Genomic DNA, 144,179 nt, shown 5'->3' with positions numbered 1-144,179 from the left:
TATATATACATACACATACATATAAATATACTGTATATATATTAATACATATAAATATACTGTATATATATAAATACATATAAACTGTGTATGTGTATATATAAATACATATATATGTATATACTGTAAATATATATGTTAGAGCCATTTCCTCTTTCTGTCCGTCAAATTCATGACGTCACTAAAGGGGTTGGCTCAAGGCCAAGTGCCAGACTACTTAGGGAGGGGCTGGGATCTTGCTCAGGTGTTGCTGAGTGGAGGCGCAACCGTTTTTGAGTGTGCCAGGCTATTATTTGTTTGCTCCCGTTTATTTTACGGTTTTGTTACAAAGTGAGTTTGATTTACGTATATGTATGTATGTATGTATGTATTTATATATGTATATATATATATTTACATATATAAATACAAATATGTATTTATATATGTATATGTATATATAAATATATGTTTATATATATATAAATACATATATATATATATAATATATATATGTATATATAAATACATATATTATAATTTATTTATATATGTACACACACATATATATGTCTTTATATGTATATATGTGTGTGTAAAACTGTGTTTATATGTATTTATATGTACATATAATGTGTGTGTATTTATATGTGTATATATATATATATATATATATATATATTTATGTATTTATATACTGTGTGTGTATATACATGTATGTATTTATATACTGTATGTGTGTATATGTATATATGTGTATTTATATGCATATATATATTTATGTATTTATATACTGTATATATATATATATATATATATATTTATGTATTTATATACTGTGTATATATATATATATATATATATATATATATATATATATATATATATATATATATATATATATATGTATATACTGTGTGTGTGTATATATATATATATATATATATGTATGTATTTATATACTGTGCATATACAGTATATGTGTGCATTTATTTACTGTGTATATATGTATATATATGTGTATGTATGTATGTACTTATGTATACTGTGTGTGTGTATACAGGGGCGCCGCTAGGGATTTTGGGCCCCATAAAAAGAATCCTTACAGGGCCCCCAACACAGTGTCATTATTTTTTCTGTATTATAATTTCATCATCATTAGGGGCCTCTCTGGGCCCCCCTCCATCATGGGCCCCTAGAATCCGTCTCCTTTACCCCCCCTTTTCGGCGCCCCTGTGTGTATATATATTAGAACAATGTCTTCAGCGAAGTTTAATCAGAATCATCTTTATTGGCCAGGTATGTTCAACACACAGGTAATTTGATTTAGTGGTTCTTTGTTCAACGTGAACAATAAATATTGACGATAACTAAAAATATAGTGCTTGAGTATCTAATATGTACAAGGTTAATAAGACAATAGTGCAGTTGATGAAGTGAACATGAGTTATTACATCGACAATGATGGATTAGTTCCACAGCTCTTTCACAGCGTTCATCAGATGGATAGAAATTATTCTCATGACGGGTTGTTTTGGCGTATAGTGACTTGTAACGAGGAGTTTGAACAGTTTGTGACCAGGGTGTGAGAGGTCTGCAGTGATGCTACCTGCCCCTTTTCCTGACCATGGTATAAGTCCTGGATGGGGGGGGTAGGTCGACACCAATAATCTTCTCTGCAGTCCTAATTGTCTTCTGCAGTCTGTGTCTGTGCAGCTTGCTTGCAGATCCAAAGCAGACAGTGATGGAGGTGCACAGCACACATAGAATGATGGCGGTGATGTGGGATGGGTGGGGTGTGGGTTTCCTCTAGTTGGTGACCTCTCACGGGCCTTTCCAAACTGCTGAGAGACCATTAGCTGAGAAGCTTTGTTTTAGCTTCTCAGCTTAGCTATTTTTAGCTACCCTGATCTTCTTCATCAGTTTGTTTCTGGCCTGCTGGAACAGGATCCATCTCACGTAGGCATCCTTCTTGGCCTGACACACTTCCCAAGTTGAGGTGTAAACCATGGCTTCAAAGACACTCCCAATCAGTACAATCAAAGCAGGCTTGTAACGCCTGCTTTGATTCCTTTGACCATCTCTTTACACTCCTTATTACAGTCTTAGCAGTATCTAACTTCTGCAAGTCGGTCGGGATGATGTGAATCAGACAGTGATCAGAGAGTCCTAAATCTGAACAGGCTACAGAGTGATAGGAGTTCTTTACTACTGTGTGGAATGTAAACACCGAGCATAAGCTGAATAAATCGGTTTACAGTTCATTAAAAAACTCTCCAGGTGTCGGCTACACGTCTGCTTGAACATCTTTGCACCAACCTTCGTTTTTTGGAGAAGCATATTCCGTCTCCTTTCGTTTTCTAGTCGAGCTCTTTTTCACGGTCTGCTCTGAGGAGCAGTGAGCTATCCGAAATTTGTTCACTGAGCCAGGTTTCCGCGAAACACAGGGCGGCTGGTGTCACGTTCAAACACTGAGGACATCTATTAAACAAGACAAAAGGCAAGGAATCAAACAGAGACAGAATTCAATTTGGACTCAATATTGAGGAGAGACATGGCCACTGCACTCTCTGTACAGTCCTGCACCACGCTCTGACGAAGAAGGTTTTCGTCTCCTCTTTATTACAATATTCAATGTTCACGCACCAACACATGTCTCAGCAGGAATGGGGAGTATGTAAAACAGTCATTGTTTTCGGTCGCTTTGAAGACCAAGAAGTGGGATTTCTCGGGCTTGGGCTCTTCCTGGATCCAGCTGGGGCAGGTGTTGGAGGACAATGGATAACCCCTCCCGTCTCCTGACCATGGCAACTTCAAGAGGGCAGCGGGTCGTAAATAGCGTTGACCTCGGTTACCAAATAGTTGGAAGAGAGTTTGTGAAATACTTCAAAGAGAGTTCGTTTAACACTTCAAAGAGAGTTCCTCTGGAAGTTGAGCAGATCCTGCCATCTGTCCGTGTTGAAATCACAGTGGCGTTTCACGAGCCTTCTTCCTCTTGTTAGGCCTCGAAAGACAGCATTCATAATACAACGTTTCTTTTGTGATAACTTACAAACAATTATTCCAACAGCGGGTCTGTTCAGCGAGCGCGCACGCTTGTCTTCGCCGTCCACGGAAAAAGTCAATAGAGAGCTGCTGCTCCTACTGAAAGAATCTCCGCGTAACTCTCTGGTTCAACAAATGAGCACATGTGGTGATATCTTTTACACACTGATGTCAGTTGTCGATGCAGTACCGCCTGAGGGATCCAAGGTCACGTGCAGTGATTTCTCCAGACTCTCTGAACCTTTTGATGATATTACGGAGCGTAGATGGTGAAATCCCTAAATTCCTTGCAATAGCTGCTTGAGAAATGTTGTTCTTAAACAATTTGCTCAGGCATTTGTTGACAAAGTGGTGACCCTCGCCCCGTCCTTGTTTGTGAATGACTGAGCATTTCATGGAATCTGCTTTTATACCCAATCAGGGCACCCACCTGTTCCCAATTAGCCTGTTCACCTGTGGGATGTTCCAAATACGTCTTTGATGAGCATTCCTCAACTTTCTCACTCTTTTTGCCACTTGTGCCAGCTTTTTTGAAACACATTGCAGGCATCAAGTTCCAAATGAGCTAATATTTGCAAAAAATAAAGTTTCTCAGTTTGAATGTTATGCATACTTGCCAACCCTCCCGAAAACCTCCCGGGACAAATTTTCTCCCGAAAATCTCCCGAAATTCAGGCGGAGCTGGAGGCCACACCCCCTCCATCTCCATGCGGACCTGACTGACGTGTTGACAGCCTGTTGTACATGCACATGTGACCCACCCATAATGTGTCACATTTTTGTGTTGATTTATTTAGTTTATTTTGTGGTTTGAATTCGTTTTTGGAGCTGTCATTACACATTTATCAGTATTCACATTGGCCAGTAGGGCGTTTCTTCCCAATTGAATGCTATCACCTGCAGACCGGAAGTGTCTTGTCATTCTGATGAGCGCGACCAGTCTGTGAACAATTGAAACGTCCTGTGTGCTTTTTCCTCCTGTATAACAGGTTAGTTTTGGTGAATCAACTCACTGAATAATATCCATGTGATCTTTATAAGTTTAAGTACACATTCTGATTGTGGAGCCTAACTCTAAAGTGTTTGTGAGTTGTAGTTTGTATTTGTGAATTAATCCAGTGCACAGCTGCAGTAATCAATACAAAAAGGCGACGTGAGTGCGCAATGTTTATATAGGAACTTTTGATCCAAATTCAGACTCCCAAATTAGAGCTCTCGTTTTCTTATTGATTCTATAATGTATATTTGTATAAAGTGTGTGTTCTGAAATAGTGACAGAGAATAGAACAAGGATGGACAATTCAACCCTTAACTCAACAATGAGTAGAGGAGTGTTATGTGTGTGTATATGTGTGTGTAAATAAATGAACACTGAAATTCAAGTATTTATTTTATTTATTTATATATATATATATATATATATATATATATATATATATATAGCTAGAATTCACTGAAAGTCAAGTATTTCTTATATATATATATATATATCTTAACCACGCCCCCAACCACGCCCCCCGCCACGCCCCCCACCCCCCACCTCCCGAAATCGGAGGTCTCAAGGTTGGCAAGTATGATGTTAAGTATCTTGTCTTTGCAGTCTATTACAAAAAAAGTTAATGTTAAAGTAGCAATGATTGTCACGCACACACTAGGTGTGGCGAAATTATTCTCTGCATTTGACCCATCACCCTTGATCACCCCCTGGGAGGTGAGGGGGAGCAGTGGGCAGCAGCGGTGGCCACGCCCGAGAATCATTTTTGGTGATTTAACCCCCAATTCCAACCCTTGATGCTGAGTGCCAAGCAGGGAGGTAATGGCTCCCATTTTTATAGTCTTTGGTATGACTCGGCCGGGGTTTGACCTCACAACCTACCGATCTCAGGGCGGACACCCTAACCACTAGGCCGCATTAGGTTGAAAAGGATTTGCAAATCATTGTATCCTGTTTTTATTTACCATTTATACAACGTGACAACTTCACTGGTTTTGGGGTTTTGTGTATTGTAGTTCCATCCATCCATCCATCTTCTTCCGCTTATCCGAGGTCGGGTCGCGGGGGCAGCAGCCTAAGCAGGGAAGCCCAGACTTCCCTCTCCCCAGCCACTTCGTCCAGCTCTTCCTGTGGGACCCCGAGGCGTTCCCAGGCCAGCCGGGAGACATAGTCTTCCCAACGTGTCCTGGGTCTTACCCGCGGCCTCCTACCGGTCGGACGTGCCCTAAACACATCCCTAGGGAGGCGCTCGGGTGGCATCCTGACCAGATACCCGAACCACCTCATCTGGCTCCTCTCGATGTGGAGGAGCAGCGGCTTTACTTTGAGCTCCTCCCGGATGGCAGAGCTTCTCACCCTATCTCTAAGGGAGAGCCCCGCCACCCGGCGGAGGAAACTCATTTGGGCCGCTTGTACCCGTGATCTTGTCCTTTCGGTCATAACCCAAAGCTCATGACCATAGGTGAGGATGGGAACGTAGATCGACCGGTAAATTGAGAGCTTTGCCTTCCGGCTCAGCTCCTTCTTCACCACAACGGATCGATACAGCGTCCGCATTACTGAAGACGCCGCACCGATCCGCCTGTCGATCTCACGATCCACTCTTCCCTCACTCGTGAACAAGACTCCGAGGTACTTGAACTCCTCCACTTGGGGCAAGATCTCCTCCCCAACCCGGAGATGGCACTCCACCCTTTTCCGGGCGAGAACCATGGACTCGGACTTGGAGGTGCTGATTCTCATCCCAGTCGCTTCACACTCGGCTGCGAACCGATCCAGCGAGAGCTGAAGATCCTGGCCAGATGAAGCCATCAGGACCACATCATCTGCAAAAAGCAGAGACCTAATCCTACAGCCACCAAACCAGATCCCCTCAACGCCTTGACTGCGCCTAGAAATTCTGTCCATAAAAGTTCAGAACAGAATCGGTGACAAAGGGCAGCCTTGGTGGAGTCCAACCCTCACTGGAAACGTGTCCGACTTACTGCCGGCAATGCGGACCAAGCTCTGGCACTGAGCATACAGGGAGCGGACTGCCACAATCAGACAGTCCGATACCCCATACTCCCTGAGCACTCCCCACAGGACTTCTTGAGGGACACGGTCGAATGCCTTCTCCAAGTCCACAAAGCACATGTAGACTGGTTGGGCAAACTCCCATGCACCCTCAAGGACCCTGCCGAGAGTATAGAGCTGGTCCACAGTTCCACGACCAGGACGAAAACCACACTGTTCCTCCTGAATCCGAGGTTCGACTATCCGGCGTAGCCTCCTCTCCAGTACACCTGAATAGACCTTACCGGGAAGGCTGAGGAGTGTGATCCCACGATAGTTAGAACACACCCTCCGGTTCCCCTTTTTAAAGAGAGGAACCACCACCCCGGTCTGCCAATCCAGAGGTACCGCCCCCGATGTCCACGCGATGCTGCAGAGTCTTGTCAACCAAGACAGCCCCACAGCATCCAGAGCCTTAAGGAACTCCGGGCGGATCTCATCCACTCCAGGGGCCTTGCCACCGAGGAGCTTTTTAACTACCTCAGCAACCTCAGCCCCAGAAATAGGAGAATTGTATTGTAGTTGTCTTTGTGTAAAAAGTGTAGACCATGTGGTCAGGTGAGGCAAAAAAGCTAAGAATAACAAAAGGAATATTAATGTTTGTACACAGCGGTGCGTTATAAATGTATATGATTACAATCATTTAGTAATTTGCACATTTCCTGATTATATACAGAGCAGAAACCAAAATGTGCAATGATTGCGCAAACCCTCACAAACCAGGTTGCGTAGCGCGTGCCTCCATCATAGTGCTTGCAGAAAGATTAAATATACACCATGAAAGTGCAATGTCTTTAATCTATGCTTGTGATATAATTATTCTTGCTGATTTGACCAGAAAGTGCAGAGAAGGTTATCAGGTGAGTCAGACGGTACACTGCCTCACAAGTGTTGCCTCAGGTTCTGGGCAGGAAGCGGAGGTTGATGGGTCTTGCTGGGATGAGCAGCGTTCGTGTTTTGGCCTCTATGGGGGCGCTGTCCTCCCCTGGCCGAACCTCATATTGCTGCACCAGCTGTCAACCACAAGTAGAACATGATCCAGTTCTTAGTTCTGGTCACAAGTAGAGCAAAAATATGGTGCCACTCACCCTGCTCAAGGCGAAGTACATCTCCATTTCTGCCACCCTCCTCCCTACACAGCCTCGGACGCCCACACCAAATGGGATGAAGCTGTATGGGTGGTGCTGGAAGGCGTGAGTGCGAAGCCACCTCTCCGGCAGGAAGTCATCAGCACGGGTGAACTGTGTGCGGTCGCGGCTGACAACATAGTGGCACAGATGAAACTGAGTCTGGAAAGGGATCAAGTACATGCCACAGCTGTTTCTTCTGGATCTCACAGGGGCACTCAAATGCATCGGACTGTACTCTACCTTCTTCGGGAACCGGTAGTTGTCCACAATCACTTCGCTCTCTGCAGTGAATCGTCCATTTCCAGGAACCACAGGATATAAGCTGGAGAACAGAAGAGAGTCGGCCAACGTGCTTCATTACAAAACACTGGGATCGGGAATCTCGGTGACGTGCGGTAACGTTTACGGCTGGTGCAACATTTATGCCTTTAGACTTGTTTTTAATCACTGTTAGTACTGGTTGATTTATTAAGATCTTACAATGTATTTGCTTCTGAAATACATGCAGCTAACCTTCTCCAGGAAAACCATTTAAAGTCAGATCACCTTCTGTTTTGTCTGAGAGTACAGTTGAGAGACAATTTTGAGCTTGAATATGTAACCCTCCATCTTGTCAGATTCATTCATTCATTTTGCAGAAGTTATCACACAACTCTTATGCTTGAAAGGCCGTTGCTATAGTTATTACCAATTGTGCTGAAGTTGTACTTTTCTATCTGTGCAAAGGGTCAACTTGTAATCTTCCATTGCGAGTTGTCTCGTATCGGCAGTTTGTTTCCAGACCCTGCCTGCTGACAACCAAGGACGGACATCGAGTACCTTGGCGCAGACAGGACAGAGACAGGGCGAGATCACGAGTGTCAGCACATTTCCATTCTGAATAATAACGTATTGTGTCGACTGGGGCTGCTTGCATTACCCCTCCCTTCAGAAGCAGCCTCAGTGATGTTAACTAGGGACCTCCCGAATAAATAGAGGAGCGCGTGGGACTGTACCTTAGAGCGTAGGGAAAAACTGTAACTGAGTGTACAGCCCAATACGTCTCTCCTCATGAGCAAAATTCAATTCTGTCTCTGCCTGATTCCTTCTTCTTGTCTTGTGTAATAGATAGTTCGGTGTTTGAACCTGACGACGATACAATGTGATGCATCACATATTTCCAGTTGTTTCATTACAGCACGTCCGAAAAGGAGTAGAAAGAAGCAGAGCTTATTTAATCCTACCTCTTTTCATACCATAGCAATTTGATCCCATTTCCTTGTTCTCTGTAACCAAACAGTAATTAGATACATAATAAATAAATAATATACCAACGTAAGGAAACAAATATTAAACACATAAATAATCTTTATCTCAAAAAAGGTTTAAGATGTTCATCATAATTCTTGTTGTGTGTACTTTGTGAACACTTGAAGTTTGAACAGTCTCTTAAACTGAATCATATTGGTGCTTTGTTTCATTTCTTTGCTTAATCCATTCCATCATTTAATTACACATTCAGATATAATAAAGTTTTTAAGTGTTGTATGAGCATACAAATGTTTTACATTACATTTTCCTTTCCTTTCCTTTTTAGTTGAGAAGATTGCGATGAGGTGGCGACTTGATGTGGAGGAGCAACGGCTTTACGTTGAGCTCCCCCCGGATGACAGAGCTTCTCACCCTATCTCTAAGGGAGAGCCCCGCCACCCGGCGGAGGAAACCCATTTCGGCCGCTTGTACCCTTGATCTTGTCCTTTCGGTCATGACCCAAAGCTCATGACCATAGGTGAGGATGGGATCGTAGATTGACCGGTAAATCGAGAGCTTTGCCTTGCGGCTCAGCTCCTTCTTCACCACAACGGATTGATACAGCGTCCGCATTACTGAAGACGCCGCACCGATCCGCCTGTCGATCTCACTATCCACTCTTCCCCCACTCGTGAACAAGACTCCGAGGTACTTGAACTCCTCCACTTGGGGCAAGATCTCCTCCCCAACCCGGAGATGGCACTCCACCCTTTTCCGGGAGAGAACCATGGACTCGGACTTGGAGGTGCTGATTCTCATCCCAGTCGCTTCACACTCGGCTGCGAACCGATCCAGTGAGAGCTGAAGATCTTGGCCAGAGGAAGCCATCAGGACTACATCATCTGCAAAAAGCAAAGACCTAATCCTGCAGCCACCAAACCAGATACCCTCAACGCCTTGACTGCGCCTAGAAATTCTGTCCATAAAGGTTATGAACAGAATGGGTGACAAAGGGCAGCCTTGGCGGAGTCCAACCCTCACTGGAAACGTGTCCGACTTACTGCTGGCAATACGGACCAAGCTCTGACACTGATTATACAGGGAGCGAACTGCCACAATAAGACAGTCCGTTACCCCATACTCTCTGAGCACTTCCCACAGGACTTCCCGGGGTACACGGTCGAATGCCTTCTCCAAGTCCACAAAGCACATGTAGACTGGTTGGGCAAACTCCCATGCACCCTCAAGGACCCTGCCGAGAGTATTGAGCTGGTCCACAGTTCCACGACCAGGACGAAAACCACACTGTTCCTCCTGAATTCGAGGTTCGACTATCCGGCGTAGCCTCCTCTCCAGTACACCTGAATAGACCTTACCGGGAAGGCTGAGGAGTGTGATCCCACGATAGTTGGAACACACCCTCCGGTTCCCCTTCTTATGTTTGACCTACTCAGTGGCCTAGTGGTTAGAGTGTCCGTCCTGAGATCGGTAGGTTGGGAGTTCAAATCCCGGCCGAGTCATACCAAAGACTATAAAAATGGGACCCATTACCTCCCTGCTTGGCACTCAGCATCAAGGGTTGGAATTGGGGGTTAAATCACCAAAATGATTCCCGGGCGCAGCCACCGCTGCTGCCCACTGCTCCCCTCACCTCCCAGGGGGTGATCAAGGGTGATGGGTCAAATGCAGAGAATAATTTCGCCACACCTAGTGTGTGTGTGACAATCATTGGTACTTTAACTTTAACTTTAACTTTAAAGAGAGGAACCACCACCCCGGTCTGCCAATCCAGAGGGACCGCCCCCGATGTCCACGCGATGTTGCAGAGTCTTGTCAACCAAGACAGCCCCACAACATCCAGAGCCTTAAGGAACTCCGGGCAGATCTCATCCACCCCCGGGGCCTTGCCACTGAGGAGCTTTTTATCTACCTCGGCAACCTCAGCCCCAGAAATAGGAGAGCCCCCCACAGATTCCCCAAGCCCTGCTTCCTCATAGGAAGACGTGCTGGTAGGATTGAGGAGGTCTTCGAAGTATTCTCTCCACCGATCCACAACATCCGCAGTCGAGGTCAGCAGAACACCATCCCCACCATACACGGTGTTGACATTGCACTGCTTCCCCTTCATTTGTGTTGCTCTATGAATGTCTATAAGTGTAGATGAGTGGGCACCTGAGTAAAGATCTTCTTGTTCGGTAATCCCTTGGAGCGTTGTCATTTTGTAGTCGAATGTCAATGTTTGTTTTCCGTCAGACTCCATTATCGTTGTTGTTTTAGTTGCTGGAAGTTCTGATATTCATCCAGATCCTTGTTGTCTTCGACAACTAGTACTCTTGCTTGTGGACCTCCATTCAGCTTTATGTAGATGTTGCAGTCGACGCTCTAAATTTACGCTGGCACTGTTTGTTTGTGTATTTCAATAAAGTAAAAATTAGAAAAATGCTGGCCCTGGCTTTTCCTTGATAGAAAAACAGTAACAAGCGGCACCTACCAGCTCACGTACACCCCCCTCATCGTGGTGACTCAGAGAGCTACAGAAAGCCCTTGCATGATTCCTCTGTATTTTATCGCATCATTAGCAAGAATAGCGACGCCACACTTACATTAGATATATTACACAGCCTGCGTAGAACCATGGTGTAGAATAAATATTTTTGTAAACAAAAGGCAATATTGTGACAAACAGAAACAGGCAGGCACTGTACTGACTGCCGTGCACTGAGAGTCTAGGATGGCTGTGCATTAAAGCAAATAGGATAGTGTTGTGTCGGACCAGTTCTTCCTCCCAGGGAATCTAAGTTTCTGGTCAATCCTAAATTCTTTAGATGACATACAGTATATGCTGAGTAAGAAGGACCATCAAGACATTTTTACTAAAGCTTTAGGAGATCAGTTTAACCAATACATTCATATCGGCTACTCTAGTTGATCTGACATTCATACGGAAAAGCCAACTTCTTTCACACAAAGAAAGCCCCCCCGCAACACTGATAAGGAAGATTTGGGGGCTTGGTTTCACATTCCTGATGGTTTAAAACACTAAACAGACAATCTGAAGACAAAGAGAGACTGGTAGAATATACAGTACAAAGGAAAAGTACTAACTACTCTAAACATGGCTATGTAAAAAGAAAGAACTCTTAAACATATATGCATCCTCCACGATAGCCTCAGGCAACCTAATCGGATTGTACCGTGTATTTGATCAGAAAATGCGTAGATTTAGTGATTTTTAATCACTAAATCAGAAATGATTAATCATTCAGAAATTACATTTACAACACAATGTGGTGGACAACAAATAATATTAATTTATGTAATTTTTCCCCATTATGACAAGTGAGGCTGGGCCTCTCCTGCCTCCCCTGACTGCACATCCCTGAACGGAATGTCTCCAAATATCTTTGCAAGTGTCACAAACTGGTTGTCAGCTTACCGTAACGTCTCCTTGATGACAGCCTTCAGATAGGGCATTCCTCTCAGGTCATCTGTATCTGGCTTCCGCCGGTTGGCACACACGGCATTCACCTCGCTGTACAATCGATCCTGAACCCGCTGGTCCCTCGCCAAGTGGTACAAGGCCCAGGAGAGTGTGTTGGAGGTCTGCGATCAACACCGTCTCATCAGCAGGTTAATAACATCAATAGAGAACTACAGAGTCTGTGAATGGTTGTTTGTCTGTATGTGTTTGATTGATTGATTGAAACTTTTATTAGTAGATTTGCACAGTTCAGTACATATTCCGTACAATTGACCACTAAATGGTAACACCCGAATAAGTTTTTCAACTTGTTTAAGTCGGGGTCCACGTTAATCAATTCATGGTAAATTCATGGTGTCCTGTGATCGCCTCTTGCCCAAAGTCAGCTGGGATAAGAACTATAAAAAATAGATTGATGGATCTTTGGAGTGAGTGCTCCAGTGAGACAAACAAGCCTGAGCCTGTCAGAGGAATTCTTCCAGACAAGTCATGCAGGCGCGGCAGCACAAGGTTGTGTTGGCTCTAGGTTCCTGTTATCTTCACTGAAATATGCTCCATGACCTTTGTTGTTTTTGCTTGCTACAGTATCCAAATAGGATTCAAGGATTTAGGTAACTTTTTGTCATATCAGCACATAGTGGTTAAGAGTGTCCGCCCTGAGATGGGTAGATTGTGAGTTCAAACCCCGGCCGAGTCATACCAAAGACTATAAAAATGGGACCCATCACCTCCCTGCTTGGCACTCAGCATCAAGGGTTGGAATTGGGGGTTAAATCACCAAAAATGATTCCCGGGCATGGCCACCGCTGCTGCCCACTGCTCCTCTCACCTCCCAGGGGGTGATCAAGGGTGATTGGTCAAATGCAGAGAATAATTTCGCCACACCTAGTGTGTGTGTGTGTGTGTGTGTGTGAGACAATCATTGCTACTTTAACTTTAACGTTAACACATCAGACACAGATGGCACAAAATTGAGTACCCGAGGTTTCAGATTTAGCCTAAGGAGTACCGCAAAATTGATAGCATGTACGAATAATTTAAAGAGAATAGGATATAAATAGAGTCAGAAAAACCAAATCAAATAAAAGCCCAGTTCGGTACAGTTCAAACACGTGTGCAAGCTTAGTGTTGCTCATGCAGAGATGGGGAGAGATGTGTTGGGGGAGATTTGTATCTATTGCTACAGAACACCTTCGGAGTTCAGCAGTCGAACAGCTTCCGGGGAGAAATTGTTCCTCAGTCTGGTGGTCCTACTTCGAATGCTTGCCTGAGGGAAGGGGATCAATGCTAGGTTGTGCAGTGTGGGTGGGATTCTTGGTGATTCAGAGAGCCCTCTTTCAGTATTTGCTGTTAAATATGTATGTGGTGGTGGGAAAAGATCTTCTGAGCAGCTTTCACTCCCCTCTGCGGTGCCTTCCTCTCTTCATTCATGCAGCTGCTGTGCCACACTGCTATGCTGGTGCTGAGAGTGCTCTCCACCACACATCTGTAGAAGCTCTCTCTTGTCTAACACAGCGCAGTTTCCTGAGCAACACGCGTTCCAGGCGAGGTCCTTTAATAGATGAACCCCAAGATACTTGTAGCTGGAGACCACTTCCAAAGCTGCTCCTCATATGAGGTCTTAATCTAGCCCATCACCAGCTTTTCGAAGCACTTTATGACTATTGGAGAGAGGGCTACTGGCCGATAGTCATTCAGACCTGTCACTGTGGAGGTCTTCGGTGCAGGTATGATGGACACACTGTCTTCAAGCAGGTTGGAACAGAGGATAGTTGGTGCGAGGTGTTAAAAATGTCTGTTGGTACCTCAGTCAGTTGGTGGGCACAGTCCCTCAGTACTCATCCTGGGATGTTGTCCTTTGATGTTGGTCCTTTGCAGGGTCTACTACACATCTGCTGGGGTTCCGCTGAAGGGTGTGTCATTCGGTTGTTGCTGCTTGGGTCATCTAAGTAGGTGTAGAACCGGTTGAGGGCATCTGGCAGGGAGGGGTCGTTTGAGCATTGTACACCTTGGATGTTGTAGTTCGTAATGCACTTGATGCCTTTCCACAAGCTCCGAGAGTTATTGGAGGTGAAGTGACCTTGGATCTTATGTGCATGGTAGGCTTTAGCCGTCTCAATGCTCGTGTCTAACTCTCTTCTTGCTGCCCTGAGTGCTGATGCTTTGCACTGAAGGCCACAACCCTAGCCTTCATTGAAAATCAACTTCCATCCATCCATCCATTTTTTGTCTTGAAAATCAACTTTTGACTTGAAAATAATTTTTTGTCATGAAAATCAAATTGTACCTTGAAAAAAAATGTTTTCCTTGAAAATCAACTTTTACCCTAAAAAAATTTTTGTTTTGAAAATCAACTTTTACCTTGAAAATCATTTTTTGTCATTAAACTCAACTTTTACCTTGAAAATAATTTTTTTCTTTGAAAACATTTTTTTGTCTGAAAATCAACTTTTACCTTGAAAATAATTTTTTTCTTTGAAAAAATGTTTTTGTCTGAAAATCAACTTTTACCTTGAAAATATTTTTTTTCTTTGAAAACATTTTTTGTCTGAAAATCAACTTTTACCTTGAAAATCACTTTTTTTCATGAAAATCAACTTTTACCTTGAAAATATTTTTTTGTCATGAAAATCAACTTTTACCTTGAAAATAATTTTTTGTCATTAAAATCAACTTTTACCTTGAAAATCATTTTTTTCTTTGAAAAAAATGTTTTGTCTGAAAATCAACTTTTACTTGAAAATAATTTTTTTCTTTGAAAAAAAAATTGTCTGAAAATCAACTTTTACCTTGAAAATAATTTTTTTCTTTGAAAAAATGTTTTTGTCTGAAAATCAACTTTTACCTTGAAAATATTTTTTTTCTTTGAAAACATTTTTTTGTCTGAAAATCAACTTTTACCTTGAAAATCAACTTTTACCTTGAAAATCACTTTTTTCATGAAAATCTACTTTTGTCTTGAAAATCAACTTTTACCTTGAAAATAATTTTTTGTCATGAAAATCAACTTTTACCTTGAAAATCATTTTTTGTCATTAAAATCTACTTTTAACTTGAAAATAATTTTTTGAAAAAAAATTTTTGTCTTGAAAATCAACTTTTACCTTGAAAATATTTATTTTCTTTGAAAACATTTTTTTGTCTTGAATATCAACTTTTCCCTTGAAAATAATTTTTTTCTTTGAAAAAAAATGTTTGTCTTGAAAATGAACTTTTACCTTGAAAATCATTTTTTGCTTGTCCCTTTTGGGGTCGCAGGGGGTTGCTGGAGCCTATCTCAGCTGCATCTAGGCGGAAGGCGGCGTACACCCTGGACAAGTCGCCACCTCATCGCAGGGATGAAAATCAACTTTTACCTTGAAAATCATTTTTTTCTTTGAAAAAATGTTTTGTCTGAAAATCAACTTTTACCTTGAAAATCAACTTTTGCATTGAAAAGCACTTTTTGTCATGAAAATCAACTTTTTTCTTGAAAATAATTTTTTGTCTTGAAAATCAACTTTTACCTTGAAAATAGTTTTTTGTCTTGAAAATCAACTTGTACCTTGAAAAAAAATGTTTTCCTTGAAAATCAACTTTTACCCTAAAAAATTTTTTTTTCTTGAAAATCAACTTTTACCTTGAAAATCATTTTTTGTCTTGAAAATCAACTTCCATCCATCCATCCATCTATCCATTTTCTACCGCTTGTCCCTATTGGGGTCGCGGGGGGTTGCTGGAGCCTATCTCAGCTGCATCCGGGCGGAAGTCGGGGTACACCGTGGACAAGTCGCCCCCTCATCGCAGGGCTGAAAATCAACTTTTACCTTGAAAATAATTTTTTCCCTTGAAAATTATTTTTTGACATGAAAATCAACTTTTCCCTTGAAAATATTTTTTTTCTTTGAAAAAAAATGTTTGTCTTGAAAATCAACTTTTACCTTGAAAATCATTTTTTTTCCTAGAAAAAAATTTTTGGTCTTGAAAATCAACTTTTACCTTGAAAATCATTTTTTGTCTTGAAAATTAACTTTTACCTTGAAAATCCTTTTTTGTCTTGAAAATCGTTTTTGGTCATTAAAATCAACTTTTACCTTGAAAATCATTTTTTACTTTGGAAAAAAAATGTTGTCTTGAAAATCAACTTTTACCTTGAAAAACATTTTTTTCTTAGAAAAATTTGTTTTGTCATGAAAATCAACTTTTACCTTTAAAATAATTTTGTGTCTTGAAAATCAACTTGTACCTTGAAAAAAAATGTTTTGCTTGAAAATCAACTTTTACCCTAAAAAACATTTTTGTCTTGAAAATCAACTTTTACCTTGAAAATCATTTTTTGTCTTGAAAATCAACTTCCATCCATCCATCCATCTATCCATTTTCTACCGCTTGTCCCTATTGGGGTGGCGGGGGGTTGCTGGAGCCTATCTCAGCTGCATCGGGGCGGAAGTCGGGGTACACCGTGGACAAGTCGCCACCTCATCGCAGGGCTGAAAATCAACTTTTACCTTGAAAATATTTTTTTCCCTTGAAAATAATTTTTTGACATGAAAATCAACTTTTCCCTTGAAAATATTTTTTTTTTTTTGAAAAAAAATGTTTGTCTTGAAAATCAACTTTTACCTTGAAAATCATTTTTTTTCCTAGAAAAAAATTTTTGGTCTTGAAAATCAACTTTTACCTTGAAAATAATTTTTTGTTTTGAAAATTAACTTTTACCTTGAAAATCCTTTTTTGTCTTGAAAATCGTTTTTGGTCATTAAAATCAACTTTTACCTTGAAAATCATTTTTTACTTTGGAAAAAAAACGTTGTCTTGAAAATCAACTTTTACCTTGAAAATCAATTTTTTCTTAGAAAATTTTTTTTTGTCTTGAAAATCAACTTTTACCTTGAAAATCATTTTTTGTCTGAAAATCAACTTGTACCTTGAAGATATTTTTCTTCCTTGAAAATCAACTTATACCCTGAAAATAATTGTTTGTCTTGAAAATCAACTTTTACCTTGAAAATAATTTTTTGTCTTGAAAATAATTTTTTGTCATGAAAATCAACTTTTACCTTGAAAATAATTTTTTGTCATTAAAATCAACTATACTTGAAAATAATTTTCTTCTTTGAAAAAAAATTGTGTCTTGAAAATCAACTTTTACCTTGAAAATCATTTTTTGTCTGAAAATCAACTTGTACCTTGAAAATATTTTTCTTCCTTGAAAATCAACTTTTACCCTGAAAATAATTTTTTGTCTTGAAAATCAACTTTTACCTTGAAAATAATTTTTTTGTCTTGAAAATAATTTTTTGTCATGAAAATCAACTTTTACCTTGAAAATAATTTTTTGTCATTAAAATCAACTATACTTGAAAATCATTTTCTTCTTTGAAAAAAAATTGTCTTGAAAATCAACTTTTACCTTGAAAATCATTTTTGTCCTTGAACCAACAGGTACTTGAACTCCTCCACTTGGGGCAAGATCTTTGGACTCACAGTACATGAAATATATTTTAATAAACAGTTTTCACCTATAGCTTGCTTTCTTTGGTCCAAATCAGCAACTGTGGCACTTTTTTAGTTTCACTTTCCTTTTTCTGTTGCTATGGCACCATTAAGCTGCTAAAGGTCTTCTGATTATATCATTGCAAAGTTTGATTGAACAAAGTTTGGATTGTTCATTTGTTCTTCTATCAGAGCTTACAAACTAGCAACATGTCTGATTTCTTCAAATTCACGTTTGTTTTCCCATTTTGACAAACTTGCCCATTCACCAAATAGTTTCCTGCCTCCAAAGCAAAGTACGTCAGGGAGTTGGTGAACATTCTGTCTGTGAGTGAAACATGCTCTCACCGTGTCCACTCCGCCCAGCAGCAGCTCCGTCACACAGATGTAGATCTCGGATTGGGTCAGCTTGTCACAGGACAACAGGTAAGTCAGGTACAACCCGTCCGTCGGCTCACCTCGCTCCATCCGAGTGTGAATGTCACAAAGTCTTTTGTCTATGAGAGTCTGTGCTGCGGAATCAAAACTAATTGTTTAAGCTCCTTTGACTTGAAAGCACAAAGGCCTGAAGTCTGCAGCTGTAGCCCACCTATGTTGTAGAGGTCGTCCCAGGCCTGCACAAAGCGCTCCCAGAACGGGAAGGCCGAGCGCATCCAACGTGGAAAGACGACCACGGTCTCAGACAGGGTCAGCATGTCGTTAACTGCAGCGATGAAGCGCTCCGTGTCCTCGGGTATGTCTTCCTGCAGGCAGCCCAGCCTGGTCTCGAACAGGATGGAGGAGATAGCTGAATAATTGTGGTTGATAAAAAGGTTCAGTAAACTCTTTGCGACTGTGACTCCACAATCATGGCGTGAGTCTCACCTTCGAAGCCAAACTTGTAGAGCTCAGCAGCAACATCGGGAACAGTAGCTTGGTCTGGACTGCGAATGCGGAGGAACTCGATGCGTTGCAGGAAGTCTTCAACCACCTGGTGGATGATTGGAGCGTAGGCCGACACCTCCTGCAGCCTCAGCAGCTTTGGGTTTAGAGCACTCCGCATTCGGTACCACTCCTGTCCTTTGCTGGAAAGTAGAAGAACTGATGGTTCAAACTTCAGAATATTTTACAAGGTAAATGGTAAATGGGTTATACTTGTAGAGCGCTTCTTAGTGATGGGTTGATGAGGCGTCATGAAGCGTTTCGACACATTGCAAAACTGTATTGATACTGTGTCGATACTGTGTCACTAAATACTGACATCTGCTGGACATTAAAAATCCCTACAGGCAACCTATGGACCGACTCAACTGACACTGATTTGATGCCCTAGTACAGGGGTCACCAACCTTTTTGAAACCAAAAACTACTTCTTGGGTACTGATTAATGCGAAGGGCTACCAGTTTGATACACACTTAAATAAATAAATATATTGTCATTTGTAAGTTACACGTAAGTGTGAGTTAAACAAGAATAGCTAAATAAATACATTTATATATATAAAAAAATGGGTATTTCTGTCTGTCATTCCATCATACATTTGTTTTCCTTTTACAGAAGGCTTTTTGTAGAGAATAAATGATGAAAAAAACACTTAATTGAACGGTTTAAAAGAGGAGAAAACACGAAAAAAATAAAAATAAAAATGTTGAAACATAGTTTATCTTCAATTTTGACTCTTTAAAATTCAAAATTCAACCGACAAAAAGAAGAGAAAAACTAGCTAATTTGAATCTTTTTGAAAAAATTAAAAAAAGAATTTATGGAACATCATTAGTCATTTTTCCTGATTAAGATACATTTTAGAATTTTGATGACATGTTTTAAATTGGTTAAAATCCAATCTGCACTTTGTTAGAATATTTAACAAATTGGACCAAGCTATATTTCTAACAAAGACAAATCAGTATTTCTTCTAGATTTTCCAGAACAAAAATTTTAAAAGAAATTCAAAATACTTTGAAATAAGATTTAAATTTGATTCTACAGATTTTCTAGATTTGCCAGAATAATCTTTTTGAATTTTAATCATAGTAAGTTTGAAGAAATATTTCACAAATATTCTTCGTCGAAAAACCAGAAGCTAAAATATTTATTATTCTTTACAATAAAAAATAAATAAATTTACTTGAACATTGATTTAAATTGTCAGGAAAGAAGAGGAAGACATTTAAAAGGTAAAAAGGTGTATTTGTTTAAAAATCCTAAAATCATTTTTAAGGTTGTATTTTTTTCTCTAAAATTGTATTTCTAAAAGTAATAAGAAGCAAAGTAAAAAAAAAAAATGAATTTATTTAAACAAGTGAAGACCCATCCATCCATCCATTTTCTACCGCTTATTCCAAGTGAAGACCAAGTCTTTAAAATATTTTCTTGGATTTTCAAATTCTATTTGAGTTTTGTCTCTTTTAGAATTAAAAATGTCGAGCAAAGCGAGACCAGCTTGCTAGTAAATAAATACAATTTAAAAAATAGAGGCAGCTCACTGGTAAGTGCTGCTCTTTGAGCTATTTTTAGAACAGGCCAGCGGGCGACTGATCTGGTCCTTACGGGCTACCTGGTGACCGCGGGCACCGCGTTGGTGACCCCTGCCCTAGTATATACAATAATATAAACCAAGTCATTGTATTTCATTTAGGATTATTTCATATCTTCATTTAAATAAAAATATATTTTTATCTTTTTTAGATACAGTCAATAAATAATGTGAACATGTATCATAACATGGAAATCTAAGAGAACGTGTTGTGGATGATTGTGGACTGGGAATTGTTTTAATTTTATTTTTTTACACATTTTTATAAAAAAAAAAAAAAAAAAGTTTTTCCGACGTATTACATTTTAGACGATTTCTCTTCTTAGTTATTATTTCTCCGGCTGTAGAAAAGAGCCGCTCACAGGGCACAGAGGAGGCGACACAGTTGGCGTATCGGTCACGTGACCAAAACAGCTCATGATCGGTCACGTGACTTTCTAAAAGCGGTACGCGCACCGACACAGGGTTTTGCTCTATGAGCTCGACGCATGCGCCGATGCATCGGTGTTGCCGGACCCATCACTAGCGCTTCTATACCTTCAAGGTACTCAAAGCGCTTTGACAGTATTTCCACATTCACCCATTCACACACACATTCACACACTGATGGCGGGAGCTGCCATGCAAGGCCCTAACCACCACCCATCAGGAGCAAGGGTGAAGTGTCTTGCTCAAGAACACAACGGACATGATGAGGTTGGTAGAAGGTGGTGATTGAACCAGGAACCCTCAGGTTGCTGGCACAGCCACTCTCCCACGCCGTCCCCTTAAAGGGGTCACATTATAATGTTTCTATCTCAACTGATTTGAAAGTGAGAAGTTGTAGTGTGGAGGAAGATGCACTCACTCCACATGCAGGCCGTAGGCTTGTCCCCGCAACTCTCTGTATTCTTTCCAGTGTGGCAGCTCCGCTCGGACCGGGTAGCGTCCTTCTTGTCGGATCACCTGGGCTATGAGCTCGGGACTTGCCACATTAACCAAGTCGAACGGACCGAACTTGGAGCGCCAGATGGGCCCGTACAGGTTCTTCTGTACACCCTGCCAAAAGATGTGCACTTCAGCAACATATTCTCATGTACTCTTTTCACATGGTTAGCTGAGAGAGGGAAGAATACCATCAGATGATGTTAGGAGTGTACAAAATACAGGTAAAAGCCAGTAAATTAGACTATTTTGAAAAACTTGATTTATTTCAGTAATTGCATTCAAAAGGTGTAACTTGTACATTATATTTATTCATTGCACACAGACTGATGCATTCAAATGTTTATTTCATTTAATTTTGATGATTTGAAGTGGCAACAAATGAAAATCCAAAATTCCGTGTGTCACAAAATTAGAATATTACTTAAGGCTAATACAAAAAAGGGATTTTTAGAAATGTTGGCCAACTGAAAAGTATGAAAATGAAAAATATGAGCATGTACAATACTCAATACTTGGTTGGAGCTCCTTTTGCCTCAATTACTGCGTTAATGCGGCGTGGCATGGAGTCGATGAGTTTCTGGCACTGCTCAGGTGTTATGAGAGCCCAGGTTGCTCTGATAGTGGCCTTCAACTCTTCTGCGTTTTTGGGTCTGGCATTCTGCATCTTCCTTTTCACAATACCTCACAGATTTTCTATGGGGCTAAGGTCAGGGGAGTTGGCGGGCCAATTTAGAACAGAAATACCATGGTCCGTAAACCAGGCACGGGTAGATTTTGCGCTGTGTGCAGGCGCCAAGTCCTGTTGGAACTTGAAATCTCCATCTCCATAGAGCAGGTCAGCAGCAGGAAGCAGGAAGTGCTCTAAAACTTGCTGGTAGACGGCTGCGTTGACCCTGGATCTCAGGAAACAGAGTGGACCGACACCAGCAGATGACATGGCACCCCAAACCATCACCCAACCATGCAAATTTTGCATTTCCTTTGGAGATCGAGGTCCCAGAGTCTGGAGGAAGACAGAAGAGGCACAGGATCCACGTTGCCTGAAGTCTAGTGTAAAGTTTCCACCATCAGTGATGGTTTGGGGTGCCATGTCATCTGCTGGTGTCGGTCCACTCTGTTTCCTGAGATCCAGGGTCAACGCAGCCGTCTACCAGCAAGTTTTAGAGCACTTCATGCTTCCTGCTGCTGACCTGCTCTATGGAGATGGAGATTTCAAATTCCAACAGGACTTGGCGCCTGCACACAGCGCAAAATCTACCCGTGCCTGGTTTACGGACCATGGTATTTCTGTTCTAAATTGGCCCGCCAACTCCCCTGACCTTAGCCCCATAGAAAATCTGTGGGGTATTGTGAAAAGGAAGATGCAGAATGCCAGACCCAAAAACGCAGAAGAGTTGAAGGCCACTATCAGAGCAACCTGGGCTCTCATAACACCTGAGCAGTGCCAGAAACTCATCGACTCCATGCCACGCCGCATTAACGCAGTAATTGAGGCAAAAGGAGCTCCAACCAAGTATTGAGTATTGTACATGCTCATATTTTTCATTTTCATACTTTTCAGTTGGCCAACATTTCTAAAAATCCCTTTTTTGTATTAGCCTTAAGTAATATTCTAATTTTGTGACACACGGAATTTTGGCTTTTCATTTGTTGCCACTTCAAATCATCAAAATTAAATGAAATAAACATTTGAATGCATCAGTCTGTGTGCAATGAATAAATATAATGTACAAGTTACACCTTTTGAATGCAATTACTGAAATAAATCAAGTTTTTCAAAATATTCTAATTTACTGGCTTTTACCTGTACCATGACTTGCACGAAGGAGCAGGCTGGGTTGTGTTTACCTGCAGCAAGTGGCTCTTGTCCTTGTACCCTTTGGCAAACAACCAGAAGAGGGTGGTGGACAAAGTGGGTCCGGGCAAGTCCTCGATGGTCTTCAGTTTAGCTGCTCCAGTCGTCTCCTGGGCCAGGGTTCTGGTGGAGAGGGGGATCAAACCTCTGCAGAGTGCAGACAGACCAGGCCGTGAGGAGTTCATTTCATCTCAACTTGTCGAGCACAGAGTCGGTTGATGGGATTTTAGTTGAGTGTGGCTTTTACTGACACCCAGCAGATACTATGTGCAACTGCCTCACAGGAAGTACTTTGGTTTTTTTCTCTTTCTTACATAACACACTGAAAAGAATAGTGTGAAAGGGGGCTTTATATCTTGTTCACGTTTGGATTTTATTTTGAAATGTGTTAAGTTAAAGTTAAAGTTATTCTATTCAAGTTAAAGTTAAAGTAAGTACCCATGATTGTCACAGACATTTATTATTGATTTAACGTTTACCTCGTCACAAAGATTCTGCATTAGCAGTCTGGAACTTTTGTTGTCATTTTTATTGTAAGTGAGAGACACAGCATGAACTAGAAATGTCATTCAAAGCTATTTAAATTGCTTTTAATGACTTGAATTTGCACATTTTTTTCTTTGATAATTCCAAAAGCGGGCACTCGATGTTGGTGATTAATAAAATAAATGTATATTTGTTTAACTTTTGTATACATTATTGTATAGTTTTTTTATGAGCACTGTAAATAAAATAGTGATGCTACAGCGCTGTTTTGCCATAGTGGCTTTTACTCCCATCTAGTGGACATTATGTGTAACTGCACCACAGGAAGTACTTTGGTTTTTCTTTCTTACATAACACACTGAAAAGAACAGGTGTGAAAGGGGGCATTATATTTTGTTTACGTTTGGATTTTATTTTGAAATGTGTTAAGTTAAAGTTAAAGTAAGTACCCATGATTGTCAAAGACATTTATTCTTGATTTAACGTTTACCTCGTCACAAAGATTCTGTATTAGCAGTCTGGAACTTTTGTTGTCATTTTTATTGTAAGTGAGAGAGACAGCATTAACTAGAAAAGTCATTCAAAGCAATTTAAATTGCTTTTAATGACTTGAATTTGCACATTTTTATGTTGGTGATTAATAAAATAAATGTATATTTGTTTAACTTTTGTATACATTATTGTATTTTTTTTTTTTTAATGAGTACTGTAAATAAAATAGTGATGCTACAGCGCTGTTTTGCCATAGTGGCTTTTACTCCCATCTAGTGGACATTATGTGTAACTGCACCACAGGAAGTACTTTTGTTTTTCTTTCTTACATAACACACTGAAAAGAACAGGTGTGAAAGGGGGCATTATGTCTTGTTTACGTTTGGATTTTATTTTGAAATGTGTTAAGTTAAAGTTCAAGTTAAAGTAAGTACCCATGATTGTCACCGACATTTATTATTGATTTAACGTTTACCTCGTCACAAAGATTCTGTATTAGCAGTCTGGAACTTTTGTTGTCATTTTTATTGTAAGTGAGAGACACAGCATTAACTAGAAAAGTCATTCAAAGCCATTTAAATTGCTTTTAATGACTTGAATTTGCACATTTTTTCTTTGATAATTCCAAAAGCGGGCACTCGATGTTGGTGATCAGGCCCGGCCCTAACCAATCTGGCGCCCTAGGCAAGATTTTAGGTGCCCCCCCCCCCCCCCCCCCCCCCACATCGGCAGTGAAGTGTATATACTCACAAGAAACCGAATAGCTTTGTCTTTGACCTTTTTTATTTACTTACAACTATCCATCCATCCATTTTCTACCGCTTATTCCCTTTTGGGGTCGCGGGGGGCGCTGGAGCCTATCTCAGCTACAATCGGGCGGAAGGCGGGGTACACCCTGGACAAGTCGCCATCTCATCGCAGGGCCAACACAGATAGACAGACAACATTCACACTCACATTCACACACTATACCTAATATATAAAGGGGTGGAAAAGTGACTATTACCTGCAGGGCAAACATTAGCGAACCAGAAGGCAATAACAATGTAAACAAAAAACACCTGCTTAAAAGATCTAATACAAATGTCCCTGAGGAATGTAAGGTGGGAGTACTGTAATTACCTAACGTTACATTATTATTTTCCATAACAATTTAGCCCCCTCCACAATATTAATCCGACGTTAAAACAGAACTAGCTATTTATTGATTAGCAATTGCAGAATCATGTAACATTAGCTTAATGCTAAAAAGCCAGGTTACTATCACATTCTGTAACAGACAAATCATTTCATGTAGGCTAACGTTACCTACCTGCTACCTCTGTCTTTTCTCGTTTCTCCTCCTCTTCTTTTCTCTTTTTTCTTCCCTGGGCACCTGACAGTTTTGGCCGTTTTGACATCTTGTGTTGATTTTTTGATGTGGTGACGTCCAAAAAGAGTCATGATACGGGAAGGGAGGGGGCGCACCGTGCGGGGGGGAGGGGCGTAATGTTGTAACAAATAATATTTCTATTAAATAGGCTTTACTTTGCATTTTAATTAACGTGGGATTATTTTTTGTATTTAGAAATAATAGTACCAACTTTTTTCTTTTTTCCTTTTTTTTCTCCAACATTTGTGGCACTGGTGTGGCGCCCCCTGATGGACGGCGCCCTTAGCATTTGCCTATACGGCCTATGCCACGGGCCGGCCCTGTTGGTGATTAATAAAATAAATGTATATTTGTTTAACTTTTGTATACATTATTGTATAGTTTTTTTTAAATGAAAACTGTAAATAAAATAGTTGTTCTGCCACGGTTGTTAAGATTACTTTATTTAGTGTGTGTTTATTTCAGTTGGTTCTGTTAAGTGAGCTGTACCTTTAAGAAACACGCAGATAGGTCACGTGTTTAGACTCCGGAAGTATTTCAGACAGGTGCGCACAACTCCACCTCGTTCCTCAGCAAACTATCACATCTTATGCTGTTCGTGGCATCGTTGGTATGAATTTACCCATATTTCATGTTTGTAGTACACAATGAGTCATATTTAGCTGTGAAATGTGTGTGTTTTATCATGTTAGACGAGCTCTGATTGCATTACCTGTTCATTTGTTGTCATCTGCCGCCATCTAGTGGACGTTTGTTGTACTGTTACTTAAGACAATTTAAACAGTAGAAAGTAGTGATGGGTTGATGAGGCGTCATGAAGCGTTTCGACACATTGCAAAACTGTATTGATACTGTGTCGATACTGTGTCACTAAATACTGACATCTGCTGGACATTAAAAATCCCTACAGGCAACCTATGGACCGACTCAACTGACACTGATTTGATGCCCTAGTACAGGGGTCACCAACCTTTTTGAAACCAAAAACTACTTCTTGGGTACTGATTAATGCGAAGGGCTACCAGTTTGATACACACTTAAATAAATAAATATATTGTCATTTGTAAGTTACACGTAAGTGTGATTTAAACAAGAATAGCTAAATAAATACATTTATATATATAAAAAAAATGGGTATTTCTGTCTGTCATTCCGTCGTACATTTTTTTTTTCCTTTTACGGAAGGTTTTTTGTAGAGAATAAATGATGAAAAAACCCACTTAATTGAACGGTTTAAAAGAGGGGAAAACACGAAAAAAATTAAAATAAAATGTTGAAACATAGTTTATCTTCAATTTCGACTCTTTAAATTTCAAAATTCAACCGACAAAAAGAAGAGAAAAACTAGCTAATTTGAATCTTTTTGAAAAAATTTAAAAAAATAATGTATGGAACATCATTAGTAATTTTTCCTGATTAAGATACATTTTAGAATTTTGATGACATGTTTTAAATGGGTTAAAATCCAATCTGCATTTTGTTAGAATATTTAACAAATTGGACCAAGCTATATTTCTAACAAAGACAAATCAGTATTTCTTCTAGATTTTCCAGAACAAAAATTTTAAAAGAAATTCAAAATACTTTGAAATAAGATTTAAATTTGATTCTACAGATTTTCTAGATTTGCCAGAATAATTTTTTTGAATTTTAATCATAGTAAGTTTGAAGAAATATTTCACAAATATTCTTTGTCGAAAAACCAGAAGCTAAAATATTTATTATTCTTTACAATAATAATAAAAAATTGTTTTACTTGAACATTGATTTAAATTGTCAGGAAAGAAGAGGAAGAAATTTAAAAGGTAAAAAGGTATATTTGTTTAAAAATCCTAAAATCATTTTTAAGGTTGTATTTTTTCTCTAAAATTGTATTTCTAAAAGTAATAAGAAGCAAAGTAAAAAATAAAATAATTTATTTAAACAAGTGAAGACCCATCCATCCATCCATTTTCTACCGCTTATTCCAAGTGAAGACCAAGTCTTTAAAATATTTTCTTGGATTTTCTAATTCTATTTGAGTTTTGTCTCTTTTAGAATTAAAAATGTCAAGCAAAGTGAGACCAGCTTGCTAGTAAATAAATAAAATTTAAAAAATAGAGGCAGCTCACTGGTAAGTGCTGCTCTTTGAGCTATTTTTAGAACAGGCCAGCGGGCGACTGATCTGGTCCTTACGGGCTACCTGGTGACCGCGGGCACCGCGTTGGTGACCCCTGCCCTAGTATATACAATAATATAAACCAAGTCATTGTATTTCATTTAGGATTATTTCATATCTTCATTTAAATAAAAATATATTTTTATCTTTTTTAGATACAGTCAATAAATAATGTGAACATGTATCATAACATGGAAATCTAAGAGAACGTGTTGTGGATGATTGTAGACTGGGAATTTTTTTAATTTTATTTTTTTACACATTTTTATTAAATTTCTATTACATTTTAGACGATTTCTCTTCTTAGTTATTATTTCTCCGGCTGTAGAAAAGAGCCGCTCACAGGGCACAGAGGAGGCGTCAGTGCGACACAGTTCTCGTATCGGTCACGTGACCAAAACAGCTCATGATCGGTCACGTGACTTTCTAAAAGCGGTACGCGCACCGACACAGGGTTTCGCTCTATGAGCTCGACGCATGCGCCGATGCATCGGTGTTGCCGGACCCATCACTAGTAGAAAGCATATATGTCACTGATATTATTAATCATAACAACACATACAGTGGTGTGTGACAAAGTTAAACTTAGATTTAATTCAAATGCAATACTTGATCATCTGTGATATGACATTATTAAGTTCATTTAATTCATGCATTTACATTTACAACGTTTGTGTCCTACAGTTTCACCCTTGCAATTGTCAATAAACCTGGCCTCCATCAGTCAACCTGGTGTTCAGAGTTTTGATGAGCGGAAGGTGTTGAACTTACTGCCTTCGTGTACAAGTGTGCTTAAGGAAGGCAGGATCATAGTGATGCTACAGCGCTGTTTTGCCATAGTGGCTTTTACTCCCATCTAGTGGACATTATGTGTAACTGCACCACAGGAAGTACTTTTGTTTCTCTTTCTTACATAACACACTGAAAAGAACAGGTGTGAAAGGGGCATTATATCTTGTTTACGTTTGGATTTTATTTTGAAATGTGTTCAAGTTCAAGTTAAAGTAAGTACCCATGATTGTCACAGACATTTATTATTGATTTAACGTTTATTCTGTATTAGCAGTCTGGAACTTTTGTTGTCATTTTTATTGTAAGTGAGAGAGACAGCATGAACTAGAAAAGTCTTGTATTTGCACATCTACTATGAATTGATTTACGTTTAAACAAGTGTAAAAATGTATTGGGGTGTTACCATTTAGTGGTCAATTGTACGGAATATGTACTTCACTGTGCAATCTACTAATAAAAGTCTCAATCAATCAATCTTTTTTTGATGATTCCAAAAGCGGGCACTCGATGTTGGTTATTAATTAAAAAAATATATATTTGTTTAACATTTGTATTTATTATTGTCTAGTTTTTTTATGAGCACTGTAAATCATACTTGCCAACCTTGAGACCTCCAATTTCGGGAGGTGGGGGGGTGGAGCGGGGCGTGGTTGGGGGCGTGGTTAAGAGGGGAGGAGTATATTGACAGCTAGAATTCACCAAGTCAAGTATTTCATACATATATATATATATATACATACATATATATACACACACACACACACACATATACACATATATATATATATATATCCTGAAAATATGCAAACAAAACTGTGTTTAGATAATTGATACTTCAAACTTGCATAAATAAATATTAAGGAATATAACATAACTTGGCTTCTGAGAGCTTCAAAATGTAATGAATAAAATGCTAAAGTTGTTGATGAACAAGCAATTATTTTAATAATTAAATATGATCATTTTAAATGAATTATTATGATAATTTAAAATTAATTATTTCAAATATGTTCATTTTAATGTATAATTCTATGGCTGGATGTAATAAGGAGTCAGAAAAAATACAAATAAAAATACAATTAATTTTGATGTTTTTAGCAAAATATAGTAACCATTTATTTAGTTTATTTTATTTTTTTATTAATAAATATATTTATTTTTAGGTAAGATAAACATAATAATACAATTTATCTAGTCTGGATGATTTACTTCTTGTCACCTTGTTGTCCTCCCGTCGTGAAAAAAGGCTGTCCTCACTCAGGTCCGCATGAAAATCAGGAGATTTTTGGGAGAATATTTGTCCCGGGAGGTTTTCGGGAGAGGCGCTGAATTTTCGGGAGTCTCCCGGAAAATTTGGGAGGGTTGGCAAGTATGCTGTAAATAAAATAGTGATGCTACAGCGCTGTTTTGCCATAGTGGTTTTTACTCCCATCTAGTGGACATTATGTGTAACTGCACCACAGAATGTTGGTTGTTTTTTGTCCTTTTACACAGAGAACTTAAGAAATGGTTGGCAATTGAAAGGACGAATGGTTTGTTACGTCCTCAAACCAGTTTAACATTCTATTTCAACTTTCAAACTATTTATACAATTCACTAGTATTTCAGTTTAGCGTCAGCTTTTCAACATTCAAACCATTTCAACATTCAAACAATTTTAACATTCAAACCATTTCTACATTCATCCTACATTGCATTAGCATTTCAGTTCAGCGTCAAACATTCACACACATGCTTTTATACACCAAAATTCATGTATTTATTCTTCTTCTTATTATTATTATTTTCCAGATTTTGGCGCGCTCTACCTTCCACATTTTTCATTCCAACTTCAAACTGATTAGTCTATTCAGGAATCGCGGGCTTGACAAATCCAAAAATTCCCAGATTTCCCCAAATTTTTCCATTCAAAATGAATTGGCCGTTTTTCAACCTATTCAAACCATTCCACCTTCAACACATTCTGGAAATTTAAACTTTCCTATTCCCTAAAAATTCCAGAATTTTCCAGAATTCCTGCTTTTCCAAAGCCCTATTTCCACCCTTTTTTCTGGCGACTACTCCTTCCACATTTTTCAACCCACTTCAACCGTTCCACAGTTAAAACATTCCTCTTAATCACCGCAAAAACACGAAGTTGTTTTTTGAACTGGAAAAATTCCCAATTTTCCCGAAATTCCATGAATTCTGTAATACCATTTCTCAATTCAACATGTTAATACTTCAACATTTCTCGACCAATTTGAAAAATGTCAACACATTCAAGTTTTTTTTTCCCATTTGCTAAAAAAAATCCTGCTTTACCCGAAATTCCAAAATTTTGGGGGAAAATTATTTTCAAGTTAAAAGTTGATTTTTAAGACAAAAAATTATTTTCAAGAAAAAAGTTGATTTTCATGTCAAAAAGTGATTTTCAAGGTAAAAGTTGATTTTCATGACAAAAAATGATTTTCAAGGTAAAAGTTGATTTTTAAGACAAAAAATTATTCTCAAGAAAAAAGTTGATTTTCATGTCAAAAAGTGATTTTCAAGGTAAAAGTTGATTTTCAAGGTAAAAGTTGATTTTCATGACAAAAAATTATTTTCAAGGTAAAAGTTGATTTTTAAGACAAAAAATTATTTTCAAGAAAAAAGTTGATTTTCATGTCAAAAAGTGATTTTCAAGGTAAAAGTTGATTTTCATGACAAAAAATTATTTTCAAGGTAAAAGTTGGTTTTCAAGACAAAAAATTATTTTAAAGAAAAAAGTTGATTTTCATGAAAAAAAGTGATTTTCAAGGTAAAAGTTGATTTTCAAGGTAAAAGTTGATTTTCAGACAAAAAAAATTTTTCAAAGAAAAAAATGATTTTCAAGGTAAAAGTTGATTTTCAGACAAAAAATTGTTTTCAAAGAAAAAAATGATTTTCAAGGTAATAGTTGATTTTTAAGACAAAAAATTATTCTCAAGAAAAAAGTTGATTTTCATGTCAAAAAGTGATTTTCAAGGTAAAAGTTGATTTTCAGACAAAAAAAAATTTTCAAAGAAAAAAATGATTTTCAAGGTAAAAGTTGATTTTCAGACAAATTGTTTTCAAAGAAAAAAATGATTTTCAAGGTAAAAGTTGATGTTAATGACAAAAAATGATTTTCAAGGTAAAAGTTGGTTTTCAGACAAAAAATTATTTTAAAGAAAAAAGTTGATTTTCATGAAAAAAAAGTGATTTTCAAGGTAAAAGTTGATTTTCAGACAAAAAAAATTTTTCAAAGAAAAAAATGATTTTCAAGGTAAAAGTTGATGTTAATGACAAAAAATGATTTTCAAGGTAAAAGTTGATGTTAATGACAAAAAATGATTTTCAAGGTAAAAGTTGGTTTTCAAGACAAAAAATTATTTTAAAGAAAAAAGTTGATTTTCATGAAAAAAAAAAAGTGATTTTCAAGGTAAAAGTTGATTTTCAGACAAAAAAATTTTTTCAAAGAAAAAAATGATTTTCAAGGTAAAAGTTGATTTTCAGACAAAAAATTGTTTTCAAAGAAAAAAATGATTTTCAAGGTAAAAGTTGATTTTTAAGACAAAAAATTATTCTCAAGAAAAAAGTTGATTTTCATGTCAAAAAGTGATTTTCAAGGTAAAAGTTGATTTTCAAGGAAAAAGTTGATTTTCATGACAAAAAATTATTTTCAAGGTAAAAGTTGATTTTTAAGACAAAAAATTATTTTCAAGAAAAAAGTTGATTTTCATGTCAAAAAGTGATTTTCAAGGTAAAAGTTGATTTTCATGACAAAAAATTATTTTCAAGGTAAAAGTTGGTTTTCAAGACAAAAAATTATTTTAAAGAAAAAAGTTGATTTTCATGAAAAAAAGTGATTTTCAAGGTAAAAGTTGATTTTCATGACAAAAAATTATTTTCAAGGTAAAAGTTGGTTTTCAAGACAAAAAATTATTTTAAAGAAAAAAGTTGATTTTCATGAAAAAAAGTGATTTTCAAGGTAAAAGTTGATTTTCAAGGTAAAAGTTGATTTTCAGACAAAAAAAATTTTTCAAAGAAAAAAATGATTTTCAAGGTAAAAGTTGATTTTCAGACAAAAAATTGTTTTCAAAGAAAAAAAATGATTTTCAAGGTAAAAGTTGATTTTTAAGACAAAAAATTATTCTCAAGAAAAAAGTTGATTTTCATGTCAAAAAGTGATTTTCAAGGTAAAAGTTGATTTTCAAGGAAAAAGTTGATTTTCATGACAAAAAATTATTTTCAAGGTAAAAGTTGATTTTTAAGACAAAAAATTATTTTAAAGAAAAAAGTTGATTTTCAAGGTAAAAGTTGATTTTCAAGGTAAAAGTTGATTTTCAGACAAAAAAAATTTTTCAAAGAAAAAAATGATTTTCAAGGTAAAAGTTGATTTTCAGACAACAAATTGTTTTCAAAGAAAAAAATGATTTTCAAGGTAAAAGTTGATGTTAATGACAAAAAATGATTTTCAAGGTAAAAGTTGATTTTCAAGGTAAAAGTTGATTTTCATGACAAAAAATGATTTTCAAGGTAAAAGTTGGTTTTCAGACAAAAAATTATTTTAAAGAAAAAAGTTGATTTTCATGAAAAAAAAAGTGATTTTCAAGGTAAAAGTTGATTTTCAGACAAAAAAAATTTTTCAAAGAAAAAAATGATTTTCAAGGTAAAAGTTGATTTTCAGACAAATTGTTTTCAAAGAAAAAAATGATTTTCAAGGTAAAAGTTGATGTTAATGACAAAAAATGATTTTCAAGGTAAAAGTTGGTTTTCAAGACAAAAAATTATTTTAAAGAAAAAAGTTGATTTTCATGAAAAAAAAAAGTGATTTTCAAGGTAAAAGTTGATTTTCAGACAAAAAAAATTTTTCAAAGAAAAAAATGATTTTCAAGGTAAAAGTTGATGTTAATGACAAAAAATGATTTTCAAGGTAAAAGTTGATGTTAATGACAAAAAATGATTTTCAAGGTAAAAGTTGGTTTTCAAGACAAAAAATTATTTTAAAGAAAAAAGTTGATTTTCATGAAAAAAAAAGTGATTTTCAAGGTAAAAGTTGATTTTCAGACAAAAAAAATTTTTCAAAGAAAAAAATGATTTTCAAGGTAAAAGTTGATTTTCAGACAAATTGTTTTCAAAGAAAAAAATGATTTTCAAGGTAAAAGTTGATGTTAATGACAAAAAATGATTTTCAAGGTAAAAGTTGGTTTTCAAGACAAAAAATTATTTTAAAGAAAAAAGTTGATTTTCATGAAAAAAAAAGTGATTTTCAAGGTAAAAGTTGATTTTCAGACAAAAAAATTTTTTCAAAGAAAAAAATGATTTTCAAGGTAAAAGTTGATGTTAATGACAAAAAATGATTTTCAAGGTAAAAGTTGATGTTAATGACAAAAAATGATTTTCAAGGTAAAAGTTGGTTTTCAAGACAAAAAATTATTTTAAAGAAAAAAGTTGATTTTCATGAAAAAAAAAAAGTGATTTTCAAGGTAAAAGTTGATTTTCAGACAAAAAAAATTTTTCAAAGAAAAAAATGATTTTCAAGGTAAAAGTTGATTTTCAGACAAAAAAATGTTTTCAAAGAAAAAAATGATTTTCAAGGTAAAAGTTGATTTTTAAGACAAAAAATTATTCTCAAGAAAAAAGTTGATTTTCATGTCAAAAAGTGATTTTCAAGGTAAAAGTTGATTTTCAAGGAAAAAGTAGATTTTCATGACAAAAAATTATTTTCAAGGTAAAAGTTGATTTTTAAGACAAAAAATTATTTTCAAGAAAAAAGTTGATTTTCATGTCAAAAAGTGATTTTCAAGGTAAAAGTTGATTTTCATGACAAAAAATTATTTTCAAGGTAAAAGTTGGTTTTCAAGACAAAAAATTATTTTAAAGAAAAAAGTTGATTTTCATGAAAAAAAGTGATTTTCAAGGTAAAAGTTGATTTTCATGACAAAAAATTATTTTCAAGGTAAAAGTTGGTTTTCAAGACAAAAAATTATTTTAAAGAAAAAAGTTGATTTTCATGAAAAAAAGTGATTTTCAAGGTAAAAGTTGATTTTCAAGGTAAAAGTTGATTTTCAGACAAAAAAAATTTTTCAAAGAAAAAAATGATTTTCAAGGTAAAAGTTGATTTTCAGACAAAAAATTGTTTTCAAAGAAAAAAAATGATTTTCAAGGTAAAAGTTGATTTTTAAGACAAAAAATTATTCTCAAGAAAAAAGTTGATTTTCATGTCAAAATGTGATTTTCAAGGTAAAAGTTGATTTTCAAGGAAAAAGTTGATTTTCATGACAAAAAATTATTTTCAAGGTAAAAGTTGATTTTTAAGACAAAAAATTATTTTCAAGAAAAAAGTTGATTTTCATGTCAAAAAGTGATTTTCAAGGTAAAAGTTGATTTTCATGACAAAAAATTATTTTCAAGGTAAAAGTTGGTTTTCAAGACAAAAAATTATTTTAAAGAAAAAAGTTGATTTTCAAGGTAAAAGTTGATTTTCAAGGTAAAAGTTGATTTTCAAGGTAAAAGTTGATTTTCAAGGTAAAAGTTGATTTCAGACAAAAAAAATTTTTCAAAGAAAAAAATGATTTTCAAGGTAAAAGTTGATTTTCAGACAACAAATTGTTTTCAAAGAAAAAAATGATTTTCAAGGTAAAAGTTGATGTTAATGACAAAAAATGATTTTCAAGGTAAAAGTTGATTTTCAAGGTAAAAGTTGATGTTAATGACAAAAAATGATTTTCAAGGTAAAAGTTGATTTTCAAGGTAAAAGTTGATTTTCATGACAAAAAATGATTTTCAAGGTAAAAGTTGGTTTTCAGACAAAAAATTATTTTAAAGAAAAAAGTTGATTTTCATGAAAAAAAAAGTGATTTTCAAGGTAAAAGTTGATTTTCAGACAAAAAAAATTTTTCAAAGAAAAAAATGATTTTCAAGGTAAAAGTTGATTTTCAGACAAATTGTTTTCAAAGAAAAAAATGATTTTCAAGGTAAAAGTTGATGTTAATGACAAAAAAATGATTTTCAAGGTAAAAGTTGGTTTTCAAGACAAAAAATTATTTTAAAGAAAAAAGTTGATTTTCATGAAAAAAAAAGTGATTTTCAAGGTAAAAGTTGATTTTCAGACAAAAAAAATATTTCAAAGAAAAAAATGATTTTCAAGGTAAAAGTTGATGTTAATGACAAAAAATGATTTTCAAGGTAAAAGTTGATGTTAATGACAAAAAATGATTTTCAAGGTAAAAGTTGGTTTTCAAGACAAAAAATTATTTTAAAGAAAAAAGTTGATTTTCATGAAAAAAAAGTGATTTTCAAGGTAAAAGTTGATTTTCAGACAAAAACATTTTTTCAAAGAAAAAAATGATTTTCAAGGTAAAAGTTGATTTTCAGACAAAAAATTGTTTTCAAAGAAAAAAATGATTTTCAAGGTAAAAGTTGATTTTAATGACAAAAAATGATTTTCAAGGTAAAAGTTGATTTTCAGACAAAAAAAAATTTTCAAAGAAAAAAATGATTTTCAAGGTAAAAGTTGATTTTCAGACAACAAATTGTTTTCAAAGAAAAAAATGATTTTCAAGGTAAAAGTTGATGTTAATGACAAAAAATGATTGTCAAGGTAAAAGTTGATTTTCAAAACATTTTTTTTAGGCTAAAAGTTGATTTTCAAGGAAAACGTTTTTCTTCAAGGTACAAGTTGATTTTCAAGACAAAACATTTTGGGGGGAAATTCCTATAGAAATCAATGGGACAATCTTCAAAGTTCCACAATTCCCACATTTTTCATCTGATTCCAACTTCAAAATATTCAGCCTGGTCAGGAATTGTGTGCTTGACTTCAACAATTGTAAAAAAAATTCCAGGATTTCAATTCATCTTCAGCATTCACACGCAGTTTTAAATGTTTTCATTCATTTTTTTTTTCCAGTATTTAATTTTGAACACACCCGAAAGCGTCTCCAATACAACATTGTCATGTGAAAACACAATGCTAATATCAAGATGGGGGAAAAGAAACCGTACACTTTAATGTGTGTATTGTTAGACTTAGAGAAGATGTTAATTTTGGGCTAAATGGGTGGAATGTTCCACAACAGCAGATGTGTGTTAGTCACACTTGCAACAATAAACACTGACGAGAAATTCAATCTTATATCTTTATTATCTTTCTTCTCTGGATTTTTACAAACATGATACTTCTGCAATTCCACTTCAAATGTGCAACACAATGGCATTATGACAGCTTCCCCGCTGACATGAGAGGAAGAAGCCAAGACCCTCTTCCCTCTTCCCTCTTCAGGCTGGTGCGCAGCTCCTTGGATGTGAGCTCCAAGCAGGACTGGAAGCGTCCCCTCGGATGAGGCGGGTCAGAACTCTTTCTCTTTCCGTTATTTGGGACAGCACAGATAACAATGGCATGCAAGACTCAAATACACACCCACTGGCATATTTATTTTCTTCTTTTTTTTTCTTGTAGAAAATAAAGTTTCTGGCTTAAGCACTGAGGCCTCGCTAATACCGAACACAGCCAAGCGTATTTGAGATGATACACCCCTAAAACTGCTGAGATTAGAGGTATTGAGGCGTTCAAACCATTTCAACACCACGGCTCTCTTCATAACCAATAAATGTGGTCTGCAGGACAGAACACATCTCGTATATCAATTCTTCGACATTTCACTACAAATGTGTGTGCTTTTTGGTTCAAAACAACTTGGGGGAAAAAAGTGGAGTCAAACAAGAAGCAAGCACACCCCTCAATATGGCACACGTGTCTGGGGAAACCACAGAAATGCATCACTTGCTGAATATTAAAAATAAAAAGTCATATCTAAAAATATTAAGACGTCAATTATTGTTTTTCCTCCTTCACGTGGACACATGCCACTCTGCTAACTCGCTTCAGGAGGGCCACATCCAAAGAAAAAGCCTGCTAAGTGCATTGAACACTGCCTTCCCGCTGCAGCGGACTACAACACAAGTGGCGTTATTGCGTCCAGCAAACCTTTGCGGCGCTAATGTTAGTTGCTAATACGGCGGTACCTCGGTTTGTGTGCTGTTTGCCAAATGAGCTTTTTGTCTGGGTTATCAAACAGATTTCCAAACAAAGCATGGTCACATTGCTGTACTTGGTAGTCCAGCACCACTGCAACAGAAACCAAGGAAAGTTGCGAGTGACAGCACTTTGATAAAAAAGGTGAGCAACCGTATTGAATTGAAGAAAGAAACACCCCCACTCTTGTATCTGGAACAGATTCATGGATTTAAATCAGTTGTCATGAGTTTGTGTATGATTTAAATTGTGCTGGACTTTTTGAAGCAGACTCCAGCCAAACCTCGGCACCACTGTATTCCACTTGTGAATGATTTCCATCCAGACTTGTGTTATTCCTGACAAATATCACAAGCCATTATTGTGCAATTCGACTCCTTTCGGGGTCATGTGACCTTCCAGAAGAGCGACTTAGCAACGATGTAATTAAATAGGGAAATAAAAGAGCTTTGTCATGTAGCAGTGGGTCACAACGTGGACATCTTCCAAATAAATATGATGCTGAGAAGTAAAAGGGCAATTTGAAAGCAAGACAAATGAATGAGTGGGCAGAAAGAAAGTAGTGGTTGTTTAGGTGGACAACTTTCCTTTCCACGTTCCATCCCAGAGGTGATCATGCTCTGTCTGTTCAAAGTCTCTGACCTTTAACCCTCGGCTCCCCTCCTTTCCGCCCGGCCCCCCCAGAGGAGGTGCTCAGTCAGCGTAGTGCATGATGGACTCCACGTAGTTGCCGGGGAAGAGGCCCGTGGTTCCGTTCATCACGCCCTCGTACCAGCCGTCGTCGTTCTTCTTGATCACATAGATGATGGCGCCCTCCTGGAAGGACAGCTCGTCTTCTTTGTCGCGACAGTAGTCGTAGATGGCCACCACTGCGGGACGTTTACAAGTCAGGATGTATTTTTATTTCTCGCACGCACGCACGCACACACGCACGCACGCACACACACACACACACACAATGACTACAACTCCCAAAGTGCTGCACACATCACCACTGAAAGGCCAAATATTGAACACAATAATCAAAATGACAATAAGCACAGAACATTCTATACATAAAACAGTTAAAAACCATAAAAATTGTGCAAAAACAAAAAGGTAAAAGATTAAAAATATCACAATAAATACAAAACATTCTATATCAGGTTAGCAGGAAGCATGAAGTGCTCTAAAACTTGCTGGTAGACGGCTGCGTTGACCCTGGATCTCAGGAAACAGAGTGGACCGACACCAGCAGATGACATGGCACCCCAAACCATCACCCAACCATGCAAATTTTGCATTTCCTTTGGAAATCGAGGTCCCAGAGTCTGGAGGAAGACAGGAGAGGCACAGGATCCACGTTGCCTGAAGTCTAGTGTAAAGTTTCCACCATCAGTGATGGTTTGGGGTGCCATGTCATCTGCTGGTGTCGGTCCACTCTGTTTCCTGAGATCCAGGGTCAACGCAGCCGTCTACCAGCAAGTTTTAGAGCACTTCATGCTTCCTGCTGCTGACCTGCTCTATGGAGGTGGAGATTTCAAGTTCCAACAGAACTTGGCGCCTGCACACAGCGCAAAATCTACCCGTGCCTGGTTTACGGACCATGGTATTTCTGTTCTAAATTGGCCCGCCAACTCCCCTGACCTTAGCCCCATAGAAAATCTGTGGGGTATTGTGAAAAGGAAGATGCAGAATGCCAGACCCAAAAACGCAGAAGAGTTGAAGGCCACTATCAGAGCAACCTGGGCTCTCATAACACCTGAGCAGTGCCAGAAACTCATCGACTCCATGCCACGCCGCATTAACGCAGTAATTGAGGCAAAAGGAGCTCCAACCAAGTATTGAGTATTGTACATGCTCATATTTTTCATTTTCATACTTTTCAGTTGGCCAACATTTCTAAAAATCCCTTTTTTGTATTAGCCTTAAGTAATATTCTAATTTTGTGACACACGGAATTTTGGATTTTCATTTGTTGCCACTTCAAATCATCAAAATTAAATGAAATAAACATTTGAATGCATCAGTCTGTGTGCAATGAATAAATATAATGTACAAGTTACACCTTTTGAATGCAATTACTGAAATAAATCAAGTTTTTCAAAATATTCTAATTTACTGGCTTTTACCTATATATATATATATATATATATATATATATATATATACCGTATTTTTCAGACTATAAGTCGCAGTTTTTTTCATAATTTGGCCAGGGGTGCGACTTATACTCAGGAGCGACTTATGTGTGAAATGATTAACACATTAGCGTAAAATATCAAATAATATTATTGATCTCATTCACGTAAGAGACTAGACGTATAAGATTTCATGGGATTTAGCGATTAGGAGTGACAGATTGTTTGGTAAACGTATAGCATGTTCTATATGTTATAGTTATTTGAATGACTCTTACCATAATATGTTACGTTAACATACCAGTTGGTTATTTATGCCTCATATAACGTACACTTATTCAGCCTGTTGTTCACTATTCTTCATTTATTTTAAATTGCCTTTCAAATGTCTATTCTTGCTGTTGGCTTTTATCAAATACATTTCCCCAAAAAATGCGACTTATACTCCAGTGCGACTTATATATGTGTTTTTCCTTCTTTATTATGCATTTTCGGCCGGTGCGACTTATACTACGGAGCGACTTATACTACGGAAAATACGGTACATACAGATAATACGTCATGAGAAATGCAGATTAAATACACAGAGGACATAGGAAATTAAATGAGCTCAAATATAGCTACAAACGAGGCATAATGATGCAATATGTACATACAGCTAGCCTAAATAGCATGTTAGCATCGATTTGCTTGCAGTCATACAGTGACCAAATATGCTTGATAAATACTCCACACAAGTCAATAACATCAACAAAGCTCACCGTTGTGCATTCACGCACAGTATAAAACGTTTGGTGGACAAAATGAGACAAAGAAGATTTTTCTGGCGTGTTGAAGAAAGTTATACATGCAAACAAACTACGGTGAGTTCAAGAACCGCCAAAATGAGGACAAAACGGCGCTCGCCAAATACTCTCATCAGAGAATCATGTTCATTATAAACAGTTGGATTTCTAACAATTAGGGAGGATTTTGTCATGTTGTCCTCCTATAGAAACCCTATTAAAACAAAATTATATTTTTCCCCCCATCTTTTTCTATTTTCATACATTTTTGAAAAAGCTCCAGGGAGCCAGTAGGATGGTTCTTTTTCTCTTTGTTCTGGAGGACACGACGTCCATGAGCTCGGGCCCAGCGAAGCTGGCGGCGTTTCTGGGTGTTGTTGATACATGGCTTTCACTTTGCGTAGCAGAGTTTTAACTTGCACTTACAGATGTAGCGACCAACCGTAGTTACTGACAGTGGTTTTCTGAAGTGTTCCTGAGGCCATGTGGTGATATCCTTTACGCACTGATGTCGCTTTTTGATGCAGTGCCGCCTGAGGGATCGAAGGTCCGTAATATCATCGCTTACGTGCACTGATTTCTCCAGATTCTCTGAACCTTTTGATGATATTACGGACCGTAGATGGTGAAATCCCTAAATTCCTTGCAATAGCTGGTTGAGAAATGTTGTTCTCAAACTGTTTGGCAATTTGCTCACGCATTTGTTGACAAAGTGGTGACCCTCTTCCCGTCCTTGTTTGTGAATGACTGAGCATTTCATGAAATCTACTTTTATCAAATACATTTCCCCAAAAAATGCGACTTATACTCCAGTGCGACTTATGTATGTTTTTTTTTCCTTCTTTATTATGCATTTTCGGCCGGTGCGACTTATACTCCGGAGCAACTAATACTCCGAAAAATACGGTAGTTTGTTTTTCTGTACTTTTTGTTTTTGGCAACAAAAATAATTAGTGTAATATTATTATTAATACATCTTAATGAAATGGTAAAAGCAGACCTTTCTCTTGGTAGGTGTGCGGCGCCCAGGGTGGGTCCTCTTCTGCGTATGGGTCACTGTACTCCACCACCGCTGACTCCTCCTCCTCGTCTTCATCATCCTCGTAGTCCTCCGGTGGAGGGGGGGGAGGTGTAGGCTCCTCAAACACCGGCTCGTCCGCGAGGGGAGGCGGGGGCGGCACGTCCGAGACTAGTTCGAGGCGGGAGCAAAAACAATAAACAATCGATACAAAACTGCTGCAAGTAGAATTTAGAACCCAGATGAAGGGTTTAGGCATTCCCATGCTGAAGAGGACAAGTCCATGCTGGTTAGGCTAGAACAGTGGTTTTCTCAAACTTTTTTCATCAAGTACCATCTCATTAAAAACTTGGCTTTCCAAGTACCACTACAATCATCAACAATAAAACACAGTAGCATAGTAGCTAGGGGTGTAACGGTACGTGTATTTGTATTCAACCGTTTTGGTTCGGTTCAGAGGTGTACCGAACGAGTTTCCACACGGACATATTAAGTAGCTGCCTCCGCTTCCTTCTGCCTGTCTCTGTCAGTCCTCTCTACACAGCACCCAGCATTGTCACACCCACACAACCATCTGATTGGTTACACACAGAGCGGTAACAGCCAATCAGCAGTGCGTATTCAGAGCGCATGTAGTCAGTGTTTAGCGTTTAGCAGGTAAGCATCAGGCAGCGGACTCTCCCCAAATGATAATAAACACCTCCCAGTCAACTACTAGTAACATCACTATGAGCCCGTTGACCTTCTAGAAATATAAAAGGCAGCTCAGCTCGCTCACAGTCCTGGCTTGAGGTGAAGGCTAATTCGCTTTTAGCGTAAAGTTAGCTAATTTTGTGTGTGTGTGTGTATGTGTGTTACGGACAGCAAAGCCCTGTCTGTCTGTTATTTCACTTTACCTTTTTCTGTGTTGATTGAGCTGTGTTGAAGCAGCAAACAAGGACATTGTGTTAAATGAAGAGTTTCTGTCTCTGATAGTTGATATAATAATGTAAGTGCATCGTTAAGCCTACATAAACTCCATGGTGTTCAGGGATGAATAGTCTCTCCTATTGCTGTTGTACCATTTTTTCAGCTATAGTTACATTAATCATTAGTAATGCAGCAGCCTAGTTTTGAATGGCAGGGTCCCTGCTATCACATGTTGATAAAAATATAACATTTACATCATACTTGCCAACCTTGAGACCTCCGATTTCGGGAGGTGGGGGTTGCGGGCGTGGTCGGAGATGGGGCGGGGTGTGGTTAAGAGGGGAGGAGTATATTGACAGCTAGAATTCACCAAGTCAAGTATTTCATACACATATATATATATATATATATATATATATATATATATATATATATATATATCCTGAAAATATGCAAACAAAACTGTGTTTGGATAATTGATACTTCAAACTCGCATAAATAAATCTTAAGGAATATAACATAACTTGGCTTCTGAGAGTTTCAAAATGTAATGAATAAAATGCTAAAGTTGTTGATAAACAAGCAATTATTTTAATAATTAAATATGGTCATTTCAAATGAATTATTATGATAATTTAAAATCAATTATTTCAAATATGTTTATTTTAATGTATAATTCTATGGCTGGATGTAATAAGGACTCAGGAAAAAATACAAAGAAAAATACAATTAATTTTGATGTTTTTAGCAAAATATAGTAACATTTTTTATTTTTTTTAAATTAATAAATATATTTATTTTTAGGTAAGATAAACATAATAATACAATTTATCTCTAGTCTGGATGATTTAGTTCTTGTCACCCTGATGTCCTCCCGTCATGAAAAAAGGCTGTCCTCACTCAGGTCCGCATTAAGCTGGAGGGGGCGTGGCTTCCAGCTCCGGCTGAAAATCGGGAGATTTTCGGGAGAATATTTGTCCCGGGAGGCTTTCGGGAGAGGCGCTGAATTTCGGGAGTCTCCCGGAAAATTCGGGAGGGTTGGCAAGTATGTTTTACATAATAAATAAACTACAGGCTTCCCAAATGCTGTAATAAATTAAGCATGATGAGTTGACTTGAAACTGTTTAATGTTGCAATTTTTATATGTAGAAGAAAAGTTTAGTCATTTTATTTAATCTGAGCAACAACTTAAGGCAGTTTAATGTTGATTAACGTGGGCAGAATTATTATAGTGTTCCCAATGTTAAAAGGATAAAGCCATTGTTTACAAATTTGGTAAATAAATAACCAAAAAATTTATATTTTGTTGTTTTCTTACTGTACCGGAAATGAACCGAACCGTGACCTCTAAACCGAGGTACGTACCGAACCGACATGTTTGTGTACCGTCACACCCCTAATAGTAGCCCTAAGTAATCACTAAAAACAAGGCAGAGGTATTATTTAACATGTGTATTGAATGCTTATGCCCACTGTAGCATTACACAACACAGTTTGAACAGTAACAGTGTTTGAAAATAGGACAATAAAGCAGTGTCCTTATACTAGATGGAGCAGTTTGAGAATCACTGACCTAGAAGACCATGCAGGGAATGAAAATATAACATTTGACTAATGACACGAGCATGCTTTGGTCTTCACTGCTGCAACAACAACAACCTTTAATCCTCTTTTGTGTTCTGGGACAAATAATGTTAAAAGAAATGACAAAATAAGTCTGACTGAAATGTTAGTTGTTTAGGAGAACTTGGCTTTGGATTGTAGAAGACATCCTAACTTGATGCGAGGAGGACGACATGTAAACATGGCAGCCATGCAGAAGGAGCTAAAACCACTTACTGGTCTCCTGAACCCGGGCCACAAAGCCCATCAGGGGGAGCTGGGGGGTGATCTGCATGGAAGGGGGAGGGGGCGCAAGTGGGCCTGCAAGTGCCAAAACAATGTTGATACAGAGATGGAGGGGGTGAGCGTGCTAAAGCACAAAAGTTGTATTCTCACTAGAACCAACGGTTTCATTTTCTAAAAACATGCTGTTCATGATGGCGAGTGGATGAGCACAAATAAAAGAGATTGACTTTTTTGACAGAGGCTGGAACCCATTAGAACCAAAAATATCAACTCCAAATTGATAATATAGTAAATATTACATGAAGAATATATGTCATACCTTGGTTCTGGGCAAAGTGTGGCCCCCCATTGAGCTGGTTCTGGTTGGGTGCCATGTTGGGCTGGCCAGTGACAGATGAGGGCCGACGGTAAGGCAGTGATCCCCCCACGTGGGCGTTCTGAGGCGGCTGCACCGTGCGGTTCATGCTGTAAAACTGAGGCGCACCTGCAAGGAGAAGCCACCAGGAGGCAGCAGAGCAAACTTAGAGCACTTTCTTGCAAGGACTTTGAGCTCATCTGGACTTTGCAAATATAAACAAACAAGAAAAGAACAGCAATGGAGGTGAACACAAGCGCAAAATGGCTGAATTGTAATGCTCATGCGCAATAAACCACCATGGCAAGTAGGGGTGGGCAGACTGGAATCAATATTGGATTGATGCCATCATGAGATCAATAATTTGAAGTTGACGTCCATGTTTATTTTTCCAAATGTTTTTTTTTGTTCATATTGTCACACAAAGTCAGAAAATAAGTAACAATAATTAGATTGTGGCGGTCCGCTCCCTGTATGATCAGTGTCAGAACTTGGTCCGCATTGCCGGCAGTAAGTCGGACCAGTTTCCAGTGAGGGTTGGACTCCACCAAGGCTGCCCTTTGTCACCCATTCTGTTCAGAACTTTTATGGACAGAATTTCTAGGTGCAGTCAGGGTGCTCAGGGGATCTGGTTTGGTGGATGCAGGATTAGGTCTCTGCTTTTTGCAGATGATGTGGTCCTGATGGCTTCATCTGGCCAGGATCTTCAGCTCTCACTGGATTGGTTCGCAGCCGAGTGTGAAGCGACTGGGATGAGAATCAGCACCTCCAAGTCCGAGTCCATGGTTCTCGCCCGGAAAAGGGTGGAGTGCCATCTCCGGGGTGGGGAGGAGATATTGCCCCAAGTGGAGGAGTTCAAGTACCTCGGAGTCTTGTTCACGAGTGAGGGAAGAGTGGATGGTGAGATCGGTGCGGCGTCTTCAGTAATGCGGACGCTGTATCGATCCGTTGTGGTGAAGAAGGAGCTGAGCCAGAAGGCAAAGCTCTCGATTTACCGGTCGATCTACGATCCCATCCTCACCTATGGTCATGAGCTTTGGGTCATGACCGAAAGGACAAGATCACGGGTACAAGCGGCCCAAATGAGTTTCCTCCGCCGGGTGGCGGGGCTCTACCATTAGAGATAGGGTGAGAAGCTCTGTCATCCGGGAAGAACTCAAAGTAAAGACGCTGCTCCTCCACATGGAGAGGAGCCAGATGAGGTGGTTATGGAATCTGGTCAGGATGCCACCCGAACGCCTCCCTAGAAAGGTGTTTCGGGCACGTCCGACCGGTAGGAGGCCACGGGGAAGACCCAGGACACGTTGGGAAGACTATCTCTCCCGGCTGGCCTGGGAACGCCTCGGGATCCCCCGGGAAGAGCTGGACCAAGTGGCTGGGGAGAGGAAAGTCTGGGCTTCCCTGCTTAGGCTGCTGCCCCCGCGATCCGACCTCGGATAAGCGGAAGAAGATGGATGGATGGATGGAATTAGTTTTTATATTGTTGTATTTATTGTATATATTGATAAATTACTCACAAATATGCATGTAAATAAAACATTTGTACGCCTAAAATATTTGTGATTTATTCTGATTACCGTATTTTTCGGAGTATAAGTCGCACCGGCCGAAAATACATAATAAAGAAGGAAACAAAACATATATAAGTCGCACTGGAGTATAAGTCGCATTTTTTGGGGATATTTATTTGATAAAATCCAACACCAAGAATAGACATTTCAAAGGCAATTTAAAATAAATAAAGAATAGTGAACAACAGGCTGAATAAGTGTACGTTATATGAGGCATAAATAACCAACTGGTATGTTAACGTAACATATTATGGTAAGAGTCATTCAAATAACTATAACATATAGAACATGCTATACGTTTACCAAACAATCTGTCACACCTAATCGCTAAATCCCATGAAATCTTATACGTCTAGTCTCATACGTGAATGAGCTAAATAATATTATTTGATATTTTACGCTAATGTGTTAATAATTTCACACATAAGTCGCTCCCGAGTATAAGTCGCACCCCCGGCCAAACTAAGAAAAAAACTGCGACTTATAGTCCGAAAAATACGGTATACAGGTGTTCTTGGAGCTACAAATGAGTTTCGCACTAAGACTGATGAAAGTAGTTCTAGTGTAAGTCGGAAACTACATCTAAAAGCATAGCTAATGCAACACTTATGTCACTCATACTCTACACACAACACATGAAGGACCTAAAATGCAGTGATAAAATGAAAAAGCGATAACAAAGTGAGATTGTTATCCCTACGGCTTACTGTAGCAACCTGACAGTTACGTGCAGTGTAAATCTATCCATCTATTTTCTACCGCTTGTCCCTCTCGGGGTCGCGGGATTTGGTCATTTCCAACTGTCTGAGAGGCTGTGAACATAACATGAGCCCTGGTCCTGACTGTGTGTGTGTGCGGAGAAGAAAGTCGAGTTTGTTGATGTTTTGGTGTAGTTACAGCTGACAGTGGCCACTGTTGTGCTGTAACAAACTACCACCTCCTTCAACGTCCATGTAGATGTTATAATACGAGCGGTCCAGATAAGTACAGCCAATATTGAGCACATTTTTACATGGCATGCACATACTATAACCAGCCTTGCATTTACGAACCAAAATTGTGTTTTTTATTCATTTTAGAGTGTGCGTTTGTACCTCAAAACGTAAACGGCTGAGTACAAAATAATTGGTATTGGCAATGTTTGCTTAGTATCGCATTGATACTAGAATTCGCAGTAACGCCCACCCCTAATGACAAAACAGGTGACAATAACTGAAGGATGAAAATAAGCAGTAGGATTATGGCGACAGTGGCGCCATTATCCATGCATGCAATATTCCACACAGCTTCTACAAATAAAAACATGAACATTCTGGTCAAATGTGGAGCTCACACGTCTGCATATGGAGCACAAAACCAGTCCGAGATGAGCAGATGAGGGGCTGGGTTTTTCTAGACTTACTCACATTGTGCAGGGTTGCCACAAGGGGCGGTTCCTGTGCCAGTGGGGGCTGTAGAATTGGGGAGCTGGGGAGGGGGTGGGGGTGGGGGTACATGCGGGATCTCAACGGGTGGGTTAGAGGCCTGATGGGGGCCGTCACAAACAGGGGGCGTGGTGGTGGCGTCGGGTGTTTGCTTAGGTGTGTTGGATGGGGCAGGAGGGGCTGAGGGAGTGTGGGGAAAAAAGGCGAGGGAAAGAAAGAAGAGGAGAAAAGAAAAGTGAGGGAGAGGGGGAAAGTTCTACAAACCCCGTTTCTATATGAGTTGGGAAATTGTGTTAGATGTAAATATAAGTGGAATACAATGATTTGCAAATCCTTTTCAACCCATATTCAATTGAATGCACTACAAAGACAACATATTTGATGTTCAAACTCATAAACTTTTTTTTTTTTGCAAATAATAGTTAACTTAGAATTTCATGGCTGCAACATGTGCCAAAGTAGTTGGGAAAGGGCATGTTCACCACTGTGTTACATGGCCTTTCTTTTTAACAACACTCAGTAAACATTTGGGAACTGAGGAGACACATTTTTGAAGCTTCTCAGGTGGAATTCTTTCCCATTCTTGCTTGATGTACAGTTTAAGTTGTTCAACAGTCCGGGGGTCTCCATTGTGCTATTTTAGGCTTCACATTTTCAATGGGAGACAGGTCTGGACTACAGGCAGGCCAGTCTAGTACCCGCACTCTTTTACAATGAAGCCACGTTGATGTAACACGTGGCTTGGCATTGTCTTGCTGAAATAAGCATGGGCGTCCATGGTAACGTTGCTTGGATGGAAACATATGTTGCTCCAAAACCTGTATGTACCTGTCAGCATTAATGGTGCCTTCACAGATGTGTAAGTTACCCATGTCTTGGGCACTAATACACCCCCATACCATCACAGATGCTGGCTTTTCAACTTTGCGCCTATAACAATCCGGAAGTTTTTTTTCCTCTTTGGTCCGGAGGACACGACGTCCACAGTTTCCAAAAACAATTTGAAATGTGGACTCGTTAGACCACAGAACACTTTTCCACTTTGTATCAGTCCATCTTAGATGAGCTCAGGCCCAGCGAAGCCGACGGCGTTTCTGGGTGTTGTTGATAAACGGTTTTCGCCTTGCATAGGAGAGTTTTAACTTGCACTTACAGATGTAGCGACCAACTGTAGTTACTGACAGTGGGTTTCTGAAGTGTTCCTGAACCCATGTGGTGATATCCTTTACACACTGATGTCGCTTGTTGATGCAGTACAGCCTGAGGGATGGAAGGTCACGGGCTTAGCTGCTTACGTGCAGTGATTTCTCCAGATTCTCTGAACCCTTTGATGATATTACGGACCGCAGATGGTGAAATCCCTAAATTCCTTGCAATAGCTGGTTGAGAAAGGTTTTTCTTAAACTGTTCAACAATTTGCTCAGGCATTTGTTGACAAAGTGGTGACCCTCGCCCCATCCTTGTTTGTGAATGACTGAGCATTTCATGGAATCTACTTTTATACCCAATCATGGCACCCACCTGTTCCCAATTAGCCTGCACACCTGTGGGATGTTCCAAATAAGTGTTTGATGAGCATTCCTCAACTTTATCAGTATTTATTGCCACCTTTGCAACTTCTTTGCCACGTGTTGCTGGTATCAAATTCTAAAGTTAATGATTATTTGCAACAACAAAAAAATGTTTATCAGTTTGAACATCAAATACCGTATTTTCCGCACTATTAGCCGCACCTAAAAACCACAAATTTACTCAAAAGCTGACAGTGCGGCTTTTAACCCGGTGCGCTTTATATATGGATAAATATTAAGATTCATTTTCATAAAGTTTCGGTCTCGCAACTTCGGTAAACAGCCGCCATCTTTTTTCCCGGTAGAACAGGAAGCGCTTCTTCTTCTACGCAAGCAACCGCCAAGGTAAGCACCCGCCCCCATAGAACAGGAAGCGCTTCTTCTTCTACTGTAAGCAACCACCCGCCCGCGTAGAAGAAGAAAAAGCGCGCGGATATTACCGTACGTTTCATTTCCTGTTTACATCTGTAAAGACCACAAAATGGCTCCTACTAAGCGACAAGGATCCGGTTCATGAAAAGACGCAATCTCTCCATCCGCACACGGATTACTATTTCACAGCAACTGATATTCCTGTGAACCGCACTGTGGATACAACGGGAGCACGTACGGTGAATATTCGCACCACAGGGAATGAGAAGTCATCCTTCACTGTGGTTCTAGCTTGCCATGCTAATGGCCAGAAACTTCCACCCATGGTGATATTCAAAAGGAAGACCTTGCCAAAAGAGACCTTTCCAGCCGGCGTCATCATAAAAGCTAACTCGAAGGGATGGATGAAGAAAAGATGAGCGAGTGGTTAAGGTAAGTTTAAGTTTACGCGAAGAGGCCGGGTGGCTTTCTTCACGCAGCTCCGTCCATGTTGATATACGACTCCGTGCGCGCCCACATCACGCTGGTTTTAATATATTATTAAAGTTTGACTGACCTATTCGACTGTTTTTTTGACATTCCTTTAGCGCAGTTAGATGCGGCTTACAACACGGGGCGGCTTATAGGTGGACAAAGTTTTGAAATATGCCGTTCATTGAAGGCGCGGCTTTTAACCCAGGGCGCCTTATGGTGCGGAAAATACGGTATGTTGTCTTTGTAGCATATTCAACTGAATATGGCTTGAAAATGATTTGCAAATCATTGTATTCCGTTTATATTTACATCTAACACAATTTCCCAACTCATATGGAAACGGGGTTTGTACAATACCCCGGGATCATTCGCAGCTGTTCTACCTTTTAGTACCAAGAGTGAGCAGAAGCATAACGTTTAGAAACAAACATCAGTAATACCTGGAAAGGCGGTAGGCGGGGCTGGGGTGGGCACAGCTATCGGCACTCCGACGCTGCCGCTGCCACTGTTCTCCCGGCTGCTGCTGCGACTGCTGCTAGGATGGCTGCCTCCGCTGCTGCCACTGCTGATGGTGGGTTAGCAAACAGGTCAGCACGTACGCGAGCAACATTCACCATCCCACCCGCCACAGTCCAACTTCTGCTTGACTCATTGAAGCAGTGTCGGTTTGTCTTTTTGGTACATTACTAGGTCCCACACCAAACATCTCAGAGAAACACACTGAATGTGCTGCCATCTTTTCAGCATTGTGTGTCGGCTGTTCTAGTTCTGAAATGATAACGAGCCCCCTGACAAAGACACATGGCAAGGCGACCATACACAGACAATACATGATGGGCAGGAAGCAGAGGTGAAGTGAGATGAAGAGGATGGACGCTAAGCAGCATATAAGCTACCTGATCCGTTTTGGCTCTCAAAATCTTCAAAAGCGATGGCTGGTTTGGAATCTGTTCTGTATTAGGTGGAACATATGGACAAACTTTGATGATAGTAGTTTTGTCTAGTGGGACAGTTATTACGGCAACTATGATCAACATTACTAGTGTCTTTCATGGCCCTTATTTCTGTGAAGACTGTACCAGTCTGGGCATTCACCGTGTTAGGAATTAATAGGAGACAGTTAAGTGATAACTCCAAATAAGGATTGTTCAGTGGCAGGTCAAGTTTAAGTGCAAGATAGAAGACGAAAGGGGAGGAGGTAGAGGAACAATAGCTGCGTTGTAGACCTACACTCTTGAACAAAACTCTTTATACCAGATTGTAAGTAGAGCATCAAAATGTGGAAAAAAAAAAAAACAGGAGCAGGAAAAAAATGATGCAGAGTTGACATCTGGGCTTCAGGTGATCACAAGTTTAAGACAATTGCTTTCAAAACCATTTGTCACATTCACACTGTCAGGTCGACAAAGTCTTAGTAGAGCTTCAGGTTGTGCACCAGATTTCGACTTGCTATGTAAAGATTGCATACCTGCCAACTTTTGAAATCAGAAAAACCTACCTAGGTCCAGGACAAAGTCCTGGTGGGGGGTTCAGGTTCGCCCCCCGACGCAAAATGATTATTAGCATTCAGACAGGTTAAAATGTTGCTAAAACCATCACTTTTCTATCAGTCACAGTGACTTTTCAAAACAAAAATATTACAGCAAAAATCATATGGGTTGATTGACATGTTTATTCTGTAAGCTAACTTCAATAGTTTGAAATTATTTTGACAGTTAATGCCAGTTATCCTGTCAACCTTTCACAAGACTTCAATTTGTTCATTGAAAGTATAAACAGTATAAACACTTTTTAAAGTAAACAAATGGTAAAACAGTACTAAACAATTCCATTTAAAAAAAAATTGGTGTCATTATTAACTTTCTGTCCAAGCTTGTATAATCTACTGCCTTGTTCAATTGTATAAAATATTCTGTGCCTAAAATTCACATTTCTATCACAGTTATCATACTGTAAACATGGTAAGCTAACTTCATTAAAATTAATAATCCTGTCAATAGCATGGAATTACAATTCAAATGTAGTTTTTTTGTAAGCCTTTCAAAAGAATTCAAAATATGAAAAATTAATGAAAATTAATTTTAGCCATCAGACACTTGAAAAGTGGCACATCACATCTCTAATGTAATCATTTTAACTTTTCAACAGAAATAGCACTGCAAAAATATTAAGGACATACTTCTGTATTTTGGTAGTTATGCTGTCAACATTTAACAAGATTTCTTCAACTTGGACTTGAAAGCATAAATAGTATAAACACTTTTAACAGTATAACAGTACTAAACAATTCCAATAGATAACATTGGTGTCATTACCTTTTTGTGGCTAAAATCCAAATTTAGCAACGGCATTAGACTTGTGTTTTTTTGTCCCAACGTGGTCTTTTACATGGCTAATTCCTCCGTGTCCGATCGAAAAATCTTGTCTGTACAAGGTGCAATTCGCGTAGTTTTCACCCTTTTTGGAACGGATAATTATTCCCGGATAGGCTTTTGAATATTCTTCACGGAATGACTGCAGTTTTCTTTTCGGTTTAAGACTCGTTTGCGATTTTTCTCCGGCTGATTCCATGATCGTTCGCTCGTTTGGAAACAATGGGCAACAGGTGCCTCGTGCTTGGCAGCGGTGCTATAAATAGCCTCGCGCATGGCATTCGGAATGGCTCGATAGGAAGTTAAGGGAAGCAGTGTCGATTGTCATTGTTGTTACGCGATTTCGTGAATAAAACTTAAAAAAAAAAAAAAAAATTTAATTAATGAAAAACCGTATTTTTTATCACTGCAACCGTAACCCGGAATAGGTTGATGAAAACCGTACTAATTACGGGAAAACCGGAGTAGTTGGCAGGTATGCATTTGTCACATTCACACTGTCAGGACGACAAAGTCTTAGTAGAGCTTCAGGTTGTGCACCAGATTTCGGCTTGCTATGTAAAGATTGTGCAGCATTTTCCTGCTGAGAGACGCCAGTATCGAATGTTAGCGAGGCTTAAACAAGGTCATAAAACTAGATAAAAGGCCATCAAACACATACGCAATCCAAACAGTTCCAAAAAGCTCAAGGATATTGTGTTGGGAGGGAACTGGTTTTTGACATCATCACCGTTATCTGTCCAGAGCCTTGTATATATCGACGTGCGATAAACAAGGTCACATCTCTGTCATCGTCAGCTTAGTCTAGTCTGAGGACATTGTTTAACGTACTAAAACATGTTTGGCATTACAAACAGGATAGAAAGAAAATCTATCACACAGACTGGGGCCCTCAGGCAAGACAGATGCTTTCTGCAACATGACTGCACAAATGAAGCTCCATCTTGAAACCCTACGCTCGTAGATGTCATCTTATGTTAGGTTATTGGGCTGCAGTCAGCTAAGGGCCTTGATTTGGGTGGGGGATCGACCGGTTTCACAGCTAAGCAGGAGCCATTTGTTGTCCCATAAAAATTAAAAGTCACTGTCTTACTGTGTCCAACCACGGCAGCAAGGTGTCTTGCTTGTGCAAAACACCAATCTTTGTTGCCTAGTACCGTATTTTTCGGACTATAAGTCGCAGTTTTTTTCATAGTTTGGCCGGGGGGTGCGACTTATATGTGAAATGATGAACACATTAGCGTAAAATATCAAATAATATTATTGATCTCATTCACGTAAGAGACTAGACGTATAAGATTTCATGGGATTTAGCGATTAGGAGTGACAGATTGTTTGGTAAACGTATAGCATGTTCTATATGTTATAGTTATTTGAATGACTCTTACCATAATATGTTACGTTAACATACCAGTTGCTTATTTATGCCTCATATAACGTACACTTATTCAGCCTGTTGTTCACTATTCTTGATTTATTTTAAATTGCCTTTCAAATGTCTATTCTTGCTGTTAGCTTTTATCAAAGACTTTTCCCCAGTTATACTCCAGTGCGACTTATATATGTTTTTGCCCTTCTTTATTATGCATTTTCGGCCGGTGCGACTTATACTCCAGAGCAACTTATACTCCGAAAAATACTCCTTTTAAATTAGGGCCCGAATAGCAAAAGCTGTGAAGTCCCTATCGAATTTGCTTTGTTTTATTAATATCCTCCCACTCTTAAAATGCACGAAAACTCACCATTTTTTGCAAATGCGTCCGGTCCGACGAAAACTTTGAAGATTTTAGGGTTCCCGAACACAAATTGACTCTCTAGCGCAGGGGTGTCAAACTGGTTTTCATTGAGGGCCACATCGCAGTTATGGTTGCCCTCAGGCCACTTTTAACAATGAGTAATGAATATATATATATATATATATATACACATACATACATACATACATACATACATACATATATATATACACATACAGTATATATACACATATGTGTATATGTATATGTATATATATATATATATATATATATATATATACATACATATGTATATATACATATGTATATATATAATACATTAAAAATATATTTTTTTACATAAGCTGGAAAAAAATATTTAAATTTTACTTTAAAAACTGGCAGCTCAGTCACCAGAATTTTACAGTAAAAGCAGTGTTTTTTTTTTACAGCATACAAAAAAAGGAATGGAATGGAGAAACACCACAGTTTTTAGCGGTAAAATTTAAGCAACAGAGATTCCCGTTTTTTTTACAGTAAAATCTTGTTTTAATGTTTTTTATTGTTTGTTTTTTAGTGTCTTACTGTGTATGAAAAAAAACCAATACCAATGTTGATTTTACGGTAAAAAAACCTCTTATTAACCGTCAAATCTAGTGTCAATTTTACCGTCTACAATTTGATTGATCATTTGTTTTGAAATCATGAGTCAAGCAGATATTTAAGTACAGTATTTTTATTTTAACAAAAAATATTTTTGGAATAAATTGATAATATGATATTTAGATTTTGATCATTTTTGAATTTTAAAATATATGCAATTGCATGCAGTACATGATATTTAATGTCAAAAGGGAAAGAACAAATACTCCAGTGCGACTTATATATGTTTTTTTCCTTCTTTATTATGCATTTTCGGCCGGTGCGACTTATACTCCGGAGCGACTTATACTCCAAAAAATACGGTAATCAGGAAGTCATGACAGTGTGGATGTTTTACAGAACAGGACAAGACTTGGATTTGTTTTAAGATGATGGTCATATACATTTATCTGCTTACTTTAAATGAAGTTTTCAATAAAGTGCAGAGTAGTTTCTTTTTTCTCTCCTCCTGTTTCATACTTTTTGCCTTTTGATGCTCTGTGTACAATCTAATAAAAGTTCACCAGCACAAAATGTGATGACTTGTAGATTAAGGGTTTTGTTCAGGAGTATAAGTGAGGCATGCTGGGAAGGAGAGGGGTACCTGTACGTGCGGTTCCTCTGATTAACAGATGCATTGCGTGCTGGGCTCTGCAGGGGATGCGCCATGTTGCGCGTCGGGCTTGAGACGTAGTCGTTAGGGACAACAGGAGGACGCACCGGTTCAAGTGTCCTATATGGTGAGTGCCGCCTGTGAGAGGGTCAGGAGTTGAGGGGAGGGGGCATCCACAGAGAATTGTAGGAGAAGGGAAGGGGGAGAGCAGGAAACAAACAAGTGCAAACTTAAAAAAAAAAAAAAGGTGGAATGTTGGGGCTGGCTCGGGCGAATCCACAGGTGGCGACAGCCAGACGAAGCCAATGCAGGACTCTCCTGCCTGGAACACATTTAGGCTAAAGCTATTCACTCCGATGCTAATGATGCCGATCAGCTAAAAAAGACACATAAACACTAAGTATAGCCTTTCCGAAGAAGAAAATAGCCGAAAAAGACATCTCATAAGTCGATGTGTAGAGATTTATGCACACGATCCAGCAGATGGTGCCAACAGACTTCTCATCAACTGAAAGCCTTTCTTCAATTAGAAGAAGGCTCTGGAAATTGCCATATAAAAAGCATTACTGGACTGCAGCTGGTCTGCACTGGTGCAATCCACCACTTATTTCAATGATATTGAAAACATCATTTTCGAGTCTACACAGCACAGAAAAAAAAACCTCAAAAACAAACATACAGTGGCTAACCTTGATATTTTAAGTGGGACAAAACTTAATAGACACTTGACCTGGGCTTCATGTGCTAGCATGTACAAGACAACCGATCTCCAAGGTTGAGCATGGTTGTCATGGCAAAATGGTGCTGTGAGAAACATGAGGCAGCCAAGTGGGGGGCAAGCTGGGTCAAACAAAACTAAGAGCAAGTTGAAAAAAATGTAACTAAAAATAAGATGACAGTCTTTAGCCAAAGACTGTGAGAGGGGATCCATTATGGAGGTGTAGCTGTGATTACATGCTGCTTGCAGAGAACACATACACAAACACCACAGCTGGGAAAGCCACTAGGGGGACGGGACACGGTGACTAGGGGTGTGACGATACGCGATATCGGGTTAACGAGAACCAAAAAACAAGAGATACTCTAAATCAGGGGTCACCAACCTTTTTGAAACCAAGAGCTAATTCTTGGGTACTGATTAATGCGAAGGGCTACCAGTTTGATACACACTTAAATAAATTGCCAGAAATAGCCAATTTGCTCAATTTACCTTTAACTCTATGTTATTACTAATAATTAATGATATTTATCTTTGTGGAAACACTGATCATCTTAATGATTTCCCACAATAAATATATATAGAAACAGATAAATATCAATATGCAACATTTTGTTTTTATATTTTCTCTAAGTGCACATTTTTCAAATTGAACATTTTCAAATGATCACTTCTAAGACAGTCTTGTGAAATCACAATATCCCATTTTAACGAGCTAGCCACTAACATTTTTATAAAAGAGGAGAAAACACGAAAAAAATGAAAATAACATTTTGAAACATAGTTTATCTTCAATTTCGACTCTTTAAAATTCAAAATTCAACCGAAAAAACTCTCTAATTCGAATCTTTTTGAAAAAATTAAAAAAATAATTTATGGAACATAATTAGTAATTTTCCCTGATTAAGATTAATTTTAAAATTTTGATGACATGTTTTAAATAGGTTAAAATCCAATCTGCACTTTGTTAGAATATATAACAAATTGGACCAAGCTATATTTCTAACAAAGACAAATCATTATTTCTTCTAGATTTTCCAGAACAAAAATTTTAAAAGAAATTCAAAAGACTTTGAAATAAGATTTAAATTTGATTCTACAGATTTTGTAGATTTGCCAGAATATTTTTTTTGAATTTTAATCATAATAAGTTTGAAGAAATATTCCACAAATATTCTTCGTCGAAAAAAACAGAAGCTAAAATGAAGAATTAAATTAAAACTGATTTGTTATTCTTTACAATAAAAAAAAATACATTTAATTGAACATTGATTTAAATTGTCAGGAAAGAAGAGGAAATAATTTAAAAGGTAAAAAGGTATACCGTATTTTCCGCACCATTAGCCGCACCTAAAAACCACAAATTTACTCAAAAGCTGACAGTGCGGCTTTTAACCCGGTGCGCTTTATATATGGATAAATATTAAGATTCATTTTCATAAAGTTTCGATCTCGCAACTTAGGTAAACAGCCGCCATCTTTTTTCCCGGTAGAACAGGAAGCGCTTCTTCTTCTACGCAAGCAACCGCCAAGGTAAGCACCCGCCCCCATAGAACAGGAAGCGCTTCTTCTTCTACTGTAAGCAACCACCCGCCCCCGGAAGAAGAAGAAAAAACGCGCGGATATCACCGTACGTTTCATTTCCTGTTTACATCTGTAAAGACCACAAAATGGCTCCTACTAAGCGACAAGGATCCGGTTCATGAAAAGACGCAATCTCTCCATCCGCACACGGATTACTACCGTATTTCACAGCAACTGATATTCCTGTGAACCGCACTGTGGAACGGGAGCACGTACGGTGAATATTCGCACCACAGGGAATGACAAGTCATCCTCCACTGTGGTTCTAGCTTGCCATGCTAACTTCCACCCATGGTGATATTCAAAAGGAAGACCTTGCCAAAAGAGACCTTTCCAGCCGGCGTCATCATAAAAGCTAACTCGAAGGGATGGATGAAGAAAAGATGAGCGAGTGGTTAAGGTAAGTTTAAGTTTACGCGAAGAGGCCGGGTGGCTTTTTTCACGCAGCTCTGTCCATGTTGATATACGTATGTTTGTGATTGCACATTTGCGTACATTTTGGGAGTGAACAGAGTTGTTAGAACGCTGGTTTTTAATATATTATTAAAGTTTGACTGACCTATCTGACTGTTTTTTTGACATTCCTTTAGCGCAGTTAGATGCGGCTTACAACACGGGGCGGCTTATAGGTGGACAAAGTTTTGAAATATGCCGTTCATTGAAGGCGCGGCTTATAACCCAGGGCGCCTTATGGTGCGGAAAATACGGTACGTGTTTAAAAATCCTAAAATCATTTTTAAGGTTGTATTTTTTCTCTAAAATTGTCTTTCTGAAAGTTATAAGAAGCAAAGTAAAGAAATAAATGAATTTATTCAAACAAGTGAAGACCAAGTCTTTAAAATATTTTCTTGGATTTTCAAATTCTATTTGAGTTTTGTCTCTCTCAGAATTAAAAATGTCGAGCAAAGCGAGACCAGCTTGCTAGTAAATAAATACAATTTAAAAGATAGAGGCAGCTCACTGGTAAGTGCTGCTATTTGAGCTATTTTTAGAACAGGCCAGAGGGCGACTCATCTGGTCCTTACGGGCGACCTGGTGCCCGCGGGCACCGCGTTGGTGACCCCTGCTCTAAATGTTAAAGTAAATATAAGTCAATGTCAATTTAAAGGAGCTTCACAGGAGTTTTCTGCATATTTGATATTGCAGCTGTCAAGTGTATCAATGATTCCGTTGTTTAGTTTTAACTCTGGGCTGCTGACTGTCAGAGGAAGCAATCCAGTGTGCTTTTCTGTCACGTCTTTGCGTCCATGATTGACAGTTTAGCCTGCTTGGACATACACACGGCGCATTGGCTGAGGAACTCAAATGAAGTGGCTGTGCGAGCCGTGCCACGAGCACGGGCAAGGCGGGAAACGCAGGGACTAGCTCCGTTTGATGTTTGCGCAACACACCTAATGAGCGGTTCCAATCCCTTGCGCAGGAACAGACGTATAAGGCTTTTGACTATTGGAGAAGCAAAAAACTGATCGTGTCCCTTGAAAAAGCTTTTCTCTAAATGACAAATATTGTCACCTTTTAGTCTCGCAAAATCACACAAGATTTCGCCACACCCCTAAAAGTGACGTCCAAATCCACTATACAAATTGTAAGGTAAAATAAAACCACACACACAGACAAAAACAGCGCTTGTGCTTAGGAAGATCACCAGAGTGAACACAGTGTTGTTCAGTTGCACAAGCCAACAGCCCCTGGGATTAGAGACACATTCAACAGTTAGACACACTACAAATATAAAGCGAAAAATAATAATCGATTTTTTAGTTGCATCTCAATTCAGACAAGGACGATAATAGAATCGATTAGTAAACATCAAGAATCGATATATTTATTGTAAATAAAGCAATGCAGACAGTTCTAAAATATGGCTGACTCCATCGAGACACCTCACCGAAAGATCCAACCAGCTCCTTTACTATCGGGCACTTATGGTTCAGTGTTGCACACATTTTCAATAATTTAACACGTGGGAATTAATTTAACTGTTTCTTATTCCAAATTAATTGTTTTTTTAAAGTTGCGAGTGATAAACGCTAATTTAGTGAAACGAAAATAAACGTATAACTGCATCAATACACAAATTAACATCCTTAAGGCTCTGGATGCTGTGGGGCTGTCTTGGTTGACAAGACTCTGCAACATCGCGTGGACATCGGGGGCGGTACCTCTGGATTGGCAGACCGGGGTGGTGGTTCCTCTCTTTAAGAAGGGGAACCGGAGGGTGTGTTCCAACTATCGTGGGATCACACTCCTCAGCCTTCCCGGTAAGGTATTCAGGTGTACTGGAGAGGAGGCTACGCCGGATAGTCGAACCTCGGATTCAGGAGGAACAGTGTGGTTTTCGTCCTGGTCGAGGAACTGTGGACCAGCTCTATACTCTCGGCAGGGTCCTTGAGGGTGCATGGGAGTTTGCCCAACCAGTCTACATGTGCTTTGTGGACTTGGAGAAGGCATTCGACCGTGTACCCCGGGAAGTCCTGTGGGGAGTGCTCAGAGAGTATGGGGTAACGGACTGTCTTATTGTGGCAGTTCGCTCCCTGAGTAATCAGTGTCAGAGCTTGGTCCGCATTGCCGGCAGTAAGTCGGACACGTTTCCAGTGAGGGTTGGACTCCGCCAAGGCTGCCCTTTGTCACCGAGTCTGTTCATAACCTTTATGGACAGAATTTCTAGGCGCAGTCAGGGCGTTGAGGGGATCTGGTTTGGTGGCTGCAGGATTAGGTCACTGCTATTTGCAGATGATGTGGTCCTGATGGCTTCCTCCGGCCAAGATCTTCAGCTCTCACTGGATCGGTTCGCAGCCGAGTGTGAAGCGACTGGGATGGGAATCAGCACCTCCAAGTCCGAGTCCATGGTTCTCTCCCGGAAAAGGGTGGAGTGCCATCTCCGGGTTGGGGAGGAGATCTTGCCCCAAGTGGAGGAGTTCAAGTACCTCGGAGTCTTGTTCACGAGTGGGGGAAGAGTGGATCGTGAGATCGACAGGCGGATCGGTGCGGCGTCTTCAGTAATGCGGACGCTGTATCGATCCGTTGTGGTGAAGAAGGAGCTGAGCCGGAAGGCAAAGCTCTCAATTTACCGGTCGATCTACGTTCCCATCCTCACCTATGGTCATGAGCTTTGGGTCATGACCGAAAGGACAAGATCACGGGTACAAGCGGCCGAAATGAGTTTCCTCCGCCGGGTGGCGGGTCTCTCCCTTAGAGATAGGGTGAGAAGGTCTGCCATTCGGGGGGAGCTCAAAGTAAAGCCGCTGCTCCTCCACATCGAGAGGAGCCAGATGAGGTGGTTCGGGCATCTGGTCAGGATGCCACCCGAACGCCTCCCTAGGGAGGTGTTTAGGGCACGTCCGACCGGTAGGAGGCCACGGGGAAGACCCAGGACACGCTGGGAAGACTATCTCTCCCGGCTGGCCTGGGAACGCCTCGGGATCCCCCGGGAGGAGCTGGACGAAGTGGCTGGGGAGAGGGAAGTCTGGGCTTCCCTGCTTAAGCTGCTGCCCCCGCGACCCGACCTCGGATAAGCGGAAGAAGATGGATGGATACGCAAATTAATTAATCAATTTTTAATCGCATCGTAGCTCCTGAATCGTAATCGAAGCGTGAAGTGCCCAAAGATTCCCACCTCTAGTGAAAACCTGCGGGTTTTAAAGGTTTGGCTTAATTAGCATGGCAAAATAAACTCCTTTGCTATGTGCTTCAAGTCAGGTGGGCCACACTCCTGCTGCGAATACGGAAAAAAAAACATTTAGCTGAAGTAAGACAGGTTACATACCCAAGGGTCCCTTTCCCGCTCACAGGTGGGCTGGGGGGCTTTTGTGTAGGGGGGTTTGTGCGAGGAAGTCCGCCTCCTCCAGCTTTCATGCTCTGAGCACTGGCCTACAGGGACAGACAAGTGTTATGAAATTGAGATATTTGATAGCAGGAGAACAAACGAGTACTATGAAACACTGTTCAAAGGATTAGTTGGACATTTAAAACCCTTTTAGAATGGCAAACAAATTTGATTTTGGCTGAATCCCAAGTCTAATATGCTTAATTTTGCAAAATGTCAAACTCCTCCTTCAAAAAAACAAAAAGGAAAAAAAAACACTTTCACAGCAATCCACAAAAACTAAAATATATTCAGAAATCAAAACACCTTCCTTGTGAGGGGCTAGCTTTCAAAAGCTTACCTTAAATCTTTGCAACCACTACAGTTGATTACAAAGAATAAATAAAGGCAAGCAGAGAGAGGAAAAAGAGAAGAGATCAGCAGATTAGTGTGCAATAGAACAGAAGAAAACAATAAGTCAAGAGTTACAATTTGTGTAAATTCCTAACAGAAGCCTTATCAAAATGTGCTGTGACATCATCTTCTGCCAAAAAAACAAAACAAGACAGAACTAAAGAGGATGTGCTAGATCAGCAACAACAATCAAGCAGTCACTCGCAGCTCGGAACATTAATTAGTAAGATTTAACAATGAATGATTTCCCAATGTTATCAAAGCTTTTCGCAAGGAAATCAGAGTAATTAGAATTCAATGGGTAATTTGACAAATATATATATATATATATATATATATACACACACACACACCATATTTTTCGGACTATAAGTCGCAGTTTTTTTCATAGTTTGGCCGGGCTCCAGTGCGACTTATATATGTTTTTTCCTTTTTTTATTATGCATTTACGGCAGGTGCGACTTATACTCCGGTGCGACTTATACTCCGAAAAATACGGTACAAGTGTTGTAACGATACCAATATTTTGGTGCCGGCACTAAAATTATTTTGATACTTTTCCGTACTTTCCTAAATAAAGGGGGCAACAACAAAAATGTCATTATTGGCTTTATTTTGACAAAAAATCTTAGGGTACATTAAACATATGTTTCTTATTGCAGTTAAGTCCTTAAATAAAATAGTCAACAAACAAAACAACTTGTCTTTTAGTAGAAAGTAAACTAACAAAGACTCCTAATTAGTCTGCTGACGTATGCAGTAACATATTGTGTCATTTATACACCTATTATTTTGTCAACATTATTAAGGACAAGTGGTAGAAAATTAATGATTTATCTACTAGTTCATTTACTGTTAATATCTGCTTACTTTTTCTTTTAACATGTTCTATCTACACTTCTGTTAAAATGTAATAATCACTTATTCTTCTCTTCTTTGATACTTTACATTAGTTTTGGATGACACCACATTTAGGTATCAATCCGATACCAAGTAGTTACAGGATCATACATTGGTCATATTCAAAGTCCTCATGTGTCCAGGGACATATTTACTGACTTTATAAACATAATATACATTTAAAAAAAACGAATATGTTGTGATGCCAAAACATATCGACGTAATCATAGTAGTATCGACTAGATACGTGCCTGTACTTGATATCATTACAGTGGATGTCAGGTGTAGATCCACCAATGACGTTTGTTTACATTTTGACGCCGGTGAGCTACGGTGTGTAGTGAAACATGTTTAGATATTCCTCGTCCTGCAGGAATGATACTTGTAAGAAACTTCCTTTATTTGTCGCCATGGAGACAAAGATTAGTGATTTAGAAGTAGCTAAAACACTGCCGACTGCGGATGGACTTTAGCCGCTAGCTAGCTAGCCATGTCTTAAAGCACCTCTTCCTGAGGGTGTTTCAGTGTTATAACTTCACCTTTATCTTTACTTTTTGGACCAAAATGCGTCCATTCTCCCTTTTCTGTCTACACACTGTGTCTGCTTGTAAGTACTCTGTGTGTGCGCTGCCGAACATGCTCCTCTGCTCGTAAACCAGCAATGACAGGACGACGACGCGGGCGCGGGACCGGTAGGTTTCAGAGGCGATATAGTACCAAAAATGATTCATTAGTAACGCGGTACTATACTAATACCGGTATACCGTACATACACAAAAAAATTAAATATTGTCGTTTATATCAAATAAAATGGGACGGTGTGGCTTAGATGGTACAGCGGACAGCCAGAAACTTGAGGGTTCCTGGTTCGAATCTATACTCCGTCATCTTAGTCACTGCTGTTGCGTTCCTAGGCAAGACACCTCCCACCTTGCTCCCGGAGCTACCCACAATGGTGTACATGTAGCTTAAATGTAGATAATGGGTTCCTGATTGTAAAGTGCTTTGTGTCAGCGAAAAAGCGCTGCATAAATATACCCCACTTCACATTAAACAAGTGAAATGATGCTTCCTTTAGTTTAGTTTAAAGTTTATTCACAATACCATAGAACAATTACAATAGTAGTGAATCTCATTTAAGGATGGTGGTAAGTGAAAGGGTCCCCCAAATAAGCTAGAAGAAGCTTTTAGCAGGGGGTCCAGAGTGTTTAGATAGTGTTGACAATTCATCGTACAGTATCCTTTAAAATACAATGGTGTGTGTGTGTGTGTGTGTGTGTGTGTGTGTGTGTGTGTGTATATATATATATACATATACACATATACACACCGTGTGTGTGTGTGTGTGTGTGTGTGTGTGTGTGTGTGTGTATGTATATATATATATATATATATATATATATATATATATATATATATATATATATATATATGTCTTAATAAGATTATCCAAAAAATAGTGCTCGATACCGTGGTAGAGTGCAATATATGTATGTGTGGGAAAAAAATCCCAAGACTACTTCATCTCTACAGGCCTGTTTCATGAGGGGTTCCCTCAATCATCAGGAGATTTTAATAGAAGCATTCACATACCATGGTTTATATAGGGCACAGAGTGGGTGGGTACATGCTGGCGTAGGGGCGTGGTGATTGGCTCATGTGTTACCTAGGAGGTGTTTCCGTCTGTGACGGCATGCTGATACAATTTCGCTGCGCTTGTTGAGGGATGACAGGTCTGGACGGTATATAATAAACGGTTTCTCTTTCAAGCATAGGTTGCATCTTTTATTACCACTATTGTAACCTTACAATAGTGGTAATAAAAGATGCAACCTATGCAACCTATGCCCTACGCCAGCCTGTACCTACCCACTCTGTGCCCTATATAAACCATGGTATGTGAATGCTTCTATTAAAATCTCCTGATGATTGAGGGAACCCCTCATGAAACAGGCCTGTAGAGATGAAGTACCGTATTTTCCGCACTATTAGCCGCACCTAAAAACCACAAATTTACTCAAAAGCTGACAGTGCGGCTTATAACCCAGTGCGCTTTATATATGGATTAATACTAAGATTCATTTTCATAAAGTTTAGGTCTCGCAACTACGGTAAACAGCCGCCATCTTTTTTCCCCGTAGAAGAGGAAGCGCTTCTTCTTCTACGGTAAGCAACCGCCAAGGTAAGCACCCGCCCCCATAGAAGAGGAAGCGCTTCTTCTTCTACTGTAAGCAACCACCCGCCCCCGTAGAAGAAGAAGCGCGCGGATATTACGTTTCATTTCATTTGTGTGTTTACATCTGTAAAGACCACAAAATGGCTCCTATTAAGAGACACGCGTACACAACGCAGAATTCAAACTCAAGGCAATAAGTCACGCAGTAGAACACGGACATAGAGCAGCAGCAAGAGAATTGAACATAAATGGTGCGTAGGTAGAGGAAGCAACAAGATGACCTGCGCCACTAAGACAGGGAGACAGCGCCGGACGACATACGCCAACATCTGCCAGTGGATTGTAAATGCCTGGGCGGATATATCGGTCTCAACTGTGGTCCGAACTTTCCGGAAAGCAGGATTCACGGAACTGCTGGACAACAATAGCAACATTGACTCTGATGACTTCGACGAGACGGAGCCGGCCATTTTGGATCCCGTATTCGCCCAACTTTTTAATTCGGACACCGAAGGAGAAGAATTCGAGGGATTTATGAATGAAGAATAACTTCAGAAAGTGAGCGTTATGTTTATTTTGTGTGTTGTGACATTGCTATTGCTCTGCACTATTTTGAATTTTACTATGTTTGTGATTGCACATTTGCACATTACCGTACATTTTGGGAGTGAACAGAGTTGTTAGAACGCTGGTTTTTAATATATTATTAAAGTTTGACTGACCTATCTGACTGTTTTTTTGACATTCCCTTTAGCGCAGTTAGATGCGGCTTATAACACGGGGCGGCTTATAGGTGGACAAAGTTTTGAAATATGCCGTTCATTGAAGGCGCGGCTTATAACCCAGGGCGCCTTATGGTGCGGAAAATACGGTAGTCTTGTGATTTTTTCCCCACACACATATACATACATATATATACACACACACACACACACACACACACACACACACACACACACACACACACACACACACACACACACACACACACACACACACACACACACACACACACACACACATACCGTATATATATATATATATATATATATATAGTTTATTTCTAATTAAATAGTTTCCCTTCTTTCAGTTATCATTGCAGATTGTGAATGATTATTTGTATTTAATTTAGCTGAACAAACAAGTTAATCCCTTGGGAGCTGGCAGGCAGCAGGGGTTCTTACCTTGACTCCGTGGCCCATGTCATCCAGCATGCTGTAGTCAACGGGCTTGCGGATATAGCGTACAGGCCTCTCTGGATTGGCAGGGGCGATGATCTTGTGTGTTCGTGACGTGTTCTTGTTTGTGGTGAGGATACCTATCTCCCGTCTGGCCACTTTTTCTTTATGAATGTCCACCGTCTAAGGAGATCAACACATCTTCTTAACTTTTCAGAGACTAATAGACCCTTGTGAAGTGGCTGGAGTACCGTCCCTATTGTGCAATTCAAGCGCCCACCTGGGAAATGTGGTTGATGGAAGACTCCATGCGGCGTAGCTGCGACGCCTGGATGTCCAGCATCTGCAGGACATTATTAGCCAGTGTGTTGATCAGGTATGCCACGCTGGCCAGGGACTGGGTGGTGTAGTTCTTGGTCTCCTCCAGCGCCCGCTGCTTGTCTGGAGACTGTGGGGATCAGGGTGAGATGTCACTTTTGAATTGCTTGTAAACAAGAGTGCAAGATTTAATGAAAAGACAATGAGAAAAGTGTCACACACTCCAGTCCAAGGGAGCAGAGTTTGAAGAAAGCACCAGTGTGCAGTGACCACTTCGTTAAAGCTTTGTTTGATATCATTTTTATATACTTTACTTGTTTAGTATTCGCCAATTAAGTATTATCTTGATCTTGTTTGTATTGTCTACAGTGGAGGCAGCATGATCGCAATGTGGACATATTTAAATACATCCCAGATGGCACAGTACAGTACATATTCCGCAAGATCCTCAGGATCAGCTGGGAAGATAGGCGTACCAAAATTAGTGTTGTGAAGGAAGCTAACATGCCCAGTATCACCACAACCGTCAATCGGCACCAGCTGCGATGGACAGGACATGTAATTCGCATGCCAGACAGTCGCCTTCCAAAACAGATGTTGTACGGACAACTGACGGAAGGACAACGTGCCCAAGGGGGGCAGAAGAAGCGGTATAAAGATAACCTCAAAATCCACCAGAGGAAATGCTGCTTCAAGCTCAACACCTGGGAGGAGGCTGCCCACCAGAGGGTTTTGTGGAGCAGGATGGTCCACGAAGGCACAGCACAATTAGAAACGGACCTCCACTGTGCAGCGGAAACCAAGAGGCAACAAAGAAAGGAGAGATCCACTACCAAAACAGCTCCCCAGACCACGACAATCACGCACATATGCCCCCACTGCAATAGAGTCTGTGGATCACGGATTGGCCTCTACAGCCACCTGAGGACCCACAGATGACCAGACTCACCAACAGGAGGACTATCATACTCGCTTCGAGTGATCGCCGATGATGATGACATATTCCGTACAATTGACCACTAAATGGTAACACCCGAATACGTTTTTCAACTTGTTTAAGTCGGGGTCCACTTTAATCAATTCGAGTGTGATGTCATGCTCGCCTCTTTCATGGTGGACATCAAGGACATAAGTAGTCTAAGGCTGAAACGACGCGTCGACATCGGTTACGTAAATACGTCGACGCCGTTTTTGTGCGTCGATGCGTCGCATATTTACGTCACACTACCGTCATGGCGGAGCGCAAAGCAGACGATGCGAGCGGTGCGAGCGAGGGGAAAAAAGCACGCCAAAAGTTGTCAAAAGTGTGGGAGTATTTCAATAAACAGCCTAATAATGTTGTAGCGGCGAACAGCTGTCTCGTCAGCTGAAGCGCGAGCTCTCAACCGTGGCTGCTGAGCAACCAGCCAAACCCCACTAAATAAAATTATATTTTATCTTAGAGCACATCCGCATCCCTATTCACCTAGGCAACCCCAGGAAATGTATATAATTCGGCATTATTTCGGCCAGTCGGCTTATATGATCAGAATTGATCAGTTTACGTTCACGCGCAGGTATAACGCGGCGCACTCCCGTCTCATCTGCTGGTGCGCGAGCCCGGTAATTAGACAGCTGTGTCAAATCAAGGAGTACAAGAGACGCCAGCGCAGAGTGGAAAAAGGTTTAGTTCGTTACAGAAAACCCAGAGTTGTGCCAAAAGTGTATCAAAACCAATAGCGGAACGGACAGCCGGTAAGATTGCACTTTACTTCTCTTTGTGGGTGTGGCGCACCTGTTGCGCTGGTGAGATGGGGGGGGGGTACATGTAGCGTGCTTAGTCTGGAGGCTAAATACACACGGTGTTTTGTGTAACTGTTGTTTAGTAAGGAAGTGTTGATATTCTTTGCTTAGTTTGATAAATGTTGGAGCAGTTTGCTTCATCAGGAGGGTGAAGTCGCTCAACTTAAAGTGTTGGATTTAACTGTGTTGGATCATTGGCTGCTGGTGAGGGCATAGAAAAAGGGGCATTTTTCTACCAGTAGACGGCGTTTAAGATCGAGTGTTTCACTGCTAATTTAATAATATATTTATATTGAATATGGATTTTAAATATGTATCTAAATAGGTGGTTAATTGGTTAGGTATTTATGTATTTGCATATTGGGTTTTCTGCTGCATTTATCTATTGTGTTTCTGGGTTTAAATGTATTTTATATGTATCACGGTGCATTTATGTTGAGACAATTTATTTAAAATCTGTTTTAACTTAAAGGGAAAAGATGTGTCCATTTTCTTGCACTTGTTTAATGGTTAAGAGTTTGATTGCCTAATTAATAATTGTAAATTATGGGATTGATAATTGATTGATTTTTTTACAGCATGTTAATCTTGTGGTGTTTTGTCCTTAAAGGTTTTTCACCTACTAAAGAAGCTAAAGGCTACTAAAGAAGCTAAAGGCTACTAAAGGCTACTAAAGACAGCTAATGACAGCTAAAGAAACTAAAGTCTACTAACACTGCTAAAGACTGCTAAAAAGACTAAAGAAGAAAAAAGAAGCTGTTTCTTCATTGGAAAAACTGTTGCAAACTAAAGGAAAATAAAAGGAAAAAGTAACTACGGTCTGGTCTTTTGAGTGAAATCCAGAAGCCACATTCAGCATTGGTACATCCCTTCAAGTGTGGGATAAGCACAGCGAAAAAAGCAAAACACTTGACAGTTGTTGTATGCACACTGTGTCGAGCGGAAATGGCCTATCATAGCAGCACAACGGCTATGAAGGAACATTTGAAAAGAAAACACCCGACAGCGTTCTTGCCATCACCATCAACTAGTCAATCGTCCGCGTGAGTATACGTTGTCATCATTACACAAAAACATGAATGTGTCATTTGTATTTGCGTTGTAAATTCATAAACTAAAACACCGTTTTGCTCTGAGAGGCGCGTTTGGCGTGCCTGTTCAGTGTTTACAAAGACGCTAACGTTAATTAGTTGTGCAAATACCTTTTACAACATTAACAGTTACATATACTATGTACAAACCAACAATTAACTTTCACTTTAATCATACTATCACTGTTGTGTTATTAAGCAAAATAAGCAATACTTTTACTTTTGTTGAAATGTTTACACTGTTACAGAATATTTCGTTTTGCACTTTTTTGTATTGGATGTTTATCTTTATTTTTGTACATTTTAAAGCAAAATAAGCAATACTTTTACTTTTGAAATGCTTATACTATTGCAGAATATTAAGATTTGCACTGGATGTTTACTTTTATATTTGCACGTTAAAAAGCAAATAAGCTACTTTTAATTTTGTTAAATGTTAAAAGTTTTAAATGTTTACATTGTTACAGAATATTTTGTCATGTTGTTGTCAATGTTGACTGAGTGGCCATACTTTTTTTTTGTAAATAAGTCATGCCTTTTGAAAAAACTGGCCTAAATTTATTTTTTCATCTTCATTTTAAATAAAAAAATAATCGGCAAAAGGAAAAATAATCTATAGATTAATCGAAAAAAATAATCTATAGATCAACCGATTAATCGAAAAAAATAATCTATAGATTAATCGATAGAAAAATAATCGTTAGCTGCAGCCTTAAAGTAGTCCCCAAACACGACTACAGTCTATAATTACACCAGAAAAAATGCTAGAATTGTTGCTAGTCGTTTTAAATAAAGAAAAAGTCACTTGAAACATTCTCAAATGACATTGTACAATAAGCAGCAACAGTTAAAACATTGAGCAAAACAATATATATTAATACTAATTAATAACAGATTGTTTTTTAAATGTATGTATACATTTTTTTTAGCCTTTATAATGAAACTCACACAGCAAATGACACAACGTCATGGTGACCATGCCCACACCACACCCCTAACCACACTCCAACCGCCACAGGTGTCTATGCAATCTCGGGGAAACCCTAAAGGGAGCTGAAAGTAGACTATCTTGTCTCTGAAGTTAACATTTTTCAAACTGTTATTCTTCCTGTCGGAGGAATCCCCCATCACCATCTTTTTTAGGATTTCTGCAAGTATCAGCAAATCATAATGTAATAGTTTTTAATGCCCTTTTTATTGCAACTTCAAACAAATGTAATGTCCATGTCCTCCTGCAGATAGTTTGTCACAAAAAAATGGCACCGTTAACTGCCGCCCACCTTTAATCTAAGCTGATAGCATGTTACTGTTGACGGGCTTTTGAAAAGTTCCTTAGCCAACCACTTCTGCTGGAATTTGCATTTCCCTGACATGTGTTGGCCCTGCGGTGAGGTGACGAGTTGTCCGCCCGAATTCAGCTGGGATAGGCTCCAGCCACCTCTGCAAACCCGAGAGGGGACAAGCGGTAGAAAATGGATGGATGGTATTCTTTTTGGCACTTTGGCCACAGCATAAGCCCGTTGACAGGATGTGACAAACAACCGTAGACAATAGCGAGATTAAAGGCTTAATGGTATGGTAGATACAGCGGTGTCAAAGGTTTCACTTTCATGCCATGACGTGTGACGCTATCAAACAAAACCTTGGTGTGTAGTTTTTTTCTGGTGCTTTAGCGTTGACCAGGTCTGAAAATAATACGGAGCCAGAAAACTGCCAGTAAGATTTGGCATCGGGAATTTTTTTTTGACATTGTAGAAAAAGTTATATTGGCACCAAAACAAGTATTAGCAACAAATAAATACAACCATTGAATATTTTTGGTGTATGTTTTTGATGCCAATATTCATACGTGTACATTGATTGTTTTTGTGTGTTCAAAAGGTTTTTCTGATCGCTTCTCTTTTTTACGATTTAGCTTCTTTGTTTTTACAGTATCAAAAAAATGGCAGTGTTTTAGCGTTAGGGGCGGGTCCCTGTGGGCGGGGCTTATACCAAGTTTACCCGGAAGCAGTTTTACTGGACTTGGACATGCAAGTAAAACGCCGTAGAAGAAGCGAGGAGGACAGAGGGCGTCTAAATTCAATTTAAAAAAGCTTCAAAATATGAAATTATGAAGCAAAAGTATTTTTACATTTATCTTGAGCAGGCCTGTATGTGTTGCTGTCGGCAGATAGAAAATGGATGTTTACTAATACAGCAGACTAAATTCCAACATTCAGGGAGAGCAGAACAATATACAGACCCTTTCCAAAAAATGTGAATATCATGGAAAAGTGTATTTATTTCCATAATTCCATTCAAAATGTTAAACTTCATAGATAATAGATCCCGGACGAGCCCCCAAATTGTTGCGTTTTGGACCAGTTGTTCCTCCCAGGGAATTCAAGTCACAATTCGCTCCCAAGCTCTTTACGACACTTAAAGCTGAGTTGAAAAACCACCAGAGACAGAATAGGTATTTTGTTGTATATTTTCAAAGCTTTGCAAATATACGTTTTGAGACCAGTCTAACCATAGAACATTCTATTGCGCCGCCCAAAATGGTCTGTCTTCCCGATCCCACCACCCTCTCTCTCGTCCCCTCTCTGTAGACAAAACAAATGCTAGTCAAAACACATTCCAAAGAACTCAAGGTTAACACACACAGTTTACTTGCAGACAGAGCAGCAAGAGAAGAAATGGAAAACACGAGCTGTTTTCAAATATGACTATGAAATAAAAGAAGTACAACTTAAATTCGGATACATGTAAATATCTGACTCCGACAGGGCCCACAACTTAAACCATTTCAAGTATTTAGTTGTTTGTTTGTACATTGTTTGGGCTTCCACGAAATCCACGAAAATAGGATTTCAAAAAATTACAATACTGTGAAGAAATCACCCTTTACTTCTCAGTTTTTGCTAAAAAAAAAAAAAAAAAAATAGGATCACATTAAATCAATCAAAACATGGTCTGAATGTTGTGGTTTTTGAAGCTGTGACTCCCGCCTCATTCCACTCTTTTCTGGATCTCTTCCAGATTCATGAATCTTCTCTGTTTGATAATCCGCAGAAGCCCACGCTCAGCTCTTCTGCTGGTGCATCTTCTCTTGCCAGGTTTTTATCCTTCCACTACACTTCCCATTGATATGCTTGGACACAGCCAGCCTCCTTAGCTATCAACTACATCCTATGGAGGGTATCAATGATGGTCTTCTGGCCAGTTGTCAAGTCTGCACTCTTCCCCATATTCATCCCAAGTGAGACAATTGAACCAAAGTGAAGCAATTTAACGACACCTGGGGGAACCTGTGCAGGTGCTTTGAGTTTAGTAGCTGAGTGGTGTGTGACACTCACTTTCAAACATTCATGCCCTGTAAAGTTTGGGCTGATTTCTTCACAGTGTTCTCATTTTTTGAAATCCTGTTTTTCGTGGGATTTTGGAGCCAGAGGCCCAAATTATGTACAAATAAACAACTAAATACTTGAAATTGTTTAAGTTGTTGGCCCTGAATTTATAATATATGGAAGTTTAACGTTCTGAATGGATTTATGGAAATAAAAAACTTGATATTCTAATTTTTTGGGTTATACTTGTATAGCGCTTTTCTACCTTCAAGGTACTCAAAGCGCTTTGACACTATTTCCACATTCACCCATTCACACACACATTCACACACTGATGGCGGGAGCTGCCATGCAAGGCCCTAACCACCACCCACCAGGAGCAAGGGTGAAGTGTCTTGCTCAAGGACACAACGGACGTGACTAGGTTGGTAGAAGGTGGGGATCAAACCAGGAACCCTCAGGTTGCTGGCACGGCCACTCTCCCAAATGCGCCACGCCGTCCCCATATATATATATATATATATATATATATATATATATATATATATATATATATATATATATATATATACACATACCTGCCAACTTTTGAAATCAGAAAAACCTAGTAGCCAGGGTCCAGGGGCCGCAGGCCCCGGTAGGTCCAGGACAAAGTCCTGGTGGGGGGTTCAGGCTTCGCCCCCCGACGCAAAATGATTATTAGCATTCAGACAGGTTAAAATGTTGCTAAAACCATCACTTTTCTATCAGTCACAGTGACTTTTCAAAACAAAAATATTACAGCAAAAATCATATGGGTTGATTGACATGTTTATTCTGTAAGCTAACTTCAATAGTTTGAAATTATTTTGACAGTTAATGCCAGTTATCCTGTCAACCTTTCACAAGACTACAATTTGTTAATTGAAAGTATAAACAGTATAAACACTTTTTACAGTAAACAAATGGTAAAACAGTACTAAACAATTCCATTAAAAAAAAAATTGGTGTCATTATTAACTTTCTGTCCAAGCTTGTATAATCTACTGCCTTGTTCAATTGTAAAAAATATTCTGTGCCTAAAATTCACATTTCTATCACAATTATCATACTGTAAACATGGTAAGCTAACTTCATTAAAATTAATAGTCCTGTCAATAGCATGGAATTACAATTCAAATGTAGTTTTTTTGTAAGCCTTTCAAAAGAATTCAAAATATGAAAAATTAATGAAAATTAATTTAAGCCATCAGACACTTGAAAAGTGGCACATCACATCTCTAATGTAATCATTTGAACTTTTCAACAGAAATAGCACTGCAAAAATATTAAGGACATACTTCTGTATTTTGGTAGTTATGCTGTCAACATTTAACAAGATTTCTTCAACTTGGACTTGAAAGCATAAATAGTATAAACACTTTTAACAGTATAACAGTACTAAACAATTCCAATAGATAACATTGGTGTCATTACCTTTTTGTGGCTAAAATCCGAAAAACGTTGAAAGTTTTCCACTTGTATCGCTAGCAACGGCATTAGACTTGTGTTTTTTTTGTCCCAACGTGGTCTTTTACATCGCTAATTCCTCCGTGTCCGATCGAAAAATCTTGTCTGCACAAGGTGCAATTCGCGTAGTTTTCACCCTTTTTGGAACGGATAATTATTCCCGGATAGGCTTTTGAATATTCTTCACGGAATGACTGCAGTTTTCTTTTCGGTTTAAGACTCGTTTGCGATGTTTCTCCGGCTGATTCCATGATCGTTCGCTCGTTTGGAAACAATGGCAACAGGTGCCTCGTGCTTGGCAGCGGTGCTATAAATAGCCTCGCGCATTTTAAAAAAATACTTTTTTTTAATTAATGAAAAACCGTATTTTTTATCACTGCAACCGTAACCCGGAATAGGTTGATGAAAACCGTACTAATTACGGGAAAACCGGAGTAGTTGGCAAGTATGTATGTGTATATATATATATATATATATATATATATATATATATATGTCAGTATATCAGGGGTCTACAAAGTGCAGCCTGTGTTATATTGTGGTAATAAAATGATCCGTAATAATTGAGAAATACAGCAATGCAATGCTATATATATATATATATATATATATATATACACATACATATATATCTGTGTTAGGCAATGTTTACACTAAGCCGGATAATAATAATAATAATAATAATATATATATATATATATATATATATATATATATATATATATATATATATATATATATTATTATTATTATTATTATTATTATTAATAATATATATAATATATAATAATAATATATATATATATATATATATATATATATATATATATATATATATATATATATTATTATTATTATTATTATTATTATTATTATCCGGCTTAGTGTAAACATTGCCTAACACAGTTACACACCTGTTGGAAAAAACTGAATTTCCCTTTTTATCCAGACGGTTTCTCTTATATTTAAATGCAAATGTTAGCAGGTATGAAGTTGGTCGTGAAAAAAAAAAAAATCTGAGCAATCACTGGGAAACCTGTCTGACCAGCTTTACCTGGATTTCAGAATCATCATGTGGTCGTTGTGGCTTGTGCAGCCCTTTGAGACACTCGTGATTTAGGGCTATATAAATAAACATTGATTGATTGATTGAGAATAATTGTTGTACTTTCTTTTGTAGCAGATTATAGTTTGCTTTGTGTATAATTTTAGCTGTTTGCAATTTCACTATGTCGTGGAATTTCAGTATTTTTGATTCAATAAATAAAGTGTTTGTATGTTTTTTATACCAGTGTTTTTCAACCACTGTGTCGCAGCACACCAGTGTGACGTGAGATACAGTCTGGTGTGCCGTGGGAGATTATGTAATTTTACCTTATTGGGTTAAAAATATTTTTTGCAAACCAGTAATTATAGTCTGCAAATTATGTGTTGTTTTTGCGTGTTGGTGCTGTCTAGAGCTCGGCAGAGTAACCGTGTAATACTCTTCCATAACAGTAGGTGGCAGCAGGTAGCTAATTGCTTTGTAGATGTCAGGAACATGGTTTGTCATGTTCACAATATGCGGGAGGCAATGTGCAGGTAAAAAGGTATCGATCACTTAAACCAAAAATAAACAAAAGGCGAGTGCCGCTAAGTGCCCCTAAAAAAAGGCATTGAAGCTTAGGGCAAGCTATGCAAAACAAAACTAAAACTGAACTGGCTACAAAGTAAACAAAAACAGAATGCTGAACGACAGCAAAGACTTGCAGCGTGTGGAGCAGACGGCGTCCACAAAGTACATCCATCCGTACATGACATGACAATCAACAATGTCCCCACAAAGAAGGATAAAAACTACTGAAATATTCTTGATTGCGACAACAAAGCAGGGGCGCTCAAGGAAGACATGAAACTGCTACAGGAAAATACCAACAAAACAGGAAAAGTTTTTCAAAATAGGAGCGCAAAACAAGAACTAAAATACTACACACAGGAAAACAGCAAAAAACTCCAAATAAGTCAGGGTGTGATGTGACAGGTGGTGACAGTACACCTACCGTATTTTCCGCACTATTAGCCGCACCTAAAAACCACAAATTTTCTCAAAAGCTGACAGTGCGCCTTATAACCCGGTGCGCTTTATATATGGATAAATATTAAGATTCATTTTCATAAAGTTTCGGTCTAGCAACTTCGGTAAACAGCCGCCATCTTTTTTCCCCGTAGAAGAAGCGCGCGGTGCATGCTGGGATATGTGACGTTTCATTTCCATTTGTGTGTTTATGTAAAGACCCCAAAATGGCTCCTATTAAGTGTGTTGTCTGTCTAATTATAAATAATGCAGACGAGGCGTGTTAACTGAGTTCTCAACGTTTACTCACAGCGTGCTCATAACCACATTCTAACTCCCAGCATACAACAACGCTTCTCAGGGCTACCGCGCATGCTCGTAACTATCGTTGCATGCTGGGTAGTGTAGTTGTTATATTTGCTAGCTCATAACAGCACATTGAGAGACACGCTTACGCGCTTAATTCAATACTCGCCGTCATTCCGGGTGGATTGACAAAAGACCTCCAGCCGCTAGATATTGGTGTCAACAGGGCATTCGAAGCTAGACTGCTAACTGCGTGGGAACAGTGGATGACACAAGGCGAACACACCTTCACTAAGACAGGGAGACAGCGGACGACATACACCAACATCTGCCAGTGGATCGTAAATGCCTGGGCAGATATTTCGGTCACAACTGTGGTCCGAGCTTTCCGGAAGGCAGGATTCACAGAACTGCTGGACAACAGCGACACTGACTCCGATGACTTCGACGAGACGGAACCGGCCATTTTGGATCCCACATTTGCCCAACTTTTCAATTCGGACACCGAAGACGAAGAATTCGAAGGATTTACGAATGAAGAATAACTTCAGAAAGTGAGCGCTATGTTTATTTTGTGTGTTGTGACATTAACGTTCGAGCAACATTATGTTGCTATTGCTCTGCACTATTTTGAATTTTACTATGTTTGTGATTGCACATTTGCGTACATTTTGGGACAGAGTTGTTAGAACGCTGGTTTTTAATATATTATTAAAGTTTGACTGACCTATCTGACTGTTTTTTTGACATTCCCTTTAGCGCAGCGTAGGCGCGGCTTATAGTCCGGGGCGGCTTATAGGTGGACAAAGTTTTGAAATATGCCATTCATCGAAGGTGCGGCTAATACCGGGGCGGCTTATAGTGCGGAAAATACGGTACTTTGAGACAAGAGCTATAGTGATGCATGCTTGGTTATGGTTTGAATTCATATCCAACAATTGCGAGAACAACTTTTTACTGTCAATATCTGCTGGTGGTGATTTTTTCAATGAAAGAAATGTGTCTTGGCTCAGAAAAGGTTGAAAAACACTGCTTTACACCCAACATTATGTATTGTTCTAACTGATCTTTTTTGTAACACCGTTAATGAATGACGTGTACTTTTGTAGTTATTTCCCATATTTCTACACAATAACTCAGATATGTAACACTAGTGAGCAGTAGAGAATATGAAGTGATTTTTTGGTCTAGAACGAGGTTCGGCGAGCCGCATGCGGCTCTTTAGCGCCACCCTAGTGGCTCCCTGGAGCTTTTTCAAAACATGTATGAAAATGGCAAAGATGGTGGAAAAAATATTACTTTTGTTTTAATGTTGTTCCCATAAGAGAGCAAACATGACACAAACCTTCCTAATTGTTAGAAATCTCACTGTTTATATTAAACATGCTTCACTGATGAGAGGATTTGGTGAGCACTGTTTTGTTTTACTAATTTTGGCGGTCCTTGAACGCACCGTAGTTTGTTTACATGTACAACTTTCTCCAACGCTGCCACAGTAAGACGTGTTTTATGCCACTCCTTTGTCTCATTTTGTCCGCCAAACGTTTCATGCTGTGCGTGAATGCACAAAGGTAAACTTTGTTGATGTTATTGACTTGTGTGGAGTGCTAATCAGGCATATTTGGTCACTGCATGACTGCAAGCTAATCAATGTTAACATGCTATTTAGGCTAGCTGTATGTACATATTGCATCATTATGACTCGTTTGTAGCTATATTTGAGCTCATTTAATTTCCTTATGTCCTCTGCAATGTTCCCTCTAAGCAGTGCAATTGCGCACTGCTCAAGCGTCCTCTGCGCACGGCAAATCTATGCCACGCACAAAATCAAATAAAAAAATAAGCGCATAACAATTTTCGACACGACACAGAAAACAGTTTTCGTCATCATTGTTCAAATATTGTAACGTTTGTCGAGACGCTTTGAGGACATGAATTCCATCGATCACTTTACTGAGCAAAACTCTTTATTCTCGGCCATAAACACATCACCAAAACATTAGTAAAAAAAAATGATATCTAGCAAAACTGGTCATTTTCTGCAGTACAAACCAGACCAAAACCAACTGTGTTATATCAACAGCAGCCGCTCGCTCTTTCTCACTTGCGCCAACACATGCACATATGGCACTTAGCCAGTGATGCGTTTACAGTCACACAAAAAGTCGGAAAACTCCAACACCACACATAAAGTGTCATTCCAGGTCGTTACACTATGATTTACCAATCGAATGTGTGCTTATTCTAGTGTCATTTATTAGGAATCTTAATTTATAAATATTAATCATGAAATGCTGTTAGTATATTAAATAAATACTAATAAAAATATATTTTTTACAAGTTGCAGGAATGTACACATGATCCCCTGCTTACATCTCATTGTGCAACATGTGAATGTTTTAATGGGAACTAAATGCAATGTCTGAAAGGGTTACAAATTATTTCCAAAGCAGGACCTCCACCCAGACAAACAATACAAGTACACAGTTCATAAAAAACAATATTTGTTGTTATTGTCATTGTAAGTGGGCCTAAACACTTATATTAGAAATGGAAATGACTGCTGTCATTTGATTATAATAATACGAGAATGTTGTCTGTCTATCTGTGTTGGCCCTGCGATGAGGTGGGGACTTGTCCAGGGTGTACCCCGCCTTCCGCCCGAATGCAGCTGAGATAGGCTCCAGCACCCCTCGCGACCCCGAAAGGGACAAGCGGTAGAAAATGAATGGATGGATGGAGATTGAACTTGTTATTTAGTCATGTTTGGGACAGGTGTGCTGCTGGTGTAGCCACAGTGTGCACGTGTGATGTTGCTCACATGGACTCCACTCAATGCTCAGGGAATTTTTGCGTTTGCTCACACACATGAAAAATTAGAGGGAACATTAGTCACAGGTGTATTTAATTTATATTTGCATGTCTCATGACACATTATCTGTATGTAATATTGGCTGCATGTCCGATAGTTGTTTGTGTGACATGTCGTTATAGATAGCCCCAGAAGGATTTTTTTTTTTTTGTATTTATGCTCCAACATGGCTCTTTCAACATTTTGTGTTGCCGACCCCTAGTCTAGAACATGTTTAATTCATTATTGACGTGCTTCTTGCTACTTTTTGTTGTTGTTGTTTTTTGTTTTTTTACATGAGATTTCCAGTTCAATTTATCATCAATCATAACTAGAAATGTGGTTTAATTCACTCTTTCAATGTCTACTCCGTCTATTTGTATTTGGGTTTGACTTTCCCTTGTGGATAATACAAACCCCGTTTCCATATGAGTTGGGAAATTGTGTTAGTTGTAAATATAAACGGAATACAATGATTTGCAAATCATTTTCAACCCATATCCAGTTGAATATGCTACAAAGACAACATATTTGATGTTCAAACTGATAAACTTTTTTTTTGTTGCAAATAATCATTAACTTTAGAATTTGATGGCAGCAACACGTGACAAAGAAGTTGGGAAAGGTGGCAATAAATACTGATAAAGTTGAGGAATGCTCATCAAACACTTATTTGGAACATCCCACAGGTGTGCAGGCTAATTGGGAACAGGTGGGTGCCATGATTGGGTATAAAAACAGCTTCCCAACAAATGCTCAGTCTTTCACAGGAAAGGATGGGGCGAGGTACACCCCTTTGTCCACAACTGCGTGAGCAAATAGTCAAACAGTTTAAGAACAACGTTTCTCAAAGTGCAATTGCAAGAAATTTAGGGATTTCAACATCTACGCTCCATAATATCATCAAAAGGTTCAGAGAATCTGGAGAAATCACTCCACGTAAGCGGCATGGCCGGAAACCAACATTGAATGACCGTGACCTTCCATCCCTCAGACGGCACTGTATCAAAAAGCGACATCAATCTCTAAAGGATATCACCACATGGGCTCAGGAACACTTCAGAAAACCACTGTCACTAAATACAGTTGGTCGCTACATCTGTAAGTGCAAGTTAAAGCTCTACTATGCAAAGCCAAAGCCATTTATCAACAACATCCAGAAACGCCGCCGGCTTCTCTGGGCCCGAGATCATCTAAGATGGACTCATGCAAAGTGGAGAAGTGTTCTGTGGTCTGACGAGTCCACATTTCAAATTGTTTTTGGAAATATTCGACATCGTGTCATGGTACGGGGGTGCATTAGTGACCAAGACATGGGTAACTTACACATCTGTGAAGGCACTATTAATGCTGAAAGGTACATACAGGTTTTGGAACAACATATGCTGCCATCTAAGCGCCATCTTTTTCATGGACGCCCCTGCTTATTTCAGCAAGACAATGCCAAGCCTAGGGATGTCCCGATCCGATATTTGGATCGGATCGGCTGCCGATATTTGCCAAAAATTGCGTATCGGCAAGGCATGGGAAAATGCCGATCCAGATCCAGTTTAAAAAAAAACCCCAGTCCGTGTTTTCCAACGCACCTATTTAAATAATACATTCCACTTTTCTGCTGCTCCGTAATTTCCGTTCCGCATTTTCCAGCACACCTTCAACACATCCACAATTCTCACGCAGTTGCTTTTAGCTGCTGGCATTACACGACAGGCTCTTCTCACTCTTTCCTGTGTCTCCCTCTCACAGACAGCGAGCGCACCTTCTTACACACGTCACATACTGTCACGTCATACGTCACATACTGTCACGTCATACGTCACATACTGTCACGTCATACGTCACATACTGTCACGTCATACGTCACATACTGTCACGTCATACGTCACATACTGTCACGTCATACGTCACATACTGTCACGTCATACGTCACATACGTATACGCCCTCTCCCAGCAGAGAGCGAGGTAGCGGCATGGCTAACGTTAGCTGTGATGCTAGCGCAGCTGCTAAGGTGCGCGCCTGCTCAAGCGTCCTCTGCGCACGGCAAATCTATGCCACGCACAAAATCAAATAAAAAAATAAGCGCATAACAATTTTCGACACACGGACACGACAGAGACAACAGTTTTCGTCATCATTGTTCAAATATTGTGACGTCTGTCGAGACGCTTATCTCCATTCGGTGCCACACGTCCACACCATCAAAATAGTATATATCTGTATCATGAATCAATTTAAGTGGACCCCGTCTTAAACAAGTTGATAAACTTATTGGGGTGTTACCATTTAGTGGTCAATTGTACGGAATATGTACTTCACTGTGCAACCTACTAATAAAAGTCTCAATCAATCAATCAAAACACATAGAATCATCATACTGCTGTGATTATATGCATCAAGTGTTCATTCAAGGCTAAGGCAAAATATCGAGATATATATTGTGTATCGCAATATGGCCTTAAAATATTGCAATATTAAAAAAAGGCCATATCGCCCAGCCCTAGTTCAATGATGCCATTTCTGTTTGTCATGTATAATTTTGTCTATTTTGTGTTTATCCTTGAATAAACAGGTCAGTTTCTTGTTACCAACCATTGTGTATTATTCAAACTCCCCTAATTCAGCTGGCTAGTTGTTATCAAGAGTACTAAAACCCTTTTCAACATGATTCTGACAACTAAGTAGGCTAAATAACTTTAAACTTTAATACATGCTCGGATAGGTCAGTATCGGTCAGTATCGGTATCGGATCGGAAATGCAAAAACAATATCGGTATCGGATCGGAAGTGCAAAAACCTGGATCGGGACATCCCTAGCCAAGCCACATTCAGCACGTGTTACCACAGCGTGGCTTCGTAAAAAAAAAAAGAGTGCAGGTACTTTCCTGGTCCGCCTGCAGTCCAGACCTGTCTCCCATCGAAAATGTGTGGCGCATTATGAAGCGTAAAATACGACAGAGGAGACCCCGGACTGTTGAACGACTGAAGCTCTACATAAAACAAGAATGGGAAAGAATTCCACTTTCAAAGCTTCAACAATTAATTTCCTCAGTTCCCAATCATTTATTGAGTGTTGTTAAAAAGGAAAGGCCATGTAACACAGTGGTGAACATGCCCTTTCCCAACTACTTTGGCACGTGTTGCAGCCATGAAATTCTAAGTTCATTATTATTTGCAAAAAAAATAAAACAAAGTTTATGAGTTTGAACATCAAATATGTTGTCTTTGTAGCATATTCAACTGAATATGGGTTGAAAACCCATTTGACAACCAAACAATTACACAAGGCGACTCAGTAAAGAATCTGGGTATTATCTTCCACCCAACTCTCTCCTTTGAATCACACATTAAGAGTGTTACTAAAACGGCCTTCTTTCATCTCCGTAATATCGCTAAAATTTGTTCTATTTTATCCACTAGCGACGCTGAGATCATTATTCATGCGTTCGTTACGTCTCGTCTCGACTACTGTAACGTATTATTTTGGGGTCTCCCTATGTCTAGCATTAAAAGATTACAGTTGGTACAAAATGCGGCTGCTAGACTTTTGACAAGAACAAGAAAGTTTGATCATATTACGCCTATACTGGCTCACCTGCACTGGCTTCCTGTGCTCTTAAGATGTGACTTTAAGGTTTTACTACTTACGTATAAAATACTACACGGTCTAGCTCCGTCCTATCTTGTCGATTGCATTGTACCATATGTCCCGGCAAGAAATCTGCGTTCAAAGAACTCCGGCTTATTAGTGATTCCCAGAGCCCAAAAAAAGTCTGCGGGCTATAGAGCGTTTTCTATTGGGGCTCCAGTACTATGGAATGCCCTCCCGGTAACAATTAGAGATGCTACCTCAGTAGAAGCATTTAAGTCCCGTCTTAAAACTCATTTGTATACTCTAGCCTTTAAATAGCCCCCCCTGTTAGACCAGTTGATCTGCCGTTTCTTTTCTTTTCTCCTCTGCTCCCCTCTTCCTTGTGGAGGGGGGGGGGGGGGGGGGGCACAGGTCCAGTGGCCATGGATGAAGTGCTGGCTGTCCAGAGTCGGGACCCGGGGTGGACCGCTCGCCTGTGCATCGGCTGGGAACATCTCTGCGCTGCTGACCCGTCTCCGCTCGGGATGGTGTCCTGCTGGCCCCACTATGGACTGGACTCTTACTATTATGTTGGATCCACTATGGACTGGACTCTCACAATATTATGTCAGACCCACTCGACATCCATTGCTTTCGGTCTCCCCTAGAGGGGGGGGGGGTTACCCACATATGCGGTCCTCTCCAAGGTTTCTCATAGTCATTCACATCGACGTCCCACTGGGGTGAGTTTTTCCTTGCCCTTATGTGGGCTTTGTACCGAGGATGTCGTTGTGGCTTGTGCAGCCCTTTGAGACACTTGTGATTTAGGGCTATATAAATAAACATTGATTGATTGATTGGTATTCCGTTTATATTTACATCCAACACAATTTCCCAACTCATATGGAAACGGGGTTTGTACATGAAAAAAAATGCCAACATTTATTATTATTCGCTCCTGTTGATCAGTTTCGTTTGACTTCTCGTCTCGTCCTGGTGAAGGTGGATTGATTATAACGCCGATTTAGCGGTGGAGAGCATACCTGACTCGCGTGATCGTGGACGTGAATAAAAGGCCCACACAAACATTGATGTTGTCGATAATGGGACAGAATGACAGCGGTTACACGCAAGCATGCGCGCGCAGGTCGGGACGTGAACAATATTGTAGTTTAGCCATAAAGGCGGATTATTATCTTTAAAAGCATACATTTGATGTAGTTTAGCCATAAAAGCGGATTATTATCTTTAAAAGCATACATTTGATGTAGTTTAGCCATAAAGGCGGATTATTATCTTTAAAAGCATACATTTGATGTAGTTTAGCCTTAAGGCGGATTATTATCTTTAAAAGCATACATTAAGATTTAGTTTATCCATAAAGGCAGATTATTATGTTTAAAAGCATACATTAGATGTAGTCAGCTAGCACGGAGGCGACTAGCAGCAGCTAGCCGAGCAACACTACGCCTCTCCCCGCCTGAAGAAAGGTGATTTTCCCCCGCAGCCCGAGCCTCACCTGGACATAGTTGTTCTCGCAGTACTCGGCGACTCTCTCCAGATTGGTGAAACTATCCAGCAGAGCGCTCCGTCCTGCTGGGATTTCCTCCTCCAGAAGCATTTGTAGCTCCGCCATTTTCACATCTTTTTAGCGGGGCTAGCGCGGGCTCACTGGCGCCTCGCGCGGTTGCGTGCGGTACTGCACCTCACCGCCGAGGGGGGCGTGTGTGTGCGCATGCGCGTGTTTGTGTGTGGAGGGGTGGGATGACGTAGTGTCATTACGTAACGAAGCCTTGAAAAACATGAAAGAAAGTTCATGACAAATGTGGGCTTTGTTTTCATGTGCGATTTGGATTTACACTGTATGAGAAAAAAAATTAATTTTACCTTTGTAACCTCATGATACTATTGGCTAAGTTTTATATTCATAAATGTTAGAGATAAATGCTTTAAAAATGTAATATCGGAAAGTATCGGTATCGTTTTTTTTATTATCGGTATCGTTTTTTTTGTTGTTTTTTTTTTAATTAAATCAACATAAAAAACACAAGATACACTTACAATTAGTGCACCAACCCAAAAAACCTCCCTCCCTCATTCACACAAAAGGGTTGTTTAATCAAAAATAACTTGTTTAGCGGTAAATAAACTGTTTCACTTTAATTTTAATGTAAAATCTTGACACTTTATTGTAAAATGTGACGTGTTGAGGGCGTGGTTTAGAGGGGAGGAGTATATTGACAGCTAGAATTCACCAAGTCAAGTTTCTAATACACACACATATATATATATATATATATATATATATATATATATATATATATATATATATATATATATATATATATATATATATATACATCCTGAAAATATGCAAACAAAGCTGTGTTTAGATAATTGATACTTCAAACTTGCATAAATAAATATTAAGGAATATAACATAACTTGGCTTCTGAGAGCTTCAAAATGTAATGAATAAAATGCTAAAGTTGTTGATAAACAAGCAATTATTTTAATAATTAAATATGGTCATTTTAAATGAATTATTATGATAATTTAAAATTAATTATTTCAAATATGTTTATTTTAATGTATAATTCTATGGCTGGATGTAATAAGGAGTCAGAAAAAATACAAATAAAAATACAATAAATTTTGATGTTTTTAGCAAAATATAGTAAAAATGTATTAAGTTATTTAAAAATAAATAAATAAATATATTTATTTTTAGGTAAGATAAACATAATAATACAATTTGTCTCTAGTCTGGATGATTTAGTTCTTGTCACCCTGTTGTCCTCCATCCTCACTCAGGTCCGCATGGAGCTGGAGGGGGCGTGGCCTCCAGCTCCGGCTGAAAATCGGGAGATTTTCGGGAGAATATTTGTCCCGGGAGGTTTTCGGGAGAGGCGCTGAATTTCGGGAGTCTCCCGGAAAATTCGGGAGGGTTGGCAAGTATGTTTTACCATAAAAACAGTGGTAGAGTTTTTTCAATTTACAATATAATGTAAAAACTACCGGTACGTTCATTTTACTGTAAAACTTTCTCGCAACTAAGCTGCCAATTTTTTTTCTATAAAAATCAGTACTGACATTTTTACATTGTTGCCTTTTTTTTTTACCGTAAAATCTACAGTTTTTGTTTTTACAGGGTAAAAAACAACGGCGGCCCTATTGGCAACATTTAAAAAAAACAGTGGTACGTTTTAGAAACACTGTATATTTGACAGTAAAATGTTGGTAATATTTAGTTGCCAGGTTTTTTTTTTAACTGTAAAATCTTTTTTAAGTGTACATAAACAATATATATAACAATCAAAAGCCCAGGAAAATTCATAGACTTGCTGTTACAAGCAGCCCTCTGAAAAGAAGTAGAACTGCAGTGAAAACACGACACATTTATTGGATTCCGAAATTCCTGGAAATGTTCAAACATGGACCACACATCTAAGCGGTATTGTGTAAAAATGTATTGTGACCAGAGCCTTCTTAAATGATGAACATTAACAGCTCATTTCCAAAAAAGAGACTATTTTACAGTTCTTTTGCTGACGGTGATCCAGGTTTCATCCTTTGGTGTCGATACCAGCTCTGATCGGACCTCCAGGACGTGACCCTCCAAGCGGTGAAGCTTAAGTCGCCGCACTAACGTGGAGAGCAGGACTGTAGCCACGGTGTAGGCAAATCTGTCCACAAAAATGATTCTTAGCTAAACAAATGGAAGTACATTTGTGCCTTCATTGCGGCAGTCACCTGAGCTCTGGACACGTCTGATTGCCGGAAAAACCAAGCAGACTGAAACTCTTCCTGGAGGACTCGTCCTCAAATCGATGCGGGTCAAATCTGAAATTTTAATCAAAAAATATCCCTTATTAATGTTATCATTGGTTGACAACGCACATGTATAAATTAGACCTGTTTGCACCGCTCCAGCTGTTGGAATCTTGCAGTACAACTCCCAAAGCGTAGATCACAAGGGTCTGAAATATGACAGGAAGTTACTGAATCCTTTTATACACATTATACTGTATTTAAATATATATATATGTTAGAATAAAACTTTGTGTTGAAATGAGTTCCAGGCAAGAAGACAAAAGCTGTCTTTGAAACCTACCAAGAGTAAGGCTCGTAAAACTCCACTGTGTAGGGGGGAAAGCAAGATGAAGGTGTTCCTGTGTTCTTTCAGGTATGGTAATCAACAGAAAGATATTGTTCTAACCCAAGGACTTCAAAGCGGAGAGATGACAGGATCTGCCCAATTTCCAGACGACCTCTTTTTGAAGTATTTTACGAACTCTTTTTGAACTATTTTATGGACCTCTTTTTCAACTATTTTACTAACTCTTTTTGAACTGACCTTTTCTGTGAATTGTTTACGACCTTTTCTGTGAACTTTTTGCGACCTTTGTCCTTTGGAAACAGTGGTGGCCATGTGGTCGGGGAGGGTCCAAAATAAAAGAAGGAGGCATGCAATCTTTTGGCAAAGCGTGCTGAGATACTGTACAAGGGTACAGTGTATAGACGACTCTCCTCAATATTGAGTCCAAATTGAGTAAGGCTCGAAAAACTCCACTGTGTAGGGGGGAAAGCAAGATGAAGGTGTTCCTGTGTTCTTTCATGTATGGTAATCAACAGAAAGATATTGTTCTAACCCAAGGACTTCAAAGCGGAGAGATGACAGGATCTGCCCAATTTCCAGACGACCTCTTTTTGAAGTATTTTACGAACTCTTTTTGAACTATTTTATGGACCTCTTTTTCAACTATTTTACTAACTCGTTTTGAACTGACCTTTTCTGTGAATTGTTTACGACCTTTTCTGTGAACTTTTTGCGACCTTTGTCCTTTGGAAACAGTGGTGGCCATGTGGTCGGGGAGGGTCCAAAATAAAAGAAGGAGGCGTGCATTCTTTTGGCAAAGCGTGCTGAGATACTGTGCAAGGGTACAGTGTATAGACGACTCTCCTCAATATTGAGTCCAAATTGAATTCTGTCTCTGTTTAATTCTTTGCCTCTTGTCTTGTTTAATAGATGTCATCAGTGTTTGAACCTGACAATATATATATCTCAGCTAAAATGTTAATTGAGCATAGACGCATAGACCACCGCCAAGGCAGAACAATGATCACTTAGTGTTACATTCTTAGTTTAGCGGCTTGTCCAACAGTGGAACCTGCTAAAGTTGTCCCTGTCTATGTCAACGTCAGAAAATCACCCAGATACAGTAGATACTGTAATCACAAGCATTACTTTCAATGTATGTCTCTGACCACAAGTGAATGTACAATAGTAACATTTGGTTAAGTTGACAATCGCTTGTGTGGATGCGTGCCAGCCAGTCCGAGGAGCATCGATCTAAACCAGTTCCACTGCACTAAAAACAGAACTCCTGTATGCATGAAACAAATCCAAGTGTGCACACCACTGATTTGATCTTTCATTTGTGGAAAGAGATGAAATCATTTTTGAGTGTACTAAAAGACTGCACCTCTTTGGGGATGACATGTTGGTCCACTTTTCCATCCACTTCCTGAAGTCGGGCAGCAATGGGGGTCAACTTTGCGGTTCTAACAGTCTCATTCAGGACCTGCTGGCAGTATCTGTTCAAACACAATGTCCATCAAGAGTTGTTTACATTTGGACCAAAACCTACAACGAATACAATGATAACCAAGTAGCACATTTAACAGGAAATACAACCAACAGCAAATTACTCTAATTATTGCATCAAAATAAAAAATAAAAAAATCCTTTTGTTGATGTTTAGTAGTGATGGGTCCGGCAACACCGATGCATCGGCGCATGCGTCGAGCTCATAGAGCAAAACCCTGTGTCGGTGCGCGTACCGCTTATAGAAAGTCACGTGACCGATCATGAGCTGTTTTGGTCACGTGACCGATACGCCAACTGTGTCGCACTGACACCTCCTCTGTGCCCTGTGAGCGGGTCTTTTCTACAGCCGGAGAAATAATAACTAAGAAGAGAAATCGTCTAAAATGTAATACGTCGGAAAAACTTTTTTTTTTTTTTTAATAAAAATGTGTAAAAAAAATAAAATTAAAACAATTCCCAGTCCACAATCATCCACAACACGTTCTCTTAGATTTCCATGTTATGATACATGTTCACATTATTTATTGACTGTATCTAAAAAAGATACAAATATATTTTTATTTAAATGAAGATATGAAATAATCCTAAATGAAATACAATGACTTGGTTTATATTATTGTATATACTAGGGCAGGGGTCACCAACGCGGTGCCCGCGGTCACCAGGTAGCCCGTAAGGACCAGATCAGTCGCCCGCTGGCCTGTTCTAAAAATAGCTCAAAGAGCAGCACTTACCAGTGAGCTGCCTCTATTTTTTAAATTGTATTTATTTACTAGCAAGCTGGTCTCACTTTGCTCGACATTTTTAATTCTAGAAGAGACAAAACTCAAATAGAATTTGAAAATCCAAGAAAATATTTTAAAGACTTGGTCTTCACTTGGAATAAGCGGTAGAAAATGGATGGATGGATGGGTCTTCACTTGTTTAAATAAATTCATTTATTTGTTACTTTGCTTCTTATTACTTTTAGAAATACAATTTTAGAGAAAAAATACAACCTTAAAAATGATTTTAGGATTTTTACACAAATATACCTTTTTACCTTTTAAATGTCTTCCTCTTCTTTCCTGACAATTTAAATCAATGTTCAAGTAATTTTTTTTTTTTTTTATTGTAAAGAATAATAAATATTTTAGCTTCTGGTTTTTCGACAAAGAATATTTGTGAAATATTTCTTCAAACTTACTATGATTAAAATTCAAAAAAATTATTCTGGCAAATCTAGAAAATCTGTAGAATCAAATTTAAATCTTATTTCAAAGTATTTTGAATTTCTTTTAAAATTTTTGTTCTGGAAAATCTAGAAGAAATACTGATTCGTCTTTGTTAGAAATATAGCTTGGTCCAATTTGTTAAATATTCTAACAAAGTGCAGATTGGATTTTAACCAATTTAAAACATGTCATCAAAATTCTAAAATGTATCTTAATCAGGAAAAATTACTAATGATGTTCCATAAATTCTTTTTTTAATTTTTTCAAAAAGATTCAAATTAGCTAGTTTTTCTCTTCTTTTTGTCGGTTGAATTTTGAAATTTAAAGAGTCGAAATTGAAGATAAACTATGTTTCAAAATTTTATTTTAATTTTTTTCGTGTTTTCTCCTCTTTTAAACCGTTTAATTAAGTGGTTTTTTTCATCATTTATTCTCTACAAAAAACCTTCCGTAAAAGGAAAAAAAAAATGTACGACGGAATGACAGACAGAAATACCCATTTTTTTATATATATAAATGTATTTATTTAGCTATTCTTGTTTAAATCACACTTACGTGTAACTTACAAATGACAATATATTTATTTATTTAAGTGTGTATCAAACTGGTAGCCCTTGGCATTAATCAGTACCCAAGAAGTAGTTTTTGGTTTCAAAAAGGTTGGTGACCCCTGTACTAGGGCATCAAATCAGTGTCAGTTGAGTCGGTCCATAGGTTGCCTGTAGGGATTTTTAATGTCCAGCAGATGTCAGTATTTAGTGACACAGTATCGACACAGTATCAATACAGTTTTGCAATGTGTCGAAACGCTTCATGACGCCTCATCAACCCATCACTAATGTTTAGTATTCCGGGGTTCATGAATGCACCTTGCCGAGTCGCCAGTGCATCCCAACAATGTTATTACGTTTATTTTGAAACGTGCATGCAGTTATGATATGGTTCTCATGACAATATGGCCAAAAAAAAGTGGAGCTTATTTAATCCTATACCCCTTTCCCCTTTCTTAGCAAGGTTATTTAATCCTATACCCCTTACCCCTTTCATAGTGAGTTCTAACACATATGTTTGTTCACTTCCTGAACATGAAAACAAACTGTGGAGGGAGATGTGGCCAGCGCTGTCTGCGGGAGCAAAGGTCACCGCCTCTGTCCATGGTGCTGAGGACAGAGCACCATCAGACGGGGGGGGCGTGGCAGTGCTGACGGCGAAACACAGGTGGTACGTGTTAATCTAATCATCTGTTGTCTTTAACAGTAAGAGGCCGGGAGCAGGAGGGGAGAGAGGATACGGACGTGGCTGAAAAGTCGCGTCCTGCTGGAGAGAGAACTTTATTTAAAACTTTGTGATTATTAAAACCTTGTTAAAACCTGCACGCTGGGCTTCTGTGCCGTGTCTGACAGTGGGACGGCGGGGAAGCAACTTCCACACAAACAAATACATATTCAATAAAAGTTATCATAAACAAATAGTTATTTATCATTTTTATATCTGTGTTGGCCCTGCGATGAGGTGGCGACTTGTCCAGGATGTACCCCGCCTTCCGCCCGATTGTAGCTGAGATAGGCTCCAGCGCCCCCCGTGACCCCAAAGGGAATAAGCGGTAGAAAATGGATGGATGGATGGATAATTTGTGTTTATAATTCACATAATGAGATTATTAAGTGTTTCATTCATCAAAAAGGTTCCAGATGTTTACAGGATTCTGTCATGACTTGGTCCTGGGTGTTAGCTTTTCTGGGATGCAACGGAAAGTTGGCTCGGGCGAGGCGGGAATGTAAGTACATTTTTATTTAACACTATAACTACAAAACAAGGAAGTAAACAAAAGGCGCGCACAATGGCGGAGAACAAACTATGAAAAACAAAAAGACTATAAACATGGAACAAAAACTTACTTTGGCAATAATAAACAAAACTTACTTGGCATGGACAAAAACGGCATGAAAAAAGCGCAGCAAGGGTCATAAGTCTGTGGAGAGTATAAATGCTGGGATGTCGTCAGAACGACAAACTGAAAACACTGAACTTAAATACTACATACATGATTAACGAAAACAGGTGCGTGACTCAAAACGTGAAACAGGTGCGTGACGTGACAGGTGAAAACTAATGGGGTAATCATGGAAACAAGACAAGGGAGTGAAAAGACAGAAACTAGAGTCCTATAACTAAACAAAACATGACTTAAAACGAAACATGATTACACAGACATGACAGATTCTTCTTCCATATACTTTTTTGAACACTTTACAGTTTGAACAGTTTCTTAAACCGGATCATATTAGTACATAGACTTCTTTGCCTAATAATCCATTCCATCATTTAATTTCACAGATTTAAGTGTTGTACGTGCATACAAGTGTTTTAAGTTACATTTCTCCCAAATGTTTCATTTCTCCTCAATTGTTGAGAAGAATTGTTGAACATTCTTGGTTAGCAGGTTTGTTTTGTGCATCATTTTAGCTGTTTGAAAAAGCACCAAATCTTCGAATTTCAATATTATAAATAAAGGGTTTGCATGTTCTCTCTAAGCGTTGTGTTGCTGTTGTCAGGCTTGCCCCTGACAGTTTGGTTGTGTTTTAGTTTTTCCTCTGTGTGTAGTATTTCCTGTCAGCGCTCTTGTTTTGGTTCTGTTTCCTGTTTGTTTTCCCTGAGTGCTGTGTCCCCTCAGCTGTGGCTGATTGGCACCTGGCCACACCTGATGTCAATCAGCCAGCTGCTATTTATACCTGCCCTACCCTCCAGTCACTGCTGGATTATTGTAGTGTCATTGTCACTAGTACCTGTCTTAATACTTGTCGTTGTAGCTCTGTCTACTTTTGTTTCACTCTGCTCATGTCCTAGTTCCTTCGTGTCACAGTAAGTGTTTTTGTTTCTTGTCCACAGTTAGCCTCTGTGCTATTTTAGTTCATAGCCAAGTTTGTTCTCCGCCTTTTGTTGTTACCCTTTTGTTTGTTTTTTTGCCATAGTGTTTAATTAAATCATGTTTTCTCGCTCAATGCCTGCCGTCATCTCTGCATCTTGGGGTTCGTCACCAACAAACTCTGACAGCTGTTGTGGCGAGCGCTATGGCGAAATGTGCATGAGGACTGTTGTTGGGGTGTTAAGGTTGACAATAAAGTTTAAAAAGAGCGTAAAACCTCTGTCGGGATGCTACATTACTTGCACAATATCATCTTCATACACTTGTGCAGGTGCTGAGTCTAGTACTGATAGCAACCTTTTTTCACTTCTGGTCACTACACTGCAAAAAGTCAGTGTTCAAAAACAAGAAAAAAACAAACAAAAATGAGGGGTATTTTATTTGAACTAAGCAAAATTATCTGCCAATAGAACAAGAAAATTTGGCTTGTCAAGTCTTTCCAAAACAAGTCAAATTAGCTAACTTCAATGAACCCAAAAATACCTTAAAATAAGTATATTCTCACTAAAAACAAGTGCACTTTTCTTGGTAGGGAAAAAAAATTTGACTTTTGCTCAATATGTTGAAAAATGTTCTTAAATGAAGTAAATGCTAGTGCCATTATCTTGACATAATGATATGCGCTTGGCATCATGATTTTTTTTTTTCATGCTTAAAGTAAGAAATTATTACTTTAAAAAAGTAGTTTTATACTTGTGAGTAGAGATGTCCGATAATATCGGCCAATAAATGCTTTAAAATGTGATATCGGAAATTATCGGTATCGGTTTGAAAAAGTGAAATGTATGACTTTTTAAAAGGCCGCTGTGTACACGGACGTAGGGAGAAGTACAGGGCCGTATAAACAACTTTAACACTGTTACAAATATGCGCCACACTGTGAACCCACACCAAACAAGAATGACAAACACATTTCGGAAGAACATCTGCACCGTAACACAACATAAACACAACAGAACAAATACCCAGAAACCCCTTGCAGCACTAACTCTTCCGGGACACTACAATATACACCCCCCGATACCACCTACCCCCCCACCTCAACCCGCCCCCGCCCACCTCAACCTCCTCATGTCCCAAATTCCAAGCTGCTGTTTTGAGGCATGTTAAAAAAATAATGCACTTTGTGACTTCAATAATAAATATGGCAGTGCCATGTTAGCATTTTTTTCCATAACTTGAGTTGATTTATTTTGGAAAACCTAACAACCCTAACCCTAACCCTATACATGCGTATATCCTACATAAACAATGTATGAATACATTAGATATCCATATATTTTAGGGACCTATAGGCTGTATCTAACCTAACCTAACCTATAGACTGTATCTAACCTAACCCTAAACCTTACCCTAATCCTAATCCTAAACCTAACACAACCCTAACCCTAACCCCAAACCTAACCCTAACCCTAACCCAACCCTAACCCTAACCCTAATCCTAAACCTAACCCCAACCCCAAGCCTAACCCTAGCCCTAATCCTAACACAACCCTAACCCTAACCCTATACATGCGTATATCCTACATAAACAATGTATGAATACATTACATATCTTTATATTTTAGGTACCTATAGACTGTATCTAACCTAACCTAACCCTAACCCTAGCCCTAATCCTAAACCTAACAAAACCCTAACCCTAACCCTAACCCTATACTTGCGTATATCCTACATAAACAATGTAATACATTACATATCTTTATATTTTAGGTACCTATAGACTGTATCTAAGCTACCCTAACCTTAACCCTAACCCTAACCCTAACACAACCCTAACCCTAACCCTATACATGCGTATATCCTACATAAACAATGTATGAATACATTAGATATCTTTATATCTTAGGTACCTATAGACTGTATCTAACCTAACCTAACCCTAACCCTAGCCCTAATCCTAAACCTAACACAACCCTAACCCTAACCCTAACCCTATACATGCGTATATCCTACATAAACAATGTAATACATTACATATCTTTATATTTTAGGTACCTATAGACTGTATCTAAGCTAACCTAACCCTAACCCTAACCCTAACACAACCCTAACCCTAACCCTATACATGCGTGTATCCTACATAAACAATGTATGAATACATTAGATATCTTTATATCTTAGGTACCTATAGACTGTATCTAACCTAACCCTAAGCCTAACCCCAAACCTAACCCTATCATAACCCTAACCCTACCTAACCCTAACCCTAATCCTAATCCTAAAACAACCCTAACCCTAACCCTATACATGCGTATATCCTACATAAACAATGTATGAATACATTAGATATCCATATATCTTAGGGACCTATAGACTGTATCTAACCTAACCCTAACCCTAACCTATAGACTGTATCTAACCTAACCCTAATCCTAAACCTAACACAACCCTAACCCTAACCCCAAACCTAACCCTAACCCTAACCCAACCCTAACCCCAACCCCAACCCAACCCTAACCCTAAACCTAATCCTAACCCTAATCCTAACCCTAACCCCAACCCCAACCCTAACCCTAGCCCTAATCCTAATCCTAAACCAAACACAACCCTAACCCTAACCCTATACATGCGTATATCCTACATAAACAATGTATGAATACATTACATATCTTTATATTTTAGGTACCTATAGACTGTATCTAACCTAACCTAACCCTAACCCTAATCCTAAACCTAACACAACCCTAACCCTAACCCTATACATGCGTATATCCTACATAAACAATGTAATACATTACATATCTTTATATTTTAGGTACCTATAGACTGTATCTAACCTAACCTAACCCTAACCTTAACCCTAACCCTAACCCTAACACAACCCTAACCCTAACCCTATACATGCGTATATCCTACATAAACAATGTATGAATACATTAGATATCTTTATATCTTAGGTACCTATAGACTGTATCTAACCTAACCCTAAGCCTAACCCCAAACCTAACCCTATCATAACCCTAACCCTACCTAACCCTAACCCTAATCCTAATCCTAAAACAACCCTAACCCTAACCCTATACATGCGTATATCCTACATAAACAATGTATGAATACATTAGATATCCATATATCTTAGGGACCTATAGACTGTATCTAACCTAACCCTAACCCTAACCCTAACCTATAGACTGTATCTAACCTAACCCTAACCCTAAACCTAACACAACCCTAACCCTAACCCCAAACCTAACCCTAACCCTAACCCTAACCCAACCCCAACCCTAACCCCAACCCCAACCCAACCCTAACCCTAACCCCAACCCCAACCCTAATCCTAAACCAAACACAACCCTAACCCTAACCCTAACCCTATACATGCGTATATCCTACATAAACAATGTATGAATACATTACATATCTTTATATTTTAGGTACCTATAGACTGTATCTAACCTAACCTAACCCTAACCCTAGCCCTAATCCTAAACCTAACACAACCCTAACCCTAACCCTAACCCTATACATGCGTATATCCTACATAAACAATGTAATACATTACATATCTTTATATTTTAGGTACCTATAGACTGTATCTAAGCTACCCTAACCTTAACCCTAACCCTAACACAACCCTAACCCTAACCCTATACATGCGTATATCCTACATAAACAATGTATGAATACATTAGATATCTTTATATCTTAGGTACCTATAGACTGTATCTAACCTAACCCTAACCCTAGCCCTAATCCTAAACCTAACACAACCCTAACCCTAACCCTATACATGCGTATATCCTACATAAACAATGTAATACATTACATATCTTTATATTTTAGGTACCTATAGACTGTATCTAAGCTAACCTAACCCTAACCCTAACCTTAACCCTAACCCTAACCCTATACATGCGTATATCCTACATAAACAATGTATGAATACATTAGATATCTTTATATCTTAGGTACCTATAGACTGTATCTAACCTAACCCTAAACCTAACCCCAAACCTAACCCTATCATAACCCTAACCCTAACCCTAATCCTAATCCTAAAACAACCCTAACCCTATACATGCGTATATCCTACATAAACAATGTATGAATACATTAGATATCCATATATCTTAGGGACCTATAGCCTGTATCTAACCTAACCCTAACCCTAACCTATAGACTGTATCTAACCTAACCCTAATCCTAAACCTAACACAACCCTAACCCTAACCCCAAACCTAACCCTAACCCTAACCCTAACCCAACCCTAACCCTCTAACCTTAACCCTAAATCTAATCCTAATCCTAACCCTAACCCCAACCCCAACCCTAGCCCTAATCCTAATCCTAAACCAAACACAACCCTAACCCTAACCCTAACCCTATACATGCGTATATCCTACATAAACAATGTATGAATACATTAGATATCTTTATATCTTTGGTACCTATAGACTGTATCTAACCTAACCTAACCCTAACCCTAGCCCTAATCCTAAACCTAACACAACCCTAACACAACCCTAACCCTAACCCTATACATGCGTATATCCTACATAAACAATGTAATACATTACATATCTTTATATTTTAGGTACCTATAGACTGTATCTAAGCTAACCTAACCCTAACCTTAACCCTAACCCTAACCCTAACCCTAACCCTATACATGCGTATATCCTACATAAACAATGTATGAATACATTAGATATCCATATATCTTAGGGACCTATAGACTGTATCTAACCTAACCCTAACCTATAGACTGTATCTAACCTAACCCTAATCCTAAACCTAACCCTAACCCTAACCCTAACCCCAAACCTAACCCTAACCCTAACCCAACCCCAACCCTAACCCCAACCCCAACCCAACCCTAACCCTAACCCTAAACCTAATCCTAATCCTAACCCTAACCCCAACCCTAGCCCTAATCCTAATCCTAAACCAAACACAACCCTAACCCTAACCCTATACATGCGTATATCCTACATAAACAATGTATGAATACATTAGATATCCATATATTTTAGGGACCTATAGGCTGTATCTAACCTAACCCTAACCTATAGACTGTATCTAACCTAACCCTAACCTATAAACTGTATCTAACCTAACCCTAAACCTTACCCTAATCCTAATCCTAAACCTAACACAACCCTAACCCTAACCCCAAACCTAACCCTAACCCTAACCCAACCCCAACCCTAACCCTAACCCTAATCCTAAACCTAACCCCAACCCCAAGCCTAACCCTAGCCCTAATCCTAACACAACCCTAACCCTAACCCTATACATGCGTATATCCTACATAAACAATGTATGAATACATTACATATCTTTATATTTTAGGTACCTATAGACTGTATCTAACCTAACCTAACCCTAACCCTAGCCCTAATCCTAAACCTAACAAAACCCTAACCCTAACCCTAACCCTATACTTGCGTATATCCTACATAAACAATGTAATACATTACATATCTTTATATTTTAGGTACCTATAGACTGTATCTAAGCTACCCTAACCTTAACCCTAACCCTAACCCTAACCCTAACACAACCCTAACCCTATACATGCGTATATCCTACATAAACAATGTATGAATACATTAGATATCTTTATATCTTAGGTACCTATAGACTGTATCTAACCTAACCTAACCCTAACCCTAGCCCTAATCCTAAACCTAACACAACCCTAACCCTAACCCTAACCCTATACATGCGTATATCCTACATAAACAATGTAATACATTACATATCTTTATATTTTAGGTACCTATAGACTGTATCTAAGCTAACCTAACCCTAACCCTAACCCTAACACAACCCTAACCCTAACCCTATACATGCGTGTATCCTACATAAACAATGTATGAATACATTAGATATCTTTATATCTTAGGTACCTATAGACTGTATCTAACCTAACCCTAAGCCTAACCCCAAACCTAACCCTATCATAACCCTAACCCTACCTAACCCTAACCCTAATCCTAATCCTAAAACAACCCTAACCCTAACCCTATACATGCGTATATCCTACATAAACAATGTATGAATACATTAGATATCCATATATCTTAGGGACCTATAGACTGTATCTAACCTAACCCTAACCCTAACCTATAGACTGTATCTAACCTAACCCTAATCCTAAACCTAACACAACCCTAACCCTAACCCCAAACCTAACCCTAACCCAACCCTAACCCCAACCCCAACCCAACCCTAACCCTAAACCTAATCCTAACCCTAATCCTAACCCTAACCCCAACCCCAACCCTAACCCTAGCCCTAATCCTAATCCTAAACCAAACACAACCCTAACCCTAACCCTATACATGCGTATATCCTACATAAACAATGTATGAATACATTACATATCTTTATATTTTAGGTACCTATAGACTGTATCTAACCTAACCTAACCCTAACCCTAACCCTAATCCTAAACCTAACACAACCCTAACCCTATACATGCGTATATCCTACATAAACAATGTATGAATACATTAGATATCTTTATATCTTTGGTACCTATAGACTGTATCTAACCTAACCTAACCCTAACCCTAGCCCTAATCCTAAACCTAACACAACCCTAACACAACCCTAACCCTAACCCTATACATGCGTATATCCTACATAAACAATGTAATACATTACATATCTTTATATTTTAGGTACCTATAGACTGTATCTAAGCTAACCTAACCCTAACCTTAACCCTAACCCTAACCCTAACCCTAACCCTATACATGCGTATATCCTACATAAACAATGTATGAATACATTAGATATCCATATATCTTAGGGACCTATAGACTGTATCTAACCTAACCCTAACCTATAGACTGTATCTAACCTAACCCTAATCCTAAACCTAACCCTAACCCTAACCCTAACCCCAAACCTAACCCTAACCCTAACCCAACCCTAACCCCAACCCCAACCCAACCCTAACCCTAACCCTAACCCTAAACCTAATCCTAATCCTAACCCTAACCCCAACCCTAGCCCTAATCCTAATCCTAAACCAAACACAACCCTAACCCTAACCCTATACATGCGTATATCCTACATAAACAATGTATGAATACATTAGATATCCATATATTTTAGGGACCTATAGGCTGTATCTAACCTAACCCTAACCTATAGACTGTATCTAACCTAACCCTAACCTATAAACTGTATCTAACCTAACCCTAAACCTTACCCTAATCCTAATCCTAAACCTAACACAACCCTAACCCTAACCCCAAACCTAACCCTAACCCTAACCCAACCCCAACCCTAACCCTAACCCTAATCCTAAACCTAACCCCAACCCCAAGCCTAACCCTAGCCCTAATCCTAACACAACCCTAACCCTAACCCTATACATGCGTATATCCTACATAAACAATGTATGAATACATTACATATCTTTATATTTTAGGTACCTATAGACTGTATCTAACCTAACCTAACCCTAACCCTAGCCCTAATCCTAAACCTAACAAAACCCTAACCCTAACCCTAACCCTATACTTGCGTATATCCTACATAAACAATGTAATACATTACATATCTTTATATTTTAGGTACCTATAGACTGTATCTAAGCTACCCTAACCTTAACCCTAACCCTAACCCTAACCCTAACACAACCCTAACCCTATACATGCGTATATCCTACATAAACAATGTATGAATACATTAGATATCTTTATATCTTAGGTACCTATAGACTGTATCTAACCTAACCTAACCCTAACCCTAGCCCTAATCCTAAACCTAACACAACCCTAACCCTAACCCTAACCCTATACATGCGTATATCCTACATAAACAATGTAATACATTACATATCTTTATATTTTAGGTACCTATAGACTGTATCTAAGCTAACCTAACCCTAACCCTAACACAACCCTAACCCTAACCCTATACATGCGTGTATCCTACATAAACAATGTATGAATACATTAGATATCTTTATATCTTAGGTACCTATAGACTGTATCTAACCTAACCCTAAGCCTAACCCCAAACCTAACCCTATCATAACCCTAACCCTACCTAACCCTAACCCTAATCCTAATCCTAAAACAACCCTAACCCTAACCCTATACATGCGTATATCCTACATAAACAATGTATGAATACATTAGATATCCATATATCTTAGGGACCTATAGACTGTATCTAACCTAACCCTAACCCTAACCTATAGACTGTATCTAACCTAACCCTAATCCTAAACCTAACACAACCCTAACCCTAACCCCAAACCTAACCCTAACCCTAACCCAACCCTAACCCCAACCCCAACCCAACCCTAACCCTAAACCTAATCCTAACCCTAATCCTAACCCTAACCCCAACCCCAACCCTAACCCTAGCCCTAATCCTAATCCTAAACCAAACACAACCCTAACCCTAACCCTATACATGCGTATATCCTACATAAACAATGTATGAATACATTACATATCTTTATATTTTAGGTACCTATAGACTGTATCTAACCTAACCTAACCCTAACCCTAACCCTAATCCTAAACCTAACACAACCCTAACCCTATACATGCGTATATCCTACATAAACAATGTAATACATTACATATCTTTATATTTTAGGTACCTATAGACTGTATCTAACCTAACCTAACCCTAACCTTAACCCTAACCCTAACCCTAACCCTAACACAACCCTAACCCTAACCCTATACATGCGTATATCCTACATAAACAATGTATGAATACATTAGATATCTTTATATCTTAGGTACCTATAGACTGTATCTAACCTAACCCTAAGCCTAACCCCAAACCTAACCCTATCATAACCCTAACCCTACCTAACCCTAACCCTAATCCTAATCCTAAAACAACCCTAACCCTAACCCTATACATGCGTATATCCTACATAAACAATGTATGAATACATTAGATATCCATATATCTTAGGGACCTATAGACTGTATCTAACCTAACCCTAACCCTAACCTATAGACTGTATCTAACCTAACCCTAACCCTAAACCTAACACAACCCTAACCCTAACCCCAAACCTAACCCTAACCCAACCCCAACCCTAACCCCAACCCCAACCCAACCCTAACCCTAACCCCAACCCCAACCCTAATCCTAAACCAAACACAACCCTAACCCTAACCCTAACCCTATACATGCGTATATCCTACATAAACAATGTATGAATACATTACATATCTTTATATTTTAGGTACCTATAGACTGTATCTAACCTAACCTAACCCTAACCCTAGCCCTAATCCTAAACCTAACACAACCCTAACCCTAACCCTAACCCTATACATGCGTATATCCTACATAAACAATGTAATACATTACATATCTTTATATTTTAGGTACCTATAGACTGTATCTAAGCTACCCTAACCTTAACCCTAACCCTAACACAACCCTAACCCTAACCCTATACATGCGTATATCCTACATAAACAATGTATGAATACATTAGATATCTTTATATCTTAGGTACCTATAGACTGTATCTAACCTAACCCTAACCCTAGCCCTAATCCTAAACCTAACACAACCCTAACCCTAACCCTATACATGCGTATATCCTACATAAACAATGTAATACATTACATATCTTTATATTTTAGGTACCTATAGACTGTATCTAAGCTAACCTAACCCTAACCCTAACCTTAACCCTAACCCTAACCCTATACATGCGTATATCCTACATAAACAATGTATGAATACATTAGATATCTTTATATCTTAGGTACCTATAGACTGTATCTAACCTAACCCTAAGCCTAACCCCAAACCTAACCCTATCATAACCCTAACCCTAACCCTACCTAACCCTAACCCTAATCCTAATCCTAAAACAACCCTAACCCTATACATGCGTATATCCTACATAAACAATGTATGAATACATTAGATATCCATATATCTTAGGGACCTATAGCCTGTATCTAACCTAACCCTAACCCTAACCTATAGACTGTATCTAACCTAACCCTAATCCTAAACCTAACACAACCCTAACCCTAACCCCAAACCTAACCCTAACCCTAACCCAACCCCAACCCCAACCCAACCCTAACCCTCTAACCTTAACCCTAAACCTAATCCTAATCCTAACCCTAACCCCAACCCCAACCCTAGCCCTAATCCTAATCCTAAACCAAACACAACCCTAACCCTAACCCTAACCCTATACATGCGTATATCCTACATAAACAATGTATGAATACATTACATATCTTTATATTTTAGGTACCTATAGACTGTATCTAACCTAACCTAACCCTAACCCTAGCCCTAATCCTAAACCTAACACAACCCTAACACAACCCTAACCCTAACCCTATACATGCGTATATCCTACATAAACAATGTAATACATTACATATCTTTATATTTTAGGTACCTATAGACTGTATCTAACCTAACCTAACCCTAACCTTAACCCTAACCCTAACCCTAACCCTATACATGCGTATATCCTACATAAACAATGTATGAATACATTAGATATCCATATATCTTAGGGACCTATAGACTGTATCTAACCTAACCCTAACCTATAGACTGTATCTAACCTAACCCTAATCCTAAACCTAACCCTAACCCTAACCCTAACCCCAAACCTAACCCTAACCCTAACCCAACCCCAACCCTAACCCCAACCCCAACCCAACCCTAACCCTAACCCTAAACCTAATCCTAATCCTAACCCTAACCCTAACCCCAACCCTAGCCCTAATCCTAATCCTAATCCTAAACCAAACACAACCCTAACCCTAACCCTATACATGCGTATATCCTACATAAACAATGTATGAATACATTACATATCTTTATATTTTAGGTACCTATAGACTGTATCTAACCTAACCTAACCCTAACCCTAACCCTAGCCCTAATCCTAAACCTAACACAACCCTAACACAACCCTAACCCTAACCCTATACATGCGTATATCCTACATAAACAATGTAATACATTACATATCTTTATATTTTAGGTACCTATAGACTGTATCTAAGCTAACCTAACCCTAACCCTAACCTTAACCCTAACCCTATACATGCGTATATCCTACATAAACAATGTATGAATACATTAGATATCTTTATATCTTAGGTACCTATAGACTGTATCTCCCTAACCCTAATCCTAATCCTAAAACAACCCTAACCCTAACCCTATACATGCGTATATCCTACATAAACAATGTATGAATACATTAGATATCCATATATCTTAGGGACCTATAGACTGTATCTAACCTAACCCTAACCCTAACCTATAGACTGTATCTAACCTAACCCTAATCCTAAACCTAACACAACCCTAACCCTAACCCCAAACCTAACCCTAACCCTAACCCTAACCCAACCCCAACCCCAACCCTCTAACCCTAACCCTAAACCTAATCCTAACCCTAATCCTAACCCTAACCCCAACCCTAGCCCTAATCCTAATCCTAAACCAAACACAACCCTAACCCTAACCCTAACCCTATACATGCGTATATCCTACATAAACAATGTATGAATACATTACATATCTTTATATTTTAGGTACCTATAGACTGTATCTAACCTAACCTAACCCTAACCCTAACCCTAGCCCTAATCCTAAACCTAACACAACCCTAACCCTAACCCTATACATGCGTATATCCTACATAAACAATGTAATACATTACATATCTTTATATTTTAGGTACCTATAGACTGTATCTAACCTAACCTAACCTAACCCTAACCCTAACCTTAACCCTAACCCTAACCCTAACACAACCCTAACCCTAACCCTATACATGCGTATATCCTACATAAACAATGTATGAATACATTAGATATCTTTATATTTTAGGTACCTATAGACTGTATCTAACCTAACCCTAAGCCTAACCCCAAACCTAACCCTATCATAACCCTAACCCTAACCCTACCTAACCCTAACCCTAATCCTAATCCTAAAACAACCCTAACCCTAACCCTATACATGCGTATATCCTACATAAACAATGTATGAATACATTAGATATCTTTATATCTTAGGTACCTATAGACTGTATCTAACCTAACCTAACCCTAACCCTAACCCTAGCCCTAATCCTAAACCTAACACAATCCTAACCCTAACCCTAACCCTATACATGCGTATATCCTACATAAACAATGTAATACATTACATATCTTTATATTTTAGGTACCTATAGACTGTATCTAAGCTAACCTAACCCTAACCCTAACCTTAACCCTAACCCTAACCCTAACCCTATACATGCGTATATCCTACATAAACAATGTATGAATACATTAGATATCTTTATATCTTAGGTACCTATAGACTGTATCTAACCTAACCCTAAGCCTAACCCCAAACCTAACCCTATCATAACCCTAACCCTACCTAACCCTAACCCTAATCCTAATCCTAAAACAACCCTAACCCTAACCCTATACATGCGTATATCCTACATAAACAATGTATGAATACATTAGATATCCATATATCTTAGGGACCTATAGACTGTATCTAACCTAACCCTAACCTATAGACTGTATCTAACCTAACCCTAATCCTAAACCTAACACAACCCTAACCCTAACCCCAAACCTAACCCTAACCCTAACCCAACCCCAACCCTAACCCCAACCCAACCCTAACCCTCTAACCCTAACCCTAAACCTACTCCTAATCCTAACCCTAACCCCAACCCCAACCCTAGCCCTAATCCTAATCCTAAACCAAACACAACCCTAACCCTAACCCTAACCCTATACATGCGTATATCCTACATAAACAATGTATGAATACATTACATATCTTTATATTTTAGGTACCTATAGACTGTATCTAACCTAACCTAACCCTAACCCTAACCCTAGCCCTAATCCTAAACCTAACACAACCCTAACACAACCCTAACCCTAACCCTATACATGCGTATATCCTACATAAACAATGTAATACATTACATATCTTTATATTTTAGGTACCTATAGACTGTATCTAAGCTAACCTAACCCTAACCCTAACCTTAACCCTAACCCTAACCCTAACCCTAACCCTATACATGCGTATATCCTACATAAACAATGTATGAATAAATTAGATATCCATATATCTTAGGGACCTATAGACTGTATCTAACCTAACCCTAACCCTAACCTATAGACTGTATCTAACCTAACCCTAATCCTAAACCTAACACAACCCTAACCCTAACCCCAAACCTAACCCTAACCCTAACCCTAACCCAACCCTAACCCCAACCCCAACCCAACCCTAACCCTCTAACCCTAACCCTAAACCTAATCCTAACCCTAACCCTAACCCCAACCCCAACCCTAGCCCTAATCCTAATCCTAAACCAAACACAACCCTAACCCTAACCCTAACCCTATACATGCGTATATCCTACATAAACAATGTATGAATACATTACATATCTTTATATTTTAGGTACCTATAGACTGTATCTAACCTAACCTAACCCTAACCCTAACCCTAGCCCTAATCCTAAACCTAACACAACCCTAACACAACCCTAACCCTAACCCTATACATGCGTATATCCTACATAAACAATGTAATACATTACATATCTTTATATTTTAGGTACCTATAGACTGTATCTAAGCTAACCTAACCCTAACCCTAACCTTAACCCTAACCCTAACCCTAACCCTAACCCTATACATGCGTATATCCTACATAAACAATGTATGAATAAATTAGATATCCATATATCTTAGGGACCTATAGACTGTATCTAACCTAACCCTAACCCTAACCTATAGACTGTATCTAACCTAACCCTAATCCTAAACCTAACACAACCCTAACCCTAACCCCAAACCTAACCCTAACCCTAACCCTAACCCAACCCTAACCCCAACCCAACCCTAACCCTCTAACCCTAACCCTAAACCTAATCCTAATCCTAACCCTAACCCTAACCCCAACCCTAGCCCTAATCCTAATCCTAAACCAAACACAACCCTAACCCTAACCCTAACCCTATACATGCGTATATCCTACATAAACAATGTATGAATACATTACATATCTTTATATTTTAGGTACCTATAGACTGCATCTAACCTAACCTAACCCTAACCTTAACCCTAACCCTAACCCTATACATGCGTATATCCTACATAAACAATGTATGAATACATTAGATATCTTTATATCTTAGGTACCTATAGACTGTATCTACCCTAACCCTAAGCCTAACCCCAAACCTAACCCTATCATAACCCTAACCCTACCTAACCCTAACCCTAATCCTAATCCTAAAACAACCCTAACCCTAACCCTATACATGCGTATATCCTACATAAACAATGTATGAATACATTAGATATCCATATATCTTAGGGACCTATAGACTGTATCTAACCTAACCCTAACCTATAGACTGTATCTAACCTAACCCTAATCCTAAACCTAACACAACCCTAACCCTAACCCCAAACCTAACCCTAACCCTAACCCTAACCCAACCCTAACCCCAACCCCAACCCCAACCCAACCCTAACCCTCTAACCCTAACCCTAAACCTACTCCTAATCCTAACCCTAACCCTAACCCCAACCCTAGCCCTAATCCTAATCCTAAACCAAACACAACCCTAACCCTAACCCTAACCCTAACCCTATACATGCGTATATCCTACATAAACAATGTATGAATACATTACATATCTTTATATTTTAGGTACCTATAGACTGTATCTAACCTAACCTAACCCTAACCCTAACCCTAGCCCTAATCCTAAACCTAACACAACCCTAACACAACCCTAACCCTAACCCTATACATGCGTATATCCTACATAAACAATGTAATACATTACATATCTTTATATTTTAGGTACCTATAGACTGTATCTAAGCTAACCTAACCCTAACCCTAACCTTAACCCTAACCCTAACCCTAACCCTAACCCTATACATGCGTATATCCTACATAAACAATGTATGAATACATTAGATATCCATATATCTTAGGGACCTATAGACTGTATCTAACCTAACCCTAACCCTAACCTATAGACTGTATCTAACCTAACCCTAATCCTAAACCTAACACAACCCTAACCCTAACCCCAAACCTAACCCTAACCCTAACCCAACCCCAACCCTAACCCCAACCCCAACCCAACCCTAACCCCTAACCCTAAACCTAATCCTAACCCTAACCCTAACCCTAACCCCAACCCCAACCCTAGCCCTAATCCTAATCCTAAACCAAACACAACCCTAACCCTAACCCTAACCCTATACATGCGTATATCCTACATAAACAATGTATGAATACATTACATATCTTTATATTTTAGGTACCTATAGACTGCATCTAACCTAACCTAACCCTAACCTTAACCCTAGCCCTAATCCTAAACCTAACACAACCCTAACACAACCCTAACCCTAACCCTATACATGCGTATATCCTACATAAACAATGTAATACATTACATATCTTTATATTTTAGGTACCTATAGACTGTATCTAAGCTAACCTAACCCTAACCCCAACCTTAACCCTAACCCTAACCCTATACATGCGTATATCCTACATAAACAATGTATGAATACATTAGATATCTTTATATCTTAGGTACCTATAGACTGTATCTAACCTAACCCTAAGCCTAACCCCAAACCTAACCCTATCATAACCCTAACCCTACCTAACCCTAACCCTAATCCTAAAACAACCCTAACCCTAACCCTATACATGCGTATATCCTACATAAACAATGTATGAATACATTAGATATCCATATATCTTAGGGACCTATAGACTGTATCTAACCTAACCCTAACCCTAACTTATAGACTGTATCTAACCTAACCCTAATCCTAAACCTAACACAACCCTAACCCTAACCCCAAACCTAACCCTAACCCTAACCCAACCCCAACCCTAACCCCAACCCCAACCCCAACCCTAACCCTAACCCTAAACCTAATCCTAACCCTAATCCTAACCCTAACCCTAACCCCAACCCCAACCCTAGCCCTAATCCTAATCCTAAACCAAACACAACCCTAACCCTAACCCTATACATGCGTATATCCTACATAAACAATGTATGAATACATTACATATCTTTATATTTTAGGTACCTATAGACTGTATCTAACCTAACCTAACCCTAACCCTAACCCTAGCCCTAATCCTAAACCTAACACAACCCTAACACAACCCTAACCCTAACCCTATACATGCGTATATCCTACATAAACAATGTAATACATTACATATCTTTATATTTTAGGTACCTATAGACTGTATCTAACCTAACCTAACCTAACCCTAACCCCAACCCTAACCTTAACCCTAACCCTAACCCTAACACAACCCTAACCCTAACCCTATACATGCGTATATCCTACATAAACAATGTATGAATACATTAGATATCTTTATATCTTAGGTACCTATAGACTGTATCTAACCTAACCCTAAGCCTAACCCCAAACCTAACCCTATCATAACCCTAACCCTACCTAACCCTAACCCTAATCCTAATCCTAAAACAACCCTAACCCTAACCCTATACATGCGTATATCCTACATAAACAATGTATGAATACATTAGATATCCATATATCTTAGGGACCTATAGACTGTATCTAACCTAACCCTAACCCTAACCTATAGACTGTATCTAACCTAACCCTAATCCTAAACCTAACACAACCCTAACCCTAACCCCAAACCTAACCCTAACCCTAACCCAACCCCAACCCAACCCTAACCCTCTAACCCTAACCCTAAACCTAATCCTAACCCTAATCCTAACCCTAACCCTAACCCCAACCCCAACCCTAGCCCTAATCCTAATCCTAAACCAAACACAACCCTAACCCTAACCCTAACCCTATACATGCGTATATCCTACATAAACAATGTATGAATACATTACATATCTTTATATTTTAGGTACCTATAGACTGTATCTAACCTAACCTAACCCTAACCCTAACCCTAGCCCTAATCCTAAACCTAACACAACCCTAACACAACCCTAACCCTAACCCTATACATGCGTATATCCTACATAAACAATGTAATACATTACATATCTTTATATTTTAGGTACCTATAGACTGTATCTAACCTAACCTAACCTAACCTAACCCTAACCCTAACCTTAACCCTAACCCTAACCCAAACCCTAACACAACCCTAACCCTAACCCTATACATGCGTATATCCTACATAAACAATGTATGAATACATTAGATATCTTTATATCTTAGGTACCTATAGACTGTATCTAACCTAACCCTAAGCCTAACCCCAAACCTAACCCTATCATAACCCTAACCCTAACCCTACCTAACCCTAACCCTAATCCTAATCCTAAAACAACCCTAACCCTAACCCTATACATGCGTATATCCTACATAAACAATGTATGAATACATTAGATATCCATATATCTTAGGGACCTATAGACGGTATCTAACCTAACCCTAACCCTAACCTATAGACTGTATCTAACCTAACCCTAATCCTAAACCTAACACAACCCTAACCCTAACCCCAAACCTAACCCTAACCCTAACCCAACCCCAACCCCAACCCAACCCTAACCCTAAACCTAACCCTAACCCCAACCCCAACCCTAACCCTAGCCCTAATCCTAATCCTAAACCAAACACAACCCTAACCCTAACCCTAACCCTATACATGCGTATATCCTACATAAACAATGTATGAATACATTACATATCTTTATATTTTAGGTACCTATAGACTGTATCTAACCTAACCTAACCCTAACCCTAACCCTAGCCCTAATCCTAAACCTAACACAACCCTAACACAACCCTAACCCTAACCCTATACATGCGTATATCCTACATAAACAATGTAATACATTACATATCTTTATATTTTAGGTACCTATAGACTGTATCTAAGCTAACCTAACCCTAACCCTAACCTTAACCCTAACCCTAACCCTAACCCTAACCCTATACATGCGTATATCCTACATAAACAATGTATGAATACATTAGATATCTTTATATCTTAGGTACCTATAGACTGTATCTACCGTAACCTAACCCTAAGCCTAACCCCAAACCTTTGCAACACTTGATATTCTAGTTTCAAGCATGTTTTACTCAATATAGGTCATCAAATCTCAGCAACAAGCTGTAATATCTTACTGAGATCATTTAGGAGCAAAACACTTAAAACAAGTAAAACACTCTAACATCAAATCTGCTTAGTGAGAAGAATGATCTTATCAGACAGAAAATAAGCAAATATCACCCTTATTTGACATATTTCATCTTACTCAGATTTCAGTTTTTGCAGTGCATTATTTGTGCCAACGTTTTGGTACCCAACCCTAATCAAGAGGACAAATATCAAGTAAGAAAACATTTCATTCCATTGAATATCATGTAAATAAAAGCTTACTTGAGCTGAGGGATTTTGTCCAAAGAAATGGGCTCTGAGCCCAAAATATCTTCCAGCTCTTGATATAACTTATCCTGGATTTCTTCTGAGGTGGACAGGAAGTGAAGAGCCCAGACACACACTGGTAAATACAAATGTTTGCATTGGTTTGGAAGGATGGGAAATGAGTCTTTTTTTTCCCAACATGCACCGAGAGACGAGACGCACGGTTAGCAGTGATGACGCATCCGGCCAAAGTGAACACCATACAGTCCTCCATGATCTGAAACAAACAACACAAGCTAACCTCGTGTGGCTCGTGGCAAAGTCCTGGGATAAGCGCTCACCTGTCGCTCTGTGAGACCGGACTGAAGCAGAGTATCCACAAACACCAGCTGGCTTTGCTTGGCTTTTCTCTCCTTGGCCACAGACAGCAACACAGACTCCATCTCTGACAGAGCTGAAGACACAGTCACAGTTTGCAGGCATCTTCCAAAATACCAAAACCATGGTTGTCATGACAATCGCTGTAAAAGCCCAAAGAGCACCATCTCAGGATTACGTCACTGTACACTTACAGACAACAACCACACATTGTTCATACTTTGCAGTCTTTCCCACAGGACTGGAATCTATCCATGACGTTGGGATGTCACCAGAGGTGGGTAGTAACGCGCTACATTTACTCCGTTACATCTACTTGAGTAACTTTTGGGATAAATTGTACTTCTAAGAGTAGTTTTAATGCAACATACTTTTACTTTTACTGGAGTATATTTATAGAGAAGAAATGCTACTTTTACTCCGCTCCATTTATCTACATTCAGCTCGCTACTCGCTACTGATTTTTATCCATCTGTTAATGCACGCTTTGTTTGTTTTGGTTTGTCAGACAGACCTTCAAAGTAGGCTCTATCGCATGCCTGCGTTTCACCAATCAAATACAGTCACTGGTGACGTTTGACTCCATTTCACTAATCAAATGCAGTCACTGGTGACGTTTGACTCCGTTTCACCAATCAAACAGAGCCAGGCGTTCACATGACCGCCTGGTCATGTAAACGCCTTTCAGCGGCAAAACAACAACAAGCTTAAGCTTACATGAACTCAACGTCAAATTTGAGGAAGCACATGGCAGTAAGTAACGTTAGTAGATATTTTGGCTGTCACCATAGACTGATGTTAGCTTCCCTGCTATGAATCACTGTCAAATGTACATCGTGTGGGGACATTTATTAACGCACTGCAGCCTCATAGAGAGACAGTGTCGGAGGCAGATATTTACATATATCCGAATTTAAGTTGTACTTCTTTTATTTCATAGTCATATTTGAAAACAGCTCGTGTTTTCCATTTCTTCTCTTGCTGCTTTGTCTGCAAGTAAACTGTGTGTGTTAACCTTGAGGCTTTGGAATGTGTTATGACTAGCATGTATTTTGGCTACAGAGAGGGGAGAAGAGAGAGGGTTTTTGGGATCGGGGGGGACAGACCATTTTTGGCGGCGCGATAGAATGTTCTATGCTGGACTGGTCTAAAAAAAAGTATATTTGCAAAGCTTTGAAAATATACAACAAAATACCTATTCTGTCTCTGGTGGTTTTTTCAACTCAGCTTTAAAGTTAAAGTTAAAGTTAAAGTACCAATGATTGTCACACACACTAGGTGTAGCGAAATTATTCTCTGCATTTGACCCATCACCCTTGATCACCCCCTGGGAGGTGAGGGGAGCAGTGGGCAGCAGCAGTGGCCGCGCCCGGGAATCATTTTGGTGATTTAACCCCCAATTCCAACCCTTGATGCTGAGTGCCAAGCAGGGAGGTAATGGGTCCCATTTTTAATAGTCTTTGGTATGACTCGGCCGGGGTTTGAACTCACAACCTACCGATCTCAGGGCGGACACTCTAACCACTAGGCCACTGAGTAAGTGTCGTAAAGAGCTTGGGAGCGACTTGTGACTTGAATTCCCTGGGAGGAACAACTGGTCCAAAACGCAACAATTGACAGACAGACAAACACACACACACACACACACACACACACACACTGTTGGATTTAATATGTGTATTTGTTATGTGTATATGTATTGATGGCGGACTTACCTGGGACTTTAAGATGGGCGGGGCTACCACTGACAGGTGACCATGTCGGTAGCTTTAAAAATGGCGTCATTGTTTCGTTTGTAAAAACAGCGTGCTTCGTCACCAGCATACCCCACTGGTAAGATCATTTGTTATGTCCGCTTTGCTTTGTTAGATCAGCTGAATTATTGTTTAAATTCCATGCTTGCCTGCTTCCTTGCTTTTCTGTTTGTTGTAAATCCGCTGTGTCCGCAGCGCTTGTTGTGCGGCGGACTTGCTGCGTCACAACCAGGGCAAACACTCATTATTTAGTCTTTGAACGACATTGGCAAAATTAACAGTAATGTGTGGATTGAAATCTGCTGGATTAGATTGTTGTCACGTTGCGTGTGTCCAGCTGCATTTCGAAGGTTTGAGTTAAAAATACCGGCACTTTACTTCCTGGTTTGGCTGATGGGATTTGTAGTTCTTTTATGTAGTTCTGCTCATATGTGTAATGTGTGCCTCAAACAGAGCGCCGGTGTTTTATGTCTTTTTAATATGATTGTCCATGAACCATAGGGACATTATAAATAATTCTGATCACATTTAAAACATTATATGACATACATTAATGGTGATAATAAAATGTAATGCTAAAATTAATAAGTTAGGATAAAATCACAGTGATTGATAATATGTCATATCATGGTTGACAACATTATGGTTCAGTTGATGAATTCATGTTTATTATTTACATTATGATGATTCAAGATAGATACATTGTTTTATGTTCATGTTTACTTGTAGGTTATTACCTGCTTCTGCTGCTGCTGCTTCTGCTTCTGCTGCTGCTGCTGCTACTGTTTCTGCAATAGTACCAAATAAAACAAGCAAAAGAGTGCAGTGCGAGTAATTCCTTTTATGCTGAGTGACGACCCCTATTCAGAGGGCCAATACGGAAAAAACTGAACAGTAATAACCAGGGATTGGATGAGATTGGAATTTACCTACAAATCCCCCGATGAGTTTTAAGTCTTGAAGAGGAATAAATAACTCTCCAAGCGAAACAACACTGTGTCCACCTAACAATTGACCAAAGGAGAACCACCATTTGGAGGGAAAGGACCCTGCTGGTGGAACCAAACCCAGGTCAGATAAAGAATAAGGAAAATGGACACGCAGGAACTTGAAGCCCTCAGAGGAATGCGCTCTGCTGCGCAATCCTCCTTCACCAAGAGGGCCAATAAACTTGCCTCCAAAGTCAAACTGTTAGGAGAGAGAGCCCTGATTGACGAGCTGAGGATCCTTGAGGTGGACTATGAGAGGGTCAGTGATGCAGGAGATGACTATGCTGAAGCCCTCAATGCGGTGAACGGAACCGAGGATGAAGAGGACAAGGCAAAAGAAGAAGCAGCCTGCATAGCGGAGAAGACAGCTGAGTGCCTCCGTAAATACACAGAGACCGTTGAGCTCATTCAAGAAAGAATCTGGACTAAGTTCGCAGCAGATGACGTCGGAGAATGTGTTTCCAGTGCAGAGACTAAGATGGACCAGGTTGAGGGCTGCAACATAAAAAAGTTAAAGAGGTCTGATTTTGAGCTCACCAGACGTGGCCTGAGAGAGAGGATCGATGAGCTCGAGCGAAGATGCAGGAACTGGGATGCTCTTATCTCATATGCCAACACAAAGATGCTCAAGGAGAAGGTCCGAGCTCTGTGGCGCCAAGTAAAAGACTGGGAGGATAGCTGGCGAGACCCAAGATGCACGGAGTCATCCGATGAAGATATGGATGACAAAGTCCGACAAGAAAAAAAGTCTGATAGGGCGCAGGACGTGCTCAACCCAGTCAGTCTCACAGAGCCCCCATTTAGCGGTCCCAGTCTAAAAGAGGAACTTCCTTCAGGAAGCAACACCCAAGTTGCTCCTTCCAATCCTCTCCCAACAACCATCTCAGCTTCAGGTGCCAGAATCCAGGCACTTAGTGGACCAGTTGGTGGCAGCACTGGAACCACATCAAATGCCTCTAGTACACCGCTGATGACCCAGAGTGCCCCCCGAGGCATCCCTGACATGTATCCTGGAGGTTACGGCTACAGAAATCAGTTCCCCCTCGAGAGAGCACGTCTCCCCACGTTTTCTGGTGACATAACAGATTATTACCGTTGGAAGGCTGAATGGGGAGAACTGGAGCAATTGGGGAACCCACTGAGGACGGCAGGTGTAACAAGGTTCCATCTCTTAGCTAGCCTCGGTGAGAAAGTGAAAAAGGACCTAGTCCTGTCCAGCTGCGCGTCCGCTGAGGAAATGTTCCAACGCTTGGACAACAGATATGGGAATAAGGCAAGGATTGTCCAGATGATTGCGAGTGAGGTGCAAGGCCTGCCCCCTGTAAAAGGAAATAACCCTAGGAGAGCAATTGAGCTGATCCAGACAGTGGAAAGGGCCCTAAGCAACCTTCTCATCCTGGGTGAAGAGGATGTTATGAAAAATCGTCTGGTGGCACAGTCTCTGGAAAGTAAGCTACCGAACTTCCTAAAGGAGAAATGGGTGGATCACAAGAATGTGCCCACCAATGGTTTCGCCCATCAGAACCATTTTGAGTGTCTTCTTCAATTCCTAAAGAGACAGGAGGTAATTCTTGAAGAGCTGGACCAGTTGGAAACAAGCCTTGCAGAAAATACTCCCTTTGAGAAACACCCGATAGAGAAGAGGGCGAAGAAAGCTTTCTCCAGGGTCACTGCAGGACAACGCGGGCCTCCAGCAAAGACACAATCGCAATGCTCCGTCTGTGGCGACGAAACACACACTGGAAGACTTTTTGCTTGCAAAACCTTCAGGGACTTGGACCTGGCAAAAAGAAAGTCTCACTTAAGGACCCATGGTGTGTGCAACAGGTGCTTGAACATTCACCCCAAGGACGGCCGTTGCAACTCAGGGTTCCTCTGCAGTAAAGCGGACTGCCGGCAAGACGAGGCTCACCACTACCTGCTCTGCCCCAGGTTCGCCACTCAAAGGGACGGTGGCAGTAAAGTCCCAGCGAAAGTAGTGAAAAGGCCTCTTGGCCTAACCAACCAGCAGGAAGAGTTTCTTGCAACGCTAACTCCAGAGCAGAAGACAGAGTGCAGGAAAGTCTTCTCAAACAAAACCACCACAGCAATCTGCACCAGCAATAGAAGTCTACCTAAAGAATATCCAGTGCTAATGATGCTTCTCAAGGTCACTACCAACTCTGGCCATCTCATCGGAACATTGATTGACCTTGCTTCAGATACCAATTACATCACAAATACTGGAGCCAAGCGTCTCGGACTATGTGGAGAGAACATCAAATTGATTGTGCATGGAGTTGGTGGGATGCGGAGGACAATCATGACCAGGAGATACTCCCTTCGGTTGAGGGTAGAAACTCCCGAGGGAACGGTGGGAGTGCATAAGATCATTTGTTACGGCCTGGAGAGCATCGCAGAGGTCACCCAGAAAGCCACACCACATCAACTTCAAGGGTTCTTCCCTGGTGTTGCTGCTGAAGACTTGGTCCGGCCCACCAAAATCGATCTCCTCATCAGCCACAGGGAAGGTCGCCTGGTCCCACAGCCAGTCAGGAGAAAAGGGGACCTGATCCTTTGGGATGGCCCACTTGGAAAGACGGTCGCTGGGACCCACCCTGACCTCCTTGAGATGGTAGATTTAACCTTCCACCAGTCTGACACTCATGTCGCGAGGTCCATGAGAACTGCCTCAAAAGTATATGAGGAGGTCCTTGTGGACTCAAGCAATCCGTACACCGAGTTCACAAAGGGAGAGACAACTGTTGGAGTGGAGAAGATCTTGGAGGCAGGAGGGTTCTCTCTAAAACCCTGGGTCTTCTCTGGCCAAAGTGGGAGGGGGGGAACCCAGAGCAGTCCCCAGCTTGGCTGTCCGAGCACGCCGAACATCCTCACCCTCCCAAATCAGATGCAAGAGGACAGCAAAGCCCTCGGGGTTGGGTACAAGCCCGAGTCAGACAAGCTCCGCATCCTCGCTACAATCAACTTCTCAAAGAAGAGGGGGAAGATGAGGACTGGGCTTGACTTAAAAGAGGACGAGATTAGGAGCAGCACTCCTGAGCCGCTGAGCCGGCGCTTGCTTCTTGGCCAAATTGCCAGCCTCTATGACCCCATTGGTCTGGTCTCCCCTGCGAAACAGAAAGGGGTAATACTCGTAAGGGAGTCCTTTCAAGAAGCAAGAAAAGATCGCCCGATGAAGGACACATGGGATGACCCACTGTCACCAGGACTCCGGGAGTCAGCAGTCAGACTTTTTGAGGAGTATGCAAGGCTCGGCCAAATAAGATTTGACCGGAGCCTCACCCCCCCTGCAGCCTTAGGCCACCCAATTGGGGTTACATTCTCTGATGGGAGCGAAGCTTCTTACAGAGCTGTGCTTTATCTCCGCTGGGAAACCGAGCCTGGTAAGGTCATCGTGAGGCTGGTGGAGTCGAAGGCCAAGCTTACTCCTCTCGACCAGAAGGGGGATGGAGTTAAAGCTGAACTTTGTGGCGCGGTAATTGCTACTCGCTTGAGGAAGTACTTTGAGAGGCACTGCCGCATCCCAGTCGATCATTGGGTACACCTAGTAGACAGCCAGACGATCCTTGGTGCGATCCAAAAGGACAGTTATGGATATCAGACCTTCTTTGCAAATCGAATCGGAGAAATCCAGAAGGCCGGCCCAGTGGACGCTTGGAAGTGGGTTGAAGGAGACCTAAACATTGCCGATATCCTTACGAGGGGAGCGACTCCTGAGGAGTTGAACGAGGACTCGGAGTGGCAGAACGGGCCTGACTTCCTCAAGTGGCCTGAAAGCAAGTGGCCGGTGAAGACTGCAAATGAAATCGCTGCCACGGTCGCCCCAGACAGCATCAAGAAGCTTCAAAGACGCGTATTCTCTGCCGTGGTCACAAGGCGACAGAAAAATGGGAGCGACAGCAGAATGAAGCCTCCTGAGTCTGCCGGCCCTAGGACCACTCCACCTCTATCTATCCCACGGGTGCGGCCCGTGGCCCTTGTGCGCCTCGTTGAGCCTGGGAGGTTTAGCTCCCTCACCAGGCTGTGTGGGACTGTTGCCTGGACTCGGCGGGCAGTGGAGGCCTGGTTAGGTGGCAGCCACCAGGCCACTGCCAATGAAAATGCAAAGCCTGGTCTTACAGCTGTTGAGAGGGCAGAGGCCTTCCATTACCTTGCCCTTGAAGCCCAGGACGGAGTTGAGTTCCGGGATGAAACTCTGGACCGACTCGTGGTCCGAAAAGATGAGGTCACGGGGCTCCTACTCTGCGGAGGACGAATTCAGTCCTGGAATGAAGGCAAGACTGCTATTCCTCTGATCCCTATGCAGTCAAGATTGGCCACATTACTAGCCCAAGAGGCTCATGAGAAGAACCACGAGGGGATTGCAGCAACTCTCCTAGGAACTCGGAGAAAAGCCTGGATCATACAGGGCCGTCGAGCAGTCAGGAGAGTTATAAATGACTGCATCCACTGCCGAAAGCAAAGAGCTAGAGTATGCCAGCAAGTGATGAGTGACCTCCCGCTGGAGCGCTCGCAAAGGGCAGGCCCATTCGAGTACACAACCCTGGATCTATTCGGCCCCTATGAAGTCAAGGACGCAGTAAAGGGGAGAGCAAGGAAGAAAGTCTGGGGAATTGTTTTCTGCTGCATGGCTTCAAGGGCAGTCCATGCCGATGACCAGTCCTCAGAAAGTTTTCTGCTGGCCTACTCCCGCTTTGTTGCCCTTAGAGGTCACCCACGCAAGCTATGGTCCGACAAAGGGACAAACTTCATCGGGGCTAAACCCGCTCTGAATGAGCTCCAAAACCACATGCGCTGTCTACAAACATCATCTGTTGAGGACATTGCAGCCAAGAATGGGACAGACTGGGCATGGTGCTTCCACCCTGCCGATGCGCCTCACCGGAATGGAGCAGCAGAAGCTGCCGTAAAACTGATAAAAAGAGCCCTAACAAGTTTGAAAGGAGCGACAGACTCTCTCACCTGGGGTGAGTTCCGGACTCTAATTTTTCAGGCAGCCAACCTGACAAATGAGCGCCCAATCGACGCTCGCGCCCAGGAGCAAGAGGAGTCAGTCGGCTACATAACTCCCAACTCTCTCATCCTCGGACGATCCTCAGTGGGAGGAGACACAGATGGACTTGATCTAGTCACCCACCCTTGGCGCAGGCTAAGGAACATCCACAATTTAGTTGACAGATTCTGGGCCAAGTGGAATGAACTAGCCGGTCCAAATCTCTTTGTCCGTGAGAAGTGGCATACAAAGGAGAGAAACGTCAAAGAGGGAGACATCGTCTGGATCGCAGACCCTAATGCTATGAGAGGACAATTCCGCTTGGGCATAGTTACAGCCACAAGACCAGACAGGCATGGAGTCGTCAGGGACGTCGATGTCAAAGTTTGTGCTGGCCTTCCAACGACGAATACTGAGAGAAAAGGCAGGACAAATCAACAACTCCCGTCAACCATCATTCTGCAAAGGGATGTAAGGCGGCTGATCGTGCTGATCCCAGCAGAGGATTCGACTCCAGCTGCGACTTCATGACGCTGTCTCCCGGGGCGACTTCAAAGTTCCAGTCACTGCCCCACCCTTTGGCCAAATCAACGCCCCAAAACCCCTTAAAACTATTTGGCTGGTTGGTGTAGGCGGATCGCTGCCACCATGCCCACACAGTGCACACAGTACATATACAAAGATGAGCATCCACACTCCATTTAAAAAAAAAAAAAAAAAAAAAAAAAAAAAAAAATCATTGTAACTGGATTTTTGAATGTGTGTCACGAAGTGGGGTCTCTAGATTGTGGTGTAAGTTCCTTGGATGGGACATCAGGAACTTAAGTGGGAGGTGTTGGATTTAATATGTGTATTTGTTATGTGTATATGTATTGATGGCGGACTTACCTGGGACTTTAAGATGGGCGGGGCTACCACTGACAGGTGACCATGTCGGTAGCTTTAAAAATGGCGTCATTGTTTCGTTTGTAAAAACAGCGTGCTTCGTCACCAGCATACCCCACTGGTAAGATCATTTGTTATGTCCGCTTTGCTTTGTTAGATCAGCTGAATTATTGTTTAAATTCCATGCTTGCCTGCTTCCTTGCTTTTCTGTTTGTTGTAAATCCGCTGTGTCCGCAGCGCTTGTTGTGCGGCGGACTTGCTGCGTCACAACCAGGGCAAACACTCATTATTTAGTCTTTGAACGACATTGGCAAAATTAACAGTAATGTGTGGATTGAAATCTGCTGGATTAGATTGTTGTCACGTTGCGTGTGTCCAGCTGCATTTCGAAGGTTTGAGTTAAAAATACCGGCACTTTACTTCCTGGTTTGGCTGATGGGATTTGTAGTTCTTTTATGTAGTTCTGCTCATATGTGTAATGTGTGCCTCAAACAGAGCGCCGGTGTTTTATGTCTTTTTAATATGATTGTCCATGAACCATAGGGACATTATAAATAATTCTGATCACATTTAAAACATTATATGACATACATTAATGGTGATAATAAAATGTAATGCTAAAATTAATAAGTTAGGATAAAATCACAGTGATTGATAATATGTCATATCATGGTTGACAACATTATGGTTCAGTTGATGAATTCATGTTTATTATTTACATTATGATGATTCAAGATAGATACATTGTTTTATGTTCATGTTTACTTGTAGGTTATTACCTGCTTCTGCTGCTGCTGCTTCTGCTTCTGCTGCTGCTGCTGCTACTGTTTCTGCAATAGTACCAAATAAAACAAGCAAAAGAGTGCAGTGCGAGTAATTCCTTTTATGCTGAGTGACGACCCCTATTCAGAGGGCCAATACGGAAAAAACTGAACACACACACACACACACACACACACACACACACACACACACACACACACGCACACGCACACGCACACGCACACGCACACGCACACGCACACGCATAGAAACACCAATCAGAAGTGCACAGTGTGTTCCCAGATGCAGCCCACACCTATCAGTTTATGGTCACAGGGGCGGCATGGCGTAGTGGGTAGAGCAACCGTGCCAGAAACCTGAGGGTTGAAGGTTCGCTCCCCGCCTCTTACCATCCAAAAAATCGCTGCCGTTGTGTCCTTGGGCGGGACACTTCACCCTTTGCCCCCGGTGCCGCTCACACCGGTGAATTGAATGATAGGTGGTGGTCGGAGGGGCCGTTGGCGCAAATTGCAGCCACGCTTCCGTCAGTCTACCCCAGGGCAGCTGTGGCTATGAAAGTAGCTTACCACCACCAGGTGTGAATGATTGATGGGTTCTACATGTAAAGCGACTTTGGGTACTTAGAAAAGCGCTATATAAATCCCAGTTATTATTATTATTATGGTTTGCGTAAAGGCTAACTTGTTATTTTCCTTTGTAATCTCTGCCTACTGAGCCTATGGTGCTGTTAAGTTATTGTGGCTCAATTTGCCTTCATTTTTTTATGTTAATGTATTATTATTTAATATATATTAAAGTTTTAGTTGCTTAAGAGATATTCCTGGCTCTGAATTTGCTCATTGCTATTTTTATGTTTTTGTGCATTATTTGTTGCCGTCATCATTAAACGAACAGGTTACTCATCAGTTACTCAGTACTTGAGTGGTTTTTTTCACAACATACTTTATACTTTTACTCAAGTAAATATTTTACTCCTTACTTTTACTTGAGTAATAAATCTCTAAAGTAACAGTACTCTTACTTGAGTACAATTTCTGGCTACTCTACCCACCTCTGGTTGTCAAAATTGGCCATGGGCAAAAAACATTCAAAGGAAAACAAACATTTATGTATTTGTTTATACAAAAGCAGTGAAGTTGTCACGTTGTGTAAATGGTAAATAAAAAGAGAATACAATGATTTGCAAATCCTTTTCAACCTATATTCACTTGAATTGATTAACGTGGACCCCGACTTAAACAAGTTGGAAAAACTTGTTGGGGTGTTACCATTTAGTGGTCAATTGTACAGAATATGTACTGTACTGTGCAATCTACTAATAAAAGTTTCAATCAATCAAAATAGACTGCAAAGACAAGATATTTAACGTTCCAACTGGAAAATGTTATTTTTTGCAAATATTAGCTCATTTGGAATTTGATGCCTGCAACATGTTTCAAACAAGCTAGCACAAGTAGTGAACATACTAGACAACTTGTCTTTTAGTAGTAAGGAAACAAACAAAGACTCCTAATTAGTCTATGCAGTAACATATTGTGTCATTTATACTCCTATTATTTTCTACACATTATGAGGGATAAACTGTAAAAATGGATTAGTAATCTACTTGTTCATTTACTGTTAATATCTGCTTATTTTCTGTTTTAACATGTTCTATCTACACTTCTATTAAAATGTAATAATCACTTATTCTTCTCTTCTTTGATACTTTACATTAGTTTTGGATGATACCACACATTTAGGTATGGATCCGATACCAAGTAGTTACAGGATCATACATTGGTCATAATTTAAGTTCTCATGTGTCCAGGGACATATTTACTGACTTTATAAACATAATATACATAAAAAAAAAACGAAGATGTTGTGATACCAAAAAATATTGATGTAATCATAGTGGTATCGACTAGATACGCTCCTGTACTTGGTATCATTACAGTGGATGTCAGGTGTAGATCCACCAATGATGTTTGTTTACATTGTGATGCCGGTGAGCTACGGTGTGTAGTGAAGCATGTTTAGCTTTTCCTCATCCTCCAGTGATAATGGTACTTGTAAGAAACTTACTTTATTTGTCGCCATGGAGACAAGGATTAGTGATTTAGAAGTAGCTAAAACACTGCGGATGGATGTTAGCTGCTAGCTAGCTAGCCATGTCTTAAAGCACCTCTTCCTGAGGGTGTTTCAGTGTTATAACTTCACCTTTATCTTTACTTTTTACACCAAAATGCGTCCGTTCTCCCTTTTCTGTCTACACACTGTGTCTGCTTGTAAGTACTCCGTGTGTGCGCGCTGCCCAACATGCTCCTCTTTACATTAGTTTTGGATGATACCACACATTTGGGTATCAATCAGATACCAAGTAGTTACAGGATCATACATTGGTCATATTCAAAGTCCTCATGTGTCCAGGGACATATTTACTGACTTTATAAACATAATATACATTTTTTTTTAAACGAAGATGTTGTGATGCCAAAACATATCGACGTAATCATAGTAGTATCGACTAGATACGTGCCTGTACTTGATATCATTACAGTGGATGCCAGGTGTAGATCCACCAATGACGTTTGTTTACATTTTGACGCCGGTGAGCTACGGTGTGTAGTGAAACATGTTTAGATATTCCTCGTCCTCCAGTGATAATACTTTTAAGAAACTTACTTTATTTGTCGCCATGGAGACCAGGATTAGTGATTTAGAAGTAGCTAAAACACTGCCGACGGCGGACGGACGTTAGCCATGTCTTTAAGCATCTCTTCCTGAGGGTGTTTCAGTGTTATAACTTCACCTTTATCTTTACTTTTTACACCAAAATGCGTCCTTTCTCCCTTTTCTGTCTACACACTGTGTCTGCTTGCAAGTACTCTGTGTGTGTGCACTGCCCAACATGCTCCTCCGCTCGTAAAACCAGCAAATTCATGACCTGACGACGGCACGCCGTCATGCCTGTAAAAATAAAAAATATGGCAAACTGGTACTTTTCAAACAGAGTATAGTACCGTTTTTGATTGATTAGTACCACGATACTACACTAGTATACTGTACAACCCTACTTTCAGCGTATTTTCCGCACTATTAGCCGCACCTAAAAACCACTAATTTACTCAAAAGCTGACAGTGCGGCTTATAACCCGGTGCGCTTTATATATGGATTAATATTAAGATTCATTTTCATAAAGTTTCGGTCTCGCAACTACGGTAAACAGCCGCCATCTTTTTTCCCCGTAGAAGAGGAAGTGCTTCTTCTTCTACGCAAGCAACCGCCAAGGTAAGCACCCGCCCCCATAGAACAGGAAGCGCTTCTTCTTCTACTGTAAGCAACCACCCACCCGCGTAGAAGAAGAAGAAGCGCGCGGATATTACGTTTCATTTCCTTTGTGTGTTTACATCTGTAAAGACCACAAAATGGCTCCTACTAAGCGACAGGTTTCCGGTTCATGAAAAGACGCAATCTCTCCATCCGCACACGGACTACTATTTCACAGCAACTGCCTAAAGACTTTCAAGAAAAGCTGGCTACTTTCCGTGCATATTGTAAAAACAAGATAGCTGAAAAAAAGATCCGGCCAGAGAACATTATCAACATGGACGAGGTTCCACTGACTTTTGATATTCCTGTGAACCGCACTGTGGATACAACGGGAGCACGTACGGTGAATATTCGCACCACAGGGAATGAGAAGTCATCCTTCACTGTGGTTCTAGCTTGCCATGCTAATGGCCAGAAACTTCCACCCATGGTGATATTCAAAAGGAAGACCTTGCCAAAAGAGACCTTTCCAGCCGGCGTCATCATAAAAGCTAACTCGAAGGGATGGATGGATGAAGAAAAGATGAGCGAGTGGTTAAGGGAAGTTTACGCGAAGAGGCCGGGTGGCTTTTTTCACGCAGCTCCGTCCATGTTGATATACGACTCCATGCGCGCCCACATCACGCTGGTTTTTAATATATTATTAAAGTTTGACTGACCTATCTGACTGTTTTTTTGACATTCCTTTAGCGCAGTTAGATGCGGCTTATAACACGGGGCGGCTTATAGGTGGACAAAGTTTTGAAATATGCCGTTCATTGAAGGCGCGGCTTATAACCCAGGGCGCCTTATGGTGCGGAAAATACGGTAAATGGGAATGAGGCCAATAAACTGCAGACTGGGCCACATGAGCAGCAACAACAGACAGAAGCACAATTGAAGAAGTGTAAAAGTCACCTGTCATATAACGTGCCTTCCTGCTGGAGTTCTTCTCCAGGGAACCATCCAAGTACCCTTTCCCTATTTCTGACCAGATCTAGATGGAGGCCAACAAACACAAGCAGTCATCTTCAGGGAAAAATACACAATAAAACTGAAATCTAAGTAAGATGAAATATGTCAAATAAGGGTGATATTTGCTTGTTTTCTGTCTGATAAGATCATTCTTCTCACTAAGCAGATTTGATGTTAGAGTGTTTTACTTGTTTTAAGTGTTTTGCTCCTAAATGATCTCAGTAAGATATTACAGCTTGTTGCTGAGATTTGATGACCTATATTGAGTAAAACATGCTTGAAACTAGAATATCAAGTGTTGCAAAGCTGTGTCATCAACACTCACAAGTATAAAACTACTTTTTTAAAGTCATCATTTCTTACTTCAAGCATGAAAAAAAAAAATCATGACTTTGACACAATTGTGTCTCATAATTAAAACAGATGACAGCCAAATGGACTTTGCTGTTTTATTTTCAATGAAACAATAGAAAATAGGTACTCATATAGTAGTACAGTTGGCACAGTACAGTAAACTGACAGTTCATATTTAAACATTTAACATTTCTAACAATTTTGAACAGAAATAGTTCATGCACATTCAGATAAATTACTCAAAATTACAATTAATTTTTTTTTATATGTGCACTAATTGACTGAAAGAGCACGCACTTGGCGTGATGATGTCATGTTATCCATGGAAAAATGCATTTTTAGACAATATGATTTGCCTGAGCGGCTAGGAGACCCCGAGAGTAACAAGCGCTTGCCTTGTTGCCTTTCCATTAAGAACAATAAATGAGTTTTTAGTATAAGTTTGCTGGTTTCAAGAAATGTAATGCCGAGTGCATATCATTATGTCAAGATAATGGCACTAGCATTTACTTCATTTAAGAATATTTTTCAACATATTGAGCAAAAATTTCTCTTTTTTTTCTACTAAGAAAAGTGCACTTGTTATTAATGAGAATATACTTATTTTAAGCTATTTTTTGGGTTCATTGAGGTTAGCTAATTTTACTTGTTTTGGAAAGTCTTGACAAGCCAAATTTTCTTGTTCTATTGGCAGATCATTTTGCTTAGTTTGAATGAAATACCCCTCATTTTTGGATTTTTAGGGCCCGCATGGCCCATTGCATAAGGACTCCCACAGGGAGTCCTTATGCAATGGGACATAAGGACCTATTGAATTTCTAAGATTTTATTATTATTATTATTATTATTCCGCCGCCTCTTTGAGCACTAATTTGACCCACTTAACATGCTTCAAAACTCACCATATTTGACCCACACATCAGGAGCTGCGAAAATTGTCTTTTGATAAAAAAACCGAACCCCAAAACTCAAAATTGCGCTCTAGCGCCCCCTACGGAAAAAACAAACTAGACTGCCTGTAATTCCCACTACGAAGGTCAGAGAGACATGAAACACAATTTTTATGTAGGTGTGACTTAGACCTAGATTTCATAATAGTATGTTCTTGGGCAAAAATCAACAGGAAGTTGGCAATTCCCCCTTCAAGACAAAAAAGTACTAAAAACAGTAACTTATGCCTCTTTGAGCTGTATTTTGACCTCCTTAACATGCTTCAAAACTCACCAAACTGAACGCACACATCAGGACTTGCAAACATTGCGATCTAAAAAAAAAACCTAACCCCAAATCTCAAAATTGCGCTCTACTGCAATTTTTTTATAAAACGCACAAAAAACTGCACCTCGGAAGAAAAAAATGACAAAACTGCCTGTAACTCCCACTGGGAAGGTCGGAGAGACATGAAACAAAAACCTCTATGTAGGTCTCACTTAGACCTACATTTCATAAATTGACAACCCCCAGCAAAAATCAACAGGAAGTTTGCTATTCCCCCTTCAAAACAAATTTTTTGTAAAAACCGGTCACCTTCCTTCAAAAACTATCTCCTCTGAGCGCGTTTGTCGTTTCGCCTTCAAACTAACACAGGAGAGAGATTGAACCCTTGTGATTACAATGACGGAAGCGCTTTTTTTCTAACTGCTCCGGTTTTGATTTTATGACCCTTCAAAGACCCGCTGCGCTGCTGTTTTTTTAAGATGGCTGCTTAAAAGCAGGAAGCACCAACGTGCCCACACAATGCAGACAAGGTAGGTACACTAGACAAAAGTATTGGGACACTTCAGACTAAAAGTAGACAAAAGTATTGGGACACTTAGGACTACAACTGGACAAAAGTATTGGGACACTTAGGACTACCACTGGACAAAAGTATTGGGACACCTACACTGGCCAAACGTATTGGGACACTTAGGACTAAAACTGGACAATAGTATTGGGACACTTAGGACTAAAACTGGACAATAGTATTGGGACACTTAGGACTAGCACCTGCCAAATATGCGGGCCCGACCAATGCTGCTTGCAGCTTTAATTTTTCTTGTTTTTGAACACTGACTTTTTGCAGTGCAGTCAAGTCCGAGGTTATTTCAAGAAAAAATGTCCCAAAAAAGGGCAGCGTGGTTCTTGTGCTTTTCTCACCGCGTCGTGGTTCTTGCGAAAGAGTATGACGTCGGCGTCATCCCTGAAGCGCTCGCCCAGGGTCAGCTGGGTGACGGTCTTCATGGAGAGACCCAGCAGGTGTGCGCAAAGCGGCGTGTGCTGAGCCTCAGGGAACGACGCCCACTTCCCTACAAACTCCTCGACCAGCTGGCAAACACAAGATGAAGGCAAATATTTCCTTCCTGGAAGAAGAAGCCATAAAAAAGTGTCGCCTGAGATGATTTAGGTCAAACCTGGAGCACCGAGGAGAAGTTGTTCTTCAGAGTGTTGTTGATGGCGCTGTCATACAGTTTCTTTCTGACCACGGCCTCGCCGACGCCGCCTCCCGGTCCTGACTGGTAATTCAGCAGTGACTTCAGCATGGTTTCAAAGGGGTCGGCTGTGGAGAGCAAAGTGACAAACTGACAACAGAGGTCAAGACATACATCGGTGGACACTCAATTAAGGGTTCACACTTGTTCTGGTCCCATTAAAACAAACTCTAGTCTTTTTGCTCTGCTAGACCAGATCCTTTAGTCTAGTCCAGGGGTCGGCAACCCGCGGCTCTAGAGCCGCATGCGGCTCTTTAGCGCCGCCCTAGTGGCTCTCTGGAGCTTTTTCAAAAATGTATGAAAAATGGAAAAAGATGAGGGGAAAAAAAAATCTATTTTTTGTTTTAATATGGTTTCTGTACGAGGACAAACATGACACAAGCCTCCCTAATTGTTATAAAGCACACTGTTTATATTAAACATGCTGATTCGAGTATTTGGCGAGCGCCGTTTTGTCCTACTAATTTTGGCGGTCCTTGAACTCACCTTAGTTTGTTTACATGTATAACTTTCTCCGACTTTCTAGGACGTGTTTTATGCCACTTCTTTTTCTGTCTCATTTTGTCCACCAAACTTTTAACGTTGTGCATGAATCCACAAAGGTGAGTTTTGTTGAGGTTATTGACTTGTGTGGAGTGCTAATCAGACATATTTGGTCACTGCATGACTGCGAGCTAATTGATGCTAACATGCTATTTAGTAGTGATGGGTTGATGAGGCGTCATGAAGCGTTTCGACACATTGCAAAACTGTATTGATACTGTGTCGATACTGTGTCACTAAATACTGACATCTGCTGGACATTAAAAATCCCTACAGGCAACCTATGGACCGACTCAACTGACACTGATTTTATGACCTAGTACAGTGGTTCTCAAATGGGGGTACGCGTACCCCTGGGGGTACTTGAAGGTATGTCAAGGGGTACGTGAGATTTTTAAAAAGTATTCTAAAAATAGCAACAATTCAAAAATCCTTTATAAATATATTTATTGAATAATACTTCAACAAAATATGAATGTAAGTTCATAAACTCAGTGAAGCACAAGCTCAGGTTTGTCACTAAAATGTCTGTCAAAAAGAAGTGTGAAAAGAAATGCAACAATGCAATATTCAGTGTTGACAGCTAGATTTTTTGTGGACATGTTCCATAAATATTGATGTTAAAGGTTTTTTTTTTTTGTGTGAAGAAATGTTTAGAATTAAGTTGATGAATCCAGATGGATCTCTAATACAATCCCCAAAGAGGGCACTTTAAGTTGATGATTACTTCTATGTGTAGAAATCTTTATATATAAATGAATCACTTGTTTATTTTTCAACAAGTTTAGTTATTTTTATCTTTTTTTTTCCAAATAGTTCAAGAAAGACCACTACAAATGAGCAATATTTTGCACTGTTATACAATTTAATAAATCAGAAACTGATGACATAGTGCTGTATTTTACTTCTTTATCTTTTTTTTTTCAACCAAAAATGCTTTGCTCTGATTAGGGGGTACTTGAATTTAAAAACAATTCACAGGGGGTACATTGCTGAAAAAAGGTTGAGAACCACTGACCTAGTATATACAATAATATAAACCAAGTCATTGTATTTCATTTAGGATTATTTCATAACTTCATTTAAATAAATATATATTTTTATCTTTTTTAGATACAGTCAATAAGTAATGTGAACATGTATCATAACATGGAAATCTAAGAGAACGTGTTGTGAATGAGGATGCTTGTGGACCTGGAAATTATTTATTTATTTTTTACACATTTTTATTTTAAAAAAAAACAGTTTTTCCAACGTATTCAATTTTAGACGATTTATTTTCTTAGTTATTATTTCTCCGGCTGTAGAAAAGAGCCGCTCACAGGGCACAGAGGAGGCGTCAGTGCGACACAGTTCTTGTATCGGTCACGTGACTTTCTAAAAGCGGTACGTGCACCGACACAGGGTTTTGCTCTATGAGCTCGACGCATGCGCCGATGCATCGGTGTTGCCGGACCCATCACTACTATTTAGGCTAGCTATATGTACATATTGCATCATTATGCCTCATTTGTAGCTATATTTGAGCTCATTTAGTTGCCTTTAAGTCATATTAATTCAATGTATATCTCATGACACACTATCTGTATGTAATATGGCTTTTATTTTTTTGCGGCTCCAGACAGATTTGTTTTTGTATTTGTGGTCCAATATGGCTCCTTCAACATTTTGGGTTGCCGACCCCTGGTCTAGTCAGACCATCAGAACCAAACAGACTTCATGCATATGCAAACAGCAATATTTATCATATCTGTAAGTGTGAATACACACCGAACCGTACTCAAGTGCACACCAAGTCACTGTCATGTACTATACACTTGGACCGCCACAAATAGATTTAGCGCTGCCTCTTTGCCATCGTTCATAAACACATTATGATGGGACTGTCTGTGACTGTAGCTCGTCGTTACAACTCCGTCCAGCAAGTGGCGGCATGCATCATATCAGTGGTGCCAACCTAGCAACCTTGTCAGCCTAATCAGAGCCCTCTAGATCACAGGTGTCAAACTCAAGGCCCATGGGCCACATTTGGCCCGCCTCATCATTTAAAGTGGCACACCACGTCATTTTATATATCTATATTAGAGATGTCCGATAATATCGGCCTGACGATATTATCGGCCGATAAATGCTTAAAATGTAATATTGGAAATTATCGGTATCGGTTTCAAAAAGTAAAATTAATGACTTTTTAAAACGCCGCTGTACGGAGAGGTAAGTACAGAGCAGTTGCGTCTCTCAGTCAGCAGCCCCTCCCCTCTCCCCTCTCCCAAACACAACACAGGAGTTGACGACCGCAGCATGAGAGGTTTACTGGCGACGCTTGATGACCTCATCAAACCGCCGCGAGCGCAGCATAACAACAACAACAAGAGTGTGTTGTTGCCGGTGCTGTAGCCGTGGCTAACAAGCGAGCTCACTCGCTGACTGACTAACGACACCATGTCTGTGGTTTGGGATTATCTTAAAGTGTCTCTGACGGATAAAAAACTGGCAATTTGCAATGACTGCAACAAGTTGGTTATGCGAGGAGGAACCAAGACGTCTTCCTTTAATACAAGCAATTTGATCTCATAAGGAGATACACCATGAATACAAGCGGAAGATGGCCGTGCACCGGAGTAGCGGACTATCATCAATCGATCAATCAGTCTCATCCATAGTGGATCTAACATAATAGTGTGAGAGTCCAGTCCATAGTGGATCTAACATAATAGTGAGAGTCCAGTCCATAGTGGATCTAACATAATAGTGTGAGAGTCCAGTCCATAGTGGATCTAACATAATAGTGAGAGTCCAGTCCATAGTGGATCTAACATAATAGTGTGAGAGTCCAGTCCATAGTGGATCTAACATAATAGTGTGAGAGTCCAGTCCATAGTGGATCTAACATAATAGTGAGAGTCCAGTCCATAGTGGATTTAACATAATAGTGAGAGTCCAGTCCATAGTGGATTTAACATAATAGTGAGAGTCCAGTCCATAGTGGATCTAACATAATAGTGAGAGTCCAGTCCATAGTGGATCTAACATAATAGTGAGAGTCCAGTCCATAGTGGATCTAACATAATAGTGAGAGTCCAGTCCATAGTGGATCTAACATAATAGTGAGAGTCCAGTCCACAGTGGATCTAACATAATAGAGAGAGTCCAGTCCATAGTGGATCTAACATAATAGTGAGAGTCCAGTCCATAGTGGATCTAACATAATAGTGTGAGAGTCCAGTCCATAGTGGATCTAACATAATAGTGAGAGTTCAGTCCATAGTGGATCTAACATAATAGTGTGAGAGTCCAGTCCATAGTGGATCTAACATAATAGTGAGAGTCCAGTCCATAGTGGATCTAACATAATAGTGAGAGTCCAGTCCATAGTGGATCTAACATAATAGTGGGAGTCCAGTCCATAGTGGATTTAACATAATAGTGAGAGTCCAGTTCATAGTGGATCTAACATAATAGTGAGAGTCCAGTTCATAGTGGATCTAACATAATAGTGAGAGTCCAGTTCATAGTGGATCTAACATAATCGTGAGAGTCCACTACAAGTGTGTTAGTTGCACTTGTGCACCTACTTGTGTGGTTGGGGTTGATGTGTTGTCTGAGCTGGTTGACGGAGCCCAGGCTTACCACTGGACGCCTTCCAAACCAGAAGGAAGCAACAGGGCCAAACTCCTGATGTAACGCAGCCAAGAACTCATGCAGACTTCCTCGGTTGACAATGTCCTGCAGGTTCCCATCCCTGACCACACAATGAACAACAATCTGAGGCACACCATTTAGAACACATGTCTTCAACATGTTCCAGGGCAAAAAACCTTCAAAAGGATTGAGAGATGAAGCCGGGACCCCTTACTTAAATATTGTATAAACTTGTGTTTCCACTGGTAACTGGTCCTGAAGGTCCCTTGTTGTTGTACAATACTAAGATAGTCAAAGAATACAGTATATAGCTAGCTGCCACTTAGAGCATGATCGCTAGCTAGTAGCCAACACTGGACATAATTATTCATGTTCTTATTTGAACCCTGCAAGGTGCAGTTAGTAGAATGGTCATGTGACTGACATTTCTACACTACACTACGGTGTGTTGGATCGATGTCAGTGTATTTAAAGACATTTACATTTGTGGAACAATTGCAGGGGAAATATTAAAAAAACAAAGTCTAATTGACCTGTGACTTGGAACATGAGAGGAGTGAAGTGACATGAAATGCCATGGAACTTCCTTACTTCTCATCAGCGGGGTTCCATTTCTCTCATTTTGGTTAGGATGATACATTTTCTTCAAACAAAAGAGTAATTTCAATTTTGACACGTTTTACTTTTCATTAACATTTTAGTACTTAATCAATCAGGAGTCAAAAGCAAGTTTGTGTGTCCCGATGTCTGGAGAACAGTGACGTGCAGTCACTAGAACGATGGAAAGAAAAAAAATGTTAAAAGAAAAAAAATTGTTTAAATTGTTATATGTATCCAGTGATTATACTATAAAGTTATTTTCCATTTAACTTCATTATTTTTATTCAAAATCGCTGAATTTTCACATTTGCCGTTCAAATACTGAGAAGAGACGGTGCGGTGAACAGCAGCCAGTTGAGGCACGTCACTCAGTGCCTCAACATGGATTCCGGACTCGGCTGCTGTGCAGTGAGACTGTATTGCTATATGAATTATATTATACATTTCCATAGTTTAGTTAGCTGAGGTATATAATGTACAGTGTATTTTGTCAACAACTGTATGTGTGTAACGTATTTCTTGTGCTGAGCGATCATTAAACGGCTGCAAAAGACGCACTGGCTGAGGCTCCAGTAATCCCGCCTCCTGCACCCCCGCCGTAGAATTAATTGTTATATCAACTAAAGCCCACACTTAAACTTTCCACGTGCAAGATTGAATCTATTTAAAAAGGTTATTTCATAAGAAGCCAAAAAGTGCAAAAACAATAATGTTCGTGTTGGAGGAGTTGTGAATGACTGCAGGGCCACAACATTAAGTACACCTGCAGACTGCAGGTGCACTTTTTGGCTTCTTATTAAATAACTTTTGTAACCTATTTTCATGGGCTTTTCTCCTTGTGATGTTAAGTTCCTGTTATGCGCTGTTATACAGTATATGCCTTGAGCTCTTATTTTGAAGACGCTTAGAGCGGAAGTGATGACACGGAGTGGAGCGTAGGTTTTTGAAAGAAGGTAAATAAAGTGGTCCTCGTGTAAACTGGAGCCTCCGTGTTTGTTATTTTGTAGTTTCATACAGTATAGGCCACATTTATAAACCCTCGGTTACACTTTTTTAAATAGATTCAATCTTGCACGTGGAAAGTTTAAGTGAGGGCTTTAGTTGTGGACTTCATTTATAAGTAAAGGTAAGATAACGGTTTTTTTATTAAATGTGCTTTTTTGTGTGCTTCAGTTTGTATGTGTAAAGTTAAAGTTAAGTTAAAGTAGCAATGATTGTCACACACACACTAGGTGTGGTGAAATTTGTCCTCTGCATTTGACCCATCCCCTTGATCACCCCCTGGGAGGTGAGGGGAGCAGTGGGCAGCAGCGGCGCCGCGCCTGGGAATCATTTTTGGTGATTTAACCCCCAATTCCAAGCCTTGATGCTGAGTGCCAAGCAGGGAAGAATGCTGGTATGAGCTTTTAAACATAACCCGTTAACTGCTGCCAATCAAATGGTGAATAAGATACTCTTTAGGGTTCATATGTTTGTAAATCTGACTGTGATGAAGTCAGTGCCTCACCAGCCATCAACCTCACCGCACGTCACTGCTGGAGAAGTAAAAGAGATAGGCTCCAGCACCCCCGCGACCCAGAGAGGGACAAGCGGTAGGAAATGGATGGAATTTTATGAATAATTTTTGCAATGGATGTGAGTGCATTTTTTTTTGGCTTGAGGACCTACCCCCGAACATGCCTGCTAATAGCACTCTAATTGTAGAAATAGTACAAATAGGGTAACTATTGTCTGGCAACCTTACAAAACGCATGGAACTTCCTTACTTCTCATCAGCCGGGTTCAGACCTGGGATGCCAGACGCTCTTCTGGATGACTGCAAACAAGAAAAAGTTCAGTTAAAGTTAAAGTACCAATGATTTGTCACACACACACTCGGTGTGGCAAAATTATTATTCTCTCTTTGTTTTCTACCTGTCAACTGTCAGTTTAGCATCTTTGTTTTCTACCTGTCAACTGCTAGTTTAGTATCTTTGTTTTCTACTTGTCAACTGTTAGTTTAGTATCTTTGTTTTCTACCTGTCAACTGTCAGTTTAGTATCTTTGTTTTCTACCTGTCAACTGTTAGTTTAGTATCTTTGTTTTCTACCTGTCAACTGTTAGTTTAGTATCTTTGTTTTCTACCCGTCAACTGTCAGTTTAGTATCTTTGTTTTCTACCTGTCAACTGTTAGTTTAGTATCTTTGTTTTCTACCTGTCAACTGTTAGTTTAGTATCTTTGTTTTCTACCAGTCAACTGTCAGTTTAGTATCTTTGTTTTCTAACAGTCAACTGTCAGTTTAGTATCTTTGTTTTCTACCTGTCAACTGTCAGTTTAGCATCTTTGTTTTCTACCTGTCAACTGTCAGTTGAGCATCTTTGTTTTCTACCGGTCAACTGTCAGTTGAGCATCTTTGTTTTCTACCTGTCAACTGTCAGTTTAGCATCTTTGTTTTCTACCTGTCAACTGTCAGTTTAGCATCTTTGTTTTCTACCTGTCAACTGTCAGTTTAGCATCTTTGTTTTCTACCTGTCAACTGTCAGTTTAGCATCTTTGTTTTCTACCTGTCAACTGTCAGTTTAGCATCTTTGTTTTCTACCTGTCAACTGTCAGTTTAGCATCTTTGTTTTCTACCTGTCAACTGTCAGTTTAGGCTGCTCGCCGGCTCCTCATCACCACTTCAAGATGGCGGCCCGATTTCTCGCGTCACAGCAGCCAATGCTGCGTCTACTTAGAACATGTCTACGGTCCTGTGACCCAAGTAACCAATACATGACAGACACCACCAGCAGAAAATGTTAAAAACGAAACTCAATAACATATATTGACAATATAAAGTCGTTCTCATCAAATACCTGACGCAATTGTTCGATATGACTTCAAACTAGGGGTGTAACGGTACGTGTATTTGTATTGAACCGTTTCGGTACGGGGGTTTTGGTTCGGTTCGGAGGTGTACCGAACGAGTTTCCACATGAACATATTAAGTAGTTTCCTCCGCTTCCTTCTGCCTGTCTTTGTTAGTCCTCTACACACACCCAGCATTGTCACACCCACACAACCATCTGATTGGTTACACACAGAGTGGAAACAGCCAATCAGCAGTGCGTATTCAGAGCGCATGTAGTCAGTGCTTAGCGTTTAGCAGGTAAGCATCAGGCAGCGGACTCTCCCCAAATGATAATAAACACCTCCCAGTCAACTACTAGTAACAACACTATGAGCCCGTTGACCTTCTAGAATATAAAAGGCAGCTCAGCTCGTTCGCAGTCCTGGCTTGAAGTGAAGGCTCATTCGCTTTTAGCGTAACCTTAGCTCATTTTGCGGTGTGTGTGTGTGTTACAGACAGCAAAGCCCTGTCTGTCTGTTATTTCACTTTACCTTTTTCTGTGTTGATTGAGCTGTGTTGAAGCAGCAAAAAAGGACATTATGTTAAATGAAGAGTTTCTGTCTCTGATAGTTGATATAATAATGTAAGTGCATCATTAAGCCTACATGAACTCCATGGTGTTCAGGGATGAATAGTCTCTCCTATTGCTATTGTACCATTTTTTCAGCTATAGTTACATTAATCATTAGTAATGGAGTAGCCTAGTTTTGAATGGCAGGGTCCCTGCTATCACATGTTGATAAAAATATAACATTTATATAATACAAATCAACTACAGGCTTCCCAAATGCTGTAATAAATTAAGCATGATGAGTTAACTTGAAACTGTTTAATGTTGCACTTTTTATATGTAGAAGAAAAGTTTTGTCATTGTATTTAATCTGAGCAACAACTTGAGGCAGTTTAATGTTGATTAACGTGGGCAGAATTATTATAGTGTTCCCAATGTTAAAAGGATAAAGCCATTTGTAGTGATGGGTCCGGCAACACCGATGCATCGGCGCATGCGTCGAGCTCATAGAACAAAACCCTGTGTCGGTGCGCGTACCGCTTTTAGAAAGTCACGTGACCGATCATGAGCTGTTTTGGTCACGTGACCGATACGCCAACTGTGTCGCACTGACGCCTCCTCTGTGCCCTGTGAGCGTGTCTTTTCTACAGCCGGAGAAATAATAACTAAGAGAAATCGTCTAAAATGTAATACGTCGGAAAAACTTCTTCTTTTTTTTTTTTAATAAAAATGTGTAAAAAAATGTTATTATAAAAATTCCCAGTCCACAATCATCCACAACACGTTCTCTTCGATTTCCATGTTATGATACATGTTCACATTATTTATTGACTGTATCTAAAAAAGATAAAAATATATTTTTATTTAAATGAAGATATGAAATAATCCTAAATGAAATACAATGACTTGGTTTATATTATTGTATATACTAGGGCAGGGGTCACCAACGCGGTGCCCGCGGTCACCAGGTAGCCCGTAAGGACCAGATCAGTCGCCCGCTGGCCTGTTCTAAAAATAGCTCAAAGAGCAGCACTTACCAGTGAGCTGCCTCTATTTTTTAAATTGTATTTATTTACTAGCAAGCTGGTCTCGCTTTGCTCGACATTTTTAATTCTAGAAGAGACAAAACTCAAATAGAATTTGAAAATCCAAGAAAATATTTTAAAGACTTGGTCTTCACTTGGAATAAGCGGTAGAAAATGGATGGATGGATGGGTTTTCACTTGTTTAAATAAATTCATTTATTTTCTACTTTGCTTCTTATTACTTTTAGAAATACAATTTTAGAGAAAAAATACAACCTTAAAAATGATTTTAGGATTTTTAAACAAATATACCTTTTTACCTTTTAAATTTCTTCCTCTTCTATCCTGACAATTTAAATCAATGTTCAAGTAAATTTATTTATTTTTTATTGTAAAGAATAATAAATATTTTAGCTTCTGTTTTTTCGACGAAGAATATTTGTGAAATATTTCTTCAAACTTACTATGATTAAAATTCAAAAAAATTATTCTGGCAAATCTAGAAAATCTGTAGAATCAAATTTAAATCTTATTTCAAAGTATTTTGAATTTCTTTTAAAAATTTTGTTCTGGAAAATCTAGAAGAAATACTGATTTGTCTTTGTTAGAAATATAGCTTGGTCCAATTTGTTAAATATTCTAACAAAGTGCAGATTGGATTTTAACCAATTTAAAACATGTCATCAAAATTCTAAAATGTATCTTAATCAGGAAAAATTACTAATGATGTTCCATAAATTATTTTTTTTATTTTTTCAAAAAGATTCACATTAGCTAGTTTTTCTCCTTTTTGTCGGTTGAATTTTGAATTTTAAAGAGTCGAAATTGAAGATAAACTATGTTTCAAAATTTTATTTGAATTTTTTTCGTGTTTTCTCCTCTTTTAAACCGTTCAATTAAGTGTTTTTTTCATCATTTATTCTCTACAAAAAACCTTCCGTAAAAGGAAAAAAAAAATGTACGACGGAATGACAGACAGAAATACCCATTTTTTTATATATATACATTTATTTATTTAGCTATTCTTGTTTAAATCACACTTACGTGTAACTTACAAATGACAATATATTTATTTATTTAAGTGTGTATCAAACTGGTAGCCCTTCGCATTAATCAGTACCCAAGAAGTAGTTTTTGGTTTCAAAAAGGTTGGTGACCCCTGTACTAGGGCATCAAATCAGTGTCAGTTGAGTCGGTCCATAGGTTGCCTGTAGGGATTTTTAATGTCCAGCAGATGTCAGTATTTAGTGACACAGTATCGACACAGTATCAATACAGTTTTGCAATGTGTCGAAACGCTTCATGACGCCTCATCAACCCATCACTAGCCATTTGTTTACAAATTTGGTAAATATATAACCAAAACATTTATATTTTGTTGTTTTCTTACTGTAAAAGATTACAGTTGGTACAAAATGCGGCTGCTAGACTTTTGACAAGAACAAGAAAGTTTATCATATTACGCCTATACTGGCTCACCTGCACTGGCTTCCTGTGCACTTAAGATGCGACTTTAAGGTTTTACTACTTACGTATAAAATACTACACGGTCTAGCTCCAGCCTATCTTACCGATTGTATTGTACCATATGTCCCGGCAAGAAATCTGCGTTCAAAGAACTCCGGCTTATTAGTGATTCCCAGAGCCCAAAAAAAGTCTGCGGGCTGTAGAGCGTTTTCTATTGGGGCTCCAGTACTATGGAATGCCCTCCCGGTAACAATTAGAGATGCTACCTCAGTAGAAACATTTAAGTCCCATCTCAAAACTCATTTGTATACTCTAGCCTTTGAATAGCCCCCCTTTTTTTTAGACCAGTTGATCTGCCGTTTCTTTTCTCCTCTGCTCCCCCCTATCCCTTGTGGAGGGGAAGACACACAGATCCGGTGGCCATGGATGGGGTGCTGGCTGTCCGGGGTCGGGACCCGGGGTGGACCGCTCGCCTGTATATTGGTTGGGAACATCTCTGCGCTGCTGACCCGTCTCCGCTCGGGATGGTTTCCTGCTGACCCCACTGTGGACTGGACTCTTACTGTTATGCTGGATCCACTATGGACTGGACTCTCACAATATTATGTTAGACCCACTCGACATCCATTGCATTCGGTCTCCCTAGAGGGGGGGGGTTACCCACATATGCGGTCCTCTCCAAGGTTTCTCATAGTCATTCACATCGACGTCCCACTGGGGTGAGTTTTTCCTTGCCCTTATGTGGGCTATACCGAGGATGTCGTTGTGGCTTGTGCAGCCCTTTGAGACACTTGTGATTTAGGGCTATATAAATAAACATTGATTGATTGATTGATACCGAAAATGACCCGAACCGTGACCTCTAAACCGAGGTACGTACCGAACCGACATTCTTGTGTACCGTTACACCTCTACTTCAAACCATAACCATCATTAAGTCTCTTGTCTCAAGGTAGGCTAACCAAGCAATGAGCTATCTGCTGCCACCTAGTGGTAAGGAAGAGTATTACAGCACATACACTCTATAACGGACAATTGTTTGCAGATTATAATTATTGTTTTGCAAATATTTTTCCGACCAATTAGGTGAAATTGCATCATTTCCCACGGCACACCAAACAATATGTCACGGTACACTAGCTAGTCGCATGAAATATATCTTTTGTCATGACTTTCCATTCACAAGCAAACTAACACGAGTTACCAACAATATTATACTTTTTTCCCTCAGTGAATGTTTCTTAGTAAATGTAAAAACGTCCCCAAAAGGAACTTTTTCGCCAACTCTACAGCTGATTAGCAAACTTGCAGCTAATTGACAAGCTAACTTACCGGGTAGAGATAAAGCACGGCGCCAAACAAGAAGACAATCAGCGTCACTGCGAAAATAGCGAAATCCAGCATGATTATTCACTGATGGCGCCTCGACGTTTCTAGTAAGTTCTACGAGCGCAGCAACATTTGCACTCCACGTCAACACCAATGTGAGTCTCTGCGCTCGATTACAAAGGCTGCATGATAGTAATGATAGCAGCTGACTAGTCGATCCCAGAGAGCATCGAGTTGTGAGCAGAGTTGACTGAAACATCCGGGTACTGCCAGTGCACCGTGTGGCTGCGACGCGCCTTTATTGAGGTTGCCAAATGGGAAATAACACATTATCGTTCCAGAAGTTAAAAAACATCAATCAAAGTTTACTTATATAGCCCAAAATCACGAGTGTCTCAAAGGGCTGCACAAGCCACAACGACATCCTCGGCTCAGATCCCACATCAGGGCAAGGAAAAACTCAACCCAATGGGATGACAAAGAGAAACCTTGGAGGGGACCCCCATTGGGCGGTTGGTGCAATAGATGTGGAGTGGATCTAGTTAATAGTGTGAGAGTCCAGTCCATAGTGGATCTAGTTAATAGTGTGAGAGTCCAGTCCATAGTGGATCTAGTTAATAGTGTGAGAGTCCAGTCCATAGTGGATCTAGTTAATAGTGTGAGAGTCCAGTCCATAGTGGATCTAGTTAATAGTGTGAGAGTCCAGTCCATAGTGGATCTAGTTAATAGTGTGAGAGTCCAGTCCATAGTGGATCTAACATAATAGTGTGAGAGTTCAGTCCATAGTGGATCTAACATAATAGAGTGAGAGTCCAGTCCATAGTGGATCTAACATAATAGTGTGAGAGTCCAGTCCATAGTGGATCTAACATAATAGTGAGAGTCCAGTCCATAGTGGATCTAACATAATAGTGTGAGAGTTCAGTCCATAGTGGATCTAACATAATAATGTGAGAGTCCAGTCCATAGTGGATTTAACATAATAGTGTGAGAGTCCAGTCCATAGTGGATCTAACATAATAGTGAGAGTCCAGTCCATAGTGGATCTAACATAATAGTGTGAGAGTCCAGTCCATAGTGGATTTAACATAATAGTGAGAGTCCAGTTCATAGTCGATCTAACATAATAGTGAGAGTCCAGTCCATAGTGGATCTAACATAATAGTGTGAGAGTCCAGTCCATAGTGGATCTAACATAATAGTGAGAGTCCAGTCCATAGTTGATCTAACATAATAGTGTGAGAGTCCAGTCCATGGTGGATCTAACATAATAGTGAGAGTCCAGTTCATAGTGGATCTAACATAATAGTGTGAGAGTCCAGTCCATAGTGGATCTAACATAATAGTGTGAGAGTCCAGTCCATAGTGGATCTAACATAATAGTGTGAGAGTCCAGTCCATAGTGGATCTAACATAATAGTGAGAGTCCAGTCCATAGTGGATCTAACATAATAGTGTGAGAGTCCAGTCCATAGTGGATCTAACATAATAGTGAGAGTCCAGTCCATAGTGGATCTAACATAATAGTGTGAGAGTCCAGTCCATAGTGGATCTAACATAATAGTGTGAGAGTCCAGTCCATAGTGGATCTAACATAATAGTGTGAGAGTCCAGTCCATAGTGGATCTAACATAATAGTGAGAGTCCAGTCCATAGTGGATCTAACATAATAGTGTGAGAGTCCAGTCCATAGTGGATCTAACATATTAGTGAGAGTCCAGTCCATAGTGGATCTAACATAATAGTGAGAGTCCAGTCCATAGTGGATCTAACATAATAGTGAGAGTCCAGTCCATAGTGGGGCCAGCAGGAGACCATCTTGAGTGGAGACAGGTCAGCAGTGCAGAGACGTCATCAACTGATGCACAGATGAGTGGTCCACCCTGGGTCCCAACTTTGGACAGCTAGCGCCTCATCCATGGCCACCGAACCTGTGCCCCCCCCTCCACGAAGGAGAGGGGGGACAGAGCAGAAAAGAAACGGCAGATCAACTGGTCTAAAGGGGGGTCTATTTAAAGGCTAGCGTATACAAATGAGTTTTAAGATGGGACTTAAATGCTTCTACTGAGGTAGCATCTCTAACTGTTACTGCTAGAACATTCCATAGTACTGGAGCCCCAATAGAAAACGCTCTATAGCCTGCAGACTTCTTGTCTTGCGCTCCTATTTTGGTAACTTTTTCTCTTTTTTTTAGTATTTTCCTGTAGCAGTTTCATGTCTTCCTTTGAGCGATATTTCCCGCATCTACTTTGTTTTAGCAATCAAGAATATTTCAGTTGTTTTTATCCTTCTTTGTGGGGAAATCGCTGATTGTCATGTCATGTTCGGATGTACTTTGTGGACGCCGTCTTTGCTCCACAGTAAGTTTTTGCTGTCGTCCAGCATTCTGTTTTTGTTTACTTTGTAGCCAGTTCAGTTTTAGCTTTGTTCTGCATAGCCTGCCCTAAGCTTCAATGCCTTTTCTTAGCGGCACTCACCTTTTGTTTATTTTTGGTTTAAGCATTACACACCTTTTTACCTGCACACTGCCTCCCGCTGTTTCCGACATCTACATAGCAATTAGCTACCTGCTGCCACCTACTGATATGGAAGAGTATTACACGGTTACTCTGCCGAGCTCTAGACAGCACCGACACTCAACAACAACACATCATTTGCAGACTATAATTACTGCTCTGCAAAAACTATTTTTAACCCAAATAGGTGAAATTAGATCATCTCCCACGGCACACCAGACTGTATCTCACGGCCGCGGCACAGTGGTTGAAAAACACTGCTGTATAGTATACAAACTTAAATAAACTAACAGCACTGTTGAACAAAACATTGTCTCTGGCAGAACAGTTCCCAGTTTGCCTGGCTGTAAGAGGCATGTGAGACAAATGTAGAACGTGTATGCCTAAACAAATTGTTTAAGAACAACCTTTATCAACCAGCTTTTGCAAGGAATTTAGGGATTTCACCATCTACGCTCCGTAATATCATCAAAAGGTTCAGAGAATCTGGAGAAATCACTGCACGTAAGCCATATTACACACCTTCGATCCCTCAGGCGGTACTGCATCAAAAAGCGACATCGGTGTGTAAAGGATATCACCACATGGGCTCAGGAACACTTCAGAAAACCACTGTCAATAACTACAGTTAGTCGCTACATCTGTAAGTGCAAGTTAAAACTCTACTATGCAAAGCCAAAGCCATTTATCAACAACACCCGCTTCGCTGGGCCCGAGCTCGCGCTCATCCAAGATGGACTGATGCAAAGTGGAAAAGTGTTCTGTGGTCTGACGAGTCCACATTTCAAATTGTTTTTGGAAACTGTGGACAGAACCATCTGGATTGTTATAGGCGCAAAGTGTAAAAGCCAGTATGTGTGATGGTATGGGGGTGTATTAGTGACCAAGGCATGGGTAACTTACACATCTGTGAAGGCACCATTAATGATGAAAGGTACATACAGCTGTTGGAGCAACATATGTTGCCATCCAAGCAACGTTACCATGGACGCCCCTGCTTATTTCAGCAAGACAATGCCAAGCCACATGTTACAACAGAGTGGCTTCATAGTAAAAGAGTGTGGGTACTAGACTGGCCTGCCTGTAGTCCAGACCTGTCTCCCATTGAAAATGTGTGGCGCATTATGAAGCATCAAACGGAGACCCCGGACTGTTGAACAACTTAAGCTGTACATCAAGCAAGAATGGGAAAGAATTCCACTTCAAGAATGTGTCTCCTCAGTTCCCAAATCTTTACTGAGTGTTGTTAAAAGGAAAGGCCATGTAACACAGTTGTAAAAATGCCTTTTTGGCAATGTGGAGCAGTTGTGTCTGTGTTTTCTTCCTAGGGGGCGCTAGAGCGCTTTAAAAATTTTTTTTTATTAAATCGCAATTTTTGCCAGTCCTGATGTGTGTGTCCAGTTTGGTGAGTTTTGAAGCATGTTAAGGGGGTCAAATTACAGCTCAAAGAGGCAAAAGTGACTGTTTTTACTAAAATTTTGTTTTGAAGGGGGAATTGCCAAATTCCTGTTGATTTTTGCTGAAGGATGTCAATGTATGAAATCTAGGTCTAAGTCAGACCTACATAGAAGTTTTTGTTTCATGTCTCTACGACATTCCTACCAGAAGTTACATGCAGTTTTGTCTAAGTTTTCTTCCTAGGAGCAGTTGTGTCTGTGTTTTCTTCCTAGGGGGCGCCAGAGCGCTTTAAAAAAAAAAAATTATTAGATCGCAATTTTTGCCAGTCCTGATGTGTGTGTCCAGTTTGGTGAGTTTTGAAGCATGTTAAGGGGGTCAAATTACAGCTCAAAGAGGCAAAAGTGACTGTTTTTACTAACATTTTGTTTTGAAGGGGGAATTGCTAAATTCCTGTTGATTTTTGCTGAAGGATGTCAATGTATGAAATGTAGGTCTAAGTCAGACCTACATAGAAGTTTTTTGTTTCATGTCTCTACAACATTCCTACCAGAAGTTACAAGCAGTTTTGTCTGTGTTTTTTCCTAGGTGGCGCTTGAGCGCAATTTTGAGTTTTGGGGTTTGGTTTTTTGATTAGATGTCAATTTTTGCCAGTCCTGATGTGTGTGTCAAATATGGTGAGTTTTGAAGCATGTTAAAAGCATACCTGCCAACTTTTGAAATCAGAAAAACCTAGTAGCCAGGGTCCAGGGGCCGCAGGCCCCGGTAGGTCCAGGACAAAGTCCTGGTGGGGGGTTCAGGCTTCGCCCCCCGACGCAAAATGATTATTAGCATTCAGACAGGTTAAAATGTTGCTAAAACCATCACTTTT

General features: G+C 39.6%; 3 protein-coding genes across 15 annotated transcripts; all 3 read right to left on the bottom strand.

The window, feature by feature from the left end:
* Window positions 1–6,591: 6,591 nt before the first annotated feature.
* Window positions 6,592–22,916, bottom strand: cyp27a2 (cytochrome P450 family 27 subfamily A member 2). Its single transcript, XM_061923489.1, has 9 exons — window positions 22,681–22,916; window positions 20,753–20,943; window positions 18,254–18,453; window positions 17,979–18,176; window positions 17,738–17,901; window positions 11,870–12,036; window positions 7,444–7,525; window positions 7,162–7,362; window positions 6,592–7,086 (listed from the first exon to the last, which is right to left on the bottom strand). Exons 1-9 carry the CDS (start codon window positions 22,870–22,872, stop codon window positions 6,970–6,972), a joined length of 1,512 nt encoding a protein of 503 aa, XP_061779473.1. The 5' UTR covers window positions 22,873–22,916; the 3' UTR covers window positions 6,592–6,969.
* A 13,180-nt stretch (window positions 22,917–36,096) lies between these two features.
* abi2b (abl-interactor 2b) lies at window positions 36,097–84,046 on the bottom strand. 13 transcript variants are annotated; one of them, XM_061924094.1, is made up of 12 exons: window positions 83,900–84,046; window positions 65,873–66,040; window positions 65,599–65,775; window positions 61,286–61,303; window positions 60,886–60,989; window positions 54,809–54,955; window positions 49,895–50,019; window positions 47,020–47,217; window positions 44,007–44,171; window positions 43,679–43,762; window positions 40,912–41,100; window positions 36,097–37,875 (listed from the first exon to the last, which is right to left on the bottom strand). In XM_061924094.1, the coding sequence occupies exons 1-12, from the start codon at window positions 84,014–84,016 to the stop codon at window positions 37,700–37,702; spliced, it is 1,668 nt and encodes a 555-aa protein (XP_061780078.1). In that variant the 5' UTR covers window positions 84,017–84,046; the 3' UTR covers window positions 36,097–37,699. The 13 variants fall into 13 exon arrangements, with proteins under 13 accessions (XP_061780078.1, XP_061780080.1, XP_061780083.1 ...); XM_061924096.1 differs by lacking the exon at window positions 43,679–43,762; XM_061924099.1 differs by lacking the exon at window positions 47,020–47,217.
* Window positions 84,047–85,763: 1,717 nt separating this feature from the next.
* On the bottom strand, window positions 85,764–139,671 carry cyp20a1 (cytochrome P450, family 20, subfamily A, polypeptide 1). The gene is made up of 13 exons (XM_061924108.1): window positions 139,401–139,671; window positions 133,962–134,011; window positions 131,529–131,695; window positions 127,333–127,478; window positions 127,079–127,246; window positions 124,529–124,607; window positions 110,875–110,987; window positions 110,756–110,810; window positions 110,549–110,669; window positions 87,867–87,978; window positions 86,296–86,360; window positions 86,134–86,223; window positions 85,764–86,066 (listed from the first exon to the last, which is right to left on the bottom strand). The coding sequence occupies exons 1-13, from the start codon at window positions 139,470–139,472 to the stop codon at window positions 85,910–85,912; spliced, it is 1,395 nt and encodes a 464-aa protein (XP_061780092.1). The 5' UTR covers window positions 139,473–139,671; the 3' UTR covers window positions 85,764–85,909.
* Window positions 139,672–144,179: the final 4,508 nt, after the last annotated feature.

This window comes from Nerophis lumbriciformis, linkage group LG28 (assembly GCF_033978685.3).
Source record: "Nerophis lumbriciformis linkage group LG28, RoL_Nlum_v2.1, whole genome shotgun sequence".
Classification (NCBI taxonomy): domain Eukaryota; kingdom Metazoa; phylum Chordata; class Actinopteri; order Syngnathiformes; family Syngnathidae; genus Nerophis; species Nerophis lumbriciformis.
This window is presented reverse-complemented; position numbering and strand designations above follow the sequence as displayed.

Coding starts and splice junctions, on each gene's coding strand:
- abi2b (XM_061924094.1), bottom strand. CDS start 84,016: ATGGCGGAGCTACAAATGCTTCTGGAGGAGGAAATCCCAGCAGGACGG. Junction 66,041..83,899: donor GCGAGAACAACTATGTCCAG/GTGAGGCTCGGG, acceptor TGATCCCCACAG/TCTCCAGACAAGCAGCGGGC. Junction 54,956..60,885: donor AGCGGGAAAGGGACCCTTGG/GTATGTAACCTG, acceptor ACCCTCTCACAG/GCGGCACTCACCATATAGGA.
- cyp20a1 (XM_061924108.1), bottom strand. CDS start 139,472: ATGCTGGATTTCGCTATTTTCGCAGTGACGCTGATTGTCTTCTTGTTT. Junction 110,988..124,528: donor GAAGGCACGTTATATGACAG/GTGACTTTTACA, acceptor CTGTGTCTTCAG/CTCTGTCAGAGATGGAGTCT. Junction 110,670..110,755: donor ATGCGTCATCACTGCTAACC/GTGCGTCTCGTC, acceptor TGTATTTACCAG/TGTGTGTCTGGGCTCTTCAC.
- cyp27a2 (XM_061923489.1), bottom strand. CDS start 22,872: ATGAACTCCTCACGGCCTGGTCTGTCTGCACTCTGCAGAGGTTTGATC. Junction 20,944..22,680: donor ACAAGAGCCACTTGCTGCAG/GTAAACACAACC, acceptor ATCTTTTGGCAG/GGTGTACAGAAGAACCTGTA. Junction 7,087..7,161: donor TGTACTTCGCCTTGAGCAGG/GTGAGTGGCACC, acceptor TGTGGTTGACAG/CTGGTGCAGCAATATGAGGT.